Source organism: Salmo salar, chromosome ssa27 (assembly GCF_905237065.1).
Source record: "Salmo salar chromosome ssa27, Ssal_v3.1, whole genome shotgun sequence".
NCBI classification, from domain to species: Eukaryota; Metazoa; Chordata; class Actinopteri; order Salmoniformes; family Salmonidae; genus Salmo; species Salmo salar.
The window spans coordinates 11,590,291-11,734,469 of NC_059468.1; the positions used below are offsets into that span (position 1 = coordinate 11,590,291).

Here is a 144,179-nt window from a genome sequence, read left to right on the forward strand (position 1 = left end):
TCAAAACTTGAGGCATCTGTGGCATTGTGTTGTGTGAGAGAACTGCACATTTTAGAATGGCCTTTTATTGTCCCCAGCAATGTGCACCTGTGTAATGATCATGCAGTTTAATCAGCTCATTTAACAGGGATGTAAACAAACATTTTTGAGAAATAAGCTTTTTGTGCCTATGGAAAAGCTCATTAAACACGGGACCAACATTTTACATGTTGCCTTTTTATATTTTTGTTCAGTGTAGTTTAATCATCTGTGTTTGCTAGGGATGGGGGGGGGGGGGGAGTGACACCACTCTGGCCCATGAGGATCTCTTAGCTAGTTCTTGTCTTTTTTACCTTCAAGTTTTAAAGTGAACTGAAGTCCCAGTACTGATGAAAAGCCTTTTGCACAGCTGTAGCTCAACTGAAGTGTTGTTCAAACTATTTTGTAACTGAATTGATAATAACTCTTCATCTTCACAGTTTTGAAACTGATGAACATGAAGCTCATCTGCCGAGGACCTTACATCCAGACCAACAGCATAGCCCGTCAGCGAAGTTGTCAACAAAGACCCATTCCCCACGTAAAAGAGTGCTGGCCTCACCCTCTCTCAAGTCCAAAGTACCACGGCTCTCAACCCCAAGCAAAACCGCTCGCTTACCACACAGAACAACCGAGTCAGATCAGCCATCCCAGCCATGGAAAACCGAGGAAGAACCCGATGAGGGTCCTCTATCTTTGAGATTTTGTCCAAGCAGACCTCCTGGACCTCAAGTAGATCCCTCAGCCATGTACTCACCATTAGACCTATTCCACATGTTTTTCACCAAAGCCACAGTCAGAACCCTCTGCGACAATACAAATAGAAAAGCGGCTAGAAACATTTGTAGAGGCAAAAAGTTTAAGTGGATAGATATAACTGTGAAGGAGTTTTACAAATTTATTGGATTGGTCCTCTTTACTGCGCTGGTTAAGACCAGAGCCATCAGTGATTACTGGAAAACAAACTCCATCTTCTCGATTCCATTTCCAGCTACTGTGATGAACAGGGATAGATACAGAATCATATCATGGAACATTCACATGAGTGATCCTGATGAGGACGCTATCAATGACAGTAAAAAGGGCACACCTGAATATGACAGGCTATTCCGACTCAAACCATTAATGAAAGACATCCGTCATGCCTGCCTGTCCTGTTTCCACTCACATAGAAACCTGGCTGTAGATGAACGGATGGTGGCATCAAAACTAAGAAATGGGTTGATTGAATATATCAAGTCAAAGCTGACTAAATATGGCTTTAAGATTTTTGTGTTAGCTGTATATTGGCAAGAACACGTTCCCCGTTGGCTTTGGAATGTCTTACGATGCAGTGATGTCACTCGTAAGGCCCTCTATCCTTGGCTCAGGTTACCATGTGTACCTTGACAACTACTTCTCCAGCCCAAAACTATTCAAGGACTTATTTGACATGAAAATGGGTGCGTGTGGTACCATGCGGGAAGGCAGACTGGGCTTCCCAAGATCAGAAGAAAATGCACTGACCAAGAAATCCCCAAGAGGATCTTTACGGTGGATAAGGGAGGGCTCCCTGCTCTTTGTGAAGTGGAAGGATTCCCGGGAAGTATCGATGGGCTCCACCATTCATCAAGCGTATGGAGGGGAGACAATAAAAAGGAAATACAGGAGTAAGTCTCATGAGTCAATTCCAGTACCCACCCCGATTCTAGAATACAATAAAAACATGGAAGGCGTTGACTTATCTGACCAACTGATTACGTACTTCTCAGCCCAACGCAAAACAATGAAGTGGTACAGCACTTTGTTCTACCATTTTGTGGACATAGCGACTACTAACAGCTACATCATTCACAAGGATCTGTGCAAAGTGAAAAAGATACAACTCATGACCCACAAAGAATTCACGCAAGTGCTCGTGGCCCAGCTTTGCCAGGTTTCCATTGAGACTCGGTCCACGCCGAAGAACATGGGACACACACCTGTCCCGATCAAGCTTGTGGCAGACAAAAGCAAGAGAAGCTCTGCAGGACGAAGGCGCTGCGAATTCTGCAAGAAATCAGGTCGGCGTGACAAGGACACTCCCTGGAAGTGCAATGAGTGTGGGGTGGCGCTCTGTGTCATTCCAGACAGAAATTGCTTTCATGATTGGCACAACCTTGAGGGAATGGCCCCAGTTGAGTATCAGTCTTCTGACTCTGAGTAAAGTTGCAAGGCTTGTGCAGCTACCCCTTGACTTATTCTGCAATTCAAAATGGATTAAATATATTTTGTCTCACCCATCTAGAAACAATACCCCATAATGACAAAGTAAACAAATGTTTTTTTTTTTGCAAATGTATTGAAATACAGTATTCACACTCTTGAGTCTCTAAGAGCTTTGCACACCCTGATGTAAAATGTTTGCCATTTATTATTTTCAAAATTATTTAGGCTCTTTCAAAGTGGTTATTGATCATTACTAGACAACCATTTAAGTCTTGCCATAGGTTGTCAAGCAGATTTAAGTCAAACTGTAACTCAGCCACTCAGGAACATTCACTGTCTTGTTAAGCAACTCCAGAGTATATTTGGTTATTGTCCTGCTGAAAGGTGAATTCATCTCCCAGTGTCTGGTGGAAAGTAGACTGAACCAGGTTTTCCTCTAGGATTTTACCTGTGCTTAGCATACCCATAACATGATGCAGCCACCACTATGCTTGAAAATATGGAGAGTGGTACTCTGGATTTGTCCCAAACAACTTTTTGTCCTGGATACAAAGCGTAAATTGGTTTGCCACATTTTTTGCAAGTATTACTTTAGTGCCTTGTTGCAAACAGGTTGCATGTTTTGGAATATGTTTATTCTGTACATGCTTCCTTCTTTTCACTCTGTCAATTAGGTTAATATTGTGGAGTAACTACAATGTCGATTTATTCTCCAGTTTTCTCCTATCACAGCCATTAAACTCTGTAATTGTTTTAAAGTCACCATTGGTCTCAAAGTGAAATCCCTGTGCGGTTTCCTTCCTCTCCGGCAACTGTGTTAGGAAGGACGCCTGTATCTTTTTAGTTCCTGGGTGTATTGATACACCATCCAAAGTGTAATTAAGGGATATTCAATGTCTCCTTTTTCTTTTTTTTATTCATCCACCAATAGGTACCCTTTTTTGCGAGGCATTGTAAAACCTCCCTGGTCTTTGTGGTTGAATCTTTATTTGAAATTCACTGCTTGACTGAGGGACCAGACAGATAATTGTATGTGTGGGGTACAGAGATGAGGTAGTGTGTTTATTGCACACAGAGTGAGTCCATGCAACTAATTATGCTTGTTAAACACATTTTTACTCCTGAACATATTAAGGCTTGCCATAATAAAGGGATTGAATACTTATTGACTCGGGTAATTTCAGCTTTTAATTTTTTATTAATTTGGAAAAATGTCTACAAACATAATTCCACTTTGACATTAGTGGATATTTGGCCAGTGAGACAAAATCTCAATTTAATCTATTTTAAATTCATGCTGTAACACAACAAAATGTGGAAGGGGTGTGAATACTTTCTGAAGGCACTGTATAGCCTATCCGTCACAGATAAGAAGTGCTGTTAGGCCTGTGCTTTATTGCAATATTTGTTTATTTCAAAGCCTTTTTGTAAGCGATTTTCAACATTTTGCTCATCTTCCATTTTGACATGATGAATAATCATTGTGTTTTTCCAAGATGGTGATATCAGAGCAGAAATTTGTCTGTACCTCTGCAATTTGAAATTGACATGGCAGCGGTTGTGAAGTCTGAAGGAGTAGGAAAAAAGTTACAGATATGGTTTTTGGAATGTAATATTTGTAAATAACTTGTTATTAAATCATGTGCTGCTTTTCTTCAACAATGTTGTGTTCTGGTATTCTAGTGGGTTATTAAATCCTGCGTGACTGTATGTACCCACCTTCACACTATTGCCTTCTGTTAGATCACAACTTATCTTTGTCAGATTACATAGCCTGCCCTTTTCCACTGATGTAATAACTACATTTACTGGTCAATGATGTGGAGTTTAAACATATATTGCAACCCTATGGCTCATAATGTGGGGAGGCTACTATGACTAACAATGTATTTTCAGCTGTGTGAAAGAATCGACCTTGAAAGAACCCAGGTTCTCACTTCATTTTGCTGTGTCATTCCTGAAAAAAGAAAGAGTAGTTACTACAAGAAACAAAATGTACCTCTAAGATGAACCGACTTCGTATATTATTTGTTGAGTTTCTCTTTTCTACTGTGTAATGTGTTTTTGTTTTCTTAAAGACAAACAGGAAAAATGTCAACTGCATTGGATAAAATAAACCTAACAGACTGTCCCCAGTTTGTTGTGTACCTCATGGCTGCTGCAAAGTTAATAATATAAAGTAACTTTGATTAAGTCAATTTATGCTTGGTATGAGTACATTTATGACATCAAATACAACTGTTATGTAATATTCATAATATCAGCTAGGTTTAGAATTGATGTGGAAAGCGATAGTGTAAGGCCCTCCTTTAGAGCCTATGTAATGGCAGGTCATTTAAGGGCTAAATCAAAAAGGGAATCTTGTATATTCTTTCTCAACCAATATATTGCCAAAAAGGTACTCCCTTTTTTCAATAGCTTGAGGCAACTGCTGTATTGTGTCACATGTACAGACCGTTCAGTCAAAGCACGTGGGCGGACTAGAGGTGTAGGTGCGAGTCACTTTCAGACAGGTAATGAGGGAGATTGATTAGGCCGGACCGGGGTGCACAGGGCTATGGCCCGTTATGTGACCGGGTAAAATATGTGAGGGAGGAGGACCCTTCTCAAATCGAAAAGTAATCTGCGCCGCCCGGTCATATAGTCAACGAGCCGTACGGCGCATCGTTCTTCAGGAACATACGTCTTTCCCATCAAATGTTTTGCTAAGCAAACACTTAAGCATGTGAAAATGTATTTATGCGAACACTCAGAATCCTTATTCACTATTCCATGTGCTTGACATACGTCACTTTGTTTTGAATCTAAAGCCAGAGACCCAACATCCCCAGACTTCTGGGATCACTTGCGAGGCAGACTTACTAGACCAGACTGGGGTTTGAGAAGTCTTTGGGCTTGTTCGACATTGCCGCCGACAGTGCAGGCGACTGCTGACTGTCTGATCTACAATGAACCTGGCGTCATAAATAAATGCTCATTATTATACTGGGGGCGGCAGGTAGCCTAGTGGTTAGAGCTTTGGACTAGTAACCGAAAGGTTGCAGGGTTGAATCCCAGAGCTGACAAGGTAAAAAAATTGATATCTGTCGTGCTGCCCGTGAACAAGACAAACCAATGTTCCTAGGCCGTCATTGAAAGTAAGAATTTGTTCTTAACTGACTTGCCTAGTTAAATTAAAAATAAAATATAGAACAAAAATAATAACACAACATTCAAAGATTTTGTTGAGTTACAGTTCGTGTAAGGAAATCAGTCAATTGAAATAAATAAATGAGGCCCTAATCTATGGATTTCACATGACTGGGCATGGGTGGGCCTGGGAGAGCATAAGTGCCGCCAATCAGAATGAGCTTTTCCCCACAAAAGGGCTTTATTACAGAAAGAAATACTCCTCAGGGGCCAGTTCCCCCTAGTAATTAGATAAACTTACCACAAAATCGATTTTGTTGAAATATCTCCAAAAGTTATGATGACACAGAGGAAATGTTTTGTTGAGCAAGAGCAGTGGCAGCCAGGGAAAGTGTTGGGACAATCATTTGGTGACATCTTGTGGTGTTAATGTGAATTACAGAGGGGGGGGCAGTTACCCCCAGGGGTCTAGTTACCCCCTAGTACCCTAAAGAACAAAGGTTTCATAATTAAGGTAATATTAACTGACTGACATTAAAAACAAAACATGTAAGATCTCCGGCCATTCCGGTCTTCTTGGTAAGCAACTCCAGTCTAGATTTGGCCTTGCGTTTTAGTATATTGTCCTGCTGAAAGGTGAATTCATCTCAGTGTCTGGTTGAAAGCAGACTGAACCAGGTTTTCCTCTAGGATTCCTTTATTTTCTGCTAACCCTACCACCCCTCCCCTAATTGGTGTAAACTAATGGACAACAGCACTTAGGCTTAGACCTGGACTTTGGCGCATGTGAAGGACGTATGTCCTTCCTTCTGTAGAAAGGAGAGTACTACAGAATATGGAATTCAGCGCCCCCTATGAAAATACTTTATTTGGAGCAAATAAACGTACCTCAGCCACGATAAATTGTCAACTACAAGCAGGGCAGGCTATGCCCAAACAAAGCTTTATGTGTGGGTTTAACCGGTTTACTGATGTAAAAATGTACTTGATAAAAATCATGTTTGGTTAAGCATCGGAGCGATTTTGTTGTGTAAAAGACCTTGTGTTAGCTGAGTATCGTAAATATGAAGTAAGTAACCCTTGAACAATATAGCCTTGTCTGAGCCAGAATGGCCCTGAAGCGTGAGGCAGCTTGATGTAGGCCTACAAGTAGACCCCCTCGACAGGAGGGGGTCTACCCCCCAGGAGGACCTTACACCCCCCCCAATCAATCTCCTTAATGCTGAGTGCCAAGCAGAGAGCCTTTAACCTATTGAGTGTGTCTAATACTTGTCTGAATGGAAAATGGATTCAGTACTACCTGGTGTTTGATCAGTCTGTTCTTAGTCAATGGGGCCTGGCTTTTTTTGTGTTCTTGTTTTGGATTAGTTACAAAAGAACCAGAGAGTGCTCATGTTCCTTGTCAACACACCTGTGAGCAGTACATCACCAACAGTTAGGCTGTTATTGAGGCTATCATAACTGTTCCAATCATTGAATAGATGTTACATTTTATTATTTTACTTTTACTATTCATTGATGACTGGTTGTTTGGCCTTTTATACCTGTTTAAAATGTTATTTGGGTCCATGCAACCACTTATGAGAGATTCCCTTGTCTATTGATTGAACATTTTATCTTCTCTATGATTAATAAATGAATAATTGAATTCAAGTTTCCTATTTGGTCAATTTAGAACACAGAAGTGTCTGCATAAACACACTTAGCCCGGGATTCAATTTGAGAGCAGGTTTTTGGCATTGCGATTTCTCAAGGCAATGTTCCTGCTTTCGCGGAGTTCCCATTCACCATGAACGCTGCATATGTCGGCTCTTATCGGGAATTTCCTTTGAAAGCTGCGATGCCTGTAACCCGCGATCGGCGTGAATCCCGGCTCTACACTTACTCATCAATACACGATACAGAAGATGCCATCTCCTTCTGCACTGCACAGTGTGCAATAGACCCCACGAGGGTGCCAAAGATCTGAGTTTTAGATGGGCATGTGGCTGCAACCTGCCATTTCTTCTTTTTTATCCACCACCGAAAATATGGCTTATTCTTCTCCAAGTATATCATAAAATCACATTCTTGACCTTTTGCAAGCTGTTTTTTTCCCCAATATTATGTTACATGAAAGATCCAGAAGTGCATTTGAAATGATATGAATACCACATTTCTTGGCAGGAAATGTCATAGGACAGACCTTTACCTTTTTATTATTAGATTTTTTTTAAACATGTTTTAGAAACTTTACATGAACATGCTCAGAACATCAGAATCTGACAGGCAAGGCATGGTTATAATCTAAATTAACTATGTAAATGAGTGATTTCGATTTTTATAATAGAAAGCAATCTTAATGTCTGATCAGACCACGTAAAAAGCACAATTGACTGGACATGCAGAGGACATGGTCCACTTGGAGCAATGTGATTTATTCATAGCCTTACTCTTCACCTAGGGGCCGATTCCGATTTAGGAAATTAGGCCTTTCTTACACATCTTTCCTACACATTCTCAGTAGTTGGTATTCAGACTTCCCTTATGAAGTTGTATAACAGGCTTTGCAGGCGTGGTTCTCTTGCTCGCACTGAATGAATGTAATTCAACCGCTGAAAACCCTCCCACTTGCTGGACAACCGATTTTCTCCTGGAGTTTTCATTCAGTAGGGGTTTCAGCACGTTTATCTTAAGCCATCCCTTTAAATACGGTGTGCCTTTTTTTCTTTGAATTTTGCTGACAGACTCAATAGAATATATTGAGAGAACGGGTTCAGAATCTAAGAAAGCCATCTAAATATATGCATATTCATATGTTTCAGCAGCAATTTGTAGATTTACTCTGATCGTGTAGATTATTTAGGGTTAGGGAAGTATTTATTAATCATTAAACTGGTTTTGAGAGCCTTTGCACATGAAAGAAAAAAAGCGGTGGTTTGAATACAGAAAATTACCACACGGTAATGTTGGAAGATTAGTGTACATCGACTTATAATAGGTAGAATAGTGTACAATAGTAGGCTGGCTACCTTCATGTATTGCCTGCACTAACTATGGAACTGTGTGAAGACAGCCAAGTATTGCGCCATGCTTCCCAAACGGTTAGGGCTTGGTCTGCGTGCCGCTCCATAACGATTTAATTATCCTACACTGCCTTCAAAAAGTATTAATACCCCTTGACTTATTCCACAATTTGTTAGAGCCTGAATTCAAATTAAATAGTTTTTTTTTTTTACACAAAATACCCCACAATGACAAAGTGATAACATGTTTTTAGAAATGTTTGCACACAGCAATACAGAAATGTGTTCAGTTATCTACTTAGTGTTCACTTATCTACTTTGTAGATGCACCTTTGGCAGCGATTACAGCTGAGAGTCTTTCTGGGTAAGTCTCTATGAGCTTTGCACACCTGGATTGTACAATATTTGCACATTCTTTTTAAAATACTTCAATTAATAAAAATACTTCATTGTTAGACAACCATTTTCAGGTCTTGCCATAGATTTAAGTCAAAACTGTAACTCGGCCACTGTATATTTGGCCTAGTGAAATGTTTTGTCCTGCTGAAAGGTGAATTCATCTCGCAGTGTCTGGTGGAAAGCAGACTGAACCAGGTTTTCCTCTAGGATTTTGCCTGTGCTTAGCTCCATTCTGCTGCTTTTTTTTTTATCTTGGAAAAACTTCCCAGTCCTTAAGGATTACAAGTAAATAAAAATCAATTACAGCCCCATTCTCATTTGCTTCTAACGGTACCAAAAATTTGAACAGGTCATGGTAGAAATAGTTTTAGTTACTTAGCTCCGTGGTCCTGGAATTCTCTCCTGAATATTTTAAAATTTGATGATTCGTTGGTGGAGTTTAAACACTTGATCGATGTATATATCATAGAAGACTGTAATTGTCTTTAAGACAGCTGTTTTTAGTCAAGACTTGTGTTTTTTACGTAAAATGTTTTTGTTGTACTGTATGTGTGTTTTCTAGTTTTGTTTAATGTTGTGTTAGTGTATGTAAGTTGTTTTGTCTGAAACGTTGTTCCCCCTGCTGCTATTGGACCAGGTCTCTCTCGGAAAAGAGATGTTATCTCAATGAGAAAAACCTGTATAAATAAAGGGAAAATAAAATTAAAAACAAGCATACCCATAACATGACACAGCTGCCACTATGCTTGAAATTATGGAGTGGTTCTCAATGTGTTCAATTGGATTTGCCACAAACATAACACTTTGTATTCAGGACACAAAGTTAATTGCTTTGCCACATTTTTTTGCATTATTACTTAGGTGCCTTGGGGCAAACAGGATGCATGTTTTGGAATATTTATATTCTGTACAGGCTTCCTTCTTTTCACTGTCAATTAGGTTAGTATTGTGGAGTAACTACAATGTTGATCCATCCTCAGTTTTCTCCCATCACAGCCATTAAACTCTAACTGGTAACTGTTTAAGTCACCATTGGCCTCATGGTGAAATCCCTGAATGGTTTTCTTCCTCTCCGGCAACTGTGTTAGGAAGGACGCCTGTATCCATGTAGCGATTGGGTGAATCGATACACCACCCAAAGTGTAATTAATAACTTCACCATGCTCAAAGGGATATTCAATGTAATTATTATTTTTTACCCATCTACCAGTAGGTGCCCTTCTTTGTGAGGCATTGGAAAACCTCCCTGGAATCCGTGTTTGAAATTCACTGCTTGACTGAGGGACTTGTATGTGTGGGGTACAGAGATGTGGTAGTCATTCAAAAAGCATTTTAAACACTTATTGCACACGAGTGAATCCATGCAACTTGTGACTTGTTAAGCACATATTAGGCCTACCGATGGTCGATACTGATCATGACTAATAATTGACATCATAGGAAACAGACTGTAGCCTATAATTAAGACATTTGAGTGCCCATCCCTGCACCTTAAAAGGCCATACATTTTAAATTCTGCATAACGGCACAGCATTTCTTAAAACTTTACTGTGGGAAAGGTGATGTTATACTTGTTTGCTGCCACATGACTGGTTTCACGTTTCCAGTGATAAGGTCAAATATTTTAGCAAGTGTCATATATTTACAATTCCCACATCCAAACGGATTACTCATTTACCTAGCTCTTATCAATAGCTCGTATGAAGATGTCAATTACAGTGCACGGAAAATAGTGTTCTTTTTGTCAAAAAATTAAGTAGATGCTTTTTCCACTTGGAACCAGTAGGTTTGCTAAATCATATTCATGGGTTAACTCGTGTGTAAAAGTGGTGGAATTCATTCAAAAGGTCCGAAAACAGACACACCTCCGCAACACCCTTAATTGTTTCGCTCTCCACCTGAACAAATAGCAGGTGAATAGCACTCTATTCTCATGCTTAAGTTCAAGTTCAGAATATGCAGAGAGAGAACAGTGCATTAAAAGGGAATTACTATCCATTTACACTCGCTTAACTCTGCTCAGAGTTGGGCCCCTATTGACTTGGTTCATCTTGGACAGGTGGTGCTCAGTTGTATGAACTATTTGACACACGTACAACATGCATTTGAAGAGCATTTTATTGGATATCTTTAAATTGGGACATACAGCTGTGTTTAATAGAACTCAGGAGCATCTGGGCCATAGTCCACTTGTGAAAAGAAATCACCACAGAGATGCAGGTGACCGCTGGTTTGCTATATTTACAAAAAAAGCAAACCTCAAGTGAGTGGTATGATACATAAGATGTAAAATGAAATACATTTTAGATGCATGTCAGAGCATTCTTCTGAAGCGATATTTATAGCAATTGAAAACGTATACATGGCATAAAGTACTCCAATGGAACCAGCTTACATTCATCTGACTTGGAAATTCTCTTCTAGTAACCAACAACTTTTTTTGTTGTCAAAGTGGCCAGAGAGGGATATAGATACAGTGAGGGGAAAAAGTATTTGATCCCTTGCTGATTTTGTACGTTTGCCCACTGACAAAGAAAATATCAGTCTATAATTTTAATGCTAGGTTTATTTGAATAGTGAAAGACAATAACAAAAAAATCCAGAAAAACGCATGTCAAAAATGTTATAAAATGATTTGCATTTTAATGAGGGAAATAAGTATATGACCCCTCTGCAAAACATGAGTTAGTACTTGGTGGCAAAACACTTGTTGGCAATCACAGAGGTCAGACGTTTCTTGTAGTTGGCCACCAGGTTTGCACACATCTCAGGAGGGATTTTGTCCCACTCCTCTTTGCAGATCTTCTCCAAGTCATTAAGGTTTCGAGGCTGACGTTTAGCAACTCGAACCTTCAGCTCCCTCCACAGATTTTCTATGGGATTAAGGTCTGGAGACTGGCTAGGCCACTCCAGGACCTTATTGTGCTTCTTCTTGAGCCACTCCTTTGTTGCCTTGGCCGTGTGTTTTGGGTCATTGTCATGCTGGAATACCCATCCACGACCCAGGGAAGGAGGTTCTCACCCAAGATTTGACGGTACATGGCCCTGTCCATCGTCCCTTTGATGCGGTGAAGTTGTCCTCTCCCCTTAGCAGAAAAACACCCCCAAAGTATAATGTTTCCACCTCCATGTTTGACGGTGGAGATGGTGTTCTTGGGGTCATAGGCAGCATTCCTCCTCCTCCAAACACGGCAAGTTGAGTTGATGCCAAAGAGCTCCATTTTGGTCTCATCTGACCACAATACTTTCACCCAGTTGTCCTCTGAATCATTCAGATGTTCATTGGCAAACTTCAGACGGACATGTATATGTATTCTTGAGCAGGGGGACCTTGTGGGCGCTGCAGGATTTCAGTCCTTCACGGCGTAGTGTGTTACCAATTGTTTTCTTGGTGACTATGGTCCCAGCTGTTTTGAGATCATTGACAAGATCCTCCCGTGTAGTTCTGGGCTGATTCCTCACCGTTCTCATGATCATTGCAACTCCACGAGGTGAGATCTTGCATGGAGCCCCAGCCCGAGGGAGATTGACAGTTCTTTTGTGTTTCTTCCATTTGCGAATAATCGCACCAACTGTTGTCACCTTCTCACCAAGCTGCTTGGCGATGGTCTTGTAGCCCATTCCAGCCTTGTGTAGGTCTACAATCTTGTCCCTGACATCCTTGGAGAGCTCTTTGGTCTTGGCCATGGTGGAGAGTTTGGAATCTGATTGATTGATTGCTTCTGTGGACAGGTGTCTTTTATACAGGTAACAAGCTGAGATTAGGAGCACTCCCTTTAAGAGTGTGCTCCTAATCTCAGCTCGTTACCTGTATAAAATACACATGGGAGCCAGAGATCTTTCTGATTGAGAGGGGGTCAAATACTTATTTCCCTCATTAAAATGCAAATCAATTTATAACATTTTTGACATGCATTTTTCTGTTTTTTGTTGTTATTCTCTCTCACTGTTCAAATAAACCTACCATTAAAATTATAGACTGATCATTTCTTTGTCAGTGGGCAAACGTACAAAATCAGCAGGGTATCAAATACTTTTTCCCCCTCACTGTAACGTGGTTTTAGTGTTGTCATGAAATGCCTATGTCTTGCAATTGACATTAGCATTGAATTATGATATTCATTCTGTATTTCTGCTTAAACTTGAGGCAGAGAAGGTGCCAGTGCTGTGCACACACTCAATCAACTCACTTGTAAAAGTCTTGGTTCCTTGCACGCACACACACCAGACGCTATTATTGTATTTAAGGAATATTCCACACCAAAACTATCTTTTGGTATTTGTTTCATTAGTCCATTGTTGATATAGTACCAACATGAAACAAATACCAATATAGGTTGGGTGGAGGTAAAAAAAAATGTTTTATACAGTAATAGCAAATAATTAACTACCCCTATGGGTACTGTTATCGCACTGTAGGCATCGCTTCATGCATCTCCAGACACACCTAATTCATGTCCTGTAATGCTGAAGCTCATTTGAATAGCATATTTGTTGGACCAGGCCGTCATCAACCATCCAGCCTTTCAGTGCCTCTCGCAGCATTTTCATTTACAACCCCCTCAGCTAGCTTCTTTCACCGCACACTTGGGGCTCTACTCTATAGCGTGACCCGAAACGTAAAAGGCAATGTCCCTGCTTTAGCGGAGATTGAGCCGACATGCGCAGCGTGAATGCAAATCGGAAATGACCTTTACATTTCTATTGCGGAATCTACAGATTGAATGAAGCCCTTAAATACAGACAGTCTTTTAAAAGCAGAGTTATGCCTCACCCGATGTTCATACCTTGTTAAACATTTGAGAACTTTCAAAAACACATGACACAGATGCACAGACCTAACATTGCAGATATACTTTCAGATCTACTCCAATCTTTTCCATCTAGCCCCCCCCCCCCCTTGTCGTAAAAATATATACAGTACCAGACAAATGTTTGGACACCTACTCATTCCAGGGTTTTTCTTTATTTTTACTATTTTCTACATTGTAGAATAATAGTGAAGACATCAAAACTATGAAATAACACATATGGAATCATGTAGTAACCAAAATTGTTAAACAAATCAAAATATATTTTATTTGAGAATCTTCAAAGTAGCCACCATTTGCCTTTGACAGCTTTGCACACTCTTGGCATTCTGTCAACCAGCTTCACCTGGACATTCCAAATCTTTCGACTGGTACTGAGTATATATAAAGAAGCATGAAGAGCATAAAGCAAAAAAAAGACAAGGAATGCCGTGTTTCTTTTTTTACATCTGTCAAGCTACAATGTAGACTTCAACTGCCAGTCGAAACAGAACCTCTATGGAGTCCGTGCAGGAGGCAAGACTGAATATTAATTTGTAATAACAACAGGCCGAGAATGCAGACAAATACTTTTTGCCTTTTTTACACACCACGCTATTAAAGAAGGCACACATTAACACATACAAATCAAAGTTCGGCTAGTATTCTTCCACAGTTGCCTTTATTTACACCAATATCCACAATGTTAATAGCAATATGGTAAACATAAGTACTGACTATTACAGTTATTAAGGGCTTGTCCATAAGAGGGCGCTATGTGCCCGTGAGTGATTTCTCGGGACCCTGCTTTAAGACACTTGAATAGCCTGAATGATTGCGCCTCAATGTGGAACCAATTCTCACCAAGTGTTAAGGATGAAACAAACTATTTTTTGAGGTTGCAGTGCACTGCGCCCCTATACTCTTCTTCAACGACAGTCATAATGGGGGCAAGTTCAATTCCTCTGGAGTTATCATAGCACTACCAGGTCAAGGATTCTCCTAACTCATCAGGCCTCGAGGCGGCTACCTGTCACGGTGCAGCAGAGACACCCCCCCCCCACCAGTGACAAACATTATGGCTAATCTGTGATGCATGTTGGGTCTATACTGACGCTGTGTCTCGTTCCGCAGCATCATTCCATTAATACAGAATTAATCACTTGAAGCATTATCAAAGTAGTAATTTCATATGCTATGCTGCATGAAGTAAAGTACCTACCCTTACCTCAAGGGGTCCAGTTGATACTTAGCTGCACAACAGTAAGTTATTGCTAAATCCCACACGTGGAGGGATGTATACCGAATGTGTGTACTGAGTGGGGCCTCCATGTCATAGAGGGTTAAGAAACGGCTATGAGTTGAGTCTCACCACAGTTCATGTAGCTGCTTCATGGTTACGCCATGTGTGTATCTTCACGTGCAGTGCATATACCTGTATACACACACATACAGTATACACATATTACAGGCAGGATGTTGGTTCGTGAGGTGCTCTCTAAGGTTGAGGGCTTGGGTCCAAGCTAAAACAGGAATTGTCCATAGCGTCGGTGGTCGACTTGTGATCTGTCCTTTACATTGAGTTCTGGGCTCCTGTTACTTTATTCTTTGGCCTCACCGAAGGGTACATAATACCACCACATTTTCTATATCCTGTGAATCCATCACATTTCTGTGATCAAGATGCATTGCAATAATACCAATATGGTACAAAGACATTCATCAGGTGTGGAGGCTATTCTCGGGCGTCTCGTCAAAAAGGTGTGCCAGTCCCAGTAGTTGCCCCCTTTGAGCTCCAGTTTCCCTAACTCTGAGAGGAGCGCGGTTACATTGTCTGTCGTTTCGGAGCCTTTCGGTCCGACTCCTTAGCGCTCAGTAGTTATACTTGCCTTGCTCATTTACGGGCGAAGTGGCAGGCAGGAAGAGGGGCTTGGGGGGCACCTGGGGCTTGAGGGAGGCCGTGCGGCGTACGATGGCGGCGCGGTGGAGGTGGGGCGGTTCGCTGTAGCTGTGCTGCCGTGTCAGGCAGGCACTGGGGATGAGCGGCTGGTGGGCCTCACAGCCGACCCCTCCCCCGCCACCACCTCCCGAGTTCATCCGGGTGAGCAGTTGGTGTGGCGGTGGCCCAACCCCGCCCTGTCTGAAGCTGTGTTGGCGCGGGACGGCCCCTCCGTTGCCCATCTTGATCATTAAGTGCCTCTGGGAGTGATGGCGAGTCACTGCGCTTCGCTCGGGGATGGACTGCTGCTGCAGTGGGGTGGCACCAGCCGAGGAAGCGGCGGCGGAGTCCGGGGGCACGTCCAGGCGTCGGGTCAGACTGTCCCTGGGCAGAGTGGAGGAGCTGTAGTACGTGGCTGACTCTGTCTCGGGGATCTGGGGCTGGGATCTGAAGCTGCTGTGGTTATGGCTGGAACTGGAGCTACCTGGTAGGGGGGCACACGGTGAGGTCAGCACAGTGATGCTGCGGCTGCCCGATGCGCTGACCTCGTAGATGTGCTTGAGGAGCTCGTCCAGGGCCGCCACGTCCACCACCGTCTGCGGGCAGCAGGACTGGGAGGCCGAAGCCCCCTGCGCACGCTCGTCGTTGGGAATCTTCCTCTCCTCAGGCAGGTGCCCCAGGGCTTGGCCGTTGGTCAGGCTGTGAGAGAATTGGAACACCTGCTGGGTGACGGCCCTTGACGAACCCAGGCTGAAGCCAGTGCTGGGGGGTGCCTTGGACTCCTTGGCGTTATTGCAGTTCTGGTTCCTCTCCCACTGGTTCCGGAAGGCCTTCATGTTCTTGATGGGCAGCTCTGGGGTGGAGTCTGGGGTGGGCAGGCCCGAGAGGTTCTCCCCTTGGGAGAGGTTAAGGTCCGGGTCTCCCAGGGACATTCCGTGCCTCTCTGGAGTGTGCTCCTGCCCGCTGGGAATGAAGGAGCTATACATCTTGGGCGTGGACACATCCAGCTTCTCCTCTTTGGGCTGGCCATCCAGCAGGCCATTTAGCTTGGCCAGGCTGCGCAACGAGAGGGCGGGGTGGATGGACGCCTCAGGGTCCTTGCCAAGCCGGCAGGCACGGCGGGCGTTGTGACTGCAGTAGCATGACACCAGGAAGCCGGAGAGGATGGCGCCGAGGAAGAAGGCCACCAGAACGCAGGCGATCAGGAGGGTGTAGTGGACGCTGGGGCTGGACTTCTCCATGTCAGGGAGCCTTCGGACACCTAAAGGAGAAAAAGCAAGAACAAAAGAAAGAAAATTACGTCATGACTTAGCCCATACGAAAATAAAACCTTCCTTGTCTGGTCCTGTCATGACATCAAAAGGCTTTCACATTCTCCTCTCGCCCCCCCCCTCTTCCCGCCACATTGTAACAGCATGACTCATCCTAAATCAAGGGCTGGATTCAAATCCGTATTGCGGAAGATCTGCGTTAAAATGCAAAGGCAATTTCTGATTGAGACGACACAGCATTACTGTGAATGCAGTGTCTACAAAAACGGATACATTGCCTTTAACATTTCAAATCGAGCTACAACGCGAACCTTAGGCTATACTTCCGCAATAGGTATTGAATCCAGCCCCAAGTCATTCATTCTTCCCTCCATCAAACACAGAGAGCTATCCTGCCAAGCACTCTGCTGCCAAGCACTCTGCTGCCAAGCACTCTGCTGCCACTGTCTCAGGAGGCCACAACAGAGAAGCCTCCAGACAGTCTACCCGTTCATCATAACAAACACTCAAATCAGCCCAGACTCTAAACACAGAGCACACAAAGCTTAGAGGACCCTGGGAGGAAAGCCATGTTTTTCTCCCCCTCTGCAGAGTTGATTTGAGTTCATACTTCACTGCAGGTGCACCTGGCTTCTCGCACTGGCCAAGATCAACACTCTGATATCCAGAAGCTTATCGGGGCTCGAAAAGGCACGCTGCAGCCACGGATTTGCAGCTCGGTTATGGGGAGGCTAAATGAGAATGGTGCCCTAGCCTATCCAGCAGAGCAGCAGCTGGGGTTGGGTAGAGCCCAGCAGAGATAATGGTGTCTGTGTCCTCTGGGGAGCTCCATTAAAATGTCATCAAGGTCTAACAGAGGGATTAGGAAGAGTGGATGAACATGCTGGACTGAGGTAACTAAAGAAAGCGTAGCTTGTTGCTTCCTGAAAAAAAAGTTGTGGTCAGTCACACTTTTCATTAACGGTACCATTGTATATAGTTTCATAAGATGTTGATATCTTGGAGTAATTGTTAAAGGGTGTAGTATGAAACGGTACTTGGCCCGTGGTCTTGCATCAGAACAGATTTCTAGAACTAAAAAGTTTGAGGTAGAAGAACGCACAATAAACGACATTCTTTACGCAAAAGAATATCGAAACAGAACACACACATCCACCCACCACTAATAGCATGTCCCCCTGGTAAGCACCAACACGTTTACTTTCATCTCATCGTTGTCTCTTTTTTTCCTTCTCTCCAACAGTTAAAAATAGGACAGGGCGAGAGAGAGACAGATATGGTAATTAGACTCAACCAAAACGAATGTCTTTCTCTCGAATGCCCCGTCGAGCAAAGCCCTTCCCATGTGGTTCTCATATAGACTCTTATGTAGGTCACATATTTCCAGAAAGAGTGATGTTCTCGGAGGATTCCTCGCCTCTAATGGGAACCAAATGCATGATAAGCCTCGGATTTCAGCACCGGTTTGAGATCCCGTGCACCGAGCGATATGCTGGCACGGCCTGCCAGCTAACTTTAGAGTAGCATTCGAGGGTTAAAACGTAGGGATCTGCTTAGAGAGTCATGGCTTCTGTTGTTGTCAAAACAGTGTTGAATGTGTGAGGTATCTACCAACTCCAGTAAACAGTTATGACGCCGAAAAGTGATTGGCTTGGATATGCTCCAGATACCATTTGACAACAAAGAAAAGTCAATATACTGTATAATACATCTTCTGCTTGTCATAGAGTACAAATGACTTCTATTAGAAACCAAGCTATCGCACAATCAAAGACATGAAGCCATTTTATGACAGGGGCAAGAACAGAGAAAGGAATATTCAGGGATATAATATATTCACGGTCTGAGTATGTAAGTAGGTACAGGGGACTCCAGCACTGGCATTAGACTCCACTCACAGGCCGATGCATTGGCATTTGCGCGGCGCGAGACAAGGGTTGTTGATGTTGCCTTTGTTGCAGCACACACTGTCCCTTGATAGTCTTGCTTAAAGGTCACAAACTGCTGACCGAAATTAGAAACCCTGTTACCTTAGGCCTACACACACACACACACACACACACACACACACACACACACGTGTACTTTGAATTTACCTGAGACACTCTACAGAATAATAATCTGAGTACACTCAACTGTTGTCTCTCGTTTCATTCAGCCACCAAATGGTCTTGGCCATTAGCCAAGTCTGATAGATACACAGTCCCAAGTAACCCTTTATTTTGCCTTTCTACATCTGCGTTGCTTGCTGTTTGGGGTTTTAGTCTGGGTTTCTGTATAGCACTTTGTGACACTTGCTGATGTTAAAAAGGGCTTCATAAATACATTTGATCACTTTCCATAACACTTATGGCAATGTCAAGCACAGACCGGTTAATATATCAACCAATCAAAATGGGACTGTTTGATACTTCACGGGCAGTGTTACTTCTGTTGGCAGGACAGCGATGCTACTGTACGTAAAGACAGATAATGAGATGTTTACGAAGCATTCATCTTGGCGGCATTTTGACACGATACGGCGGAGTGTAAGCATTATAGCGAGTGCTAATAAAGGGTGTGATCGTGCCTCTTTATTTGACTTCAATGAACAGGAACATATGGGGATCTGCTGGGAGTGTGAGGTATCCAGATTTCTCTGCTAAGTGCCAATGGAGGCTAGACCAGGCCTCAGGACTTGGCAGGATGTGCCTTTTGAAGGATTACGGAGCTGCCGGTGAGCAAAACATGCATCCGAATCTCTACCCTGCCTTGATGTGTTATTATGAACAAACGTTTGCTGGTGTATATATAGGTAACTGCCAAAATAATGGGTAAAAGGGATACAATGTATATTGAAAGCGGGTGCTTCTACAAAAGTGTGGTTCGTGAGTTAGTTATGCAATTAACATCCCATCGTGCTTAGGGTCATGTATAAAAATGCTGGGCTGTCCATTATTTTGTCTGCCATGGCAATGACCACATTGGATGACAATGCCCCCGTCTACAGGGCACGAGTGGTCACTGAATGGTTTGATGAGCATGAAAACGATGTAATCCATGTGCCATGGCCGTCTCAGTCACCAGATCTCAACCCAATTGAACACTTAATAGAAGATTCTGGAGCGGCGCCCGAGACGGCAAAACACCAAATGATTTGAAATTTATAGTGGAAGAATGGTGTCGCATCCCTCCAATAGAGTTCCAGACACTGTAGAATCTATGTCATTGAAGCAGTTCTGGCTCATGCTGGCCCAATATTATATTAAGACACTTTGTTGGTGTTGCTTTTATTTTGGCAGTTACCTGCATATACATATTTTTGTAGCCCATTTTTGAACTGTGTGCATTTTGTTCTTGGTCATAAACGGTAATTTAACAGTAGCACAGAGAGATAATTCTGGCAGATGAATATAACATTTAGCACTTAGTGGTGGAATTGGAGTGCCCAGTGAATGCTCTGTTAACTGAAATCCACATAGTATTATTCTGAGTGTTATTATAAGTGTGTATATGCACGTTACCTTAACACATGTAAGGCATTTTGGGATTAGTGGTTGAGGGGACAGGCATTATGACTAGAGCCCGCCAGGGAACAGAAACGGAGCTGTCAAACAGTTTGCATAATATACGTTGCCTAGTTGTACAATTAGAAAATAGTGCATTTTCACATATCCAATTCAATGGGGAGCATCTGGTATTTTCAGCAGGTCTTTAAGTTCAGCAGAGCTCCACTTCAGGTTGCTGGGTAATGCATTTCTGCTTGGGTTTATAGTCACATGTATGTTCTGAACCTGAGCACTTTTGAGCCAGGACAATGGGAATGTTAGGTTTAAGTAATAGGTGAAATGATGTATGCTGGAGAGGCTTGTGATTTGTTAAAATAATCCAACTGGCTTCAAACTCAGTTTTTCAAGGACAAATTGGGGAAACGTAGTATATTTGGTAAAAATGGCTTCGCTCAATTTCTGGTTGGTCACTGTTCGAGAGGTCTAACAGTTAATACATCTTCTACGAACACTGATCAGTAAAGCCTTTTACTCAGAATTCTGAAAAGCTTTAGTCATTCATTGCCATTTAAAATAAAAAAAAAGTATTTATTCCCATATCTATATGGTACGGGGCTCCCGAGTGGCACAGTGGTCTAAGACACGTCACTACAGACCCCGGTTCGAATCCAGGCTGTATCACATCCGGCCGTGATTGGGAGTCCTATAGGGAGGCGCACAATTGGCCCAGCGTCGTCCAGGTTTGACCGGGGTAGGCCGTCATTGTAAATAAGAATTTGTTCTTAACTGACTTGCCTAGTTAAATAAAAGGTGAAAGCTCAAAGAAAGGAAAATATTTTCAGTTAAAATCTTCACCACCCCATCATTAAAGTGAATTCACCACCAGTACGGCAAATTTCAATTTGTGAGTTTCAAACTATCTCTGCTTCCGACCATTAAATGTACAGTACAGGTATGACACATTGCTGTTAGGTCTGTACAACGCCTTGCCCATCTCTAGGATAGATGCCACTGGAATCATTGGCTTTCCCATATGCACACGTCGCTCGACGGGCAGTAAATTCATTATCTTGTTTTGCTCGTTTCAGGCGGAGCACCCTCGTCACAGCTGTAATACATGCTGCCAAACCTAACATGACAGCGCTTCCCTTCAGGATTGATGTTTCCTGCATGAATGTGCCTGGGAAATCACTGAGTCAACAAGTAAAGTCACTCGGCACCCCCAAGAGAAGCTGAATACATGAAAACCTGAGAATGATAACCGGCTACAGTGACTCACTCTCAGGGTATAATAGAGGTTTGTGGTGTTCTCAGTGGTGAGAGAAATTATATTCAGCCCGGTCTCAAAAGACCAATCATCCTTTTGTCTGACTCAATCTGAACGTCAATACCAACTGACGATTCAATCCTTTCCCCAGCCTCTTCATTTATTTACACATAGGCTTTTCAAGTACGGCGTTACACCTACCACTGGATGACTCTTTATGCCATGGATTTCCACTAGGTGAAGACGTGCGTGTCGTGTACATTTGTTATTGATATGGCCCCGCCGCGGCTCTGCGTGGTGCATACTGTTACAAGGTGATAAAGCGCGGACGGCTATAGGAAATACGTTAAACTGCCGTAAAAGTAATTAGGAGGTCGGCATACCACGCGGACGTCCATATAACGCATGCAAATGAGACAATCTGATGTGATTTCTGCTACGTCTCGGCCCCATAATTGCATACCTCCACCCGAGCTGACGATCCACCGCCGAGTTCCTAAAGTGTTTTTTAATGAGTTGAGGCACTTACAAATGGAGCGTCTCTGTGTCATCTTCCTTGTTTTAAAAGGGAAGGTCTATAGCATCAGTTACTGCCAAATAAGTCATAAATTGGCGGTAATTATGATCATTTGCACAGCGTTCGCCCGCAAGACCTTTTTCGAAGGGGGCTCTTGTTCCTTTTAAAGACCTTGTAGAGCTTTCGGAACAAACCAAGGCCAATTTTTGGACCGGATTGTTCGAGCCAGCTGGCACAACACAGTCTGTCCAATGTTCTACAGCCGCAGGACCAATCTCTTAGAACACTGCGGAACACTTAGGCTTTGTGGAGTAATCATAGGTGGGCACAAGGCCACTGTAATTTACTATATGAGCTGCAGTTCAATAACCAACTGCTTTCCCTATGTCCTATTGATGCATCTCTAAATTATGTATAAAGTATCCATTTTAGAACTAAAGTTAATATGTCCGATTTGGGCAGGATTTATGGACAAAGTTCATCCTCATAACTGGCTTACGGGTATATCAATAATTATTGTATGTAAATCTACAATAAAGAGAATATATTCCAAGTGCAATGGTAAATTCTCATGTCATATTTCCATCCCCTGGTTGTAACCAGCATCAGTAAAGCATTGCCTTCATTACATTGATTTGTTTCAATGTTTGTTTCATAGGCATTCAGAAATGACAAACAGTCACTGTGACCATTACCTGGCTAAACTTTGGCATGCTCCCTACGCCTAGTCCATCATTGGAGTCATGACGTTTCTGCATAGTCATCAAGACCGTTTCAAGGTCTTTGGCATTGCCAGTGTTTCTGGGGGGTTTCAGTGATTGAAAACCACCTTCGCTGTGTTCCCGGTGCTCGCGGAGGGCCACATTGAACCCTGTGTGCTGCTACATGATGGGATTGATTGCTCATGAGGCGATACCGCCATGATTTTCTACACAGATTGCACCTGGGGGCCAGTCTAAAAGTTCACTCAAAATAGCATTATTAAAAAAAAACAGACTCCAGTCAGAATTGGACTTCCCCCAATCGAGAAATCACTTCTCTGACAGACATTCACGCTTGGCTGAGCTACGCCAGGGCCAGGAGTTTAAAGCCCAACGTGCCTGTTGGCAGCCGAGGCTAGTCTCTCCATTAGCCTCTAATAGCGTCGTTCACTCCATGGGTTAATCACAGTGAACGGCAAAGGCTGGGCTTCTATTACATCACGAGGGTCTTCTCTGGTGCGAGGCTTGCTCTGTGAATTACAATTACCACGCTCAAGTAATATTAGGCCTACCAGAGGGGTTTATTGACTTGGCCATGCCGAGTCATGAACTGCGAGATTGAAAGTACATTATCTATCGGCTACCCAAGGAGATCCTCTTGGTTTAAAAAGTGTATCTGATCTTAGTCATCAGCCTCCAATTTCCACAAGCAGCAACACGTGTTTAATCTTCTCTACAAGATGTGGAACTAGAGCAATGTTTGTAGCCCTGTGAAGGAGCGAACTGAACCTGTTTCAAATCAAACAATACTTTGAATTTCAAGTAAAATAAAAAGCTATAATGGTCTCTAAGTAAAAAGGTTTAACAGACACGGAAAAGATCGGGGTACTCTTTCATTTTCAAGCTGTCTAGTGAGAAGCCTTAAAGGGAAAATACACTTACTGTTTTTTTCGGATTCGTTTCATTAGTCCACTGTTGATACAGTCCCAAAATGTTTTACATGTCAGCAGTCAAGTTTCCAAGATATTAAACATACAAGAACCAAACATACAAGAACCCGTTCACATCGTCATGATGTGAAACTACTAATTGCCAATAGTTGCATGTAACTTAATTCAAAGTGTTTATGCTCAGTCATACTACAATAAAACAAATTGGAAAGCAACACAGGGAGAAAAAAAAAAGGGCGAGAGACTGGGAGAAATGGAAACTGACCGTAGGCCGAGTCTGCCGCAGAGTTCTGGATTCGCGTGGTCGCCAGCACATCTGCTGATGGGAGCAAAACAAAGCATTAACATGGAGAGAGAAAAGACGGGGTGAATTACATACCGCTCACAAAGACATAAGAAAACAAATAGGGTTTTCCGGCAGCATGACGTGAAATACAAGTAGGTTGGACTGCTCTGGATATTTCCAAATTGTGACCCAGTTGTGGATTCAAGTGTCATAAAATACTTTTTAGATGTGCCATTTTCTCCCCTACCGTACTTTTCTCTTCATATTCTTGTACTTTACTTTACTTCTGCCTTATATAAACGTGCAGTGTAGCATGTAAATGTGTCTGCAGTATGTAGCCTTGTTGATAGAACTTCCGTGTGTATCTAAGAACATACTTAAAAATATATATATTTTTAGGTATTTTCTTAAAACTGCATTGTTGGTTAAGGGCTTGTAAGTAAGCATTTCACTGTAAGGTCTACACCTGTTGAATTCGGTGCATGTGACAAATACAATTTGATCTGTACACTTCAATGTTAGCTGGCTGAGTGACAGGTAGCAAATTCACTTGCTACATCGTCAATTAAATCCATAACAGATCAAGCAAAAGGGGAGGAGGTATTTGATATAACACCATGGTAGCCTGTGAAACCCATTCTTCCATGAAGGAAGAGACCCTCTTTTTACAGGGCTAACGCTTAGGTGATTGGCCTGTTGCCATGGGGATGTTGATAGCTCACCGTGGCAGTTTTCAGGGTACAGTGAGTGGTCTCCCTCGATGTCCTGGTCAAAGCCAGCCCTAGAGATAGAGAGATAGGTAGAGAGAGAGCGAGATAGAGAGAGAGAGTGTAAAAAAGGATGCTCATCACCTGTTTCCTGTTTGCTGCCACCTATCCAACTGTAATTGGGACCCGTGTCATTCACTCCAGGCTGGAAGCCCATTTAGCGCCATCCTGACACAGAGAACTTGCCCGACCTGCCAGTCGTGGAGGAGAGAAGAATTTCTATAGACCGTACATTGTGTCAGAGAGACATCCTGCATATGCCTATGACATCACCATCCACCGACAAGGTGGGCGAATCAGGAAAATGGCACGAATGGAGAGAACATCCATTTTTGCTGTTCATCCCTTGTACGCTGTCCAATTAGAAACCAGCGCCACAACTGATAAAGGTCAGATGACAATCACTCTTCCTTTCAGGTGACATGGGGAGCAGACGTCGCCAGGCCTCATTTGGCAAGGACAGCCTGCATCAGTCAGGTGAAAAAAGGCAGCTATGACTAAAGCCAAGGTCATAATCCAGACCCTATTCAAACAAAAATATGTAGCCAGACCCAGTGTTTTGCCTGTGCATATTCCAGCACGCTTTTGCGGGATGTGAAACACATGAGTGCAGGTTTAACTATTAAGGGCTGTATTTGGGGCCACTCTCCCCTCCTACCCACGGAAGTGTTCATTCTCATTAGGATTTTTCAATCAGTGCATGCCGCTTGCACTGATAGCCATCGATAGGTTTCGACGCAGCGTGCTCGCGAATGAGAGAAAAGGTCCACACACAACCAGATACATTTAGATTGGCTGGAAGCTAATGGAATGTGCGGTTTTGAAGGCAGCACACAAGTGTCCATTATGAGAAGGGAATGAATAGGATTAGGTTGGATCCTACTTCTGACACCAACGGGCGCTCATTCTCATACACCCTCCGGCCCTTTCCATCTCGGAGCTGCGGAGTCCTTGCTTTGTGTTCATTTGTTTGTTTTTTTCCCTCTCCTCTCTCGCTCTCGTTCACTCGCTCTCTATGTATCCATTTTCAAAAAAGTGTGGGATGCGAGAGCGCGCTATTCATTTCCCTCACTGACACTTTAAAGCTCTCCTATTTACTTGTAATGAATGAGGGCAAAGGACTAGGAGACATACATATGAATAGATGCAAATTCTCAGAAAAAAGACTGACAACGCATACATGCAAACAACGACCTACCAGAGATGCATACAGACATAGTGATATAACTAGATATAAGCAGATACTGTAAGTAGATATTTACAATGGTGTAAAGTACTTATGTAAAAATACTTTCAAGTACTACTTAAGTAGTTTTTTTTTGGTATCTGTACTTTACTATTTTTATTTTTTACTTTTACTTCACTACACTCCTAAAGAAAATAATGTACTTTTTACAACATACATTTTCCCTGACACCCAAAAGTTACTTTTTGAATGCTTAGCAGGACAGGAGACACCTGAAACCCCACCTCTTTAAGGAATACCTGGGATAGGATAAAGTAATCCTTCTAACCCCCCCTTAAAAGATTTAGATGCACTATTGTAAAGTGGTTGTTCCACTGGATATTATAAGGTGAATGCACCAATTTGTAAGTCGCTCTGGATAAGAGCGTCTGCTAAATGACTTAAATGTAAATGTAAGACAGGAAAATGGTCCAATTCATGCACTTATCAAGAGAACATCCCTGGTCATCCCTACATTTACTTTTGATACTTAAGTACATTTAAAACCAAATACTTTTAGACTTTTACTCAAGTACTATTTTACTGGTTGACTTTCACTTGAGTTATTTTCTATTAACGTATCTTTACTTTTACTCAAGTATGACAATTGGATACTTTTCTCACCACTGGATATTTATACAAATGCTTGCCAATAAAACATATAAAACAGTCACAGGTAGGGACACCCACTCACAACCAAATACGGAGGATTCAGATTTGGAGTAGGCCTAAATAGAAGTTTAAGTTCAGGAGAACAAGCAACATATTTTAAACCGTGGTGGGCCAGGCTGCAGAGATCCTTCAGGGCTGACTTCAGCTCCATTTAGGTTTTTGCCGGCTGCCTCACTTGGGAGCTCTTTGGAGCGTTTTGCAAAGACGGCCTGGTCTGCCAAAACAGCTGTCACATTCACCTCTGGATCAACCCATTAGTCTCCAGGGAAACCACTGACTCGCTGCCACGACAACAAGGCCCATCTGCTGCTCATCTTTGGGAAGTGTCTGAACCACAGTGTCCTGGATGAGGTGTTTCCAGAACCCTGAAAACTTTCCTCGTCCACTGAACTCTAACTCTCTATCCAAAATTGTGATTGATACTTTTGAGTGGAACTTCATGAAACTTGCAATAGTCTCAAAGTTCATGAAACCCCATCTTAAACCACCAATTCCTGTGCTGCTGGAATGAGGAATGTCATGAAACATTTCCCCACAAATCCCAATATTAGATTACAGTGTGTGGTATTGAATTCATGTTGATGAACTACGACATTTAAAAACAGCTACATTACTTTTTTCAGCATCTAAAAGATTCAATCTAGGCCTTTACTGCGGACACCACATGACAAAATGCGCTAAACCTGGAAGTGCCATGTCGAAACTCAAATCTGCAGCAGTCAAAACAGGCAGACTGCTTTCCGCTATTCTCCTTGGTCCCACACATCTAAGATCTTCATTTTTTACTGACCATGTAAAAAATTAAAAAAATTAAATCTACACTCTGGGAGATTTAGGGAGATGTCACATATCAGCGAAACAAAGTGTTGACAATTTGTTTGATTAGTTGAATCGGGTGCGATGGCACTAGGTCAGGACAGAAACCAGGATAACTGCTAGGGAATGGGTGGGGTTGTGGAACAAGGTTAACTGGTGGCATGGCCAAGTGAATCACCATAAGCCCTTACACAGCAGCTTTTTCCATAGCACTGGAGATCAACGATTATGAGTCACAGTGTCAAATGACCCCTCTTCAGTTCATGAGAACTGATCGATGGCAACCCATCAGTTGTTCAGTCATTTCTTATGTTCCAGAGAATTAGAGAGACTATTTTCACTTTCAGGAGGTCCGGGGTGAAAGCATGTTTTATTCCTGATGATTGCCGTATCTGTCAGCTCATAAATAAATCAATGAACTCGAGCCATTGTGGCTCAAGTGGTTGATCGTTCCTTTCACTTAAAGTGCATTGCACAAGTGGAAACTGGCCCAAAGCCAGCAGATATAATGAAACAAATGAATGCATATTAGCATACGGTGTACCAGAGAGTATAATTTGCTGGTATAAAGAAACTGACTAGCGCAAGAAAATGCATCTTTGAAGAGCAGCCCTTATCTGCAGTACAATGATGTCACTCACTCAATTCATTCTTCTTTAATATGACTTCCACAGGGTTTGAGATTTATTTCCCTCATATCTTCTACTCTCTACTCTCCTTTTATGGGGCCCAATACCGATGATAGATATACGATCACACTCAATCCTTTATTATCTTTCAGATTGATGCCTTTCAGAGCGACAGGAAGGAAAGTGACACTTACTTGAACCCTGGCGCCATGTTGGCACAGCTCCCGGTCCGGAGCCAGATGCAGTACGGGTCGCGGGACGACAGACAACTCCTAGAAAAATGACGAGGCAAGAGGCGGTTAAAATCCCTGTATGATATCGCTCCTTGGCGTGCAGGCGATGGGCGCTCGACTGTGTCTACTTTGACACAGTGACACGCCACACACACACACACACACACACTTGAGCCAAGGATACTGCTGCGGTCTAGTGGAGCGTATTCTGTTGGGGCTATTCCCCAGCTGGTGCTCTGCAGAGCGAGACTGGCTGGCCTGCGTGTGAACTCGGGAGAGGTGATTGTGTCTGACAGTGTCAGTGTGTGTTTTAGCTCCCTCTCCAAGATGACAAGTCTGCCCGTGACAGATCTTAGAGGACAGGTGTGTGCATCTGTTTCTAAATATTTATGTGTGTGTGTGTGTGAGTGTGTGTGTGTGTGTGTGTCATTATGGGCCGCCTAGAGGAGTGAAGCCAGTCATCTTAGTGACAGGTGTCCTCAGTCTCTCTCCCCCTGCCATGGTGACACACTGACAGCCAGGGCCACGGGGACTGAGGGGGAGCTCTCAGGGAGGAAGAAGGGAGAGGGGAGGGTCTGACATACACTTGCCTATGGGAGGAGAGAGGGTTGTCTTCTTTGGGTCTCACTTGTCACTCAGTTCTCCGTTTCCATGAACCCTTGCCTCCCTCACATCCCACCAGTAGGAGATTATGCACACGGCATCATTGTGGACTGACCTAGTGTGTTTGTGTGCATGCACGTGCGAGTGTGTGTGTCAGACTATGAAGGAGGAAATGTGTTTTTTTGTTGTTGTTTAAATGTTGAATTATTCCAATGGGAGGATCAGTCAACTATACTGATATTCTTGATGTGGTATTCTGTGCTAATGATATCCTGAACATTTCCCCCAACATTTACAGGCTGTTCAAATATTGATTATATGGGCAATTAAGCCGCCCTTTTTAATGTTTTGGTTGTTTGCCAAAATATGCTCTCTGCACCAAATACATTTGGAGAATTTGATCATTTCCTCATGCCTTCCCTGTACTCTTCTTGCTCCATTATCTGCCAAATGACTAGAACAAATATAAATATTTGTTTATATTGAAATAACTTGACCACAAATTGACATTTAAAGAGCTTGGTATCCAGAGACTAAGTATTTGTTATAACACAGAGCAAACGATTTTGAGCAGTGTAAAAGCAGTACTAAATCCTAACAATACTGCATATCCTCCTATTTGCATTCGTACACAATCATTTCTGCATTGTTGTAACTCACTTTTTACAGGCGCCGTGCTCGGTGCAGCGGCTGAGCGGCACTCTGATGACACAGCTGGTGAAGGCCACGAACAAGGCATGATGCTCCTTATCCAGCTCCATTCCCAGAATCCTCCGGTCCTCCTGCCCCTGAACGTTACACCTGTGGCAAAATATGGTCACATGGACACGTGAGATCCCTTATAGCACAACCATACTAATGGATCGGAGTTCGACCACAGACACGTGAAACACAGTACAATTCATCTATCACAGATAGAAATGGGAGCCCCAGAGGCTAAAGGCTAGGCTATCTCTGTAATAAATGTTCATTTAGTAAGTTTACATACCATTTGAACACGTAACATAGTGTGGAAAATACAATTACTCTGCCTGTGAACTACCTTAGTTAATATTTTGATCACTTGGTAGGGGTAATACCACGATAATGTGGGTTACAGCTTCAAAGGAATACTCCACTCAAAACTATTTTTTGTATTTGTTTCATTCGTCCACTGTTAGTATAGTCCCAAAATGTTTTGCATGTCAGAAATCAAGTTTAAGAAATAGGACTTTCATCGTTTTGCATCATTATGATGACATGGTCAGTATTTATAGCGTATTCCTTTAAATCAGGTATAGACTAATTCATTTGGAGAAGTTCCTGGCTGAAATTAGACACTGGTGACAGTCAGGCTATAACAGTCAGGCTTTCATTCCATTACCGACTTTTGCTTTTACTACACCAGTTAATGACTGACTTATAGAGGTTCTGTACTGACTTAGAGGGGTTATAGACATCAATGTCCTCCAAGAGTTGGGAGCCAAAGGATGCGTTAGGATGAGTGCTGGACAACACCTTCAGGACCCTGCCATCCTCCGAGCCCAGGAAGACTACAGTGCGGTCCTTAGACGGCCCGGCAGAGGTGTCCACCGCAATCTGAGTCAGCTTGTACCTGGAGAAGGGAAAAAACACAGTTAGCGCTGATTGAACGGCCGGAACTGGTAACTAGTCAGCTATAATGTGTCAGTCATTCAGAACAAGTGCACCGCCATGACTGGCATGGAGATACGGGTCAACATAGGGTTATACTTTTTTTTTTTTTTTTACTTGGCAAGTCAGTTAAGAACAAATTCTTATTTACAATGACGGCCTACCCCGGCCAACGCTGGGCCAATTGTGCGTCGCTCTACGGGACTCCCAATCACGGCCGGTTGTGAGAGAGGTTGGATTCGACCCAGGGCGTCTGTAGTGACGCCTCTAGCACCGAGATGCAGTGCTTTAGACTGCTGGGCCACTCGGGAGACTTTCAGTTGGATATGGTTTTTCAACCCTTTGTGCTTTCCACCCACGTGATTCTGTAAAATTTCTGTGCACCAAAAGATGGAGTGGAGAGCACACTCAAATGGGGTAGTCAGAAGTGCTAGACTGCAGCTGCGTTGAAATTTCATTTCTTCTGCTTTAGGCTACTTTCTGGGTGAGATTTGGCACTTCCCCGAATGGTTACTGTTGGTTGCCTAGCAGGATAACAGCTGTCAAGGAAGGTTTTGTAAATGAACCATGATTGCTTCCAGAATGTGCAGGTTCTTATCTTTGTGTGTTTGCACGTGCATATCTAACGCCAGTCATCTCAACTGGCTGCTAAAGACTGCATAGCCACTGTATGTCATTTTCAGTTTATTAACATCAACTATGCTATAAAGTATGTTATTTCCTCTGGTTCATGAATGCAACACACTCGATGAGAATATCCTATGATTTAAACCCCATTTTATCGTCCAATATTTCCATGACTTCACTAGGATTTCCGAGACATTTCACCAGGATGTTTCGTCTCTAGATTTGGAAGCAGTGTGAGATAACACATTCCCTATGCACCCCTGACTTTTGTTGTCATTTACCAGAGTATCACATCAGCTTCCTGCAGTGAGAAGCGGCAGGCGGGTCACCCAGGGGGTGCAGCAGGCAGACTCAAACAGCTCATATCACCTCTGCACCGCCAGTAAATGTCAAACTTTGTGGATGAAGCCACAGTCTCCGGTCAAATACGGTAGCAATAGCTAGGCTGAGGCAATTTCTGGGTTTTGTTTGAGCGAGAACTTCAGTTATCCGATTTGAGTAAAGTGTCATTCATTGACTAATTAGATTTACTGTACATGGTTTCACTAAAATACTGATATGTTTAATTTGATCAAATGTTATATTACGTTGCATTATTGTATATTTGTCTATGTTGCCATTTGTCCACACAAAGAGAAATCTTTATATTGTTTGGCACTGCCCTACAGTACCTGCTGGTGGTGCGGGTGAAGCAGGGCCGGTCGTTGACGGAGGGCACCGCCTCGTCCATCAGCGGGTAAGACTTGATGAAGGTCAGTGTGTCGTCGGGGAAGTTGATGGATGACTTGTAGGCCGAGGCCGGGCCATCACCGGCACAGGAACCAGGCCTAAAGTAGAGAATAGAGAAATGACATTTGGCAACTCTTATTTAAACAAAACACAGGTGTGTACTGTCCTAGCCTAGCTGGTCCCAGATCTGTTGGTGCTGTATAGCCAACTCATAGGTTTGTCGTCATGCCTGGTCATATGTATTCTAGTGCCCCTTCAGGATAGTCTCATACCTGGGCTTAGGCACCTGTTCCTCCGGTACTGGGGTCCAGGCTGAATCACTGGTCTTCTGCTCCTTAAACTTCCCATTGAAGGCCTTCTCTATGTCGTCCATGTAGAAGGCACACACTGCTGAGCCAGGGATACTGACGAGGGAGAGACGCAAAGAGCGTGTTCAATAAAAGAGCCTCGTGGGATTAGGCTGTCGAAAAGGTTTGTTGAAACATGGTTGGCTGGTCAAACAAGGTGAAAAAAAGTGACATGATTTGTATCTGGTGAGTACGGCTCTGTGTATAATTAAAAATCAATACCAAGACGTTTCTGTGGTAAAACTAAAATGTTCCTGTGCGGCGAGGAAGGAGGTGAAGTGTGAGTGAATATCACGCCGTTTTTCCAGTTTTAGTGGTGTTGCATATTCTTGCAGTGTAATACCCATTTCAGATAGATGTGGTATATTACCTGTAAAATATACTGTATAAGGCAATGTTTATATGACCCCCTTTCGATCAGCCCTTTATTTACTACTTTCTTGCATGTAAATCTTTTATACATAGTGGGTAACTGGCAAATTGTGAAGGGTGAGGGGGTGTAGTTAAACCATGGGGGTAGGGCTGGGCTATACATTAAATTCCAAATGCCTGTATTGCAAGAATCTAGGTTTTCTTTTGTTTTTATGAGTGTTCGGTCTTTGGTCTCGCTGCTTCTGTGTGCACTATCCCACTCGCACAGACACCAAGCCCCTGCCGCTTACAGTACAACAACAAAAGACAAAGTAACTTCTTCCTCTCTGACAGCAAGCAGTTTAAACTCGCTATTTGCATTTGAGGTTTGGTCCAACAGAATCGGTCATATGGACACAAACTATTAGACATGATTTTACTGTAATAGACGAGAAGTGAACCTTTATTTTTGAGATTTTTTACTCCCCAATTTCGTGATTTCCAATTGCGATCCAATCTCCCCAACGGGCTCGGGGGAGGCAAAATTCGAGCCACGCGTCCTCCGAAACATGACTCGCCAAGCCACGCTGCTTCTTAACACCTGCTCGCTTAACCCGCACCAATGTGTCGGAGGAAACACTGTTCAACTGATCGACTGAAGTCAGCTTGCAGGCATGATGAGCCAAGGAAAGCGCCCCTGCCAAACCCTCGCTCGGCCAAATGTGCGCCGCCATATGGGACTCCTGGTCACGGCCTGCTGTGACACAGCCTGGGATCGAACCCCAGGCTGTAGTGACCCCTCAACACTGAGATGCAGTGCCTTAGACCGCTGCGCCACAAAACTTAACCTTTTTAGGTCTCAGCTCCCACCATGTGAAACAGAGCAGACCCTACTAAAACGTGAGTATCAATGAACACGATTGTGGAAAATGTATGCTCCGTTTGTCGTGCGCGGCATAGCAGCATTTTAGCCACATACTGTTATGCGCTAGCTGTCTAGTCTGTGTTTTATAAATGTGCAACGAGCGTAAAGAGACACGTTTATATAAGGAATTGGAAACTCGTTCTCATTCTGTGAAATAAGTATCTTCTTATCCAGGTGGGCGACTTGATTTCAATCTTAACAAAGTGAACAGGCCATGTCGTTCAAACAGTTGAACAGAGGGTGCATTCATAACAGTTCAATTGTTCTACCTTGTTAGCAAGCAAATAGATCCAAGTTGGCTAAACTTTAAATATAAAAGATTAGCTGGCTACTCACTAGCATGTGGGCTTGTGCTTGAGAGATTGTTTATGAGACCCGTGTTCATTTTCTATAACGCCTGCTACAAGAAGTTTGTCACTATTCGTGGATGTGCATATTTCTGGTAAAATTTGTAACAAAAAGGGTATTTTCATAGACTACTTGAAAGCCAGATCAGTGATTATTGCAACAAAAAAAAAGCAGGTTAAACTATTTTGATAAAATAATTCAATTATTAGTGGGTCTTATGCTTGTGGAAGGCTTTTATTTAGCTTAGGCATACTTTTATAAGCCCTGAAATCATTAGATTATTCGTGACTGTTTGAAATGCTGTGTATTGACCTTTAATTGTTCAAGCTTATTTAGAGAAAACATTTTATATATTGTGAATTGCCCATAAGTTTGAAAAAAAGATATACAATTATTTTTAGGCCATTTTGCCCAGCCCTACATGGGGGCTGTTTGCGTTTCAAATTAGGGAGGTGTTGAACAATGGAAGTGTTAATGAATTTACCTTTAATAAAGCAGAGAACAATTCACACACGATACCTGTATTTTGGTTACATGACTTCATCTTTAGGTGGGTTTTAATTGTCCATGTTTTTTACCCCCCCCACCCCTTTAGATATACAAAAAAGCAGGTAAAAAGGATCATGCATGGTAAAATAGTAGGAATTGTGTCTGTATGAAAGGGGTATAAGAAATGTATGGATATTGGCTTTGATGGCTTAGTGCCCAGTCATTTAACATTCATTCACCACTACTTTCTTGACCGCTAGGCTAACCTGTTAGCTTGCGTAGTGAACACTCCCACCACTGCGGGGCGCTGGTTGATCTGCAGCACGTTGGTGAGGGACTGCAGCACATCGAAGTAGAAGAAGGAGTCGCCGGGCACCGAGCAGTTGAGCCGCGTCTTCAGGAAGGAGGTCCAGTAGCGCTCCAGCACCCGAGGAGAGCCGCCGTTGTCGTTCTTACACACCCGCGCCACACGAGAGAACACCACCTTGGAGCCGAACCAGAAAATAATGAAATATCACAGAATAGTGCTTTATTATTCTTGGCGCTCTTCTCCTGACCCCCTGAGACACGTGACTTGAGAGGCTTGAAGCAGCAGGGGGGGGTCAGCCACAGTTCTAGCTGTCTGGGGTTACCAAGTGCCTTGCTTAAGGGCACAACGGTAGTAGCGGGTACTTGAGATTCTGTCACCAGCCGTTATGATTTCATTTTCAACTTGCCCTCATCTGGGATTTCAACCAGCAACCCGCTGGTTACACCAGACTAACTCCCACAAATGGATGTTATATTTCCCATTCATGATAGCTCTGTGGATGCGGTCCAGAAGGCTGCAGACCTGTCATTATAGTTAATCTCCTATGTCCGACCATAATGGTGCCTTTATCTTTTCACAATGAATCGATCACCCATCTCAACTAGTCTTGATACATCTGATAAGAGAACATAGTACATCCATTCTCATGTCTTGCTCTAATGGACATAGCTGAAGAACACAATTCATACAGTACAGTCATGGCCAAAAGTTTTGAGAATGACACAAATATTAATTTCCACAAAGTTTGCTGCTTCAGTGTCTTTAGATATTTTTGTCAGATGTTACTATGGATTACTGAAGTATAATTACAAGCATTTCATAAGTGTCAAAGGCTTTTGACAATTACATGAAGTTGATGCAAATATTAATATCAATATTTGCAGTGTTGACCCTTCTTTTTCAAGACCTCTGCAATCTGCCCTGGCATACTGTCAATTAACTTCCGGGCCACATCCTGACCGATGGCAGCCCATTCTTGCATAATCAATGCTTGGAGTTTGTCAGAATGTGGGGTTTTGTTTGTCCACCCACCTCTTGAGGATTGACCACAAGTTCTCAGTGGGATTAAGGTCTGGGGAGTTTCCTGCTGGACCCAAATTATCGATGTTTTGTTCCCCGAGCCACTTAGTTATCACTTTTGCCTTATGGCAAGGTGCTCCATCATGCTGGAAAACGCATTGTTCGTCACCAAACTGTTCCTGGATGGTTGGGTGAAGTTGTTCTCGGAGGATGTGTTGGTACCATTCTTTATTCATGGCTGTGTTCTTAGGCAAAATTGTGAGTGAGCCCACTCCCTTGGCTGAGAAACAACCCCACACATGAATGGTCTCAGGATGCTTAACTGTTGGCATGACACAGGACTGATGGTAGCGCTCACCTTGTCTTCTCCGGACAAGCTTTTTTCCGGATGCCCCAAACAATCGGAAAGGGGATTCAGAGAAAATGACTTCACCCCAGTCCTCAACAGTCCAATCCCTGTACCTTCTGCAGAATATCAGTCTGTCCCTGATGTTTTTCCTGGAGAGAAGTGGCTTCTTTGCTGCCCTTCTTGACACCAGGCCATCCTCCAAAAGTCTTCGCCTCACTGTGCGTGCAGATGCACCCACACCTGCCTGCTGCCATTCCTGAGCAAGCTCTGTACTGGCGGTGCCCCGATCCCGCAGCTGAATCAACTTTAGGAGACGGTCCTGGCGCTTGCTGGGCTCCCTGAAGCCTTCTTCACAACAATTGAACCGCTCTCCTTGAAGCTCTTGATGATCCGATAAATGGTTGATTTAGGTGCAATCTTACTGGCAGCAATATCCATGCCTGTGAAGCCCTTTTTGTGCAAAGCAATGATGACGGCACGTGTTTCCTTGCGGTAACCATGGCTGACAGAGGAAGAACAATGCTTCCAATTACCAACCTCCTTTTGAAGATTCCAGTCTTATTCGAACTCAATCAGCATGACAGAGTGATCTCCAGCCTTGTCCTTGTCAACACTCACACCTGTGTTAACGAGAGAATCACTGACATGTCAGCTGGTCCTTTTGTGGCAGGGCTGAAATGCAGTGGAAATGTTTTTGGGGGGGATTCAGTTAATTTGCTTGGCAAAGAGGGACTTTGCAAATAATTGCAATTCATCTGATCACTCTTCATAACATTCTGGAGTATATGCAAATTGCCATCATACAAACTGAGGCATATATGTGTCATTCTCAGAACTTTTGGCCACGACTATACATACATTTATGGTTCTATCACTGACACCCTTTTACCTTGCCCAGGGTGGTGTACTCCACTGCAATCTCACTGAGGAAGAAGTAGACATAATTCCCATACTCAATCGCATGGTGGAAATGGGGCTCTGGTGAGGCAAGCAGACACAACAAGAGGGGAGAAGTGAGAGGTGAGATCGAATGAAAGTCATTATGGGGAGTCATCATTTTCTGGAGAGTATCTGTATCTACCGGAGATGGAGTCCCTGCTGTTCAGGCATTTGCGCCAACCCTGTACTAACACCTGATTCAACTAATTACATACCCAGCCATCACCTTTGTCTTGAGACGTCTCAAGACATCTTAAGAAACACTCAATGCCATGTCTCGACATGTTATGGGTATCAAGACACTAATGTAAAATATTTAGTCTTTATATAGTCTTTATTTTGGAATGTTTAACATTTCAAATTCATGGAACATTCTACTGACAGTTGATATAAGACTCAAATGGTAGTCTGTGAAACCTGGAAGATTTACAAACAGTTTTTTTTCAACTTGAGGAAAGCAAGCAAAGCATTTTAATATGTAATGTACGTTAGCCAAAATAATATTTAGTCAATATGAAGAAATATGTTAGACATCTTGTTTTGGCGCTACCAAAAAAAAGATCCATCTCCGTTTCTTTTTTTCAGTTGCCCATGGGGGATCATAAAGAGGGGACGGGATCATGTCAAATGTCTCCACCTCGATGATCGTTCAGCCATCACCACCGATCATCTTAAGATGTCTCAAGACAATAGTTGACCTACTCTCGTTAACAGGGTGACTAATTCTGGTCTTTCCTGTGCAGTTTATTAAATAGAGAATACATCTAAATGTTACATTAAATATATCCCCCAAATAAATTGCTGGTGCATTTATAGATTTGTCTTGTTTTGTTTTATTGATCAGCCCTGCCAACCTCACGTGCTGCAGAGTAGACTGGACTTATCCGAGTGCTGACCTTTATGCATGGTTAGGCTGACGAGGTAAGACATGACTGATGCGTGCATCTGCTTTCTTGTTTTCACATGTGCTTTGGTAGTTATTGTGTAATGAACATGGCCTATTTCTCTTTTGTCAGGATACAAGGATGGAAGACATGTCAGCAACTCAACTAAATTAAGGTAAGCTGTCACCCAGCAAATACAAGTGAGAACACCGCATTGCAAAAAGGACCATGACCCCATGCAACGTTAATTTCTTCCCATGAGAACAGGAGTGCTTAACTGATTCATTCTATTTTCAGGCTGGACATAGACAAAAGCTGGGGTCCTATCTGGTGTCAAACAGTAATCCCTCGTGGACGATAGGGCTTTCTGCTTCAGGTGAGCTATTCATAAATAATGTACAAGAAAATAGCAGGGTACCTAATGATACCTAATTACATTTTATTTTCTTACAGATTAAGGAAGAGCGGCTCTGAGATCTGAGATCCCCAAACAAGAGATGACTATCTGTCTGTAAAGACTTGAAGATAGGAGTTGTTTGGAGCTCTACACCACCTTCACCACCAGTTATTTTGTTGCTTCTGAAATTGTTATTTTTGGTCAATAAATCTCGATTACTTTGATTTGGTGTCCATCACAATTGGTGCTATGGATGTGCATGAGAGTTGCAGAGTGAGTGATTAGTATTTATAATGAATAAAAAAAATGAAAACAACAAATTATAAAAATGCCTTGGTACTTCCAATACGTGTTTATAGAGACGTGTCCTCATTTTCTAAGACAGGTCTCAAGACATTGTGATGGCTGGGTATGTAAGGACTTGATGATGTAATTATGAGTTACAATGGGTGTCCTGGTACTGGGCTGAAAAATCTACACATCCCCAACCAGGACACTGACAGACACGACATTCACGTGACCGACCTCGGAGCCACTTGGAGTCGTACTTGACGGTCCGCAGGACGGGGCTGTCGTCCCCAAGACTACGGTAGATGACAGCGTCGCTGGCCAAGAAGTCGGTCATGGTGGCAGAGTAGAAATCACCACCTAGAAAATAAAGCAAGTATAGTAAATATAGCAATTAATAAGTAAGATAGTATAAAAAAAGCAAGTCATAGTAAGACAATATAATTCAAATGGTTAAGCTTTATATAAAAGACATGTCCATATCATATCTATTTACCAATTCATATATGAAACACTTACATTTATGCTATAAGAATGCTCAGATTTTTATGACTAATCGATTTAGCCATAAAACTAGGCTTCAGTTTTGACCTACCTAAAAGGCCTAACACTTAGGCTTTGGACTACATTTTATTGCTAATGGACTATGGGCAAAACATTTACATTTCAAACTCTAAATGTATAAATTGCGCCACTCACCAGCAAAGAGGCCGAGGTTGGACTGGCCCGACTCGAAGGGACAGCGTGCCTGACCCAACACCTCTTCGCCAACCTGCTCCAGGGTGGTCATCTGTGTGAGCGAGAGGAAACTTAGTTCTTTGTTGCCATTATGGCCTAGGGCCTGGACTGAAACCAGCACTACACAAACCCCTTAACCCAATACCTCCTCTGCAACATTAGTGGAATTGCTAGCACGGCTGTGGTTGCTCAGCCCCTTTGCTAGCACGGCTGTGGTTGCCCAGCCCCTTTGCTAGCACAGCTGTGGTTGCTCAGCCCCTTTGCTAGCACAGCTGTGGTTGCCCAGCCCCTTTGCTAGCACGGCTGTGGTTGCCCAGCCCCTTTGCTAGCACGGCTGTGGTTGCCCAGCCCCTTTGCTAGCACGGCTGTGGTTGCCCAGCCCCTTTGCTAGCACGGCTGTGGTTGCCCAGCCCCTTTGCTAGCACGGCTGTGGTTGCCCAGCCCCTTTGCTAGCACGGCTGTGGTTGCCCAGCCCCTTTGCTAGCACGGCTGTGGTTGCCCAGCCCCTTTGCTAGCACGGCTGTGGTTGCTCAGCCCCTTTGCTAGCACGGCTGTGGTTGCTCAGCCCCTTTGCTAGCACGGCTGTGGTTGCTCAGCCCCTTGCTGGTGCTCATAAACGATCTGGCTGCCCCTCCAGTCCCTCTGGGGACAGTCTCCTATTTGTGGCAAAGCAGGAGCAGGAGTGCACACACACACACACACACACACACACACACACACACACACACACACACACACACACACACACACACACACACACAAGTGCTAGGGAAAACAAAACAACATCTGTCTGATTGGCTTCACCTCACTGCCTTCAATGAGCTGTAATTACCTCTCGTTTCTAATGCTAAATGACAAGACAAGTCATCTTTCTAGGCTTTTCAACAATCTCACTATTTTATGTATGCCAATTGTATTGTATGCAAAAAAACAGGTGAATTCCTACGCCCATTTTGTAAGAAATAGTGTAAAATTAAGCATGGCGCTGACTTTTATTTAAAAAAAGTAATGAGTGATGAAAACTAAGTCAGTCTAGATTGACATCATTTCGAAGTGCAAACCGACTGCCCAGGTAGCAATTATACCTTGTCAATGCAAGAGGACTGAACACACAAAAGGCTTAGCAAAAAAAGGGGGTGAACGAAGACTCAAATTGTGGCATTGTGATAATGACTAGCTCGTTGTCTCTGCAGGCCCGCAAATCAGCAATCACAGCCTTCTAAATTGGAGTGACATTAACAAACTTCAATCATGGCTCTCTTGAATCTAAAGGTTTGATGAAAGAAAGAAATGAACAGCACACACACGCACGTGCGCGCACACACACACACACACACACCTTGTAGTTGCGGCAGGTGGGGTTGAAGGCATTGGTGCCGCAAGCAAACAGGGTCTCATCGTTCCGCGGTACCAGCACTTTGACATAGTTGTAGCACTCATCCTGGAAAAGAAAAACACAGGATAGATAGTTAAAATAGCACTCAGGCATTACTATCACAGCAATTCACAAATACAATTATTGAGCCTTGAAACCATCCAATTATGTTATAAGGTGCACTTATGTTGCTAGGGAGAGTTTCTCTCCTGACCTCAAAGTAGACACACAAGGAACATGGTGATAGATACTCACACTGTTTCTACCTCTCACGGTACACTTGGCCACATCCTTGGACCTCCATGTGAGCTTCTGCAATACATGAAAGGGAGGGGGGGGGGACTAAATATGACACCACACCATGCTCTAGAGAAAACCCCATCACACCCAGAGTTAAATGAAAGAGACTGACGCAATCACAGAATGTGCTCGTGTGGCCAATAGCCTGTCAGAGGCCTCTCTGTGACGTTTGGGGTCTGCCTGCCGAGAGCGTCTCTTGACTTCGCCCGCCCCGTCAACAGCAGGGGAATCTGGGAAGCTGATATGAAAAGGGGCTTCTGGGTATAACTACTGGACCTCTGCCATATTGGGGTTACGCTCGAGGGTTCTCCACTGTGGTCTTTCATGTTAAACAGAGGGGGAGGTAGCTGGGGGAGCAGCCAAGCTGAGGGCCATTGTTTGCAGGCAAGTCCATTAGTGAGGAAAACTCACTAGAGGCCAGGCTGTGGTACTTCTACAAACAAATATTATTGATGTTGCAAATAAATTATGGGTACTTTGTGTTTAGAAGAGAACAAGCAGATCAAAAGTGTGCAGTAATAAACCACACGGCCATGTTATTTCCTGTTTAGTTTTTTTTATGTTGTATTCCATCTTGCATAGCCATGTGAGGTTTGACTGACTGTTTGATTACGTAACTTACCAGCTGGGGGACGAAGTCGTCACCAGCTGTGGTCAGGTTTACTGCAAAGACATGGTCCCTGTGGGGTAAAGACTAAGATTTAGAGTCATGGTGTGCTGTTACAGTCTCATAAATAACAGGCAAACCAAGGGTTGGTTTCTCGGATTCTCCATTGAAAACGCTACAGTGTCCGGGAAACAGACCCTAGATTGGTTAGTCTGGTTGTGATGTTTAATTGGTTGCGATTGTTAACATGTGGACCAGAACGGATGCAGTGGATTGGCTGACTGACCTGGCAGCGATGTAGAGTATGTGATTGATCCTCAGCATCCTCTGGAAGTCCAGACCTAGTCTGGCTGTGTCGTTGTCCGACACCAGCCCCTGGAACCCTGGGTATAGGTAGGAGTCTATAAAGAGCGAAAATTATAATAAAGAATAGTTGAATTATCACATACATAAAGATTTTTCCAATTCATGACCCCAACTGCTATGGTATTTAAATCTTTAATAATGTAGTATTTGTTGGATTTTCAGTTGCCAGTGGCGATAAACGGATATGGCGTAGATTTGCAGTAGCTAAACTAAACCAGTCACTGTGTGGTCAGACTCTTTCCATTCTAGTCATGTCCTATTCTTTCTGTGGACTGGATCCAGGTTCAGGAGCCCTGCTTGTTTCTAAAGGTCAGACTGGAGGGAAGGTAATGAACAGAAACCTCTGATAGGACTGGACTCAAATGGCGAGTGCGGGGACTGAGTCTTGTTCATTAAGGCACGCAACAACATTTTTGAAAAACATGAGCGTTTCTTATTGGACAAATCCCTGTTTTTATTGTCCGTTCTCTTCCGTTTGGTGCCCAACGAACACAACCCTGCTGAAGGGTAGATGAAGGTTTGATAGATCCATAGTTTATTTGGCTCGGGATGAGTGAGCCAAGATAAAGTGTCTGCTACTCCAGTTCTGGCGCAAGTCATTTGCATAAATGGCAATTATTAAAGCACATATTGTAGCCGTAAGATTAAACTTCGGTCGAAAGGCTTTGTTTGGACAACACAACAGCAAATATGATGACGAGGCAAAAGTGTTCATTAAATGATAAGACTGTTGGCATTTCGTCGATGGCAAAGACGACGCCGACCCGCAACATGCAGAGTGAGGAGCCGAATATGCTCTAACACTAAACAAAATGCCCTTGAGAAGTCCACTCTCACTCCCAGTTTGTGTAGATGGGTCTGATGTTGTCATTTCCACTGTCCGATATGTCAGGAGATATATCTGTAGTCAAATCGGTTTCAAGGTGTGTTAGCTACTACATCTGGCTGAAAAAAAAGAGCTGATCTCAGCCGGACATTTTCAGCATTTCTCCTCGACTTGATTTGCGCATACCGGAACCACACTAAACTCCCTCTCGTTCTTTTTGCCCTCTCTCTTTCCGCGATTTGAAGCTGCTGACCGCGCAAACCAACTCCTTTCTAATGCCACTGTGCCAATGACAGCCCCTCGGCGACACTTTCTCCTTCGCCTCTCTTTATCCACCTTTCTCACACCAATAATGTATAGAACCTGTCGGGCTCATTAACTATCATGTAAACCATACCCCCTAGAGCCCATAGACCCACATACAGTTAGAGAACTGTGGGAAAACTGTGCCCCAACACCCACTCAAAATCCAATGATGGCCATTTTGAGTGCACCTCTTTGCTTAATCTAATCTTGTGTTTAATTTGCACAAGACCATCCCTCCACACTCATCTCTCGTGCAGGCCAACTCGACAGCCTGACTTCAGCTCATCAATGTATTAACAAGGTAGCATTAGGGCTCTGAGCCAGCCTTAGGCCACACAAATAGGGTATCGGTTTCCTTGCGTAATGCTGTTGACAAATATCACAGCAATCTTCCTCCGCTAACTCTGGGATAGATTTATGTGTCACATCATATTAGTGCACTCTAACTACCAGTCCTGTGCTTCTAAATTAATCCCCTTATATCACAGAGGAAAAATATGCAACATGGCACCACTTGGCCTTTTAAATCACTCTAAGCCAAATCAGGGGGCTGGTGGGGCTACTCACGCTCCCATCCGACAACGTTGATTGGCTCCAGGTCCTTGGGGAAGGGCGTGGCCATGGCGAACAGTAGACAGGAAGTGAGTGTGAGGGCCGCCAGCAGGAGACGCCGCCTCATCCATTTTGGAGGGACCATCTTGAATGAGGAGAAGGGGGTTGGGTAGCAGCAAAGGCGGCTTCAGCAAGTCATGGTGTGGGGCTCCGATCCAAGGGAGCACTGTCTGTGGAGGGAAATATGGACGGAGAAGAGAGGAATTAAATTCAGTCAGATTAAAAAAGGGGTCATAGAATACACCCGCTGTTTGACTATACATGTCAACCTATTTCACGGATATGTCATGCCAAATCTGTAATTGCTCAATTTAGGACATTTTCTCAATTGGCTAGTGATCTTCGCAAATTAATCGATTTGATTTAAAGAAAATTTATTCAGGAGCCAATGTCTATTAAATCGAATGATACAATTTCAGGACAAGAGGCATTTTCTGCTTGCATTATCTAAACAAAAAGCTACAGTTATGGTTCATCATAGCCTAATGGCATCTAATGGCAACACAAAGCTGCGAGCATAACAAAATGTATTCTTCATTACAATTTTTGAAAGAAATGCAAAAAAATAAAAATCACACTGGACAAATGATTCACGTGATTGTCTCCGTGTTCTGGTCTATCAACTCATGACACCGGCAGCAGTCCAGAACTCGTAAAACTAAACTAAATGTTAAACACTAATATAAACACTAATAAAACATTTTCCCCAAGGTCAGACTGACACCAGCCAGTTTTGGTCAGAAATATTAATGATCGACTTCAGGCTGTCTGCTTTCGTCAAAACAATATCAATGAGGAACGAACGGTTCGAGCTGGAATCCAGATGGTCTTAACGGCTGCCAACGTCAACATCTGCCTCTTAGAGTGCTAACATACAGCGCTAACGCACACAGCCAGAGCGATGACAAGAGGGAGATGCTGGCGGGAAAGGTCATTCTGTCTGAGATACTATACACGTCAGTCCAATGGACCGTAGAGATGCGTCGATCTACATTCTGAACGAGTCAATTGATAGTTTCATTGAAGTCGTTTGACTCATTTTACAGGAAACGTTTCATATTGTAACGGCTGCATCAAGTTGATAAACCAAGTGGATTACACAACCAAGTGGATTACACAGAGCAAGATCTAGATTTACTACAATATCATACATTACTAGGTTAGCATTCTAAAATCCTGACCTTCTGACTCTTTCGTGAGGAATACTGTGAGGAATGCTGCTAGCAAGAGGACATGCATCATTAAACTAGGCATGTCTCCACTGACTCGCTAGAGCAGGGTTTCCCAAAACTCGGTCCTCAGGAACCCAAGGGGTGCATGTTAAGTGTTTTTGTCCAAGCACTACACAGCTGATTAAAAAAAATAATCAAGCTTAATCAGCTGTGTAACCAAAACGTGCACCCCTTGGGGTCTTGAGGACCGAGTTTGGGAAACGCTACGCTAGAGAAAGGATGTAAGCTTGCCGCGCTAACTAAATGCCCTCCCAAAGTCAACAAACAGGAGCTCTCGCCATCAATATCAATTAGCCTACGCCATCCTAGTTTAGATTCCGAGCAGGTGCTGTGCTTAGCCGCGAGGTCAGCCAGTCATGCCCCCCCCCAGCTATAAATGATAAGGATTAGCATTAGCGTCTAGTCGTGTTTACGTTGTGGCTCGCGGTAGCCTCTACTCTAAAGGATTACACCCACTCAGACACGCAAGATTTACTGCTCCACTACAGTCAGACTGAAGATACATGAATGAGGCAACCTGTGTTGTCATTCAATCGATGTTTGGAGGAAGTAACACGGGACAGTCTGAGGTCATTTTTGTGATCATATTACACAAAGAGGGGAAGAGTTCAAACCTTCCCCCCACTGACTAGCATAATCAGCACGACACATGAAAACGGGTAATGTTGTAACTGTGCCGTATGGAAAGTTTGTTTCCAGAACAATATAATAGAACAAATGAAACAATGTATATTTTTTGTGGGCAAACCAAGGTCATATTGTATGACTGAGCTAAGGCCCAGCTGCTTTCAGTCCACCTTCAGCTTACCTCACTAGTGAGTTGAGGAGCTAAAAGTGAGAACATACATTCCCATCTTCTCCAATAGAGTGGTTGTTACAGCGCTGCTAAGAGCTCCCAGCTGGGAGACAACGACCCCGGAGACAAAAACTCACTCTAGCTCTTCAACTTGTTCTCTATTGTGGTGGCGCCTGCCTGGGTTGTGGTAGTCACAACCGTGGGGGACATTTCCTGTCAAGAGGCAAAAGATCAAAAGTACTGTATGAAACTGCAACAGGAGACGACTGAAGCCATCTCGGATTGATTTATGAGGTTTGCTTCCGTTTGCTATGCTAAGTGTTGTAAATGTATAAAGACCAGTCACCAGACATGGAAAAATCTAATCAAAATGTATGTTTTGGTCCCATATTCTTAGCACGCAATGACTACATCAACCTTGTGACTTGTTGGATCCATTTGCAATTTGTTTTGGGTTGTTTTCTCAACAGTAACTGGCATCCAACGAGTCTGTAGAGTCACAAGCTTGACGTAGAATATGGGACCAAACACTCAACTTTTGATTACTTTAACACACTAAGTCAAATTGTCCAAATACTTATGACAAATGTGGAGACTAGATACATAGTGCTTTCATTCCTAAACGGTAAAACAGGCATGTATGAAAATACCCTCAAATAAAAAAGTGACATTCTATACTGCCGCCTCGTATGAAACATTTGGAGTATAAATGTTGGAGTATAAAGTCAGATTGTTAGCTTCACTGTCCAAATACATGAGGGGAGTGTAACATGAGGTTAGCTCCCTTACGTGGAAAGGAGACCAACAGCAGGAATGAACTATTCTGGAAAGATGTTCAGGCTTTAAAAGAAGAGATCTAGCTCTCCCCCTAAAATTCCACAAGAGGCGTGGGTGTCAGTCACCATACCGTTCAACTTCTCAACCCTCTCTCTGCGGTCACCGGCGCACGCCTGAGGTTTTGGAGCGATCGGGGAAAACCTCACTTCAGCTGAGACTGATTACGGTCCATGACAAATCACTCCACACGCGTCCGCCAGCTTCTACACCACAATTACCTAAACACATAATCTCTGTTATGTACTACATAGTTCCAAAACCTCCTCTGCACTTTTGGTTTGTGTCAATGCATGGGAATGTGGATCCTCAGAGTGTCATTTATATCGAGAGACCAGTCCAACATTTTCCACACTCTTATTCTTTTATTATTTTGGACTGTACTCGGGCACTGTGAGAAAACTACGGAATTGGGGAATATATAAAAGGATCGTTTCCCACAGACTACACCAGTGCCATGGTTGAAAAGGGTTACAATGATCCACGGACAAAACAAGAGTCTTCAATCTACAGACTACAACACGGGTCGCTTCCCTCATGTTTGTTATTAGATCTAGAGACTTAGAGTTAAGTGAATTGCTAAATTTCCTCTCATTTCGTCCCACGTTACTGCGGAGGCTGGGGGTTACCCCTGGTTTGAAGTCAAGGGCAAAAAATTATAGTAGAGGAAGGCATCATCTTACCACACTACACGAAGGATTCACAGCATTTGTGAGTCTGTTAGAGAGGGGAAGAGACAAGTTTGAACTATGCATCCGGCAAAAATAAACTTGGTTTGGTACGGGCATCTTCCTATTTGACTATCTTGCCACTGGCGGGTGTGTGTCATTACATACTGCATTAGATGACTCCCAGCTAGGGGACAGCCAACATTCATTTCCCACGTACCTACTTAAATCGCTATTCATTCCTCATCTGCAGTTTTTCTAACTCTACAAACTCTCGAGAACAACCCACGTATCTAAGATAGCATAAACACAGCCCCCTAGGGACACGCAATGCTTTCTACACCTAGAGGGCCCACAACGAGGTTCTGTAAACACAACACCAAGACTAACTCTTCACTGCTTGAGTGGACTTGGAGAAAAAAAACATCTTGTAATACAATTTCTGGGAACTCTAGGTTGTAGTGAGTTGAGGGGGTGAAATGCTCTTACAACGCAGGAGCAATGGAAGGAGAAAGAGGGGGAGGCTTTGCCAATATTGGCTTATAGAGCTTGCGGAAAAACTACATGCGTAAGGTAAATCTTACAGCTGATTTGTGGTGATCAGTGCTTAAGTATGTAATCTTAAATGGGAGAGGGACAGCTTGAGGGTACCGTAAACAGCATACCTGTCACTATCACTAGTTGGAAAGACCACCTTGAGGCTTAAAGCAATCATTGGCCTTCAATTGGCTTAATGTCGTTCCTTTCTGTTCCTTTTTAAACCTCAAATATAATATATATATATATTTTTTTTACATTAAGCTTGACATTAAATTACTTCACCGATCAGTGCGGATAGAGCAGCTTGCTATGAAGCGGGCAAGCTATAGCCTAGTTGTTTATATGAGTGATGGACAGACTAGTGTACAGCTCGGGATGCACCAAAAAAAAAACTGCGGGTGAGGAGAGAGCGAGATAGCTAGCTAAGCCTCCTCCACCCTAACAAGCTTGTGTGTGCAGAGCGGGGCAACAGAATTAAAAATACTTACCTTTTTCTAGTTAATAAATCCAATGTGAAACGTAATAACTATAGTATCCTTAATTAACTAGAATTTAAAAAGTTTAGCCATTCTTCTCTAATTAAAAATGTTTCCCTAATTTCTAAAATCACACTTGTGATGCCCTGTGAAAGGTTGAGAATATTTTCAGTGAAACAATCTGAAGCAAGCATTAACATATTACACTCAGGGCTGATCAAACACGCACACAGCAAATAAGTACTGTATGTGTCTGTGGAGCTTGGCAACCATTCAAATACACTTTTACAACTGTACTGGGACCTGTAAACACCAAGTGCGCCAAAAAAGCAAGTGTGGCATTGATATTTTGACTGAAAGATCCAGGCTTATAAAAATCAGGTTGAACATTTGGACACTGCATGGGTCCGTTTTACGATGGGTTGAATGAACCTGAGCCTGAAAATGAAACAAATCAAGTGCACATGCCCTCTGATGTCATCTAAATGCACATCATCAGTTGCGTTACGAGTGGTCATTAAAATAACTGATGGCATTGCATACGTTTCTGCTTACGAGCACGTTGTTTGGGCTCAGAGAAATCAATGTTGTCCGTAGCACACATCAATGGCTGCGTGTTCTATGTAAAACAAAAAGTATTTTTTTTCTCCACAGGATTACTGATTAGATGGTACTGGTCATTGCTCGTGTTGAACTTGAGTAACCTTTCTGAATGAAGCTTGATCAGTGGCCGTGTATGAATTGATGCAGTTGGCAGCTGTGTTTACAGCTCAGCGTTTACAGCTCAGTATTCAATTCCGTGTGTGTGTGTGTGTGTGTGTGTGTGTGTGTGTGTGTGTCTTGCACTGCTCTTTCCCTGGTCTCTGATGATCCACGGGACACGGTTAGCCCCTTTGCTATGCAAGTCAGCTGCCAATCTCCTCTTAGCCACTCGCCACCCACCCGGCAAAATCCAAGTATCTGCTTTGGCAGCAGAAACAAGATCCGTCACGGAACCCTGGCGCGACCTGGGAATATCCCAGTGGTCAGCGGCTTTGGTGAGCTGTGGCTCATTTTGTGCTCATTCCTCCATTTCCTCTCACAGCCGGGCAGCCCTCAGGGATCATTAGGAGGCCTTTTGAAGATGAGCAGCAGCGTTTTCCTTCCGAGCATCACAGCGTCAGCTCTATCACGCACACCTGAAACCGCCAGGCCCAGACAGGATCGTTTTAGGATAATGTGAGGTCTGTGTCTTGTCTTTTGCGCGTGCTTTGTTTTTCCTCCCTGGGTCTCCATTTCTTTGTTTTTCTCAACAGGTCTATCGGTTTATCCCATTCTCTGTTTTTCATAAACACTCAAAGCTCGAACAAACACTGAGTGATTGTAAAATGCATATTTTCTCAGTTTTCCCCTCTCAGCCATGCTTGTTTGGTGGTTCTCACTTAACAACAGAAGGCTTTTGTGCTTGGCAACAGAGGTATTTGCCTGTTCTGTCACAAAGATGATAATAAATAGGCTTGTTTTTCAAAAATTGGAGAGAGTACAAAGAAACCAAATCTAGTAAACATGAGATGAAAGAGGGAAGCCCAGAAAATACATTGTTTCAAAAGACAGATTAACTTTTTGCCACACATTAAAATAGAGAAACGGCCTGACCACTGATCCAACAGAATGATGAGGGCGGGGAGGGTATAGAGGAATCAAAAGACCAGCCATTGCTGAGTCTGTAGTTCTGGATTTCCACAAAGAGGCTTCGGAGAATCCCAAAGGTGGCGTTAAACATCTGTATAGACCGCATTACGTTTCCTCCAGGATAAAGTAGTAAAGCAGAAAGGAGAGGGTTTGGTACAAAGCTGAGCTCACCGCTTCCTGATATCCTCCTGCCACAATAGATCGATCACTTTGTACGAGTGACTTTTCCATTTTAACCGCAGCCTACGGAAATTCACAGGTTATGAATCAATGGGATCTATCTGTGCACTTTTTAAGCCCTCCATTTTGAATACGGCGCTAGGCACCGTAAAATGCCACGACCTCGCCTGCTCGCTTCCTGATGCTTTACGCCGCGATGAAGTACTTAATCATTGTGTATGCTCTTACATTGTAATGGCACCTTACAGACATTACAGGGTACCCGTCTGGCAAGGCATGTTACTAACCAAAACGCATGGCAAGTCAAAGGATGTTTATCACAAATGGTTTCTAGGAGAGAGGGAAACCAGGTCAAAATGCCTGTTCCTCAGCAAGATCCTCCCTCTGGCTCAATAGGCCTAAAATGGATTTGGTGGAGATCAGCCTACAGATAACACAAATCTCTGTTCAGTTGTCTTGATATACAACAAAGAAATTCACTGTGTGTGAATGCTTGCTCTTTAAGAGTCCTTCACAGAGAGAGGTGTTTCCTTTTTTATAAAATATTGAATTGGCAATATTTATGCAATGCAGAAATTCTCCATATGCACAAAGAGCTTATTTCTCTCAAATGTTGTGCACAAATGTGTTTACATCCCTGTTAGTGAGTATTTCTCCTTTGCCAAGATAATCCTTCCACCTGACAGGTGTGGCATATCAAGAAGCTGATTAAACAGCATGATCGTTACACAGGTGCACCTTGTGCTGGGGACAATAAAAGGCCACTAAAATGTGCAGTTTTGTCACACAACACAATACTACGATGTCTCAAGTTTTGAGGGAGTGTGCAGTTAACATGCTGACTTGCAGAAATGTCCACCAGAGCTGTTGCCAGAGAATTGAATGTTAATTTCTCTACCATAAGCAGCCACCAGCGTCGTTTAAGAGAATTTGCCAGTACGTCCAACCCGCCTCACAACCAGACCACGTATAACCACGCCAGTCCAGGACCTCCACATCCAGCTTCTTCACCTGCGGGATCGTCTGAGACCAGACACCCGGACAGCTGATGAAACTGAGCATTTCTATCTGTAATAAAGTCATTTTGTGGGGAAAAACTCCTGATTGCTCCCCAGTGGGTGGGCCTATGCCCTCCCAGGCCCACCCATGACTGCACCCCTGCCCAGTCATGTGAAATCCATAGATTAGGGCCCATTTCATTTATTTAAATTGACTCATTTCCTTATATGAACTGTAACTCAGTAAAACCGTTGAAATTGTTGCATTTATATTTTTGTTCAGTATAGAGAGAGTGCCTTGAAACATGGCACTGGACCGTGAGAGAAAAACTGGGATAAGCTTTCATCATGACAGCTAATCCAGCAGCCATCTTTCATTGCTGAAGGACAAACACCAAAAGAGCCTTCTCTCCTAGAAAAGAGACACAGAGGGGAGAATATATATATATATATATATGAGAGAGAGAGCAGTGCATCGGAGAGAGACCACAGGAGAAAGAGAGAGAAAAAGTTAATCAACAATGAGAGTAACCACACACACAAACGCGTCCACACAGCTGTAGAGAGACGGGGGATACAAACAGTCCGGTTTGTAGCGGGCGGCTAGCAGGCGTGGTGCTAAGCCTTGGCAGAGGGACCATTAAGTGTGAGCATGTGATAAATGCACTGGGCTCCACAGACCTGAAGTTCTCATTACTCTGTGTGCAGTAGAGAGCTACAGAGCCATCGCTCATGAAGGATGGGTGATCCATTGTCTGTGTGTGTGTGTGTGTGTGTGTGTGTGTGTGTGTATTGGCGTGCATGCGTATGTGTGCGCACGTGCGTCCGCCTGTGTCCAACTTGACCAACACAACGCTATTCATATCAATCAATGACTCCCATTCATATTCTCTCTTTGGCACGGAGGGCGTAGCCTTTTGGGCAATAGGGTACAGTGAGAGGGGAGGTGGAGTGGTAACATAAGCCCTGTGTTATCAAGCCCCTTAGAAACACTTTGTGGTCTTAACGTCGCATTCCGGTGCCCTCCACAAACTCCATTTCTGCCCTTCTCGTCTCTCTTGGCCGTCATCTGTGGAATTTCCCCAGGCGACTCCAAGGCCAGAAGCACTTTGGGGACGGGGACGGGGATGGGGGGCGGGTTTGCATCAAACGAATAGCTAGCGGAAAGAAAGAGCCAATGTTGCCTGAAGGAAGGAGGTACGTTTATTTTTATTTGTTATGTTTGATATGTCGAAAGCCTGTGCCGGTTGCCCTCAAGAGGGTCAAGTTAGAGGCATAACTAAAGTTCCATGCAAATGTAAGAACATACAGCTTTAAGAGAGCAGGGCTTAAGAAATGATCAAGTCACTATGATTCAGAGCTATCGTTTTATGATTCTATTAACTTTGTTTGGGGAAGAGACAATTAATTCCACATTGGAAATAAAAAAGCGGGGGGGGTACGCTGTTTTCGCATCGCATCAAAGTAATTCTCTTCGATTGCCAGTGAGAAAACAGGGGAAGGGCAAGAGGCTGTTAAACTGTTTGAAAGAGATTCTCAATTAAATCAAGGACACTGAACAACGAGCGATGGTCGCTAAAGAAAAAAAGAGGCGAAAGATGAACGTCAGATTAGACAGATGAAGGGGTTTAAAATAGGCCCTCACGCATCTTCAGGGAGAGATGAAAAGCAGAAGCAGGACTGAAGGGTCCCTCGTTCTCCCTCCCTCTTTTTCCCCCACTTTCTCCCTTCTCTCTGCAATCTTTCTCCATCCCCACTTTCTCTTCCAACGCTCTTTCTTCTGCTTCCCTATCTTCAATCACGCTTTCTTATTTGGAGCATTCCTCCATGTCTCTTGAACTCGAATCGTCCGTCTTGAACTCAAATCGTCCGTCTTGAACTCAAATCGTCCGTCTTGAACTCAAATCATACTTCTGTTTCTCTCCCCATGCCACTTTGCTTTCTTCCCTCTCATCTCAGCCTACCGCCTGCTGCTTTGGTCCACTTCTTTGATCGCCCTGTACTCAGAACAGCATGACACCATGCATGTCTTACAATGTTATACAACCCTGGCTTCTGATCCCAGGACAGTTCCAAACACATTGATCCTCCTCCGAGCAGCCAGCTACTGTACCAGTCTCATCTAGGCCATACGAACTTTGTCAACAAAGGATGACATCGTCTTTCCGTACACAGCCAAGCCTCTAACCACGAGTCCATAAAACACTGTTGGTGATAGTAGAGCTATCACAAATAGAACGGATTGACCGTCCTCGCAGGTATAACGCAAGCTCTCATTCTCTTGAAACGACCGATTCTGCAACCTTCCTGAGAGTGCACGTCTCTGAGCCTTACTGTTTGTGAGAAAGTGTGTGTGTGTGTATATCTCCTTGTGTACAGCAAGTGTGTGTTTGTGTGGGTCCATAGATTGCTCTATTTTCCTATTAAGTCTCCTTTCACGGTTTCTCGGCATGTGTCTGTGAGCCCATAGGGACAGAAGCTGTGGCCCCCTTTCTTCTAAAAATAGGCCAGTCTTTAGTGTCCCTAATACTCGACTGGACCGGCTGACACAGCGATAATTGGGGGGTGTTGAAAGCAACAGTGAGACATGGGAGTGATTACCAAGCGAGAGGGCTTCGAATCACAGAAGTGCTTTTCTTTCTGGGCTCTGCTCCCTGGTGGGCATGCCACCTAACAACTAGCCCTGTGAGACTTTAGCAAGGTTTAGAGTGATTGGTGTTCACGGTGTGTGTGTGTGTGTGTGTGTGTGTGTGTGTGTGTGTCAGAGCGGATGTATGCCTGTGGATGTAAGTGGATGTATGCCTTTGTGTGTGTGTGAAGCAATTGGATACTCTCAGTCCCCCTTCTGCGGCACTTTGAGAAAAAGGTCATGTCGCGCCCGTGGCGAGGACATCCCAGAGCTGGGTTTCTGCGGTCACTCTCTCCCTGGACAGCCGGCTGCTGGGGAATCGATACTTTGACCTCCAGTACTGTTCTGCGTCAGCATAGAGGTGCATTATCGGACAGCTCCAGGTGCTAGAGTGTGAGAGCTAAATGCCTGTTATCACCATCATTGCTGGCCAGAGATCTCATCTAGCCACATGCATCGAAAGCCATCTATCCCCTTATCGCTATACAGTGCCTTTCCCTCTTTCACACCGAGTCGTCCTCCTCTTTCTCCCATTGCTCTTTTGCATTCTCGCCGCTCTCCATGTCTTCATCCTGCCCCTTAAACCCTCCCTCCGCTCTCTCTCTTTGGATTTAAATGGAGTTTGACGTTTCTATGGCAACTTGAGTGTTATCGACAGAGCTTATGTCTTCTAACCTTCAGCGGTGGCCTCTCCTCAATAGGTGGGCTGGTGTTTATTCAGAAATCCATAACCTCCATTTTAAGAGCAGTAAGCGAAACCATGGTCTTTAAGAGCTTGTGTCAGTGTCCTTGGGCATTTCTTGCAAGCGGCAGCGGCGCCTTAGCCACTTATCAAGAAGGCAGGCACTTGTACTGCAGTAGAAAGAGATCTTGAGAAATAATCCAAAGCACTCTGTTTACAATCTCCAGATGGAAACCTGGGCAAAAGGCCGGTCCTTTTCACACGGTCTCCTCCTTTTCCATCTACCTGTGCTATTATATGACCAGCATGAAACAAGTATGAATGAGGATTGATGTTGCAACTCCCCTTGGGTTATTGGGGGAAAAAAAACAGAAACATACATACAAATTTCACTTAACGCTATGCAGCAGTCTACACGGCGCTCTACACAGCAGTAGCGGCTTTGTGAGTATTTTGTCATTAAGCCCAATGGTTGGCCTGTCACCTGGGGATCGATGTGCTAAGACTCCGTGACCGTCTCCTCCTCTGAGGGATATAAGGAGGTGACAGTTCCCATGGTTTCCCCTGCCTGCCTCATCGATCGCAGCCGGGGAGAGGAGGTAGGAACGTTGATTCGTGTCACATTGTTTGCCGTGAAGCTGACTCCAAACCCACCTTTCTTGCCCTACCTACATTCTGAGGAGGCAACACAACTGATTGGCTCAAACGCATTAAGGAAATAAATTCCACAAATTAAATTTTAACAAGGCACACCTGTTAATTGAAATGCATTACAGGTGACTAACTCATGAAGCTGGTTGAGAGAATGCCAAGAGTGTGCAAAGTTGTTGTCAAGGCAAAGGGTGGCTACTTTGAAGAACCTCAAATATATTTTGATTTGTTTAATACTTTTTCGTCACTACATGATTTCATATGTGTTATTTCTTAGTGTTGATGTATTCAATATTATTCTACAATGTGGAAAATAGTAAAAATAAATAAACACCCTGGAATGAGTTGGTGTGTCCTAACTTTTGACTGGTACTGTATATATGCAAAGAAATATGATTTTACTGAGTTACAGTTCATGTAAAGAAATCAGTCAACTGAAATATATTAATTAAGCCTTAATCTATGGATTTCACATGACTGGGCAGGGGTGCAGGCATGGGTGGGGCCTGGGAGGACATAGGTCCACCCACTTGGGAGCCAGGCCCAGCCAATCAGATGAGTTTCCCCCCACAAAAGGGCTTTATTACAGACAGAAATACTCCTCAGTTTCACCAGCTGTCCGGGTCATTGGTCTCAGATGATCCCGCAGGTGAAGAAGCCGGCTGTGGAGGTCCTGGGCTGGCGTGGGTACACGTTGTCTGCGGTTGTGAGGCCGGTTGGATATACTGCCAAAATCCCTAAAACGACGTTGGTGGTGGCTTGTGGTAGAGAAATGAACATTCAATTCTCTGGCAACAGTTCTGGTGGACATTCCTGCAGTCAGCATGCCAAATGCACACTCCCTCAAAACTTGAGACATCTGTGGCATTGTGTTGTGTGACAAAAAGAAAACCTTGGAGAGTACATGTGAAAACCACATAATCAAACAAACACAATATTCGGAAAGTACAAAGTGGACATTCTATACAGGGTCAGTATAATGTCAATGTCCTCCCTTTCTGCTCAAGGTATTCCCCATTATCAAATGATTTAAAAGTGACCCTATGTTGACCACTCAGCTGGGTGTGAGTGAGGAAAGACTACCCCTGCTATTACATTTGAGAATCATCTCGCACGCTTCTCCATTTAGTCAGAAACCGTAAGCACAGCTAAAAGATCAGGTGAGCCTACATTCTATCCAAATACTGACAAATGAATCGCTGTGGAATAATGACTGACAACTCGTCAACACTCTGGCCCAAAACTAACAGGGTTTCCCCACACCTGGGCTGAATGGTCTACCCCTGCCTCTGTTGACTGTTACCGTGTCTATTTTCACCTTTACTCTCAGCAACCTTCCCTGCACAAAGCCAACCTCGGCACACCTGACAGTGCAGCAGCCCCATTCAATCCCACACAAAGGATTCTGCCAACATGGCTGATAGGAGTACAAGAACCGCGAGGAGACCCGTCTGTCCGAAACAAGAACCTCTCCACAGGCCGTTTGCTAACCTGTTTTCTCATGGCTCTCCTGTCCCTCTCCAGCATACATACGTTGAGCAATATGTTTGGAACATCGAGTCGCAATAAAAAAAAATCACAGTATCGAATCGCAATACATATCGGCCTCTAAGTATCGTGATAAAAACATATTGTGAGGTCCCTGGCAATTCCCAGCCCTAGTGACAACATTGAGAGAGAGATCAGAGTAATATCGTTAGTGCCACACACAATTGACTTGGCTAACCATATTCCTCCGGAGCTTATACAAGTGCTGACAATTTAGATATTGCACCAGTAACTGCATCAAGGTTGTGATCGGCATTGCTATAGGGGGATTACAATACTTCGGGACTTTGCTGATCAAGTAAAGTGCATGATGAAATCAAAATCACCGGGCTGAGAAATTCAATCACCCAAGACGCTCTCTCCCATGGTGCTATTGCTTTTACCTACTGCTCCACTGAGCTCAATGGGAAATCTAACCGTCCTGCAATAGAAGGTAAACTCGCTGATACTCACAGTCTTGAACCTGCTGAGACTGGCAGATGCAGCGTGCAATCAGTCACTGTCGTCGAAGTTCACGGGAAGTGGAAGAAACAATGGTTCAGAAAGAAGAGGGAGGTGGGAAGTGGGGGTGGACCCCCGCAGAGTGGTCCTCAGCCAAGTCCTGTGACGATGAGAAGAACAACATTTAAATCCGAAACATTGACTTTTCTAAACACACAAGAAAATGGCCCCCGTCTAACTTTCGCTTCACCACTCTGACCCTCCAATCCAGGGTTTGTGATTGTAGTTAGGGAGACAGAGTGGGAGAGAGAGGGCCTCCTAATGTAAATCAGCATACAAACATTGACAAATCCATCGGTTTGGGGCGCAATGGAGGGCAAGAGCGGTCGACTCAAAACTTCAATGGTGACCTCAACATGTTCCCCTATTAGTGGGGAATGGCAGTCAGTTGCATTAGGTTTGACAGGCGACATCCACGTAAATAGATCTCGAACCTAAAATGACATTTTTACATTTACATTTTAGTCATTTAGCAGACGCTCTTATCCAGAGCGACTTACAGTAGTGAATGCATACATTTCATGCATTTTTTTTGTACTGGCCCCCTGTGGGAATCGAACCCACAACCCTGGCGTTGCAAACACCATGCTCTACCAACTGAGCCACAGGGAATGCAATCTGTCTGCAAATGCAATTATTAATTATTAATTCCCCAAAAATATAAAAGTAAAGAACTATCATTAGAATAACATCATTCCTTACTGTGCTATTAGATCACTATTAAAACAAAAACAATCATGTTAGAAGTTGCCTATTTCCTGGATTTGACCATTTTTACTGGAGGGAACGTTTTTGTTGAATAACCTTTACTAAATCAGATTTTTTGGAAACGAAGCCTTGGTCCAATTATAATCTAACTTGACTAACGAGCGTGAGCTCAAGAGTTAAAACACACAGTGGAGCCCCACAGGAGACTGGCTGAGGCACTCTAATCTAATCTTACCAGAGAGGAACATGACCACTGAGGTGAGGCCATAGAACAAACCTGCTACCGTGGCAACGGCAACCCAGAGAGACCACCTGGCCAATAGGAAGCCGAATAAGAGACGAATGGAAAGGCTCTAAGCCCTCAGGCCTCGTAATGGCCCTATTGTTATGATCCATCATCTGTCTGTATTACCCCGTCACTGCCTTTTTATCTTGTACTTTCTCCGACAAAACAATGTTTGAGGGTTTTATCCTGATATGCCGTTTTTCCCCATTTCACCCTCTGATGCCTTTCCCATTCTCAATCTGTCCGTCAGCTCGACTTCCTCCGAGTCAGGATTTGTAATACAGATCATTTTTATATTCCACAACGAGCCCGGTTGTTGCCTTTCTGTTGATCTACAGTCTCTTTATCCACCACTCTTTTACCCAAAGTCCAGCCTCTTTTTTCATTCCGCTGGCCCTTTCGTTTTAGAAATGCCTTTGTTTATTTCGCTTATTCCACGATAATGGTGTTCTCTCTCTGTATGATCTTTTTACACTGCCAATGTTTGATTTCTTTTCTTGTACATCAAGTCACAAAAACCCTCCGTCATTCAAAAATTCAACAAACAAATCCATCACAACGAGAGTCGTTTGTCCTGCATTTGACAAACTTCACTGAGTGTTTGAGGCATGCTTAAACAAGTTGTCTGTCAGGTTGTTTGACTACTGGATGAATTGGATATTTAGCGGACACCAGGCAGCTATCCGGAGTTGGGGGGGGGAGGGCAATGAATTACTCCAATGATGCAATGCGGAGATTTATTGAGAACGGTTTGACTTTGGGAGAAAATAATGGTATGTTAGGACAAAGATCAATGCAGCTTGCTTGGCCATATCTCTAGCCATTCCAAAGACTGGACATACTACCGGTCCTGGAACACTTGGGTAATGGAGCAATTTTTCAAGTTGATTCCAGTTTCCCTCGAGGCAAGGCAGTGAAAAATAATCTACAATAAGGACACCAATCTGAGAGAGGGATTGCGTAAAAGGGCGTGCCTGTGACAGCTACCTCTCATGGCCAATGTGTCTACAGGGAATCTATCTGGATTTAACCATGAGCTGAGGCAAAGACCAATAAATAAAGGAAGAGAGAGAGGCAGAGAGAGCGAGGCAGAGAGAGAGGAAGAGAGAGATGCAGAGAATGAGAGCAGGCAGAAATGGGGTGACGCAGAGGTAAAGAAAATGGAAATATGAAAGAATGATGTAGAAGTGTGTGTGGGGGGGTTGAATAAGTGGCAGAGAGAAAGACATCCGCAATAAAGAGAATAATTGACTGGGGGGAAATGGTTATGAGACAGGAAAAGGAGAACAGGTGAAGAAAAGTTGAACAGGTGAAGAAAAGTTAAGCTCAAACAGGGCGGACAGACAAATCTACATACAAATTCTGAGAAAGGAGGCTGCAGTCCAAAAAAGGGGTTTCCAATTGGCTGATGCAGTTACAGGTGTGTGTATTTTATACTTTGCTACAAAGTCACTCCAGAGAGTTCAGAGAGAGTTCATCTGATCTCGGGTTTTTAAGCCAAACTAACAGCAAAAAGAGAGCGTAGCCTGACAGACAGCATCTCTCCGGGTAGACGTGGACACACTCCAGCTGACTAAGCTGAGCCATATTTGATTTTTCATCAGCTATAATTACACGTTTATTTACTAAATACAACTATCCAGGTAATAACTTGTGTGATGACCGTGTCTTTGATCAACTTTCTTTCCTCATCCATATTTGAATAAAGTTTTTCAAGTTTGAATTGATAGGGCTCAATGCGGCGTATACCCTTGACTTTTTAATGGAGTCTGTCAGACTTCCACTAACGCGAGCGCAAAGACAAATAAGTGCTCCAGAAACTTTACTCTGAATTAGTCCAAATGTTCAGAAATGATGTGGCTGGGTGTATGAGCACCTATTTTTACCCCCGCTTGTTAGTTCCTAATTCCGTGGTGCCCATTTTCTCATTCATATTCGAGCCCATCTCCTCTTCAATCTGACTTAAACTACAGCTACACTTCTCTCAATGTGTCCCTCAAGAACAATGATGGTTCCTCAAGAAGCTAGCAGACATGGTTGTGACCAATGATTAATGAGTTCTAACGAGTATCCCGGCCTGCCTTAACCAAGTCCATTTTCTCAATCTGTCCCCGTGGCAACACCGGGTCGTAATGAGGCTCACCCTCGTTAGGCCATGATTCATTGACTCCACTCCCCCTCACACCTAATGAAAACCTCTGCTTCCTTCCTCCTCTCTTTTCCTTTCCACTCAACTTCTCCCCTCTAAATGTCCATCCCTCTTTCTCAAACACGCCCTCCTCGCCGATCCTTCTGTATTAGGGCTCCTGACTATCTTCCTGTCTCATCCCGGTCTCACTTTCTCTCCAGTGTTCTATTCCTTCACTCATTTATTCCCCTCTCTTCCGATTCGGTCTCGGCTTCTTCTGTTGTCACTTCTCATCCATGGCTGTCCAACAGCCTGACAGTTAGGTCGGAACCGTCACTTGTGATCAATTGGCGTGACCTCACTTCCTGTTATGAAACGAGCACATCAATAAATGACTCCCAACCAGGTCAGGGAATTTCCAGTCTGTTCTGAGTCACAGAAGACATCAGTTCCACTGAACAGTGCTGAACATCCTTGTGGGATAACCATAACGATTCCCTATTACTCACAAAACATGGCGAAGAGCGTTTCATCACGGGGGGAACGTTACTAGTCCACACTACAGAGCTCTAATGATACGATCCCCGCTGATATTTTGCGGATGGGACTCAGAGGGGAGAGAATGTCTATTGAAATTAGTGTTTGTGTGCGCGTGTGTATGCACCTTTGTGTATGTGCGAACGTGTCCAACGGAGATTACGCATTTCAGCCCCTCTGGGAGCCATTTGCTGGTTGCCCTTGGTAACAGGTAGTGAGAGACCTCTGCTTTAACAGGGTGTAATAAGAATCAATGTCATCACTGCCCAACAGGCGAAACGCCCTCCCCCCAGTCATACTTGAGGGAAACGGACAGACTCTCACACACACACACACACACACACACACACACACACACCTCAGAGCTTCACGTGTTCCAGAACCCCCTCCCCCCCACAGCCACTCCCCTCAGAGCACTTCTACTGCAACCTCATCTTAACAGATGACGTGGGGGTCAGCTGAGGGGAATACAAGGAGCTGGTTGGCTGAATGACTGTTGAGATTACAACCGTAGTAAAGTGGAGTGCAGCAAGGTCAAGGATTGGCCCGGTTTACATTACCATGAACCCTACAGACCCTTTGGGGGTGGTTTTGATGTTTTTACAATGGTGGGTGGGTTATTCAAGGGGTCAATTTAGTAACAGAGTGCCACAGGGGTTAATCCCGGGACCCCAACTGTTTTCCACGGGTTCATCTGTCTGTGTTAACTCTAGGATATGCCATTTGGGACAACGCAGGAGACTACACACTGTAGCGACGAGACAAAGACGTCATGTGCTTTCACTGCCCACTCCGATTTTGCTCTTATCGTCAGCTGGGTAATCAGAATGGCTTACTGCCTGATGACAAACAATGTCCAGGCGAACAGAGACACAATGGACACGGTCATAGACATACACAGGCAGGCAGGCCCTCAGAGTTCATCCATATCTCCTACTGTATAAACATAACTGTTTTTCTTCCAATGGAACAGACTTAAAGGGAGGATGCATTCCAACAGTAAGGGCTTGTACAAGATGTCAAATCGGGACTGAGCAATTAACCCCATTTATGGGGCAAACTGTGATAAGGGGATGAACAAGGCAAGGTCTCATAAGCTCTTCTGTTGCCACATCTCTCCATAACTCTCGTATACTGCAGTCCAAAAGAGGGGGGAAAAAAACAGTATTTTTGATGCAGGGAAATTGTCAAAATTAAAGGAGAAGAGGGAGGGTGGAGAGGAAGAGGAGAGAGAAGGTGGAGAGCAAGAGGAGAGGGAGACGTGAGGAAGAGGGGAGGAAGGAAAAGATGTGAAGAGAGGATAAACAAAAGACGTCACAAGAAGGAAGATGGAGAGAAGAGTGAGTGTAAGGAAAGGAGGAGAGAATAATGAGAGAGTGGCGGAAGAGAGCAGACAGAGATGAAGAAGAGTGGTAGAGAAGCAGAGATAGGGGAGAGGGAGAAAGAGGGAGAAAGGGAGAGAGAGAGATAAAGAAACAGAGCAAGGGAGTAGTCAGGCGGAACTAATTGAAGACCCACTGGTGAGGTGGAGTGGGTGCCTCTGTGTTGCCTGGGGCGACCGCTCAAGGCGGTTGTTGCCCAGGAATCCCCCCCCCCCCCTCTCTACGGCTGTTGATGGAATTGGCTAATTGGATCAGACAGATTACAGATGTCTAAGGACGCAGGCTAAGTGTTTGTGTGTAGGTGTGTGTGTGTGTGTGTGTGTGTGTGTGTCTTTATGGTTGCTTTTGTGACTTATGGAGAATTGTGTTTCTAATTCTCAGAGACCGGTTTCAGATGCAACCACCACTCACAAGAGGGACATTGTATGTGTATCGAGCAATATTTGTGCATATTTGTGTGTGGGTAGACATGCATAACATGTCTGTACTTTGGAGCAAGTCTCATAATAAAAGTACTTTATTAAAGGGTTGGTGCGTGCTAGTGTACCAAATGTCCTTATGAGTGTATAGCTCACACACATTCATGTGGCCTGGGTTGGTCCACAACAACTTATATCCTATGAAAAACGCATTGTCCCTAGTGTTCCACCGTACAGTTCATTGAACGCTCAAGTATAAACTCCAGAGTGAATTTACTTTAGGTCACAGGTTAATTTGTGTGCTCAGTGTGAAATGTTTGGTTTTTTTGCAACGGGAAGTAATAGTTGTACATTTCGATTAGGAAATGCCTAACGGTTGTGTTTTTGTATTCTTATGATTGGGACCTACTGGCTTATTATGTCTGAGTGAATGGACTGCTTATCTTTAACATCATGCTGTGTGTGGCTGCTGTCTTTCCATCGGTCCTGTGCAGTGGTGGAGTGGAGTCTGGTGAAGTGGGTATACTAAAATTGCCATAATGGCCTGCCCAGCAAAGGAAAGGAACCCTGTGTGAAGAATCCTGTGTTTTCCTATTGTTTCTTATTCGTTTTCCTATACATTTTTCAGTTTTGCCCTCTCAAAATCATTATTTTTTTATTGTAGAAAAACAAACAAAAAATGTGATGTTCTAAGTCCGGGATGTGCTGAGGAGTATTTTGGTAATAATAATGTATTATTTTTGTTCAATCTGATTGGGTGGGCCTGGCTCCCCAACACCTACGCCCGATGCAAACAGGGCATGACAACCGAATTGCGCATCACAAATAGCCTACTAACCAAGACCTTGGACTAAAAACTTTTTCAATGCCTTGTTTGCATACCCATTGTTGTCTTAGTTACGACATCTACCAGTAAATGCTAAGTTGAAACGTCTTTCCTACCTACCAACGTCATTCTTCTGTGAGCTGCTCCATGCCAAAACCAGTTGAGAGCTGTGCGCTCTTGCTGTCTGCAGATGATATTCCGCTGAAACTAGGCTGTGTGCTGCGCACATGTGAATATATTTCACATGCTACGGGATTGTGTAGGCTACTTTCTGCATGATTTCTCTGTTGTACTACATAATTAATAAGTTGTATACCTCACTACACTAATTTGATATGTATCAGTGGGGATTAAGGAGTGAGTAAAAGCAGGGGCGCAACTTTGATTTTAGAAGTGGAACACACACACACACACTATCAGTGAAAAGTTTGGACACACCTACTCATTCCAGGGTTTTTCTTTATTTTTACTATTTTAGAATAATAGTGAAGACATTAAAACGATGATATAACACAAATGGAATCATGTAGTAACCAAAAAAAGTGTTAAACATATCAAAATATATTTTATATTTGAGATTCTTCAAAGTAGCCACCCTTTGCCTTGATGACAGCTTTGCACACTCTCAACCAGCTTCACCTGGAATGCTTTTCCAACAGTCTTGAAGGAGTTCCCACATATGCTGAGCACTTGTTGGCTGCTTTTCTTTCACTCCGCGTTCCAACTCATCCCAAACCATCTCAATTGGGTTGAGGTCGGGTGATTGTGGAGGCCAGGTCATCTGATGCAGCACTCTATCACTCTCCTTCTTGGTGAAATAGCCCTTACACAGCCTGGAGGTGTGTTGGGTCATTGTCCTGTTGAAAAACAAATGATAGTCCCACTAAGCGCAAACTAGATGGGATGGCGTATCGCTGCAGAATGCTGTGGTAACCATGCTGGTTAAGTGTGCCTTGAATTCTAAATAAATCAGACAGTTCACACAATGTGTCATTTTTGCCTCAATCCTCACTGCTTCCAAAACAATTGTCACCAACACCACACAACTGGCCTTTTAACTCAACCCACTTAGCCATAACACTAACAAATGCAAAATTACATTGTTATCGTCAGCTCTGGGTACAATAGGCACAGATCTAAGATCAGCTTAAATTGTTCACATCCTAATATTAACAAATACGTGATCAAATGCAAAACTGACTTTAGATCAGTCTATGGATGACTAACTCCTAGTCCCTATTGTTATTATGATGTTGTGAAAGATTTAGGTCTACTTACTGGTAAACGACTAAGCCTATACAAGGCTTTAGTAAATCTCTCTATAAGACTATAGCAGAGATTATGGCCTCCAGTGAATTAAAGGGGATGAGGGGAAACTATCACTGGGAGTTGAGTGCCTCAGAAAGCCTATATTTAATGTTGTTGTGATGCTTCTTAAAGGGATACGGAGATGTTTAGGCATGCAATTAGTCATGATGACTGACAATTAATCATGATACTCCATTTGTGAATGTGTTGTTACAAGGGACATTCATGTTCTGCATTAAAAGACATAGCGAACAAATGAACATCTACATGCAGAAATGCACCCGTCTACATTGTAAATATATAACCATAAAGACGACAACTGGTCTTGCACCTTTAAAGGAGCGCCACACTTGGGACAGATATCAAAAAAATCTGGCGGAGATCAGGGAATATCTTCCACATGTGATGTCAGAGAACCGTAACGAAGTTAGCCTGAAGCTCTAAATCAGAACGTACTCTCGACACACACGTGCATGCTCAAACACACACACACAACTTTGCCTCAATCCTCACTGCTTCCAAAACAATTGTCACCAACACCACACAACTCGCCCTCCTTTAGTTGGCTCCTCAGGAGTTTGAGGCATGTTCTAATTGGCTCCTGTGGTGTTCCTGGACCACTCTAATTGGCTGAGGGAGTAGTAGGTCTCCTCCTAGCAACCCCATTATAGAGATGCTGCCGACTGACAAGAAAACTCGCCACTGCTGGTGACAAGGCTTGTTTGTCAGTGTCTGGAGGTTATAGGACGAAGAAAAGAAGAAAAAAACAACAATAACATCCGCTTTGCTTGACATCATGAGTAGTGTGTCTCAAAGACACTTTTCAGCCCATGCCATGTTGACAGGGTCCACTTTATGGCTCGCTTTTTCAAGAAGGCTCTCTCCGCACTGATATGACAGATACGAGATTGAAACCAGAGCCCTCTGTGTGTGTGTGTGTGTGTGTGTGTGCGTTTACTGTATGCCCACTGTGAATATTCACACCCACGCATTGATATTTACCCAAACTCCTGCCGATGCATCCCATTACCCTTCTAAAATGCCCCTCGCTGTCACCTGTATAAACACACAGCATCAACGCAAAACACACACACTGCATACACACGCACAAAAAGTCACACACACAACGGCAACAAAAACCCATCCACATATCTGTACATAGAGCTCAGGGCTACATCACAAAAACAGATGAACTGAGTCGCACTGGAATACAATATATTACAATAGGTCATTTAAGACACTTTCATCCAAAAGTCTCCGCTAAACGATGCTAATATACATTTAGAACTATTCTTGTGACCCTTGCGGGAATCAAACTAACCACCCTTGGTGCTAGCACCCCACTCTAACCTACAGAGTCTTCTGATCCACAATAGTTCCAGGAAAGATTCACAACAGATTTCCGTTATAATGATATGAGGAGAGCGGTTCTATTTTTTCCACAAACCCATTACTGAGGTGGTGTAGTGGATTCTGCAAAGACGAAATGTACTGTTGTGACCACCTGACGCTCCCAATCGGTTTTAATTGAACATTTCTCCGACTCTCCATCATGGTGTAGGATAGACTGTACAACTGCTTTCTTCTGGTTTGAACTGAACATATTGCCTTTGATGTTGATTCTGGGGTCAACTTGAGGAGAAAGTCTTAAGTGGAAGGAAAATACAAGTAAAAACTCCCCTAAAGTATATGTTCCTCCCTCCCTAAAACAACTCCGCAATCCCCGCTGTACTTCTCTGTCCAGACAAAGCAAAGATAGTGGTCGAAAACAATCACAGGCAGTACATGTGTGTGTCGGCGGTGTGTGTAGAAACACAGATCGGTAGATAAGTGGAAATAAACTCCTGTAGTCAACATTCCTCGGCTTGAGACAGTTAATCTCCCCATGGCATGTCTTCCATCTCTACAAACGTCATAAACAAGCAACGCTCTCGCTCTTCCCCCTCTCCTACTGGTCTCGGCTTCTTTTCCTCCTCCCCATCTGTCCGTCTTTGCCCTCCCACTCACCTTGACATCTCTATCCATTTCTCCGTTCCCTTCCCGCTGTTCCCTCCCTAGTCCGCACCCATCTTTCCACGTAGACACACTCCATGCTCCCTGTAAACATGGCTGAGCCAGAGACAAAGATACCTAGAATCCTCTCCATCTACACTGGCTGCCTGCGATGGATAAGGTGTGTCTTGTTTAGGCATTTAAGATAGAGATCCTCACTTTCGCAATCACTGATGGCTTACAGTACACGGGCTGAGGCCTAGTGTGTGTGTGTGTGTGTGTTTACTATGTGTATCTGTGGCCAAAAAATGCCAACAGGCTTGACAAGTCTCTACAAGGCCCAGAGGTTCAAAGGTTACAGGATGACCGAGGATACCCTGGAATGTGGACCTAATTGCGCCTCTGCTGCTTAGTGGAACTGACAAATTTATGGTTAAGGTTAGGCAACCATAACCCTCCCAGGACTGATACTGAGAACCTGTTTGTGTGTGTCGGTGTGTGTGAGAGATCACGGACGCAAGTGTCTGTGTATGTGTGCATCTACCAATGCATCTGCCTATTTCTCTGTGTGACAGGCCGCATCCGTCTGTAGGCGTAAAGAGAAACATAAACAGAAGCCTTACAACGCACACAGCTCTCTCAGAAGTGGGGAATGCAGTGTTAAAAGGCAGCCTTGGCATGTGTAGCATTTAGCCAGGTTCCAGGGGGAACTGAAAGCATTGGGGCCCTCATTCCACCCTAACACAGGTCACATGGACACCGTGACGTTTCCTGTGTTGCGGAATTCTTCGCCTACCTAAAGACCATGCACCTCCACTAAATCCAATCCACAACAAGGAACTTAAGGTGGAACAAGGTTCATAACACAGAAGGGGTGGGGACATAAGGAGGCCTGTGCGGTTTCTGATGGGGTTTGTGAGAGTATTGGACACGTTTCAATTGGAAGTGTTAGCTGCTGGTTGTCTTGGACCGACGAACAACTCGCCTGGCAATATTTTGACGTGGATAAAATGCTCCGAGATGAGCAGAAACCTCACAGCGCTGTACTTGCCGATGGATCTTTTTACGCTGTCCACGAGGGGCTGATTCAAAGTGAACGGCGCGTATACGATGAGCGCACAACGTGCATGCGATAAGAACCACATCTTGCATGTTCCAAACTCTGTGTCATCCATTGAGTAGTTTATCGTAACGTAGAAATCAAACAGGTGCCAAATGCTCCATAGTCATTGAAAGACTAGTCGAGTGATCAAGTGTTAAGTGGGATAGCCACCAGAACTCTAAACATTTCGTCAAAGATATCTGGCTTCAACAGAGCTCCCAGTCATGTTTTACATTGAATAAGCCCCGAACAGTCGACATTAGAGCAGAGGCCACATTTGGTCTAAGCTCCATTACTTTGATCTTTTTTATAATGTCAGCTTTACTGCCTCGTATACACAATGGACACAGCTCAGCAGTGTTAAGTCCTACTAGCCCATATATAACCCTGTCTTAATACCACACAAATACTGTAATCATATGTTATAAATACTGTATATGCACGCACACACACAAAACACACACAGTAGACATACCCACAATCACAATTACACATGCAAACACACAGATGTAAACAAAATAAACCACTCTGCCCAGCTACAGTACGTTCGGAAAGTACTCAGATCCCTTGACTTTTTCCACATTTTGTTATGTTACAGCCTTATTCTAAAATTGATTAAATTGTTTTTTCTCTCATCAATCTACACACAATACCCCATAATGACAAAGCAAAAACATGTTTTTAGACATTTCCGAAAAATTATACAAATTAAAAAACACACTGAAATATCATATTTACTTAAGTTCAGACCCTTTACTCAGTACTTTGTTGAAGCCCCTTTGGCAGCGATTACAGCCTCAAATATTCTTGGGTACAAGTTTGGCACACCTGTATTTGGGGAGATTCTATCATTCTTCTCTGCAGATCCTCTCAAGCTCTGTCAGGTTGGATGGGGAGTGTCACTGCACAGCTATTTTCAGGTCTCTCCAGAGATGTTCGATCGGGTTCGGGCTTTGGCTGGGCCACTCAAGGACATTCAGAGACTTGTCCTGAAGCTGTGTGCTTAGGGTCGTTGTCCTGTGAGAAGGTGAACCTTTGCCCCAGTCTGAGGCCCTGAGCGCTCTGGAGCAGGTTTTCATCAAGGATCTCTGTACTTTGCTCTGTTCATCTTTTCCTCGATACTGACTAGTCTCCCAGTCCCTTCCACTGAAAAACATCCCCACAGCATGATGCTGCCAACACCATGCTTCACCGTAGGGATGGTGACAGGTTTCCTCCAGAAGTGACGCTTGGCATTCAGGCCAAAGAGTTCAATCTTGTTTTCATCAGACCAGAGAATCTTGTTTCTCATGGTCAGAGTCCTTTAGGTGCCTTTTGGCAAACTCCAAGCGGGCTGTCGTGTGCCTTTTACTGAGGAGTGGCTTCCATCTGGCCACTCTACCATGAAAGCCTGATTGCTGGACAACCATCTCCACAGGGGAACTCTGGAGCTCTGTCAGAGTGACCATTGGATTCTTAGTCACCTCCCTTACCAAGGCCCTTCCCCCTCAATTGCTCAGTTTGGCCGGGCGGCCATCTCCAGGAACAGTTTTGGTGGTTCCAAACTTCTTCAATTTAAGAATGATGGAGGCCACTGTGTTCTTGGGGACCTTCAATGCTGCAGAAATGTCTTAGTACCCTTCCTTAGATCTGTGCCTCTGCACAATCCTGTCTCGGAGCTCTACGGACAATACCTTCAACCTCATGGCTTGGTTTTTGCTCTGACATGCTCTGTCAACTGTGGGACCTTATATAGACAGGTGTGTGCCTTTCCAAATCATGTCCAATCAATTGAATTTACCACAGGTGGACTCCAATCAAGTTGTAGAAACATTAAGGATGATCAATGGAAACAGGATGCACCTGAGCTCAATTTCGAATCTCATAGCAAAGGGTCTGAATACTTATGTAAATAAGGTATTTGTTTTACATTTTTCATATATTTGTTAACATTTCAAAAAAACGGTTTTCGCTTTGTCATTGTGGGGTACTGTGTGTAGATTGATGAGGGAAAAAAATTATTTGATCCATTTTAGAATAAGGCTGTAACATAACATGTGGAAAAAGTCAAGGGGTCTGAATACTTTCCGAATGCACTGTATTTGTCACACCAACAGCTGCATACATTACTAGCGTCACGTGTGTCGCTATAACCTTATAAACTTAAAACACTAACACATTTCCACTATGTCTGTTATTGATATCTGAAAAGCAGGAATTCACACACTCACACCCGAAGCTATATCGTTCACGGAAGTAGTGCAATATACGGTGTCAATCTTGGAATTCACAGTCACACCATCAAAAGGACTTGTGCAAGCTCTGGTGTTAATCTGTGAAGATACTCACAAACACGCTCATGGACACACTCGCACATCCATGACCGTGAGTGATAAACGTGGGAGGGGTCACGCCCAAATATGGTAGTCTTACAAGAGGTTTCAAAAATTGCAAGTATATGCAATTGTTGTACATCCCTAAAAGAGGCAATGACATGCGTGGGATTCATACAACGCAGTGATAAAGTTATGATTACTGTCTACATTTTTACCGATTTTGAATACAGAGAAAGTGCATGCTAACCCTGGCCCTCATCCATCCATTAATCCACCCACTCACCTGGCACGGTTACCATCTGATCTGGGATCTACACTTGTGGCACATAAAATAAGTGCCTGTCAGTAGTCTGTATGGTTGGCACATCTGTCCTAAAGATAAGGCTGAGCCCCATAACAATGAATGGGGGGTGAGAGTGGCAACACGCCTCTATGGGATGGATCTGATTTGGCTCCCTCTGGTCCAGGATTAGACACAGGCGAGACAGCGTTAGAATATTCTAGTGCTGAGCGAGTCACCAACATTTGTTTTTTTGGGGGTTATTAAACAGCTAATTGACCGACATCGGTTCAATTACTTGAAATACTTTTTGTTCTTTTTATTTTATTTTTTTGAGAGCCCAACACGCCGTTTAGAGAGAACTAAAATCCTTCACGAGAGAAATCAAGTCAATAACTATGTGGGACGCTGGGCGGAAGGGAGTTGCAGTTTTCAATAAGCAAATATTCAACTGATATAGTTCAGCTCAGAAACGTGGTAATTAACTGCAATTACCATAATCCATTGCACCTGTTCTTTCAGGCTCGGACAAAGACGGATCCACTTTTCCACCTGCTACATTAGGTTAGACACACACAGACTGCACAAAAGAGGGCGATACACAACGACGAGAGGGATAGAGACAGTTGATGAAAAGTATGCCTTATCTGCTTTGAAGAACTAGGAAAATGATTTTGTCAGACAGCTCTGCATAACACGTAGGCAGGCTAGCTAAATAGGACAGTACAGTATGGGGAGTAGTGGCAGAGACAACGTCAGATGGTTGTCTGGATGCTACTGCCTGAGCAGAGAAGAGTTGACTAAGTAATGAAAAATGAGTCATAAAATAAAAACTAAGTAATACAATTTTATAGTAATTTCCTGTTTTTCTATTGATGTTTACCCAATGTGGACATGAGACAATGGAATATTTTCAATGTTATGGCAATTGAACGTACACTATTTTGGGCTTTGGAATTTCCATTAATAAAAAGCTCTAAAATCTTAATTTCATAATGCATTTCATGTTAAAAAAATTATTGAAAACGAAATCGGAAAAAGTGATATATTTATATATATATAAATAAATAAATAAATAGAAACCGAACAGACCTCAAAAAGCACTAATCGCTCAGCACTAGAATAGTCTGATCTGAAGTAAATCTCTTATTGAGATTAGACGGTTAGCTTGATTAGGCTTGGCGAGCGGCTGAAGATTAATCGGATGGCGACTGGGCTTTTGGAGGAGCGAGGGATGAGGAGGATATGTATGGGCATGTGCACAAGTACATTCATGAATGCACACTCACATATGAAGACACACACACACACATTCTCCTTTGGTGGGGAAACCTCTAGCAGGGAAATATTTCCTCTCTGCCTATCCACTCGATAACCCAGCCTGGTGTTTAACGACCTTCTCATTGTGTTCCCATCAGGGGATCAATGTCCTCTACCTTGGCTTGAGTACTGTAGAGCAGTGGTAATACTGTCTGGAACGGAGCAAATGGAATGGTATCAAACACATGGAAACCTTAGGTGTGTTCGAATACCCATACTAACATACTGTATACTACATACTTAAATGAGTATATACTATTAGTTCCTTTTAGAATACTGTAAACTAACGGTATCCGAGCGGTTGAGCGTACTCCGTCTACCGGAAGTTGATGCTGTTGCTATGCAACCTCCTGCTAGCATAAGAAATTACTAGCTAGACTTCGGGTGTGTTCGTAAAGTTCATCTGGAGTGCCAGAGTGCGCTCTGGGGGTTCATAAATTCAAGGGCGTTGTCAGATCGTCCGTTCATAAATTCAGAGCGTTTCCCTAGTCTCGGAGCGCACACTGGATGCTGTGGCCGAGGAGTAGGGTTGATCCGAGCGTTCTGACCTCACAACGGCAGTCAAACACCCAAGCTAACTGGCTAGCTACTTCCAGACACAATGAGAGAACACCTCACTCTGACCATTTTACTCACCCTAGCAGAGCTGGTTAGGCTGTTTTCATGTTATTCAGAGCGTTTGGTAAATGTGCTGCTGGCAACCATTTAAATTACGCTTTTTGCCAATGTTTACTGACACTGGCCACATTCAACGTGTGTTGGGCGTTTGTAAATTCATCAGTTATTCTGTGCTCTGGCACAGTCAGACGAGAGTGCTCTGAAATCAGTAGATAGCCAGTGAGAATTTACGAACACACCCGATCCACTATACCACTTAGCTAAGCAATGAATAACCTGAATAATCAAGTCAATAAACGTTGGGTAATTAGATAGCATAAAGTAAATATACTGGCAAGTTTGATGTATTAATAGCCAACTATCGTTACAGTAGGTAGCTAACATACCGGAACATACTGTATTAATGATATGCTATGCGGTTCGTAAGGATAGCGTAGCTAACAAATTGTCAGCCAACAGAACGTGTAACGTAACTTATTTGAAAAGTCATTACTTCATTACATTGGTCAACATTTTCTTAACATTTGTCATAATTAGTTAACGCAAGAATTTTGTATCCGAACCGGACTTCGGCTGCATATTTTCCACCATTTTCTTCAAATCTGAAAACGTGAAGCCACGCCCATTTTCTGAAGAATTGCATTATGGGCCCTAAAAGCACGGAAAGTGTCCATTGCTTGTATACTTCGTATTTTGGCGAATGTAGTTCAACATCCGGGAACTTTTGGCATACTAACTATATCCATACTATGACCAATAAGCATAGTATAAACTCAATTTACATCACAAATAGTACAGTTACTATGAGTATTCGAACACAGCTCTTGTGTTGACGTATTTGACACCATTCCACTGATTCCGCTCCAGGCGCCCATCCTCCCCAATTAAGTTGCCACCAACCTCCTGTGCTGTAGACAAGCCCTCGGGCACTACACACAGCCACCTTATTTAATTTTTTTTTATTTAACTAGGCAAGTCGGTTAAGAATAAATTCTTATTTACAATGACGGCCTACACCGGGCCAAACCCGGACGACGCTGGGCCAATTGTGCGCCGCCCTATGGGACTCCCAATCACGGCCGGATGTGATGCAGCCTGGATTCGAACCAGGGTGTCTGCAGTGACTCAAGCACTGAGATGCAGTGCCTCAAATCGCTGCACCACTCGGGAGCCTCAAAGACTGACGCTTCAAATGATTCCTACAGACACCACTCTCTGTGCAACAAAGTTCATTTGGAACTGTGATTTTGTATAGTTGGATAAGCCCAACTATGTACAGTTGGCACATACAAAGTAGTTCACAAGTTCATTGATAACCAAATTTGAAATATCTGAATCTACTAATGAAGCTTGGAATCACATGGCCTCAACACAATTCACGTGTGCGTGCATGGGCAAGTAAGTTTGCAAGTGTGTGTGTGCGCATGCAAGGGAGTATGTGTGTGGGTGTGCCTTCGTGTGGAGCATCCCTCCCGTCGCTCCCTGAAGACAAACGAGCCAAGAGGATGGAAATGAGGTTGGAGACACCGTCCAAATCCCCGGAAATCTGATTGCGAGGGCTCGGAAAAGCAGCGGGAGTAGGCCTTTTGGAAGGATATTTCCCGTCGCTTAATCTGCTCTCCATCTCCCCAATGTGGGATTAGGCAGGAATTCTGAGATCCGGGAGGAATAAGTAGCCAGACTCTCAGGGCTCACACGGCTGCCGTTTACCCAACCTGTCGCCATGTTTCGGTTTCAAATTGACCACACACACAGAGGAGTGCAAAGACAATTCCAAGCAATGAGCTTTGTTGTACAATAGTTCTGTTAGTCCCTTGTGTTATTGATTGCTTTATTTCATTTTCTAATTGCCTTAGACCAGGGCTGTCAAACTCATTCAATGGTGGGCCTAGTGTCTGCTGGTTTTTAGGTTTTCCTTTCAATTAAGAAAACCAGGTCAGGGGAGTTCCTTACTAATCAGCGACATTAATTAACCAATCAAGTACCAGGGAAGAGCGAAAACCCGCAGACACTTGACCCTCCGTGGAATGAGTTTGACACAGGTGCCTTAGACAACAACAAAAAAACGGTCAGGGGTCTAGATACACAGACAGCATATTTGACGACCACAAACAGTTTACAACACTCCCTGAACTTAAACTACAGTCAGCGAAATGGGATTGAACTGAGACTTTATCCAGAGAGACGGGAACTAGTATGCCAATTAGCATTAGCGCCGGGGGTTTCGCAATACTGTACTTCAGGTAACAGACCTATTACGTGTTATCTGGGCCTCGGTCAGTAGGGCAAAACGTTACACAACATTCATCTATTGTTGACCCTGCAGCTTTCCAAGTCTCTCACGCAAAAGAGAGTTTATAAATGAAAACGGTCCAAGTTTTACTGAACAAGTGAAAAGGACATTCAAAGAGAACGTGTGAGTCATGACATAATTGCAGTATGATGCTCCATCTGACAGATTAGCCTTAGCCAGCAGGTTTGCGGGCAGCCACCAAATAAATAGGCCCTTTTTTTTCTATAAACACAGCCATTTACTATTTGAGTTGGCTGTTGAGGACCGGCTATCAAAAAGTGCTCTCTAAATACAACCAATCAAAACCTTTAATATTTTCTCCGATGCCCTTGATAGTCGGTGAATTAGCATTTGTTCTTCCTTAATGGCTTAAAGGGTTTGTGGGTAGCTGCTACCGCAAAAGCTGCTGAACCGCACCCCCTCCATTGAGAACCTGCTCCCACGTGAACCCTGTACTCCTTCTCCGCAAGATTCCCCTCGTGGGGACTATGAGTGTGGCCCCCTGGCGAGTGTGCCTGGAGAACACATGCAAATGCAACCCTTACACACCATGTCAGACACACAGAATGCTAAAAGAAACTAATAGTACAGAAGGTGAAGTAGAGAGGACTTTTAACATACCTGTGAACGGAGACACCAGGGCCACAGGAGAGTCCAGTCCAAGATTCATGAGAAAAAAAATATATATATTCCAAATTAGTCAAGAGAAAGAATTCCCTGATACTATTCTTGTGCATTCACATGTCCATCCATTGGTCCCGTTTCTGGTTCAAAAACACACTGATCAGGGGGTAAACCACATGTTTGTGGTTGGTACAACTGGCTAGGCTGCTTTTCAGAGACGCGTTTAGTGGAAATACTTGGGGCACATCAGATGCAGTGTAATGTATGGTAACTCCTGTGCACACTGAACTGACACCTATTACAGATACACAAAGCAACACCACTGAGTTTGATCAGCAAAGTGTTGGAGACGGGACAGCCTTGACGCCTTCCTATTACTAAACATGTCAAATAAAAAACAGTTACCCCTAATTACTGATACAGGGTCAGATACATTTTCGTGTCCTAATAGTTTAGGTTAAGATTGGGGGTAGGATTATCTGATCCTAGATCAGTGGTTATGGCAACATCTACAAAGTAAAGCCATTCCTGACCCTGTCTCTTTAAATAACCCCCAATTAATGAAAAGGCTAGTCAAATGGCTCCCATTACAGAGTACCACTGATCAATGTCAGCTATAATGACCCTCCAACAGAAAAGGCATTATGCTGATGAGACATGTCCAACCCTAATGGCGGCCCCAGCCCCAACGCTTGAAGTGTCAGAAGAGTGACAAGAGAGACGCACACACAGACACACTCGTGCCTATAGGGAATGAGAACAGCCCTTGGACAAGCATGGCAGTTTCCACAATGGAGGGACCTAGCAACGCGAGCCAGAGTAAAACGAGAGAAGACGAGCTGCAGGGAGGAAAGGGAGGTCTTGCCAGTTGTAGGTTTAACAGAGGTCTGTAGAGCTTTTGTGAAAAGTTCAGCATGGGGTCACTTTGTCTGAGACGTAAAGACATATCTTTACCTCTAGGTAGGGTGACCACGTCCCGGATTGTGCGGGACAGTCCCGCATTTTGGTCCTTTGTCCCGCAACCAAACAATCATGTACCGCATTTTATCAACAAATTCAAACACCACAAATTTGGAAAAAAACGTATTTCAGTCAGACATTCCAACCTTGCAGTCACGTTGCACTTATGAATAGATATAGAACAGAAGGATGTGGTACTGGTGATGTTGAACACTTCTCCAATCGTTGTTGAGATCTGATATTCTGCGCAGCGCAAGAGGAGATGTACAGTAGGCTGATCGTCAACCAATCACATTTCTCAAATACTTTCGGGCAAAATTCCAGCTAAACTTGGGAGGATAGTTGCCTATAACTACTTACAAAAAGCGTGCTTCTGACGAATAGATACAAAAGTAAGTATATAGCAGTATTAGACTGAAAAATAAGGTCATTTCATCAAACTAGTTGCAAATTCAATATACACTGCATGACCAAAAGTATGTGGACTGCTCATCAAACATCTCATTCCAAAATCATGGGCATTAATATGGAGTTGGTCCCTTCTTTGCTGCTATAACAGCCTCCACTCTTCTGGGAAGGCTTTCCACTAGATGTTGGTACATTGCTACGGGAACTTGCTTCCATTCAGCCACAAGAGCATTAGTGAGGTCGGGCACTGATGTTGGGTGATTAGTCCTGGCTCGCAGTCAGAGTACCAATTCATCCCCAAACTGTTGCCACAAAGTTGGAAGCACAGAATCGTCTAGAATGTCATTGTATGCTGTAGCGTTAGGATTTCCCTTCACTGGAACTAAGGGGCCTAGCGCCGAACAATGAAAAACAGTCCCAGACCATTATTCCTCCTCCACCAAACTTTACAGTTGGCACGATGCACAAGTAGTTATAGGCAACAGTCCTCCTAGTTTAGCTGGAATTGTCATCCTGTTGTCCCGTATTTGGGTATTTTAAATGTGGTCACCCTACCTCTAGGTCCCCAACTAACTGGGTAAAACAATTTCTATGGATAAAACAACCATCTTCATAATTGGTTCACCTGCAGTCTTTAAACTTTCATACTTGTTTAATTTATTTTTCTTCTCTGTGTGTGCGCGCGTGTGAGAGAGAGAGAAACTGGGGCATCCCCAGAATAAAATATTATATCTCTATGGGGGCTTCCTAAATTACCCTTATTCACCTTACATACACTTAGCCCTCACCCCTATTACCTGATCTAAGCCCAAGGGCACTGCCACACAGAACTCTACCGACTCCAGGGTTGCTCGTGACAACTGGGTAACATCCCTCCCATCCCGTCTAGTGACATGGCCACACCCAACAAAGCCAAGGGATAAGAAAAAAACCTAACACTTCAGAAGCTGCAAGTTAAAGGGAGATAAAAACTTTCTATAAGAAATCTCTCGCATCCCTCCCTCCAGCCGCAGTCTCGCATCCCTCCCTCCAGCCGCAGTCTCGCATCCCTCCCTCCAGCCGCAGTCTCGCATCCCTCCCTCCAGCCGCAGTCTCGCATCCCTCCCTCCAGCCGCAGTCTCGCATCCCTCCCTCCAGCCGCAGTCTCGCATCCCTCCCTCCAGCCGCAGTCTCGCATCCCTCCCTCCAGCCGCAGTCTCGCATCCCTCCCTCCAGCCGCAGTCTCGCATCCCTCCCTCCAGCCGCAGTCTCGCATCCCTCCCTCCAGCCACAGTCTCGCATCCCTCCCTCCAGCCACAGTCTCGCATCCCTCACACCCACTGGCCTCTCTAAACAACCTCCCACCCATATCTCCTCCGATCCAGAAACCTCTGAATTATAAATCGTGCACTATATTCTCTCCCTCAAGTTTCTTTCAACCATCTTCTTTTGCTCTCCCCCTCTTTTCTTTGGTCTCTTTCAACGACTGAGCCTCTCTCCCACGCTGTAGCCAGCCACAACAAGCACTAACTGTACCCCCTGGTCATTCCAAACTACTGCACAGTGTTTCTCTCAGACCACTCTCTCCATGCAGCGTCTTTCAACCATCAAACACTACAAACTCACAGGAATTTTTTTTAAAGTCTCTCCCACAGCTTTTTTTTCTCAAGTCACTTTCAATGGTCGAAATGTCTCTCACTCTGGATATACACTGAGTGCACAAAATATTAGGAACGCCTGCTCTTTCCATGACAGACTGACCAGGGGAATCCAAGTAAAAGATATGATCCCGTATTGATTTCACTTGTTAAACCCACTTCAAATCAATGTCGATGAAGGGGAGGAGACAGGTTAAAGAAGGATTTTTAAGCCTCGAGACATGGATTGTGTGTGTGCCATTCAGAGGGTGAATGGGCAAGACAAAGTAGGTGTTCCTAATGTTTTGTACAGTCAGTAGCCTAAACTGCAATATAATGTAATAACATGTTATGCCACGTCAACTACCAATGCTAACTAACAAATACGGTGGAAGCGTCTCTATTCAGGCCATCAAAGAGCTGAAGTTCTCCTCTCAGCGAGGCTCGTCTTTCAGTCACACCAAGCTCTAATGAGTCACGAGAGAAGTCTTGATAAATGGGAGATCAGCTGACTGGTGAGTATGTGTAACCCAGCATGTGTAAACCAGCATGTGTAAACCAGCTATCTAATAATACATCCTTTAACCAACTAACCTTTAACACCAAAATAAAGTGTTGAAACAAGCATTCGCTTTCTTATTCTGTATCATAGGCTATACTGCGACTGTATGTTACTCTGTTTTCTCAACCCGAAACCCCAACTTGTCATAAATACTTACACCTAACATGCATTTTCTCTATCTGGTTTCTGATCTGACAAAAGTTGGACAGCAAAAGTTAGTTTGAAATGCAGGCAGTTGGCTAATTCAGGAGATTTTCGCTTTGAACTCGAGTTGCCGCTTGCTGTTGCTCTCCCACGAGGCCGTTAAGACCAAAATATAAAACGATCGACTCGCTTGCATGTGCGTGCCTGTTTCTGCACTCCTGCCTCTCTGAAGATAAACAGACACATTAAAACATGCAATTAATAATGACGTGCTCATGTAACAACCCCTCTTTAAAAAAAAAGGAGAGAGTTAGAGACGAGGGTTGGAATAAAAGACCTGCTCTCTACTCCGGCTGACACGGCTAATTTGAATATCAAAACATGATGTAAAACGGTCATTAAAAAGTCAATTGGGGGGGGGGGGGGCAGAGAAAGTAGTATGGAGTGCAGAGAGGGAGGCAGAGAGGCAAAGAATGATCATACGACGGACAAAGAGAGAAGAAGAGAGGAACGGAGGAAGAAAGAGCGAGAGAAGGGAGAGAGAGCGGGGAAGAACAGTGAGGAAGAGAAAAGGGAGCGATCGATGGACAGGGTGGCGACTGCAATCAACACCGAGACTCATTACACAGGCCAGGGACTCAAATCAATACAGTCACGAGTTCAAATGACAAAAACCATCATCAAATCAACCCTAACCCACACACAGCCACGGGGCATTCTTCAGAACCTCAGCTCAGACTCACAGGATGATGTGTGGCTCCACGGGGTGTCCTCTAAGTGGTCTCTCAACGCCATATTCAAATAGTCCCATTATGTAGTTGCGCGCGCCCCCCCTGTGATCCAAAGCCAGTCGTCCCACGGCCATTGATCCAGTTTTACTTATTCACGCAGGCATGATGTGTCAGTCTGTGTGAGAGACAGAGGGAGAGAATTTGAGTGTGTGTGTGTGTGTGACAGTGACGGAGAGAGAGAATGCAGGTGTGTGTGTGTGTGTGTCTGTGTGACAAAGCCTGTGTGTGTGTCTACACAAGCAATTTGTATCTGTATTTATGAATGTTGGTCTGAATCCAGAAGCTTCATTATAGAGGGGAGAATGGATCAGAAACACACATCACGACAGCACCGGACACCAACGTGTGGATTTAAAAAAAATGCCAGAGAGAAGCATTTCCTGACAGGAAGGCAAGCAGGCAGCAATCACCCAAACATACACAGGCTCACTAGCATGCCTACATGTACACACACACAGTCCCACGCACGCACACACGTTTCCTAAGCTTCCCGCTTGGTGGTACGGGCCAAAAAAAAAGTCTGTTAACCCCCACCATTAATAATTGACAGACAGCTTGAGGGGACACATATGAATAATACAAAAAAAATAAAAAATACGTCACAGTGCCTGGCAGTCCCCGGGCCACATGAAAGGAAAGCGCACGGCGCTTAACTAGCATTTTAGCGTTGTAGTTTTGTGTTTGAAGCCCCTGTCCCACAAGAGAGTGGCTCCACTTAAAACTCGGAAACACAGGGGATGCAGGCTTGGCCTTGACTCGAGTCCAGTCCGTTGACAACAGGTGAGGGTGCTGTCAGTTTTGGCGCCACACCCTCCCATTTATTGGCCTTGAACTGACAGTTTGGAGAACATTTTTAAAATGTAAAACGCAAAATGGGTAAATACATCCAGAAATACCCAACAGACAAGAGGCAGGACTATAACCGTTCCAGAAATAGTGTCCTTTTTAATGTTTTTACTGAGGAATGTGCAGCTAACACCCAACTGTGAAAGCTGATAAAGGGCTGGTCGACGAAACTGGAGAAAAACCCTACAAACAAACGAGCAGCCTAGCAGTATGTTTGTTGTTGACTATCTGTGTTTTGTTTGTTCTTTACCCTGGTCCTCAGGAACACGAGAGGGGGGATTGCTGGATGGCCATTATCTCGCCTAGCGGCTGGAGGGCAGATTAATTGGGGATGGGCATGGTGGTTCCCACTCCCTATCCCCCTCACCGGTTTATAAGGCTGTCCCTGGGAGCCTGCTCCCCCCCCCAAAAAAATAAAATAATAATCGACAGTCCTCACAATGATCCCCTATAAAGAAGAAGAGAGGGTACTAATTCTGCTGAAGGATACGTTTAGGGTGCTTGGTAGGGAGCCTCAGCAGCAAGCTTTTGATGGCTCTCGCTCTCTCGTGTTCAAAGCACAGCAACTTTTGCCAGCTTAGCACTCTGAGTTTTTATTTTTGAAGCTTTGTTTCTTAAGTGCTTTTTAAAAGTTTATGAAACAGCCCCTGTGAGGGAAGGCTAAATGCGCCTCTGCGTCGTAGCGGGAGACCAGGCTGGGATGGACAACCATATTTGGTTAGTTTTGTCTCGGTTTCACGCGCAGAGACCGTTGGAGGAGGGACCAGGGAGGGAGGAAGTATCTGACCCAACGGCTAGGGGTTATGGTTGGTTCTCAGACTCATTCCCAGAACAGTCCAGCAATTAAAATGTTATTATTTATTTCTTCCCCTGAGGCGACTGGGCTATAGCCTAGTTTTTGTTGGGCACTGTGTGTGTGTGTGTGTGTGTGTGTGTGTGTGTGTGTGTGTGTGTGTGTTCGTGCGCATTCATGCGAGCGTAACCACACCAGACACTGTAACCACACTCATATCCTTCCCAAGCACACGCAGACCACACACTTTCACCTGTCCTCTCTGCTCTGCAATCCTACAGACAGTAGGCAAGAGCAAAGTCATTATGTTCCCACCATTCCATAAAACAACCTGCACTTCCTGGTAGAGCTGGTTCTATAAACCGAAAATGATCGACAACGACCAAACCGACCACTTAGCATGGACATTTTGCTGATACCGTTTCATGACGATAAAATCCCCTAAAGATTCCTACAAAAGAAAGGTGAAGTTTGCCAACATGGGTAATTGTTAAATGGGACAAAGGATAGCTACAACATTCAAAGTAGTAGTAGTTTAAAGCGTAATATATATATTTTTTAAATACTATGGCGCACATTAATATCATTAAAGGTATCGTTATAATTCAGTCCATTTATCGTGATATGGATGGATGACTGAACCGTGACCAACAACGGTGAATCTGTGGGCAGCACCTGTTTTCTTAGCATTACACACGTGGTAGGTGGCAGCAATCACACATCCGAACCTTCCTCCCACCACCAATCACCAACCGCCCCCTCGGCATTACACCCCGTAGACATCGGTCAGAGAGGAAAGACGGTAGACTTTCAGAGAGCTAGTAGACTTGAAACAATAGAAATCAATCAACATCGGTGGCGATATGGTCAGTGTGACAGCCAGGTATTATTTTGATTGCCAAAGACTACAGTATGTTCTACGGCTGGGTGATTTAAAAGGCTATTTTCTTTTGCATAACGGCTGATGCAAGATGCATATCGTCAGTTTTCAGCACGATATTGGCACATTTCTGCAGGGGTGACGTGTGAACTAAATGCTGTTCTCAAACACTGCAGCCAAAGCCACGAGATCAATAGCTTCCAAATTAGAAGGTGTGGCACCTGGAGATTGTCCAAGGCACATTCATGTATCGATAACATATTTCATGGACATATGATACGCTCATTAATGTTGTCGTATAATGCCCTAAAACGTCATAGTCACTTTACTTTAATGTACTGATTTCTGTCAATACCAGCCAGCCTTACAACAGTTCTCAGAGCAGGAGGGATCAGTCATGCCTTTTAGATCATAATGATGAGTGAGATATTGACAGGAGGGAGCTGATCCTAGATCAACACTCGGAGATGCTTTTTGAAGACGTGTCCTAGTTTTTTTTAAACGTTATTCTCTAATCTCTACCATAGAGGAGACGAGCACAGTGTCTGGAATCCATCTATGCAACCACAGTGACGCCTACCTCAGGATTCCTGCGTTGTATCGACTTATCAAGATCATATTACAGACCGCGTAGGTTCACTCTGACATCCTCGTTGAGATGTCTGATGTGATGCATGTGACTCCAATGGAAGCTACTATCCATTCCAAGTACATACAGTACAGTGAATGTGTGCATTCACATGTTAGTTTGTGTGAGGGATGGGTGACTTGGTGTAGACAAGATGTCTTCCTAACCGTGGGCTGACAAGAAAGAATTAACAAAAAACACACCCGTCATGATGGACAGAGAGAGAGACAGAGACAGAGAGACAGAGAGACAGAGAGACAGAGAGAACGACCAGAGAGAGAACGACCAGAGAGAGAACGACCAGAGAGAGAACGACCAGAGAGAGAACGACCAGAGAGAGAACGACCAGAGAGAGAACGACCAGAGAGAGGAGAGAGAGGAGAACGACCAGAGAGAGAGGAGAACGACCAGAGAGAGAGGAGAACGACCAGAGAGAGAGGAGAACGACCAGAGAGAAAGGAGAGAGAGGAGAACGACCAGAGAGAGAGGAGAGAGAGAGAGAGGAGAACGACCAGAGAGGAGAGAGAGGAGAACGACCAGAGAGGAGAGAGAGGAGAACGACCAGAGAGGAGAGAGAGGAGAACGACCAGAGAGGAGAGAGAGGAGAACGACCAGAGAGGAGAGAGAGGAGAACGACCAGAGAGAGAGAGAGGAGAACGACCAGAGAGAGAGAGAGGAGAACGACCAGAGAGAGAGAGAGGAGAACGACCAGAGAGAGAGAGAGGAGAACGACCAGAGAGAGAGAGAGGAGAACGACCAGAGAGAGAGAGAGGAGAACGACCAGAGAGAGAGAGAGAGGAGAACGACCAGAGAGAGAGAGAGAGGAGAACGACCAGAGAGAGAGAGAGAGAGAACGACCAGAGAGAGAGAGAGAGAGAACGACCAGAGAGAGAGAGAGAGAGAACGACCAGAGAGAGAGAGAGAGGAGAACGACCAGAGAGAGAGAGAGGAGAACGACCAGAGAGAGAGAGAGGAGAACGACCAGAGAGAGAGAGAGAGGAGAACGACCAGAGAGAGAGAGAGGAGAACGACCAGAGAGAGAGGAGAGAGAGAGAGAGGAGAGAGTGGAGAACGACCAGAGAGAGAGGAGAGAGAGAGAGAGAGAGGAGAACGACCAGAGAGAGGAGAGAGTGGAGAACGACCAGAGAGAGAGTTAAGAATGAACCCAAAGATGAAGAGGAGCAAAAAAGGCCAAAGAAGAGGCATTATTGTCAGGAGAACCAACTTGGAACATAAACAGACATCACGAGGGAAAGGAGGAAAGAAAGGAGAGCTAAAGTGGCCTCTTCGATGAGACAGGGGGATGAAGAAATGGAGAAGAATGAAAGAGCAGGGAAGAGGTACTCTCTGAAAAGAGGCAGTGAACAGGTGAAAAGGGGAGGTGGGAGGGGAGTGGGGGTACAGGGACGATCTTTGGATGTGACAAGGACAAACGGGCTCTCGCTGTGTTCTGCTCAACCCAGTAAATCACCAACACACTGCCTGTCCAAAACACCACACCACCCCCTTCCTCTCTACCCCCCCCTGTCCTTTCAGCTCCACTCGCAAAGGTGCAGACAATCTCTCTCTCACACACACACACACACACACACACACACACACACACACACACACACACACACACACACACACACACACACACACAGAGGGAGCGAAGGTGGCCCTACAGTGAAGGAAGATGAAGATTTATGTGTCCCAGCCACACGCATAGCGAGCGAACAGCACAGGTTCCCTGATGCTGTAGAATAGGTGAGTGTGGGTGTTTAGTAACAATGTTCCACAGTTTAACCAAAGACAGTACAGTAGGAAGATGGGCAGAACCTGCTTCTCCAATAGAAATCCCCGATCATACTTTTGGTATTTATTATTAGGATCCCCATTAGCTGCTGCAAAAGCTCGCGCGCGGCCGATGTCGTTGGCTAGCTAAGCTCGCTCGCGGCCGATGTCGTTGGCTAGCTAAGCTCGCGCGCGGGCCGTAAAATCAAAAGGCACTCTTGATACAAAGTGCTTTTTTTAATGAAAATGTAAACGCGTCGGTTTGTCACTTTCACGAGGTTGGTAGTAATAACACGCTCAACTATTTAAAGACGTCGTCTCCAATCTAGGTTGTGACTTTCAAGATAAAATGAACGTCTTCCCTGTGGCTCAGTTGGTAGAGCATGGTGTGTGCAACGCCAGGGTTGTGGGTTCGATTCCCACGGGGCGCCAGTACCAAAAAAATAAAACAAAATAATAATAAAAAATAATAAATACATGTATGCATTCACTACTGTAAGTCACTCTGGATAAGAGCGTCTGCTAAATGACTAAAATGTAAAAACGTTTTTTTCACTTCTCTCATTGGCTTCTCAAATCCCGGCCTGGTCGGTTTGGTCCGTTTCGCAAGCATTCCCAGAAGTCTCACGATGTTTAGAAACTCGGTGGTTTAACACTGCAAACTGGGCGGCTAAAACTGCACAGTCAGACTGCGACTGCAGCAGAGCCAACAGGTCCCTATTGCGAAGGGATTTAGCCTGTGTGCACACGTCCGACCTACGCATGCCTGTATGTGTGCAGGCATCCGTTGTTAAACGAAACACACACAGAGGCAATGCACTTCTGTTGTCCTTGAGACATGAGAATATTATATATGACCTCACAAATGGTAGCCAAGTGGATTGTGTACGCATGCAGAAGAAGAGGAAGGTAGGAGACCCTCATTTCTGCCTTGAATGTCAATTAGCTTGAGGAATATCCCCAGGAAAGCTTGCTATCATTATTTGTATGTTAATTATTTCACTAATTGCATTCAATCTGCGTCTGTGGAAGCTTTGTGCGCGGAGAGACTGAGGAATGAACCCCAGAAGTGTTCGCCCTCAGGACACAGACAGATGAGGGTTGTTTAGATATGAATTAACCAAAGAGATATGGCACAGTATCTCACATTTGTTTGGCACCATCGTGCCGGGTCATATGGGACATAATGAAACTCCTCTGAAACTGCTTTTAATAAGCTCGGTCATTGTAAATGTCAATTGTTTCGTGTTAAAGACAATACAATTAAGTAAAATCCCTCATGAATTTCTCTCTCTCTACACACGCCTGTGGGCACCTACAGTCTAAGGAGACAGAACTGAAATTACTATACCTCCCTACTGTACCTATTATTAACATTGACAACATTGTAGCCAAAGGAGAACAACTAGACAACGAGCAATGTGGTCACTCACATTCCTGGAGGAAATAAGGGGGGGGGTGGGGGGGGTAAGAGTGGACGGAACCCTGAGGGTCCACTTAAGCTAATTAATGGCTTTTGGGGGAGCTCTAAGCAGTCTTCCATTAGACAAATGAGCAGGAGGGAGCTTTCACATGGGGAGTAATGGCCACCCTACCGTAATCGCTCTTTCATTCTAATCAGGATTTCTTTAATGAACACGCAATCTCTTGTGCTCAGGAAACAGAATAGCTGTATTCAATTAAAAGAACTGAAACTAAAAGCTATAGGGGGAGCAGGACAATAGGGCTGTGATCAGGTAATAGAGAAGGGCTATCCATGAACTCGCTTTTCTTGGAAATCTTGAAAGTCAAATTTGTCTTAGTCAACTGCTTGATGTTGTGTAATTTGCATATGCTAAATTGAGATGCTTTATCAAAAATCAGCCATTCGGCAGACCTATGATATTTCTTGTTTGGGCATTGGGTAAGGTTCAAGAGAGAAAACTGTGTATGCACGAACCAAGGTATCAGCCATTTTGTGCCATGATCCAAACATGCTAATCCAATCATGTTAACTGTGGAGTGTGAATATTGCATAGGCTTAGCCAGGGCACTGCTGGCATGTCTTAAATCATGAGAGAGACTCTTGGCACATCTTGGCAGAGATGGCAGAGCACCAGGTGTCAGCGCAGAGATTCCCAGAGGATATTGTAGCTCCTATGGGTCACAAAACAAGGGTTACGCTATAAGTTACGCTGGTGACGTCAATCAGTGCTTCGTCTCATCTTAGTCATGCTCTACTTGATTGGAGGAGAATACTACCGGAACTAAATGTCAAATTGTCTGGGAAAACCTTCCAAGAATAAGGACGGTGAGGTCACAAGGACTATAGGTTAGAGGTCATGGTGCATTGTTGCCATGTGAAGGTATTTCCCCTAACCAGGAAAACACGAGATGATGTCTGATGAGATGACGTCTGAGGAGTCTGATGAGACGGAGATTGGTTCAAGATCACATCATAATCCCCAAAATATAGTAAAAGCTTACAGGTTGAATAATGGAGTTTCGGTTTTTGGGAGTTTTTGAAATGAATGCAACATGTGTAGTTTGATATCTGCGGTGCTTTTTTCTCCACTGTTTAAATGTCATCCCAAAACTCCAAAGTAAAACCCCCAAATACTTAAAGTTCACAGGATCAAGAAGGTCTAGGCTATGTTCAGACTGGGGGGGAGTGCTAGCTGGCACTCTGTGGTGCTTGATACAGTATCTGGCACAACACTGTGATATGTACTAGAGGAAGCTAAGAGCCATAGACTATACTATGCCATGGCACATTAAGAACTAGAATCGAATCGCTAAAGGACGCAAAAGGTACGTGACACAGGATTAAATGGCTTACTTAAAGCTTACTTGAGGGTGTAAAAGCCAGAAAATAGTGCTATTTCTGGAGTCATTTAGTAGATATATAGGGTGTGGAGATTAATTTCTCAGCTGAGTCATATTACATGCGCTGAAAGTGGGGTTCCATCGCTCTGTGCCTTTGAGGAAATTGATTTGGGGTTTTTGCTAATAGATTTAAAAGTCATTGACGTTTCATATCAAGGGTCCTAGCTTTGAGGAATGGAGTACGCTTCTTAAAAATGGTTTGTAGGGGGACCAAAGACATGTTTGCTTTCTTTTTTGGCAAATTAAAGAAATAAGGTGTTCTATAGTGTAAGGTTTAGCCGAACATAACTTTCTGGGACACCGTAAAACTGGTCAATGCTCTGGTAACATACCTTTGACCTTCATCCATACCTCAAAAAAACATGTATCCCTCCCTAGCCCGCTTTCCACCAAACACGGCAGTATCTAAGGGCTAAATCAGGACAAGTATACCCTCACCCCATTGGTCTATGCCACCACAACTCTGCAGTGCCAATTTAAATTAGGGGAAATACCTTCACATGGCAACATTCCATCTGCCCTTCTGGGCTCAAGGAGAGGGGACTTATAGCACTTTACGGGGGGGGGGGGGTGTTCTGATCTGGTTTAATCCACAGACCGATGTAGACCCTCCCTGACAACTGGACTGAGCAGCTCAAGCTTCTATCTCCCCTTTACCAAGTACAGCCCTGCCCAGGGAGTCAGAACTGTCAGCTTAACCCCCTCTTCTACCAGACTTCCACCGTTAAAGACTTTTAGATCTTAACCCACCATGTGCTTTAAAAAGTTCTGAGCAAAAACACAGAGACAATGGGTGGTTGATGGCTTCCTCGGGTAATACATATACTTTAACCAAATAGGAATGGTAAATTGATAAGGAAGTACGAGACGGCACACCGGAAACAACTTGACTACTTGCGGTTAAACCCACGCAAGCTTTTAATAAGTGTAATGTCCTCTCTGACTCCTCAGACTGAGAATCCCCCAATTCTCCAAAGCCCCTTCTCACAGGTGAGGTCACATGACATGGTAAAAGTATTGTTGCCATGGACACCAGGCTCTCCCAGACATGACCCTTTACCTCAATTACACTTCCAACCCATCTAAACAAGTAATTTGTTAGAGAAACAATGACATTTGTTGGGGGGTTGTTGCATTTTCACCAAACACTCCTGTGTCAGCCACATCTTACCAACTAAGTCACTCAAAAGGATACCTTTCAAAAGTCTTGGAAAATCATCAACAACGCTACAAACCCCTGTAACAGAAGGATGCACGTAATGCGCACAAAGCCAAATTTTTTAAATTTTTTTATTATTTTTATTTATTTTTAAATGAGTTGTGGACTGACATTTGAAGAATCACAAGCAACAACCATAAGGTTAATGGTTTCTTCCATCTCCACTGAGTAACGGTCAAAATGGATGTCTAAGGGAGAAGGGGTATTAGGCCCGTCTTCCCCTGACTAAAGTTCAAAAGGCTTAGAAGTGTTTCTCCATTTCCTTGTGAGCATCAAGTCACCCAAACTATGTAGCATATGCCTCTGCCTCTCATCCTCCCTTCCCCCCCACTCACTCCATCTTCCCTAGACCCTGCTAAATCATATTAGGGCAGAGTGGGTGGGACTAACGTTTCACCCCCCATGTTTTTGATGGATATGACTAATCTGAAAATGTCAACAAAGCACAACCCCCCCCTTAACCCCCACTCCCTGCTTGTACATTACGAGAGCAATGTGCTGAACAGAAGTGGAGGAGAGATGAGCGACAGGAGGTCAAAGGTCAAAGCATTTGAACTAACTGCCCACCCCTCGGGGAGGACGATGGCCCCCTCTCATTGAAGACATGGTAGTTCAAGGCCGGCCGCGGTACTGCAGGCATTGTTAGCAGAAAACAGGATCCCCTATTATAGTGAATGGAAAAATGGCAAGCTGTGGCAAATCTATGTGTAAACAAATACACATTTTGAAGACAATCATGGTACCAATAATTGCGTCTAACAAACCAGATGCATGTCCTTGAACCAATTATTTAAAAATTGTCTCCATGAGACACCATCTTAACCGACTTAAATTTGGCTGCAATGCGCTGTTGAGTCTTCACGTAGGAATGAATGAATGGATTCACGTGATTGATGGCTTTGTCCATTCATATATACAGTCATTGGTACCCCCAATCCCCACCTTCCCCTGTCAGTCTCTAAGCTGTGATAAAGGCATGTTCTTGATTATATCTGTCCCTATAAAAATGCAACTGAAGCACAAAAGCTCGCACTATAATGGCCTAGATAGGGCACTTAATGTATTCAAGTTCATGTATTCAATTTCATTAATACTTTTACCTAAAATGTAAAATATCAAAAGTTTGCGAATGGAAGTACAGTAGGACAGACAATTTCATTTTGTCCCGAGTTTTGCTTCAAATGATGTAGAGTATCTGAGGTAAATCTGAAATTCCCTGAAGAAATCCTCAGACATCTTGAAATGAGCAGTCCATCCAAATCCCATTTGGAAAGTAATACACGGGGAGAAAGGAAGATTTTGTGCTAATAACTGTAAAATAGGCAGCAGCGATTGACAGTAATTGCTCCAGATGGTAATAGCTCCACAGCATAAAGCCACAATGCTTCGGCCCTTTCATCTGTGAGAGAAAATTAGGAAATGGAGCATTACCTGAGGAGCTGCTGGATAAGAGAACATCTATAAAATGCCACAAGTAATGGGTCTAAAAGACATCTAGTTAGGCATGTTCGATTCAAAGGAATCCGTTAAAAAGGATCCCTGTGACGTTGGTTCTTATGTTTTTTGACAATTATCATAAAGTGTACAGCAATTAGGCCTACATTCTACAATTTGTACATTCTGAATAATCTGAATTCCGCCAAAAATGATTGCAGTTCCATTTGATTTCAGTCACTTTTTGATTTGAATGAAGCTTTCTATACATCATTTGCCCATGGTAGAAGTAGTCAAAGTCACTTTTTGTACCTGAATGTCAAAATATTTAGGAGATAGAGGTGCTCAAAGTTGAGCCATTTTGCATACCTCAGTCTACCATGAGACATCCATGTCTTCATCACTGGAAAAGAGAAAAGGTTGAGTTTGGCATCATTTAAAAGCCCCCAGACAGGGTTGTCAAAGTACTGTATTTAATCATTTCTTTAAAAAAAGTTTTGTAATAAAAATGTAATTGTTTATCCTTTAATGTAAATGATCTAAAAACACGTAAACTCTGATAATTTTTCATTTTTGCATATGTTGTAGCTTTTTGGCATAATCTGAGATGTTTGTGGTGTGCCCGCCATCAGTTGAGACAGAGCATGCTATTGAATACAGGTTGGGTGTCATGTTTTGGCTGATAAATGTACTCTCTTTTAAAATGGTAGCACAAAGATGGTTGGAGGTCCACATCAGAGATTGTTGACGAACGGGAATATCAGTCGTTTTAAATTATACTGTCAAACTTAAAATAGGAAACCTATTGAAATCATAGAAATATAGATAATAGAATAGACATTTGACGGTGGATGGACCAGCAGCCATTTTGTGGTAGTAACTGGAAGTGAAAATTTCAATTAAATTAAAATGTAAATGATGTACCAGCTAAATTGCAGTGGTCTGAAGGGATATGTTCATTCTATGAATTATATTTCTGATTGAAATGTCTCAACTGATGGCGGGTACAACACCTCAGATTATGTCAAATAGGGTCTTAGCTACAACATATGCAATTTTTTACACGTTTTTTTTAGTTTACGCGTTTAGATAATTGACGTTAAAGGATAAAAAATATAACTTTTTTTCAAGAAATTATTACAAAGTTTGACAACCCTGTTAAATGATCTCAAACTCAATGATGTATCTTTTCCAGTGATGAAGACATGGTCTCATGGTAGGGTGGGGTATGCTAAATGAGTCAACTCTGAGCAACTCTCTCACCTAAATGTTTTGGCATTCAGGTCCAAAAATTCACTTTCTGACCACTTCTAACATGGGCAAATATGTATAGAAAGTTTTCAAATCAAAAAAAGGGTTCGGTCAAAAGGTGATTGAAATGAAACGACCCGTAACAGATTTAGAACAGTTTACGGTTGCAATATGGGAATTGTTGCTTGACTTGATGTGACCACACATCACACCTGAGAGGTACTTCACCTGGCTAACACGGTTCACATCAGTCGAAATCCCCCACAGCCTAAACGGCTAACGTGCAGAAAAATGTGATCTGAAATGTGATGCCCTAGATAAGCGTCCCTGCTCAACCAACAAATGTTGCTGGATGGGTTCCATGCGGTCACTCAAACAGGTCAGAGCCTTTCCCGTGGGATCCTTGTGGCGCCCTGAGGCAACCTCGGTGACGCAGCACAACTTCAACCCAATAACAGGAGAAGAGAGGCTTGTTGAGACAAGCATTTCTATCAAAACGCACGTTATTGGGTGGCCGCATCAAACAAATTGGCCAGCTTCGCACTGGGACTCATTAATCTGGCTGTCACCGGGCACATTTGTACAAAGAAACCCAACAGAGGCCTCTGGTCCTCTAAGCCTCAAGTCTCCATTTGTAGGCCTATTCTTTCAGCATCTCCTCAGATTTCCATCACATGAGCGTTCTCTCGGTCATTCTCCATAACTTTAAAATGATCCGTTAGTAACAAACAAAGAGGACAAAAAGAATCACTCTTACCTCAGCTTCTGAATCATCCAACAACGGCGGTGGGATTCGATGAGCCAAACCGGTACAGAGTGAACATTCAAACCAGGAGATCGAGTAGAAATCCAAATCAGAGCACAGGACAAGATTCCGAATGGTTCCGAGATGGAGGTGGTACGGGCTGAATTCTTCCTTCCAACTGACTGAGTACCTGTGGGGGAACAAAAGTAAAGGAAAGAGAGCGAGCAAATTAGAGAGGGCTTGAGCATGCCAAGAGGCGACACATCCACATTAATCCTTATCCAAACTCATTAAGAGGTTTTCAGTAGCCCTGTTCGAGAGGAGTCAGATTCCTCCGAGGTCGTTTATATCAGAGAACAGTAGCGGTCAGCTTTACTGTCGTCCTACTAAAAAGCCCGACTCCTTCAGGAACCACAGCCCAGATAAACACTGAGCTCAGAGGTGGGAAATTCTGCCACTGAATGGACTCCCTGTCTTGTTTTATTTCCGTCAGTTTGGCACTTCATTGATTGCGTAGGTCAGTTGCAAAGATGTAGGTGAAGGAGTTCCTATATTGAGAGTAGCTTCCCCAGGAGCACAGCTACACTATATATACACACAAATGTATGTGGGCACCCCTTCAAACTTCAGACACACCCGTTGCTAAAATTGAGCACACAGCCATGCAATCTCCATAGACAAACATTGGCAGTAGAATGACCTTACTGAAGAGCTCAGTGACTTTCAATGCGGCACAGTCATAGGATGCCACCTTTCCAACAAGTCAGTTTGTCAAATTTCTGCCCTGCTAGAGCTGCCCGGTCAACAGTAAGTGCTGTTATTGTGAAGCTGAAATGTCTAGAAGCAACTACAGTTCGGCCGCAAAGCGGTAGGCTACACAAGCTCGCAGAACGGGACCGCCGAGTGCTGAAGCACGCAGCGTGTAAAAATAGTCTGTAGTGATTGTTGCAACTGAGAACAAAGTTCCAAACTGTCTTTGGAAGCAACGTCAGCACAATAACTATTCGTCGGGAGCTTAATGAAATGGGTTTCCATGGCCGAGCAGCCACACACAAGCCTAACATCACCATGCGCAAGGCCAAGCGTCGGCTGGAGTGTTGTAAAGCTCGCTGAAATTGAACTACGGAGCAGTGGAAACGCATTCTCTGGAGTGATGAATCACGCTTCACCATCTGGCAGTCCAACTGACAAATTTGGGTTTGGCAGATGCCAGGAGAATGCTACCTGCCTAATGCATAGTGCCCACTGTAAAGTTTGGTGGAGGAGGAAAAATGGTCTGGGGCTGTTTTTCATGGTTTGGACTAGGCCCCCAAGTTCCAGTGAAGGGAAGTCTTAATGTTACAGAATACAATGACATTCTAGATGATTCTGTGCTTCCAACTTTGTGGCAACAGTTTGGGAAGGCCCTTTCCTGTTTCAGCATGACAATGCCCCCGTGCACAAAGTGAGGTCCATACAGAAACGGTTTGTTGAGATCGGTATGGAAGAACTTAACTGGCGTGCATAGAGCCCTGACCTGAACCCCATCGAACACCTTTGGGATGAATTGGAACGCCGACTGTGAGCCAGGACTAATCGCCCAACATCAGTGCCCAACCTCACTAATGCTCGTGGCTGAATGGAAGCAAGTTCCAACATCTAGTGGAAAGCCTTCCCAGAAGAGTGGGGGCTGTTATAGCAGCAAAGGGGTGGGACCAACTCCATAATAATACCCATGATTTTGGAATGAGATGTTTGATGAGCAGGCGTCCAAAATGCAGAACATCTCTCCATGTTCTGAAGAGAACAAGGGGAAATTGGGGCAATTAGCAGGTTAGTATTTTTTGGATTGATTACGTTTGTGCTGGAATCCAACCAACTAGTTGTCTTTCCTAAGTGAACCAGATCCGTTTTATACAGCATGGGCCTCTTTTCCTTGCTAAACAGCCACTAGTTAACATAATATATACAGAAACGGAGGCCTCTTTCCATGCGCGGCCCGGGCCAAGTCTAACGCAGCCAACTGCCATCTGGATTCGGGGGGGGCGGGGCCATCCTCGTTTGAAGTTTCCAGAGGCCTTTCAATGTGCCGTGGCGTTTGCCCTCTCACTGACAGAAACACGCTGCCTTTCCCGTCAACTTCCTGATTGTGTTTAGCACAGGCTTTCAGCACAGCTGCTCGGGATGATTTCCCCCCCGAACCCCCCCTCGCTCCCTTGAACACGCTTACTGAGCACAAGAGGAAATGATTCCCCGAGCAGGGCACCCCAGCCAGACTCGGATATCAGGCGGTTGGCCCCAACGCACGTCTGTTAAGAGTTGAAGCTAGCCAATATGTCATGGTCTGGGGGAGTTTGGTACAAAGAGGAAATGTTGGAGAGGACATTCTGAACACATTGGGTGGCACTGATAGTGTCATCAGTGTTCAGGGTGGACCCATGATTCAGATAACTGGTCCTAGTAGGGAGTCTATACGTCAGGCCTTTGAAAATTAGCCCACAGGTTGGTATGTGATCTAAAATGGAAAGCTGCTGGAAAGTTCTTTGTAGGGGCCGAAATGCATCATCTGAAATTGGAAAAACGCCACAGCCGGAGGAATCAAAGTGGTAGAGTACAGAGAGAGATTCAAAATATTTTAAAAAACTGTATTTGTGCTGAGGAGGGTGAGGGCAGCTGAACATGTGCTCCCTGAATAGTTCGTTTGGCAACCTGTGCCCCAAGACCCAAACCAGAGCCTTTGAGCTCAGCTGAGATTTATCAAAACCCTGCCCTCGTGTTCTGTGCTAACAGTTGAGCTAACCTCAACCTCTAAACTGGGGGAGGGTTGAGGTTAAGGGGAGACACAGAAAACCTTTAGCAGGAGAAATGAGCTATTGTCATGACTTTAAGAATCCCATTTCCACAAAGTCCTTGTTTTTCCCCTTTAATCTGTTCCTAGGTCGATTTAAACCCTTTTCCCCAAAAAAACGTTCCTCCTCTGTCACGGCTTGTTACTTTGTTAGGACAGGGTTTTGTGTTTCCCTCCAAAAGTAGCTTGCCCGTCAACAAAGGACCTGTCATTGGGAATTAGCCTGGGGCAGGACGTTTCTAGTTTAACTGAATCCGGCACTTGTTCTGGGTCCTAAGTGTGTCCATTGTGGCTCAGATCAGCACAGAAAACCCCCCAAAAAATATGATTATCTCGAAACCCGACCCCTCCTCCCTCGCTGTACGATCAAAGCATGTTTTGCTGTAGGCTGACTGGGCAGGAGGTCAGACAAGCGGGTCCGGCATTTAAGAGCATTTCATATCTGGGTCGTGACCGAATTGCCTACTCATAACACTAGGACTAGTCAGATGTTTGCCAAAAAAATTCTTGCAACAATGGGTGGGATTACAGTTTAAAAGAACAGAACAGTGAAGAATAAATTAGAGATTTCTGTGGACCAAGTTTGAAAGTCTTTGACAAACCTTTTTAATTAAATACTTGAAGATTCTGATTGCTACAAAGCCAAATATAATGGCTAATTATTTAATGAACATTAAAATAAAGCTGGAATTGGAATTTCTTCTATAATAAGTTGGCTATTTTCTCTGCTTCTCACGGGGTGAGTCCTCAAAAGGTCCACGTTTCTAATAAAAGCTTTATTTTCTCAAGCTTACAGTATCTCACATTCTTTTCAGCAACTGCTCCTATTCCAACACAAATCACACGTGCTGCATGACGCCAAGTGGACTTAGAATGAGACAAATAGTGATGGGAAAAAAACGATACTCAAAACACAACACAGACAAAAAATATGAAAATATGTCATGCTTAATCTGCTTTGGTTTAGACAACACCAGAAGCATCAGAGTCCATTGTGCATTTTAGTTCAGAGAGTGGGATCTCAAAAGGAATAGGAGACAAAACCAACAATGCATCTTGGAATACCAGTAGGTGGTGAGACATGTCATACCAACCAAAGCTATTATTTTCACTAGCACTTGCAGCTACGAAGTCCATAAACATCTTCCTAATTAAAGAGAAACTGCTTAAGGGAACATATTAAAATCAAGAAAGAAACCGTCAAACATAATTGTGCATTTAAACATACTCGTCATTCAATAGATCCGAGAGTACAAGGAGTAGGCCTACGTGTAACTATCAGGATTCCTGCTTCTAATTCCCAACCCTGATCCAGTCTCCTGGTGCTTGATCCAAGATGATGAATAGCTAAGACGTCCCCATTAGGGAATGAGCGATTAATCAAACAGATGCTGACCTTGGGGGTGGAGAAAGACAGGGTGTCCAAGGGTGATTTCTTACATCACCTTGGCAAAAAGGAATAGGTCGACAATCTGTGTCCCTACAAGACTCTAATGGTCTTAGTGTAGAGTGTGCTGCAGATACCAATAAGACTTCAGACTAGGAACCCAGACGACCAAAGAATGAGATGGCCTTATAATGTGACATTTGAAAGGATGTTCAAGTTCCAATATGTTGGTGGGTCCCATTCAAATCAGAATAAACCCAAAGTGAGGAAAATTCCTATTTATCATCTTGGAGAAAAATCAAATCTCAAACCCATGTTATTTTACAAAACTACAATATTAGCCAACAAATTAATATTTCAACTAACCCGTCACATCTGACTGACGTGATACTAGGCTATGTCTGTTTGGGAAATGAGCTTTATACCTCTCGAACAAGATAGAATAGGTTAGAAAGTGCGAAATTGAAGTTCCAGAGGCCAGGAAAATGTTGCAGTTGACCTCATCTCTGAATTTCATCAGCTACATGATACAATTTGCCAATGACCCCCCTTGACATTTCAGAGAGCCACTGGTTGAACAGTAGCACTTCAAATTCAGAGGGGAGGGAGAGCAAGAGGAAGAAAAAAAAAAAGAGCGTGAGAATGAGAGAAAGATTCTGAAGGTGGACCATTATTACATTTCTGTACTGGATATTTATTTGATTATATACAGTACCAGTAAAAAGTTTGGACACACCTACTCATTCAAGGGATTTTCTTTCTTTGTACTATTTTCTACATTGCAGAGTAGGTGAACGGATAATCTCTGCATGTGTGGTTTCCACTGTAAAGCTGTCAGTGATTTATTTAGAATTCAAGGCACACTTACCAGCATGGCTACCACAGCATTCTGCAATGATACGCCATCCCATCTGGTTTGCGCTTAGTGGGACTATCATTTGTTTTTTTAATAAGACAATGACTCAACACACCTCCAGGCTGTGTAAGGGCTATTTGACCATGAAGGAGAGTGATAGAGTACTGCATCAGATGACCTGGCCTCCACAATCACCCAACCTCAACCCAATTGAGATGGTTTGGGATGAGTTGGACCGCAGAGTGAAGGAAAAGCAGCCAACAAGTGCTCAGCATATGTGGGAACTCCTTCAAAACTGTTGGAAAAGCATTCCAGGTGAAACTGGTACTGTATATATCTTTAGTGTTATAGCGTCTAATCTTATTGTTCACTGTTTTTATAATTGTTATTTACTGTATATCACTTCGCTTTGGCAACATCGACCTTGTCATTCATGCCATTAAAGCACATTGAATTTTAGAGAGTGAACGAAAGAGAAAAAGAGAGATACATTGCCTTGACCATACTTGACTGAAGGACAAAGCAACTTGTTTTCTACAGATGCTTTTTCCACCCCATCCCAGAGGATTGTGAGATAATGAACAGCGTAGCCTTGCCTCATGTGAACTCAATCCATCTCCCTCATCACCAGCCCAATCTAACACCTGACTACAGACAGAGAGGCTCTTCAGCTTTTCAACATACCAACCTCCTCTCGCCTAGACAAGAGTTTACCTAGGTATGCCCTAAGAGAGAGCGAGCGAAAGAAAAAAAACAAGCAAAGAGAGAAGATGGTAGAGAGAGAGAACAGAGAAAGTAGAAAGAGGCAGAAAAGGAGAGAGACGTCAAAGAGACGTCAGGGCCTGACGATAAACCCACACAGTTGACTCATGGGCCAGACAAGTGCCTCTGGACAGAAATGGACCCATATTCCCTAGTGTTGTCATGATACTAGAATTTTGACTTTGATACCAATATCAGGTTTAGTATCACAATACCCAATACAATGGATACTCAATACCACAACTAAAAAAAGACATTAACCAAAGTCACAGAATGGCACTTGATCCAGACAGAAACTCAGCTACTGCTCTGTTTAATCGTTGGGCATCTTTTGAGTTCAATATCATTACATTTGAACAATATGTAACATTTTCTGTACTGATCAACATTTGCATAGAAGAAGCAATCTCTTACTTTATAAAAATGTGTGCTGTCTCTCTAAGAAAGTAATGATGTCGTTCACAAGGCAGAATGTGGCTGTGGAATCTGACTTCGTGGCTATGAAATCTAGTGGAGACCAGATGGGCGAGGGAAGTGAATTCGTTTTTGGTGGTGAAGGGAGACGTCGTGAATTAATAACGTTTTTGGTGAGAATCAGCTTTGAAATGTGCATATTTTTCATTATGGTATCACAAACAAAGTACTAGGGCACTGAATTCAGCTGTAAGCTAGCAAGGAAAGCTAGCCTACAATTAAAGCTGGAAGCTACAGGTATCGTCTTGCAATGTAAGTGTTCTATGGACATGTGTTGTGAACAGTAATGAACAGTTTCAACATGCTGGGTTTCATTATTCAAGTGTGTTAACTCCCCTCATACTGCACAGAGGTTAGCAATGCAGGCCAGACAGCTCTAGCAATGAATAAGTGGATCAGGCCATTTGCTCTTCTCGCTATAAAAGGGGCTGCGCTGATAAGACTTGATCCTCTCCATCACGTAAGACACATTTGATAGAAGTACCGAACGTAACAAAAATTCTGGTACCAAACGTGTTTTTCTTTTGTATCGAAAAAGTACCGAAGTTTCAGTATACTGTGCGGCACTAATAGGGACAGCTACAAACCAGGGGCACTGAGTGAGCTCCTCCTGCAGTTACAGAGTAACATATTCCATGAGTGTATCAGAACTGTTCGCACACCAAAAAGGAGTTTCCATCAAATATTGCTTTGTATTGTCTAAACCACAGCAGGAGCCATGGAAGACCTTCTTCTGTGGTTTTGGAAACACTGTGGGACGTGGATAAAAATCGCGACATTCCATTTGGGCCACGTACCGATCACTCATCCCCCCTCCTTGCTCCATGACCTAGCTGACCCGGCACAGTGCAGATGCCCTATGGGGGAAAAGTGATTTTTCTCCTGTGTGTGTGTGTGTGTGTGTGTGTGTGTGTGTGTGTGTGTGTGTGTGTGTGTGTGTGTCAGAGCAGAGCAGCTCAATCAGACTGGCTTGACAACTTGCTCAGAAAGGACTCTTCTCCATCAGTCAACAGAAGACACTTAAAGTACGCTGTAATATTTCCCCCAACATGTTAGATCAGAGGTCAACTTTGTCAGTTCAGGCCATCTAAGCTCATATCTGGACAGTCTCTATCAAACTAACTTGGCCAATAACAGATTGGTTCTAGAAACCTGAGCTTTTTGAAGTCACATCTAACTCCATGGATGCATCTCAATAGTCTGAAATGGCCGACACATTTTGTTTTTCAGATCAGTGCCGATGAAGGAATGAGACAAGAACAAGCCACTAGAGTATTGTCCATTCTGGTTCACTTTAGCCCAAACCAGACTCACTTCAGTCAGACAAACATGAGCCCAGACCCACGCCATGTGCTCCTGAGCGACCAGCCTCCGTAGAGGTTTAGAGTAATAAAAAAAACACAGCGGGTAACGGCATATAGCGGTTTGAGGCAGTCTTCCATAAGCTCTCCATCTCGGCTTACCCCATACTGTTTCCCATTTCTGGCACATCTTTCCAAGAAGCTAGTTAAAATAATTGAAGGGTGGGGGATTGGCAGAAAATCATTCTCCACTAATGGTGTGTTTCGTACGATATTAGCTGCACGAGCACTACGAGAATCTGATTAGCTACTCCCGCTACTCTGACATTATCATGCTAATCTAGGCCATAAAAGACGCTGGCCCCACCGAACATTGATTTTCATACTGGCAGGGAAATCAAAGCTCTGCTAAACCAATACAGCCATCTACCCCAGTGACTCGGAAACAGCCGAGAGTGTATGGAAAGAGGCAGACGTTCGCGCTAACCGTTAATTAAGAACATTACACTCCGTGAATGGAAGGATGGAGCTGTGATTTGGACCACCATCATTTTCATTAGAGCCAGGCATAATAACCGGAGTGAACTTAGTACTACTTCTAAAACTAATGATTTGTATTAAGCGTATTCTGTCGCAATTTATTAGGACTATTATTTTCCCAGCAAGACATTTGACTTGTCTTTAACATTTTGTAAAATGTTTTAAATTAAAACGTGACAATGGCCGATGGGGCTAAACCCTACGTTGTAACTGCCATACCCACCTTGACACTTCAAAGAGCATTCACCGAACCAGTAAAGTCTTCATGTTTGATTGCCTGTTGCATTTCCCTAAGGTTAGTTCGTTTTTATGGCCTTTTACTGCTCCTTGTGATGCGGGTAGTATTTCTCCTTGCTGAAATGATTTCCTGGATGCATCCTCCGTACAATTTTAAAGACGAGACATTGTATTAAAAGGTGCCACACACAAAGACTTCGACCCTTTTGGTCATAGGGCAACATTTACATCTGCCAACTTCCTGGTTTAGTAAAAGGTGTGAGTTTATTCTGAATATACTCTTTTAAGAACAAAAAGTGAATTCCTCACCTCTGTCCTTCGTTATTTCTCCCTCGAAGTGCTCCCCCCCTCTCGCTCTGTCAATCTAGCCCTCTATTTAATGGTTTCCCTTCTACTGATATGATCTACCCATTATTCACTGCAGCCAGAGGGGTGACATCACAGAACCAGATATTTAGGGAATACTGTGAAGTTAAAAACATTAGGTCAATCAACACATTACCGTCATCAATTTGAGCAAGCAAACACCATTAACAAACAGGTTGTGTCTGTCTGCACCTGAGACTGACAAGCTGCTTCCAGGTAAAAGAATGGCAAGGATGTTTACCATCCTTGAAATCCAGAGCTAGCAAAATCCCTCTCCCCTTCTCCCTCTTCCGGCTTTGCGTCATCATCTCTCACAGAATGAGCCTCCCTTTGTCCGCCAGTACACCACTGACGTTGACAAACTCTACATCTCTCTCGCTCTCCTTGGCCATTTCTCTTTGTGTTTTCCCAAACATGAACTAGGCCTGTTAATCATGTGGTCAAAAGGACACAGGGGAAAAGAGTTTGGGGGGGGGGACAGGCAGTGCATCAACCCCCCCTTGCAACCTCCCTGCACCCCCTGACCTTTGTCCCCCTTCACACACTCCCAGGTTTAAAAATAACCCCTTTTTCCAAACCGAAGCCTGAACACCAGTCAGTCTCCTCTCTCTGCATATAATCCCCACTGCCCACACCATCAAGTCCTAAGAGACAAACCAGATGTTTGGTTCTGGTCCAGCCTGAGCTAGAAAGAGAGAAGAGGACACGGAACACTCCATCTGTCACCTGCTTCCTGTCCTCCTTCCAGCCGCCAGGCTTTCAACTGCCGTTCCATCTCTTACTGGTGACGCTATTATTTGCTAAAGTTAGATAGACTGAAACTGGACCGGCGAATGAAACAGTCCTTGAGGTGATGTGCAACACATGCTGGTAAAGATTGAGGAGATACTGAGGGGGAGCAATGAATGAATATGAATCCCACTGAACAGCTCTGAAATCCAATATCTGGTTCCTTCCATTTTCTGCCTCATTTCATCTCTCAACCTGATTACAGAAATCATTTTCGAAAATGACATCAGCCGGCAAATTAGCAGCACCAAATCATCAATTTCTCCGTTGTCTAACTGCGCTACTGTAATTATTGTTCCATTAATTGCCATAGAGCGCCCTTGGAACACTTACAGAGACCAGATTTTTCACCCAGCTCCATGTGTTGCACAAAGCCAAGCAACGTTTTAAGTGCTTGGAAGAGACAGCTTGCAGCTGTACGTTTTGGAAAGCTCTTTCTTCTCCTTTTTTGGACTCCTCTCAATCCTCATCGGACTGGGACAATGTTAAAGATCTTGAGCGTCCGTGGCCTCTCAAGCCTTCTTCAGCGTGGCTCCTCCCCTCTCTCACTTTCCCTCTCTTCCTCCCCCTTTCTCCATCTCTTCCACTCTCTCCCCTCTGTCAAACAGACCCATTTTGGCACACTTAGGAATTCTGCGGGATCTTTCTTCCCCAAAAATCCCCCCTCCCTTCACCCCACTTTGCTTTCTTATACTTTTACATTCCTGGAACCCTTGCACTAAGGAATTTTGACTGTTGTGTTTGCCAGCACCTGCACCTGCACTTCAACTTCAAGCAAGCAAACAAGCAATGAGGCAAGAAAAACAAAACAAGAGCAAGAAAGTGAAAAAAAAGGAAGGCACGCAAGAAGCAAGAAGTTGATAACTCTGGCAGCCTGCATCTGCAAATCTCAGCGCAAATTATTTTTTAAAGATCCACTATGCAGAAATTGCTCCGCCATTTCCTGGTTAATAAAATGTGAATAGTTAGTCTAGTTTCAGTTTGGGACAAAACAAGCAAGTATGGTGTAGATAATCATTGTACCATCTAAACCACTGATTTTTTCCATAACCAAAAATATTGTATTTTCAGCTGGTAAAGGGAAAGGGGGATACCTAGTCAGTTGTACAACTGAATAACTTCAACTGAAATGTGTCTTCCGCATTTAACCCAATCCCTCTGAATCAGAGAGGTGAGGTGGGCTGCCTTAAATCGACATCCACGTCGTCGGCGCCCGGGGAACAGTGAGTGTGTTAACCACAACAGATTTTTACCTTGTCAGCTCGGGGATTCGATTACTGGCCCAAGTGTACAAAACCAAAAGTAAAATATGCAAAAGCAAAACTTAAGAACGGAATGCATAGAAATAGCACACAGAACAGATCTACCGCTTCGTAGACTTGCTTTCAAAAGAGACTGCGAGATCTATAACACACATTTCTATGTGAATTTGGTCAGGTCACCCAAAAAGTGACATATTGCAGCTTTAAGCGTGTACCAGCGTAGTGACAGGGCATTCACAGAATAAAAACACCCCTACAGAAAATGCGTTCCTCCAAGCAATGTCTTGTTTTATCGCCACGCCTTACCAAACAAGCTCATAAAACAGTCTCTGTGCTGCATATCGACAGACACCATCAACCATAAACCTGATTTAGCGACACCCCAATCTCCCTTTGAAGCAGGCCAGCCGCAGAAAGGACTCTTCAGCCATTTTATTTGCCAACAGCTAATCAATGGAAGGAGGAAAGACATGCACTATCATTAAGTGAATGGGATAGCAATAATTTGGCACAAGCAGCCCCAAGCCCCTTTGAACCTCATTCATAATGGAAAAACTGGACCCAGCTTCAAAAGTCTGACGGTTTCTAAAGGCGCTCAGCAAATAAGAGCTTGTATGGAGGGGATGTGTTGACAATTAAGTCATTTGGGCAGAGTGTGCTGGGTTCATGGATGGTGACATTAGGCCAAAGCTAGCTACTGAGCCGGAAACTGTGAAAAGAGTCTTTATGATAGATTTGCTGACATTTTTTTAATCAGGAGCAGCAGGGAGGATCATGGGGAGTCCACACGAGCATGCTGGGATTACTGCTGAGCTACAATACGAGGCGTCAACCAAAATCCCCCCCCTGACAATGACTGCTACAGCACTTCACAGATCCTTCATTTGTACAGGAGGCAATTGCTTTGTGGTTTTTATATACACTCAGACATGACTTCAATCTGGGCATAAAAGAGACCCGTTGCTTCTGAATTGGGAAAACTATCACCTCGCCTCAGTCTCTTAAATACAGCCCCTAAAAAAGCAAAACACCATAAAGACCTGGTTTTATGTTCCTCCCACGTGATGCAGTAAAAATAGTGTTATGAAACTGCGTGGATAGAACCAATAACAGGGCAATAGGGGAGAGTGAAAAGGTGAGGAATATGTGGGAGAAAGTTTGAAAAGCTGGGAGGTACAAGAGAAAAGATAAGAGATGAGGAGAAAAGAGGTGGGGGGAAGAGAGGAGAGAGAAAAGTATATGGGTGAAAAGAGTAGGACTGGGAAATACCAGGTATACGCAATATGTATTGCAATTTGATACTGCGATTTTAATGCAATTTGATGTTCCAAACGTTGCTCATTACATGTCTGCTGCAGAAAGCACGAGAAAATGTGTTTTGGTCAGTCATGGAAAACATGTTGGATCACTATTTAATAAGATGGCGAACAAGCTTTAGGATGAAAAATACCGCTGTTTTAGCTCAGGTACAGCCAACTAGCGCTAGCTAAAGCTACCTAGCAACAAAAAAATACATATTTTACAAATAGGTACTCGGAGTCAAAGTATCTATATAATATTGTCCAAAATAATATGGCAATATGTAAAGTGCCTTCATAACCTATTCATACCTCTTGACTTATTCCATATTTTGTTGTGTTACAACCTGAATTCAAATTAGTTTCATGCTATGGGGATGATTTTCAGTGGCAGGGACTGGGAGACTGGTAAGACAGGGAACAATGAATGGAACCAAACAGGCCTTGATGAGAACCTGCTTCAGAGTGCAAACAACAGACTGTGGCAAAGATTTACATTCCAACAGGACAATGACCCCAACCAAACTGCCAAAGAAATGCTGGAATGGCTTCAGAACAGGAATGTGAAAGTCCTTGAGCGGCCCAGCCAAAGCCCAGATATGAATCCCATCAAAAATCTGTGGAAAGACTTGAAGATCGCTGTTCACCACCGCTTTCCATCTAATTTAACAGAGCATGAGAAAATCTGCAAAGAAATTGAGAAAAATCCCCAAATCCAGATGAGCAAAGCTGATACAGACATACCCAAGATACATTTGCAAACATTTCTAAAAGCATGTTTTCATTATGGGGTTGTGTGTGTAGATGGGTAAAAAATATATATTTAATCAATTTTGAATTCAGGCTGTAACAAAATGTAAAATAAGTCAAGGGGTATGAATACTTTGAAGGCACTGTAAACCATCTATTTTCCCCCCAATCATTTGAGAAGAGAGGAAAGGAGACTAAGAGAGAAGAAAACATGAAGAAAGAACGTGGAGCAGGGACTAGAGGCACCTGAGGGGGAAGGCTATTTCAGCGCTCATTACCTCTGGGGGCATTAGGCGCAACAGACCTTTGAGGACCTCTCCACAGGCGACACATAATTCAGCAGCCAACATCTGGACAGAGACAGCCAGGGGGTGAAAAAAGAATCACACCCTGGACAAAACTGACCATTTCCCAGGGTGCTTCAGCATCTGCAGGCCCATCAGTGAGCGGGACACAATCTTTGGGCAAAATAAAAAAAAGCTACGACGGCAGGGTCAATTGTAGCCATCACGGCTGGCGAGCAGAACCCAACCCGGCTGGTGAATGGAGAGATTAGTATTGACAAACAGAGATAGTGGAACTTTTCCAGATCCTCTGGAGCAACAGACTAGACGTAAAAGACTGATACAGATATTAGGCCAAAAAGACACACGCACACAAAGCAACCACACATCAGGCGGAATGACAATCACATAGGCACATGTTCACTTGTTAGTGACCACACTGGCTACTCACCCAAGCTACACACACCATGAATCGAATCCCACACAAGCATTGCTCCCTCTTTCACCCTCAACACACACACACTCCCTCCCTCACCCCTCAATCTCATCAGAAGCGTCCTCAGATTCCCACTGAGAACTTCCCACATCCTGCTCTTCTAATTCCCTCATCTCAAAACTGGCTAGAGACAGTTCCCCTGTCATGGTGCTACGGTTCTCCAGCCATGACCTCACCACTCCCATTGTGTCACCCTCAGTCACAGCAGAGAGACGGGGAGACGGCAGTGCAGCCCAGTGGTCAGGGAGACAGATTGTGTGTCAGAGAGCCAATGTCCACAAGTGTAGATGTCCAAACCGAAATAGAAAAAAAAAAAACACTGCACTGTACAGACAATAGTGCCACTATGAAAACAGCAATAGCGATGACATCCAAGGTGATACGGCAGACTGTTGCACTCAGCACAGAGGGGTGGTTTCACATCTGTTGGAGATGTGTGCTGGAAATTCAAGCCGGCAGATACAACTGCACATGTTAATGCTTTTATAACCACGCAGACAAAACACTGTAGAGGTTCCATGCTGATTAGGCCTAGACTTTGTGTACGTGCAAATGCATTCAATTCAGTACTGATGTTTTTCAAACTTTGTCGAAGCCATGTTTTAAAAATCAGCGTAGACAGAACATGGCATGATCTGTGTGCTCAAATCCAGCCACGTACAACAACCCTGTCCAACGATATGAAAAGATGTCAACAAAAGCCCACTGAATAGATTTAAACATTATACACAAGCAGATGTGTCATAGCTCAAGAAAAAAAAAACGAACAATTCCGAGCGAGATAGAGAGGTGTTGAAATTAAATATAGCCAACACGCTAAAGATACGACTCTCGCTAAGGGGGAACGGCATCAACGTAACACCGACTGAAGACAGCTCTCACATTTGAGTTCTATTTTAAGTGAGGTGAAACGATGAGGCTCGTTTTCCTTTGTAAAAAAAAATAAAGAGGAAAAAGAGACGTGGGTCGATGACACCGAGGCTTTTGTTGTGGCGCCAGCTAACGATGCCCTTTAGGTTGTGAACCCAAACTCCTTATTATCAGTTAGCCAATTAAGGCGGTCGCCAAAACCGAGAGCGCGTACCAGAAAACTGGCTTCAGTTCAGTCAGATCAGCTGTTTGTAACACTGATTCACAAATCAACTGCCTGGTTGACACACACACACACACACACACTACTTTGGGCATCTGAGGTCTACTGTGATGGTGGGTAGAGGCTTAGAGAGAAAGACGTGTGTGGTAGGATGTGGCAGTGATGGAGTGATCTTCCTAGAGCGAGGCCACCTATTCACAGCATCAGTGACTTCATCAGTCATGCAACACGTGACACACGCCCACAGCGAATACATATGCATGCAAAAAAGTGAACGTGTGCTTACGTTGACATACACAGAGTGCGAATTACAGGGGGGGACAGGGGTCTAAACCCCCCTTGAATGAAAGATGACCCTCCCCTAAATGCAAGAAAAGTCACATTTCTAAATAATGCAATTTACTGTCACAGTGGTAAATATTAAACTAAAAGCTTATTCCAAATGAAACTAAACACCTCCACATCAGTCAGTTCTTATATTTCTATCATTTCCAACTTTATTTCGCTTCGCTCATTCCACTTTGTGTTTTGTAAAATGATGGCTCTTTTAATTCATCAAAAGGCGTGTGTGCACAGAGCACTGTTTGTGTGCTTGAATTACTAGGCTTTTTTGAAGGTTTTGTTTGACGATGAAAACATGATGGTTGTGTTTATGCACGTACGTTTAATGACATGCCTTCATTTAGCAATGTCCCATTAAAAATACACCGAATGTACTGTATAAGTCGCACAGACACATCAGTCTGCAGGCTCCAACACAGCATCCTGCTGAGGTGAGATATGATGCCTAAACTGAGGTGAGATATGATGGTAAAACTTGGGGTTGACACATGACAGCTCTCTCCTCCAGAGAGTGGGCAGTGTGGTCCATTACAGTAGCCTGTCCTATACACGGTGTGCATTGAAGCCTTAAATATCTTATACAATTTTAACTGTGCATAAATGTTTCAGTTAGCTCTGTCAGTAGAGAACGTTTCTCTTGCACTTCAGGTTGCCAACTGCAGAATTCTGTGCGAGTGAGCATTCAGTTAGCCTGCTGCCTACTTCATTTTCACTGAACTTTGTTGAGCTTGTAACAAGTCTTTCCATGTTACAATTGCATAAGATCTATATAGGCCTATTCCCAAACGCAGAGGGAGGACTTCAAGCAATGGCATAATTGCACGATAACAAAAGACGCACAAAAGATTTGAGGAAAAGACAATGCGCAAGGCAATTAACCACCTGAAGAGAGCAAGGAACTTCGATTACATTGCCGTATATCTGCCAAAACGAGTGTCATACAATCTTTTATTGCGTAATGGCTTTGTTTGAATAGAATCATAAAACGTGCTAATTTAGACTGTTTTCGCAGGCAACTGCAGATGGCCAGACTGGATTTAAATCGCTAAATCCGGGTTTTGATTGTGAACCAGTACGGTGAGGGAAAAGGATTAGGACAAAAGGCGAGTCCCGCGGCAGAGATTTCAGGGGAAATAATAGGCAATGACAACCGTGGGTTTAGTAGAAAATATTTCAACGGTCGTCATGTAACATCATTTTTACAACGCCCCCTCTGTGTTGAAACACGATTTTTATTACAAAAATGAAGTGAAGATTATTCTAAATGGTAGGCCTATGATTAGATCATTACATTTGTTTTTTGTTGAAGAAACAGGTACACAATTTACACAGCCTGAACAAAGCATTTCGTAACTGATATGATAAACTTTGAAAGCCTCAATATAATTAATTATTGGCTACAATACACAATTATATGTAGGGTGATATGTCACTTCAAGTTGACGACTTTATAGGCTAGGCAACTTTACACCCCTGATACATTCGATATTTTTGTAAATTATGTTTGTCATACACTGAAAATCGTTAGAAGTTGTCCCCATCGATATTCATTGATGACTTGGGGTATAATGACGGGACACACCTTTGTGGGCAACCATACCTACGACCCCGCACCCTATAAAACTTGAATAGCTGGACAAATAATTGTACATACATTATAATCACAAACTACAAGTGACCTTCAATCTGGGAAGTAATTAAGTGTCCTAGAATAAAGACGTATACAATTTGGAAAATACTAACCTAATAAAATAGGCTATCATATAGCCTAAAATGAAAGGTTGCAAGCTACAAAAACCGGTCACTAGAATAAATGCTATGTTTTCCTCATTCCATTTTTTTATTTGACACCTTGCGTGACAGTCTCACTTGGATTGATGTCAGACGTGTCAAACCAGAGCGTAGTGGGTTGAAGGTTTTCAACATTTAGTTCGTAAATTCAGTTCAGTGGGGTTTGCAAAGTCAGAAAACCCAGAACCCACAACATATGTTCTGCATGAGGACCGACCGTTCAAACATTTGAACCAAACGAAATGTAGAGGAAGCAGACACAGATTGTCAGCAACGCACACAGCACAGGGGAGACAACACAGAATTTACCTTCTCACAAATGAATCCCGCAAAATATTTCCGAGAGAAATAATCCAAAATTCCAGCAAGTGTATCAACGAAGAGGGAACAGTCAGAAAATAATCACTATTTCACTCATAGAACGTCGTAATTCCCAGAACGCACGCTGTTGTGTTTGCATTCACTACATACACTAAAGCAGCCGAAGACCTTCCCAGACGCGCAGCTGTTGTCTCGCCCAGGATACACCCTCCTCGTTTGCATGAAAGAACCTTACGGCCAATTAGGGGGCGCAGCACGGTAGACTATGCAGGTGGCACCTCCCACCCCGTTCAAACCATGGTCCAGATTTTGGACTCCAGTCCAGACTGTAAGCATAAAAATATTCTCTGAGCTTTTTTCCCCACTTTTCTTTTTAAAACTTAATTAAAATGTCTAATTGTTGACACAAAAAAAGCAACGTTTGGTAAGAATTAAGTCAAATATTAAGTCAAACATGAAGCATCTTATTATAGATAAGTACTATGTACTATGAACTAAACTTAGCAAAAAAATAAACTTCCTCTCACTGTCAACTGCATTTATTTTCAGCAAACTTAACGTGTAAATATTTGTATCAACATAACAAGATTCAACAACTGAGACATAAACTGAACAAGTTTCACAGACATGCGACTAACAGAAATTAAATAATGTGTCCCTGAACAAAGGGGGGGGGGTCAAAATAGTAACAGTCAGTATCTGGTGTGGCCACCAGCTGCATTAAGTACTGCAGTGCATCTCCTCCTCATGGACTGCACCAGATTTGCCAGTTATTGCTGTGAGATGTTACCCCACTCAGACATGTTACCCCACCAAGACACCTGCAAGTTCCCGGACATTTCAGGGGTGAATGGCCCTAGCCCTCACCCTCCGATCCAACAGGTCCCAGATGTGCTCAATGGGATTGAGATCCGGGCACTTCGCTGGCCATGGCAGAACACTGACATTCCTGTCTTGCAGGAAATCACGCACAGAATGAGCAGTATGGCTGGTGGCATTGTCATGCTGGAGGGTCATGTCAGGATGAGCCTGTAGGAAGGCTACCACATGAGGGAGGAGGATGTCTTCCCTGTAACGCACAGCGTCGAGATTGCCTGCAATGACAACAAGCTCAGTCCGATGTTGCTGTGAAACACCGGCCCAGACCATGACGAACTCTCCACCTCCAAATCGATCCCGCACCAGAGTACAGGACTCGGTGTAATGCTCATTCCTTCAACGATAAATGCGAGTCCAACCATCACCTCTGGTGGGACAAAACCGCAACTCGTCAGTGAAGAGCCCTTTTTGCCAGTCCTGTCTGGTCCAGTGACGGTGGGTTTGTGCCCATAAGCGACGCTGTTGCCGGTGATGTCTGGTGAGGACCTGCCTTCCAACAGGCCTACAAGCCCTCAGTCCAGCCTCTCTCAGCCTATTGCGGACAGTCTGAGCACTGATGGAGGGATTGTGCGTTCCTGGTGTAACTCGGGCAGTTATTGTTGCCATCCTGTACCTGTCCCGCAGGTGTGATGTTTCGGATGTACCGATCCTGTGCAGGTGTTGTTACACGTGGTCTGCCACTGCGAGGACGATCAGCTGTCCATCCTGTCTCCCTGTAGCGCTGTCTTAGGCGTCTCACAGTACGGACATTGCAATTTATTGCCCTGCCCACATCTGCAGTCCTCATGCCTGCTTGCAACATGCCTAAGGCACGTTCATGCAGATGAGCAGGGACCCTGGGCATCTTTCTTTTGGTGTTTTTCAGAGTCAATAGAAAGGGCTTCTTTAGTGTCCTAAGTTTTCATAACGGTGACCTTAATTGCCTACCGTCTGTAAGCTGTTAGTGGTCTTAATGGTCTTAACGACCGTTCCATGTTCATTAATTGTTTATGGTTCAATGAACACGCATGGGAAACAGTGTCTAAACCCTTTACAATGAAGATCTGTGAAGTTATTTGGATTTTTACAAATGATCTTTGAAAGACAGGGTCCTGAAAAAGGGACGTTTCTTTTTTTGCTGAGTTTATGATATACCATATCATCTTATTTTGATATGATAAGGATAAGGATAGTCGCAAGCAAGTAGGAATAACCAGCAACTGTCACTGCACTCTAGGAGTGGTGGGGAGGGGGGAGAAGTCAGGTGCAGGAGACCAAAAGTGCACTTGCAGAGCGTGTTTATTCCAGAGTCCAAAAACATAATGAACAGGCATAAAACTGACCATACAAAAATAGTCCACCCCAAAAAAGGTCCGGGACGCAGTCCAGAGAGAAACGCAAGCCCACAAATAGACAAAGAAAAATTAACGCAACCCACAACAGGTAACAACAAACAATCCCACACGAACCCAACCTAAACAAGCGAGACTAAATACCCCACTAATGACCCAACTCAAAACAGGTGCAATAAAAGACAGACAAAACCAAACGAAAAGGGAAAAAGGGATCGGTGGCAGCTAGAAGACCGGCGATGACAACCGCCGAGCGCCGCCCGAACAAGGAGAGGAGCCACCTTCGGTAGAAGTCGTGACAGCAACAATGTTAGGGAAAAGAAAAATGCCTAGTTATGCATTGCATAGTGTTTGATATGGCTTTCTCGCTTCTCTTTGGATCAAATACAAATCCAGTCTACTTTGACCATAACGCGTTCTCTCCCTAAATCATTAATGCAGTGAGGGAAAAAAGTATTTGATCCCCTGCTGATTTTGTACATTTGCCCACTGACAAAGAAATGATCAGTCCAAAGAAATGATCAGAAATGATCAGTCCAATCCAGAAAAACGCATGTCAAAAATGTTATAAATTGATTTGCATTTTAATGAGGGAAATAAGTATTTGACCCCCTCTCAATCAGAAAGATTTCTGGCTCCCAGGTGTCTTTTAAACAGGTAACGAGCTGAGATTAGGAGCCCACTCTTAAAGGGAGTGCTCCTAATCTCAGTTTGTTACCTGTATAAACGACACCTTTCCACAGAAGCAAGCAATCAATCAATCAGATTCCAAACTCTCCACCATGGCCAAGACCAAAGAGCTCTCCAAGGATGTCAGGGACAAGATTGTAGACCTACACAAGGCTGGAATGGGCTACAAGACCATCGCCAAGCAGCTTGGTGAGAAGGTGACAACAGTTGGTGCGATTATTCGCAAATGGAAGAAACACAAAAGAACTGTCAATCTCCCTCGGCCTGGGGCTCCATGCAAGATCTCACCTCGTGGAGTTGCAATGATCATGAGAACGGTGAGGAATCAGCCCAGAACTACACGGGAGGATCTTGTCAATGATCTCATGGCAGCTGGGACCATAGTCACCAAGAAAACAATTGGTAACACACTACGCCGTGAAGAACTGAAATCCTGCAGCGCCCGCAAGGTCCCCCTGCTCAAGAAAGGACATATACATGCCCATCTGAAGTTTGCCAATGAACATCTGAATGATTCAGAGGACAACTGGGTGAAAGTGTTGTGGTCAGATGAGACCAAAATGAAGCTCTTTGGCATCAACTCAACTCGCCGTGTTTGGAGGAGGAGGAATGCTGCCTATTACCCCAAGAACACCATCCCCACTGTCAAACATGGAGGTGGAAGCATTATGCTTTGGGGTGTTTTTCTGCTAAGGGGACAGGACAACTTCACCGCATGAAAGGGACGATGGACGGGGCCATGTACCGTCAAATCTTGGGTGAGAACCTCTTTCCCTCAGCCAGGGCATTGAAAATGGGTCGTGGATGGGTACAGCATGACAATGACCCAAAACACACGGCCAAGACAACAAAGGAGTGGCTCAAGAAGAAGCACAATAAGGTCCTGGAGTGGCCTAGCCAGTCTCCAGACCTTAATCCCATAGAAAATCTGTGGAGGGAGCTGAAGGTTCGAGTTGCCAAACGTCAGCCTCGAAACCTTAATGACTTGGAGAAGATCTGCAAAGAGGAGTGGGACAAAATCCCTCCTGAGATGTGTGCAAACCTGGTGGCCAACTACAAGAAACGTCTGACCTCTGTGATTGCCAACAAGGGTTTTGCCACCAAGTACTAAGTCATGTTTTGCAGAGGGGTCAAATACTTATTTCCCTCATTAAAATGCAAATCATTTTATAACATTTTTGACATGCGTTTTTCTGGATTTTGTTGTTATTCTGTCTCTCACTGTTCAAATAAACCTACCATTAAAATTATAGACTGATCATTTCTTTGTCAGTGGGAAAACATACAAAATCAGCAGGGGATCAAATACTTTTTTCCCTCACTGTATATGTGAGACATTACACAGTCTCACTTGGAGGGTTCTGATAAAACACTTAGGCACTCACCTTGCGAACTATGTCATTAAGTAGTATTATTCTACATTTTAAGATATAGTCCCAAACATTGTTTTGCCAGCAATCAAAGCATTTTGAGCACACAGCTCAACTCATAATTCAATCTCGGGGATCAATGTCCCAACATCCCCGGTGAATTTTCCTGCAACCGCTGTTTTCCATTTCCCAGCCACCTCTGGTGAAACAGCAAGAAATGATGTGCCTTTAGCCGCATGCTGAACCCACTTTGTGTCATTCAAGGTTGGACGATTCATTTCAACAAAAGTTATTCATTGAAATTACATGGCGTTTTCTACAAGGTAATTAGGAGTAAAGACGCAATGGGTTTATCCAGAGTGAGACAAATACCTATTTTTTTTAACATGAGCCACATTCTTTAAATTATAGGCCTATTTGTTATGAGAATTGCTGCATCATGGGAAATATTGGTTTATTTGTCAAAGTCAAAGCTACTGTTACATGATTATACTGTAGCCTCATGATGTTTATTTTTCCTTCCTCTCGCCATGGTGCTGTCTATTCATAAAAATATCATGTTGTTATGTGGACACCGATGCAGTGTTTGTATTGCTTTGTTAACCCAAGCATGTAGGATTGGCGTCCATTTCATCATTGAGTTATCCAGACTGATGGACAAGTTTGTGAGTGTAAACTCAACACAAGCGCCATTAAGGATGGAGAGCCATTTGCAGGAGGCAATAATGATATCAGTGACATGAGAGAAATGACTGTGTTTCGTCAAAGCCACCAGACCATAAACTATCAGCAGCAGCCGGAGAGGGGGAGAGAGAAAGAGAGAGAGAGAAAGAGAGAGTAAATATCTGATGATCTGAATGCACTCTGAAAATGAAAAACTGAAACCTTGTAGTGTACATTTGTATTTACAATTGGCCCGTATTTGAACAATTAAAGTGCCGTAATTGCATAGCCTATTTAGAAAAGCACTATTTTATATGAGGGAAGCTATTACCAGGGTTATAATTGCAGAGTTACCTGGGGGAGCCGCTGGGCACTCCTAAAACAAATCAGGACATTCTCATAAGCAGAAGAATACTAAATACGTCCTCAAATTATAATAAGCATTACAAATCCATCCCACATATTCAGAGCACCCCAAGAGTGAATGATGCATCGAACACTGGTTACTGGTTTAGTGTAACTTAGGTGGTTCGGTGAACTATGCTCATGTGATGATGAGTAACCTTGCTTGATGAGAAGACTTGTGTTAGCTCCCTGGGCTAATGCCTTGGCTTTAGCTCAGCAGGCTAACATAGCCTTGTGGTGCATTGGCCACATTAGCCCATGTTTCTTATATCATTTATGTTGATTCAGTAAGTAAATGAAATGCCCTCAACATGCATAGACTGCATTCTGTTCTGCAACAAGTGATGCTCAGACTCTGCAATCTGCACAACAGTGCATGCTACTCAAAGCCAACAGAGCAAGAGACTATTCTGTCACTACATGAATGACAGTACAGTAGGTCTCAGGGAAGGTGACAGCACCCATATACTCCTGCCAAACATGCTACAGGTGAGTTTCACGTTCACCACACACTGGGATCTAGAATCTAGCTGCACAAATAACATCCCATTGCATTTTGCCAAACAGCTAAAGAGACTTGATCATCATGGGCCAAACAACTTGGTAACTTCACTGTCTGTATCTTCTGGGATTGCTAAGGAGAAATAGATGGTGATTATTTGAAGACAGACTGAATTACGCTGAGTCTCTCCCTGAGCAGTGGGTCACTCAGTCAGCGCTTCTCCGGACCAAGAGCATCAGTGTTGGCAGCATATCTGCCCCACCTCCCTGCCATCCAACTGGCATCACTTGCCCTCTGAGGATCTTTCAAGGGGAAATGATCTGCCTCCTTATAGTTGTCCTAAAGATAGCGACCAATCACCAATGTTCCTGTCTAAATTCACAAGGGCAAAACCGCCAATAAATATAATGAATCAAGATACATACACGTTTATTAATGAATAGATGACTACATGATCAACATGGTTTGGAACAGATCAATGGTTTACGGTTTACGCAGTTGACTTTATTCCCAATGAATGACGTTACTAAGTGCTGAAGAGCACAAGTTAAAGCACAAGTCAGCCAACTCTACAAACCTACAGGAACTTCCATTTTCATCAACTTTCCTCAAGGTCCTGCTACATTGAAATGAATGTTCTCAATTATGTGTTTGTAACGTCGAGGGCCTACATGGGCTGCAAATGAATCCCGATGTTTATAAGAAAGCAATCACTAAATATTTAATGGGTCCCTTTGTTTGTCCTGTGGGAGGCGGGAGGAGGCCATGAACAGAAGGCGGGGAGAAGGTTGAAATTCATTTTTGGGAGGGTCACCCAATCCGAAGAAGAGAAGCGACACACAACTCCCAGATGGATTACAATGAAATCTAAATTGATTTGCCCCCATGTCCCACCCAAAAAGGTAGTGGAGAGGAGTCAAGGGCGTAAACATCACCTTTTTTTTTTTTAGAAGACACATCTGCACACATCACATTTATGCGTTTAGAAATACACGTACGGGATTGCACGAGCGAACACACAGAAACACACACACATTATCTGTAGCCTGTATAGACTTCCGTGCATGACTGACTGTGGACATTACTTTGTTCAGTAACCGACCTCAAACCCTTTTAGAACCACTTTAACCCAATACAGTCCTCATACAGTCTTCTCACTTGTAGGCTTATATGTAAATACGACACAGTCAGACACTAGAGAGAAGAAGGGAATTGGGCTCCCCAGAATAACATCATCAGACAGACCACAGGCGGAGGGTGACACGGTGTGAATTAAATCACGCTGGCCAACGGCCCCCTTGAGTCCCTTATCCACAAATCAGAGGGACAGGATCACTCCACCCCCAACCCCCCATCACCCTAGCAGAGATGTCAGTGTACTTGAGTGTCATTAGCCGTTCTGAGCTAAAGAAAGCTAACGAAGCTGTCACAGTTTTTTCGTATGAACTTGCATTTTAGCTGAACTATTTATTTCTGGTACATTTGGTATCATGTCTATATTACACTGATAAATGCCCAATGAAGCAAACAGTACAGTCCCAATTCAGATACATTCCCTGGTGATAGTTGCCTGCTTCATGCAAACCAATGGATGTACAGTACCAGTCAAAAGTTTGGACACACCTACTCATTCAAGGGTTTTTCTTTATTTTTACTATTTTCTACATTGTAGAATAATAGTGAAGACATCAAAACTATGAAATAACACATATGAAATCATGTACTAACCAAAAAAGTGCTAAACTAATCAAAATAATTTATATTTGAGATTATTCAAAGTAGCCTGCCTTGATGACAGCTTTGCACACTCTTGGCATTCTCTCATCCAGCTTCATGAGGTAGTCACCTGGAATGAGGAATGTTTTTTCCAACAGTATTGAACTAGTTCCCACATATGCTGAGCACTTATTGGCTGCTTTTTCTTCACTTTGCGGTCCAACTCATCCCAAACCATCTCAATTAGGTTGTGGAGGCCAGGTCATCTGATGCAGCACTCCATCACTCTACTTCTTGGTCAAATAGCCCTTACACAGCCTGGAGGTGTGTTTTGGGGCATTGTCCTGTTGGAAAAAATGATAGTCCCACTAAGCGCAAACCAGATGGGATGGCGTATCGCTGCAGAATGCTGTGGTACTGTAGCCATAATGGTTAAGTGTGCCTTGAATTCTAAATAAATCTCCAACAGTGTAACCTGCAAAGCACCCCCACACCATCATACCTCCTCCTCCATGCTTCATGGTGGGAACAACACATGCGGAGATCATCTGTTCACCTACTCTACGTCTCACAAAGACACGGCAGTTAGAACCAAAAATCGCAAATTTGGACTCATCAGACCAAAGGACAGATTTCCACCGGTCTAATATTCATTGCTCGTGTTTCTTGGCCCAATCAAGTCTCTTCTTATTATTGGTGTCCTTTAGTAGAGGTTTCTTTGCAGCAATTCGACCATGAAGACCTGATTCACGCAGTCTCCTCTGAACAGTTGATGTTGAGATGTGTCTGTTACTTGAACTCTGTGAAGCATTTATTTGGGCTGCAATCTGAGGTGCAGTTAACTCTAATGAACTTATCCTCTGCAGCAGAGGTAACTCTGGGTCTTCCTTTCCTGTGGTGGTCCTCATCATGAGAGCCAGATTCATCATAGCACTTGATGGTTTTTGGGACTGCATTTGAAGAAACTTTCAAAGTTCTTGAAATGTTCCCGATTGACTGACCTTCATGTCTTAAAGTAATGATGGACTGTCGTTTCTCTTTGCTTATTTGAGCTGTTCTTGCCATAATATGGACTTGATCCTTTCCAAATAGGGCTATCTTCTGTTTACCACCCCTACCTTGTCAACTGATTAGCTCAAATGCAATAAGAAGGAAATCAATTCCAAAAATTAACTTTTAACAAGGCACACCTGTTAATTGAAATGCGTTCCAGGTGACTACCTCATGAAGCTAGTTGAGAGAATGCCAAGCGTTTGCAAAGCTGTCATCAAGGCAAAGGTGGCTACTTTGAAGAATCTCAAATATAAAATATATTTTAATTTGTTTAACACTTTTTTGGTTATTACATGATTCCATATGTGTTATTTCATAGTTGTGATGTCTTCACTATTATTCTACAATGTAGAAAATAGTTTAAAAAACAAAAACAACCTTAAATGAGTAGGTATGGCCAAACTTTTGACTGGTAATGTATATCATCAGGAGTGTTATGGCCCAGAAATGGAACAATAAAGATCTGAGCTGACCTAAAGCTGTCTTTCAAGCCATGCCATTTGCCACATCCCAACTGTGAAAAACTTAACATATCACTTCAAAATGCATGGAACTGTTACAAAAAAAAGTGGCTTGGTGGACCTCTGTGGTATGGCTTCTCCCTCAATCCATATTCCTTTTTCAACATTCACAGTGTGTGAGCACCCTTGGATGCGGATCAGTTGACTCTCCATCTAATGCTTTGAGAGCTGCATGTAGTTACAAACATGGGTCCCTATATCCAGCCAAAAACATACTTGCTCACATGCACACCATTTCTCTCTCACAGACATGGAATGCCATTACTCACATGCACATTGACACACACTTCCTTCTTCTTGCATGTATACGGCGATATGTATTCTATATGTACTCTCTTTCACGTACATATACAGAGCCCAGCTATCTCTCTCTCTCTGTCTCACTCTCGCAAGCACATGCACACGCACACACACACACACACACACACACACACACACACACACACACACACACACACACACACACACACACACACACACACACACACACACACACACACCCCAAATCCTATTTTGTTTTAATATCTCACAGATGCTCATATGCAATAACCAACCCGCATTTCCCCCCAGGTTCTCCCTGTTCATATGCGAATAAGGCCCCTTTATTGCTTCTTTATTGTAATTCCAATCAGATTCCAGATCAGTTTCTCTATTTACTGACTTTCTCATAATCACTGCACTTGTACTGGGGGTCACCTTGAACCCAGAGCATGCCTCAAATGGAACAAACACTCAACAAAAAGGAAAGGTTTTCCGATGACATTTGAGGTGACGATAATTGGGGTTTGTCATCTGCATTTGGTGTGGAGGTGGTTGATGGGGTTTTGTGCTCGACACAACAATTTAAAACATAGTGCAGCTCAAAGCCCTCTGAAAGAGGGTCACCATGCAAGACTTGTATTGTAAGATTCTTAGCTGGGTCTCAGTGTTTCTCCTAAGAGGGAATGTCCCTCCCACTGCCAATATCATATGGGCTAAAGGCTGTAGATGCATGAGCTTAACTTGGATTTTTAGCATAAATCACGCATTGATGTCAATGGAAGATCTGTGCGAAAAGTCAAGTTACTCAAACAGATCTCCAGTTAGGATTGAGGCCTACGTGATTAGCACAGGAGGTTGGTGGCACCTTAATTGGGGAGGAGGAGCTTGTGGTAATGTCTGGAACGGAGTAAGTGGAATGGTCTGAGATACATCAAACACATGGTTTCTACTGGTGATTAGCTAAGGTCTAGGGAGGGGTGGCAACAGAGTGGGGGGTGGTCAGGAATGGGGTTAGGGCGGGGTGTTGTAAATGAGGCCAGGGTTGTTGTTACCGACCCTTAGTGTTGACCTAACCCTTCGATCCACCGAGGGGAAGCAAAATATAACCAACGCCTGGACATGTCAAAAATAATTAAGGGAGATTTGTATACTGAATCTGTGTGTGTCTGTGTGGCTGTGTGAAACTGTGTGACTGTGTGTATGAGACTGTGTAACTGTGTGTGACTGCGTGCGTGTCTGTTTCCCTGCCCTCCAAACCTCAACAGAGTGAAAACGAGGGGATTTTGAAGGCATACCCGATCTATGACCGTTAAGAATGGAGAGACATGCAATACCCCCACAAACTCACACACACTCACGTGTGACGCGTTTGCGCGTGAGAGAGGGTGGGAGAGAAGTAAACTCTTCGAACCGAAGTAGTCCCCTTAGTATTCACACAGAGATGCGTCGCTCAAGGGATTCGCTACTGCAGTGCGTTTGATTTAAGTTCAAGAGGACAAGCGATGGAGCTACCTCAGCATATTTTTTTTTATCTCGGGGTCAAACGTGCAGTAGTACTTACTATCTCCCACTATTTACCTCTTTTCATTTTGCACACTCTTTCAACATCATGTTTGATATTACAGTACGTCACAATAATCCACCATACCTGTCCAGACCACAGCCAACCGCTTGACCAGTGACCACCCACTACCATTTGAGGCTTCACAGGTGACCGGTTGAGGCTTAACTGACAAAATCTTACTTGACTTTTCCAGACAATTCCAAATATCTCCAACATCTTGCACAGAACCACCCTGGTTTTGGAGATAAATCATTGAAGCATATGGGTTTGGGGAACTTTATGCTAAAAGGGTCAGTCAGATTTTACAAATGGGTCAGAGGTTACAAATGGGTCAGAGGCTACAAATGGGTCAGAGGTTACAAATGGGTCAGAGCTTAAAAATGGTTCGGGGGACTAATGACCGAAGGTTTAAATAAACCTCTAGTATTAGTAAGTAATAATTTCCAATAATCTCCAAACATTTACACTATCCTCTCTCACTAACTACTATAAATCTGGGAGGATTGGAGTATTGATAATGGATTATAACCCGAGCCAAACATGCTGCATAGCTCTAAAGTGCCCAGTTTTTAACAGCAGTTAGGATTAGAGTGATAGGCTATACCATTCACCTCAGGATCTGCCCTATCCATCGTCCTCCTGGTCCACTTTTCATTTACTTTTCATCACTCATTCATTTCATCCCTTGATGTTTATTTTTAAAGAGGGAGAGAGTAGCAGTGAGTGGGATTTATAGATTAACCTCACCGAACCTCCAGTGGCTGACTGTGGATGGGACTGGCCTACTCCACAATGACACAGAAGGACTCATGGGTCATTTACAGGAGCCACTGTGGGGAGCCTGATTGGACTGAATAAGGAAGGAAATAACTGAGGAGAGCTAGAGAGAGACAGAGAGAGAGATGAAGAGAGAAAGAAAGAGAGAGAGAACAGAGAGAGAGAGAGAGAAAGAAAGAGAGAGGGAGAACAGAGCGAGAGAGAGAGAGAGAGAGGAAGAATTAATCATTAAAGAAAACAGTAACAGAAACCAGGCGAAATGGAGTTAATGACTACTGAACAGAGGGGACGTGTGAAGGTGATGAGAGAAGCATATAGCAGACATCAGAAAGAGTTTGGGGGAGTTGGTTAGGAACTGAACCCAAAGGGAGAAATTAGATTTGGTAACATCAGCATATATTATCCATTAAGACTTACATGAGATTACACACTTCACATGAGGCACAACCATAATTATAAGGGCTTCTTGGTGTGTTGCCATGTCAGCTACAGTAGCATGAGCGCGCGTGCGCGCACACACACACGCACACACACACACACACACACACACACACACACACACACACACACACACACACACACACACACACACACACACACACACACACACACACACACACACACACACACACACACACACACACACGAGGAGGACAGTTTGGGGAATATCACTAGTGGAAAGTCGTTCCAAAACAGTGTGACGCTGCCATAACAATACCATCACATAAGACCGAGAAGCCGGGGAACTCACTCGATCCTAATTAGGTACGACGTGTAATAAGGAGAATCATTATTTCAGCAGTAAGAAGAATGATAATTAGTCCTATTCTGCATTTCTGCTCTCAGAGTAATGAGGCCCCACATGGCTAGCTTCTATGGTAACCAGACAGAGGGGGTGAACTTCAAACAGAGAAACTTTTCAAGGTGAGGCAGAATGGAAAGCTCAGGCCCTTTCTTCCTGTTCTTCTTACGGCCCACCAGCTATCCACATGGTGTGATGCGGAGACAGGAACAGTTGGGTGGACACACTGAAGGGCGTATCACTGAGGGGAAAGTCTTTCTTCCTTTCATATTCTCCTACATTTTTTACTTACATTTTTACCAGGGATAGTGCAAATGCAACCCCCTTCAAGGGGTAAATTGCAAGGGTCATTGTAGCAAATGGCTTAACTTGGGCTACGTTGCAATATCCACACATACCACTTAGAATGTTGCAATGTATTGGGCATGCATTAAAGAGGGTTGCCAGTTGATGTACGATGCCTCCTGGCAGCCATGTTGGAAGACCACCGCAATTATTTAGACAACAACAGCTGAGTGGCTACCCCAAGCTGCATGATAACAGTTCCTAAAACTAGTTGATTCATCACCACGGTAAAGTTCTGTGCAGTATTTGGTTGCTCTAACAAGGCAGGAAAGACAACTGGAAAAATATTTTTACAGATTAATTGCAATCATGAAACACCAAGGAGATAAGACTCAAGAACTGTCATAAAAGCGAAGACACCTTTTTGAGCGTCAAGACCTGAACCCAGACAGCTGTCAGTACAAGGTCTGCTCCGATCATTTCATCACTGGTAAGTCTGATTGATATTGAGTTTAGTTTAGCTGTTATGCTAACCAGGTGTTAACAACAAGACTAAGTTAGCCAACATTAGCAAGCTAGATAGCTTGTGGCCAACATTAGCAAGCTAGATAGCTTGTAATCTAGCTATTAGCATGGGTAGCTTGAGTTTCAAGTTTTGGGAAGCTATTTTTTTCACCATATAAACGCACCTTTATATCAAAGTATTGCATACATCTATCATCACATTTGCAGACTAATGTAAGCCTACTATTCCTAATGTGATGAGTAGATTGGATAGTCAATTTAGGCTATTAATAAGCGCAAATTGGCATAGGCCTATAGGCTACAGTGGAAAGAAAAAGTATGTGAACCCTTTGCAATTACCTGGATTTCTGCATAAATTGGTCATAAAATTTGATCTGATCTTCATCTAAGTCACAAGAATAGACAGACGCGGTGTGCTTAAACTAATAACACACAAGTTATTCTATTTTTCTATATTGAATACATAATTTAAACATTCACGGTCTAGGTTGGAAAAAGTATGTGAACCCCCTAGGCTAATGACTTCTCCACAAGCTAATTGGAGTCAGGAGTCAGTTAACCTGGATTCCAATCAATGAGACGAGACGAGATGGTTAGAGCTGCTCTGCCCTATAAAAAACACTCACAAAATTTGAGTTTGCTATTCACAAGAAGCATTGCCTGAACCAAGCCTCGAACTAAAGAGATCTCAGAAGACCTAAGATTAAGAATTCTTTACTTGCATAAAGCTGGAAAGGGTTACAAAAGTATCTCTAAAAGCCTTGATGTTCATCAGTCCACGATAAGACAAATTGTCTATAAATGGAAAAAGTTCAGCACTGTTGCTTCTGTTGACGAGTCTATGACACTAAACAAGAGCGGTGTTCATGGGAGGACACCACGGAAGAAGCCACTGCTGTCCAAAAAAAAACATTGCTACACGTCTGAAGTTCGCAATAGAGCACCTGGATGTTCCACAGCGCTACCGTCAAAATATTCTGAGGACAGACTAAACTAACGTTGAGTTGTTTGGAAGGAACATACAACACTATGTGTGGAGAAAAAAAGGCACAGCACACCAACATAAAAACCTCATCCCAACTGTAAAGTATGGTGGAGGGAGAATCAGGGTTTGGGGCTGCTTTGCTGCCTCAGGGCCTGGACAGCTTACTATCATTGACAGAAAAATGAATTCCCAAGTTCATTAAGACATTTTGCAGGAGAATGTAAGGCTATCTGTCCGCCAAATGAAGCTCAACAGAAGTTGAGTGACAGGCCAGGACAACAACCTAAAACACAGAAGTAAATTAACAACAGAATGGCTTCAACAGAAGAAAATACACCTTCTGGAGTGGCCCAGTCAGAGTCCTGACCTCAACCCGATTGAGACGCTGTGGCATGATCTCAAGAGAGCAGTTCACACCAGACATCCCAAGAATATTGCTGAACTGAAAAAGTTTTGTAAAGAGGAATGGTCCAACATTTCTCCTGGCCGTTGTGCAAGTCTTATCCGCATGACATTTTATGACCAATTTATGCATAAATCCAGGTAATTCCAAAGGTTCACATACTTTCATAGTTTCTTTCTTTTGCATGGGAAAAATGTGGTCTTTGATAAACATTTCATGCCATTCTACTACACTTATATGATGGGAGACATTAGCAGACTTTTTTTTAATAGGGTGGTAGCCTAGACCTGCTCTGACACTGACACCAGATCAATAAAAACGACCTTGTCTTGAATGCAACCATTTAATCTAGGCCTATGAATTGGGTTCATGGCTAGAAGGGATCCAGCTTTTGTTAAATTAACCTCAAGTTTTTGGGGTTTTTCTGCATTTTAGCTAACCTTAACCCTTTTCCTAACCTCAACATAATTATCCTAACCGGCTACGTTAATAAAGTCTGGACACCTACTTATTCCAGGTTTATTTTTTTATTTTTACTAGAGTTTACTAGACCCAGAGTTACCTCTGCTGCAGAGGATAAGTTCATTAGAGTTACCAGTCTCAGATTGCAGCCCAAATAAATGCTTCACAGAGTTCAAGTAACAGACACATCTTAACATCAACTCTTTAGAGGAAACTGCGTGAATCAGACCTTTATGTTCGAATTGCTGCAAAGAAACCACTACTAAAGGACACTAATAAGAAGAAGAGACTTGCTTGGGCCAAGAAACACGAGCAATGGACATTAGACCGGTGGAAATCTGTCCGTTTCCCTCATTAAAATGCAAATCAATTTATAAAATTTTTGACATGTGTTTTTCTGTTTTTTTTGTTGTTATTCTGTCTCTCACTGTTCAAATAAACCTACCATTAAAATTACAGACTGATCATTTCTTTGTCAGTGGGCAAACATACAAAATCAGCAGGGGATCAAATACTTTCTTCCCTCACTGTATGTCCAAAAAGCCTTCGGGTGATTGGTGAAACTCTGTGTCAAGCCATTCTAACATGAATCTACAGTATATCATGAAAACGACACAAAAGCTGCCTTAATGAGTCATGGCAGCCATCTTGTCACTTTACGACATCAAACACACCCCAGTGCTAAAGCATTAAGTGATTGTGGTTACACCCGTATTAGGGAGTCTTTATGTTTGATGCCTCTAAGTGAAGTGTTACTGAATGATTTATTTAAGTCTTACATGAGGCAGTAGCATATAGGCTAGCAGAGTAACAGCTCAATTTAAGCCATAAACATAAAACGTACCCATAATGAGATAGGCGAGAAGCTTTCCCATTGACCATCAAGTTACTGGAGGTACATGTAGTAGGGTCTCAGGGTGAGAGAAAGCAGGAGCTGACCACCATTACTGCATGTTCGCATAAGCCCATTCAACTTGACACTACCACCATGCAGGACACTCAGTGGTACACAGAATGGGTGGCCCTAAGGGTTAACAACCTAATTTATCATTCATCATCATCATCTCAGCAACGCTTCAGGGGTAGGAGTTTACAATTCTCATGGAATTCAGTCTCAAGTATAGCTGTGTGTGCAGTTTTTCCTCATGTCCACTTAACACAGAATAACAAGTAGGGGTTTATACAGTAATTATGCTAAATGTACCCTATAGTAGCTAAAATTGTTCAAATGTTCAAACCAAACTAGATGTCTCAATGAATACAAAACCTTACTGAACATACTTTCAGCTAACAAACACACCATTATTCATTGAATCAGAATGAGCAATTAACATTAACATACAACTGTCATCAGAACCTCTGTTCTACATTCACATATTTTGGCCTTTGAATTAGGTTAGAAAAACTTCATGAGATTTCATTATTAATTGGCAGGCACTCAGGGTTGTTTTGAGTTATGGTAATTGTCTCTTCGGTTTACGTGATCGCTCAACGGCGAACCACTCTGTGCACTATTATAACTCTACAGATGGTTAGCATTGGGCTATTAACCACACACTCTATAAAATGGTGGAAGGTTTTTGCCGGGTACCCTCCCTCCCACTGCCTTGGGGTTGGGTTTTATTAAATAAAAATCTGTGGGACAACGCTAACGCAGCATGCCACTGAATTCACATAGCGTGGATTATTCATGTTCCACAAACACTGGCATGACACGTCTCACACATTGAGAGCAGATGTAAAGGATGTCTTATGTATGTAATGTGGGATCAGAAATTGGGTTACCGTACATTTGCATGAATGCAAAAGGAGAGGCTGGCTAATGCAGCCATATACAGTAGCCTAACGACGTCTTGTTTGGGTGCGTACGCTAGGGAAGTTGACAATGACAACCAAAGACTCCGTGATGGAAAAGGTACCCAATTGTCATACTTGAGTGAAAGTAAAGATACCTTAATAAAAAAAGTGAAAGTCACCCAGTAAAATATTACTTGAGTAAAAGTCTAAAAGTATTTGGTTTTAAATATACTTAAGTATAAAAAGTAAATGTAATTGCTAAAATATACTTAAGTATCAAAAGGAAAAGTCAAAGTATGAAGAATTTCAAATTCCTTATATTAAGCTGTCACGTCCTGACCCTTGTAAGATGTCATTTTCTATAGTAGTGTCACGTCCTGGCCAGTATAAGGTTAATTGTTTTTGTAGTTTGGTCAGGACGTGGCAGAGGGTATTTGTTTTATGTGGTTCGGGGTGGTGTGTTTGTGTAAAGGGTGTTTGATTTAGTATTTCCGGGTTTTTGGTTGATGGTCTATGTGGTTGTATTCTATGGTTAGTCTGGTGTGTGTGTTTCTATGTTTGGTTAATTGGGGTTGGGACTCTCAGTTGAAGGCAGGTGTTGTCTATCTGCCTTTGATTGAGAGTCCCATATATTAGGGTGTGTTTGTGTGTGTGATTTGTGGGTGATTGTTCTGTGTTGAGCTTTGCTTTGCCAGACTGTTTGTTAGTTGTTCGTTTTTCGGTTTTGTTATTTTGTATGTTCATTTTTGAAGATAATTAAAAATCAAGATGAGCATTCACGTACCTGCTGCGTTTTGGTCCTCATTCACCGACAACAACCTTGACAAGTAGAGTAGGTCAGGGCATGACAGGGGGTGTTTTTGGGTGGTTTTCTATGTTATCTATTTCTATGTGGCTATTCTAGGTTTCTATTTCTATGTTGGGGTTTTTGGGATGATCTCCAATTAGAGGCAGCCGGTCCTCATTGTCTCTAATTGGAGATCATATTTAAGTAGGTTTTTTTTCCACTTGTGTTTGCGGGTTATCTTTTGAGTAGTGTTTGTTTCTCTCTGCGTCACGGTTTGTTGTTTTGTCAAATTCAGTTATTTATGTTTTGCAAGGTTTCACGGATTTAATAAAATGTGGACCTACAAACCCGCTGCACCTTGGTCCGCTCCTTTAGACAACCGTGACAGAACAACCCACCACAAAGGACCAAGCAGCGTGGTAGGGATCAGCAGGAAAAATGGACTTTGGACGGGAAAGGACCTTGGAGGCAGGCTGGGGAGTATCGCCGCCCGAGGGAGGAGATTGAGGCAGCAAAAGTGGAGCGGCGATACTACGAGGCGCTATATCCACCAAGAGGCAAGAGTGAGAGGCAGCCTCCCAAAAAGTTTTTTGGGGGGCACACGGGGAGTTTGGCAGAGTCAGGGTGGAGACCTGAGCCAACTCCCATGCTTACCGTGGAGAGCCGAGGAGTGAACCGGAGCCAGTCAGGGAATCGAGCGTGGAGCTCGACGCAAGATTCCGGAGAGAGGTGCTGGCGTTGAGAGCGCTGCGGAGCGGGCGTGCTGAGGAGCAGGTGACTGAACGAGCACCGTGTTATGCGGTGATGCGCACTGTATCGCCCATACGCACTCACAGCCCGGTGCACTCGGTGCAAGCTCCTCACCGTTGTCGGGCTAAGATTGGCATTCAGCCAGGAAGGAGTATGCCTGCTCAGCATTCCTGGTCTCCAGTGGGCCTCCATGGCCCAGTATTTCCTGCGCCAGTTCTACGCACTGTGTCGCCAGTGCGCCTCCATAGCCCAGTACGTCCTGTGCCTCCTCCCCGCACTCGCCCTGAGGTGTGTGTTACCAGTCTGGCGCCACCTATGCCAGTCCCACGCATCAGGCTTCCAGTGCGCATTCCCAGTCCAGAGCTTCCGGCAACAGTTCCCAGTCCAGAGCTTCCGGCGACAGTTCCCAGTCCAGAGCTTCCGGCGACGGCCCCCAGTCCGGAACCTACTGAGGCGGTCCGCAGCCCGGAGTCTTCAACAGCGGTCGACAGCCCGGAGTCTTCAACGGAAGCCTGCAGCCCAGAACCTCCAGCGGCGGCTTGTAGCCCAGAACCTCCAGCGGCGGTATGCAGCACAGAGCTTCCGGTGATGATCTACAGTCCGATTCCTCCGATGACGATCCACGGTCCAGTGTTGCAGAAGCGGAGGGATCTGCGGGCGGAACGTGGGTTACGCCCTGAACCGGAGCCACCTCCGCTGCTGGAGGATCTGCGGGATAGTAAGGTTCTGGGTTTTGCACTAGAGCCGCCATAGACATTTGTCACCCTCCCTACCCTCCCATTGTGTTTTGTGGTTGCTTTTTTTTATTTTTTTTTGTATTTGGAATCTGCACCTTTGGGGGGGGGTACTGTAACGTCCTGACCATTGTAAGATGTCATTTTCTATAGTAGAGTAGGTCAGGGCGTGACAGGGGGTGTTTTTGGGTGGTTTTCTATGTTATCTATTTCTATGTGGTTATTCTAGGTTTCTATTTCTATGTTGGGTTTTTTGGGATGATCTCCAATTAGAGGCCTCGTTGTCTCTAATTGGAGATAATATTTAAGTAGGTTTTTTTCCACTTGTGTTTGTGGGTTGTTATCTTTTAAGTAGTGTTTGTTTCTCTCTGTGTCACGGTTTGTTTTGTCAAATTCAGTTATTTATGTTTTGCAAGGTTTCACGGATTTAATAAAATGGGGAACTACAAACACGCCGCACCCTGGTCCGCTCCTTTAGACAACCGTGACATAAGCAAACCAGATGGCACAATTGTCGTTTTTTTAATTTACAGGCACACTCCAACACTCAGACATCATTTACAAATGAATCATTTGTGTTTAATGTGTCCGCCAGATCAGAGATAGTAGGGATGACCAGGGATGTTATCTAGATTGATATGTAAATTTGACAATTTTCTGTACTGCTAAGCATGAAAAATGGGTGTCAGGGAAAATGTATGGAGTAAATTATTTTCTTTAGGAATGTAGTGAAGTAAAAGTTATCAACAATATAAATATTAAAGTACAGATACCCAAATAAACAACATAAGTAGTACTTTACTTTTACTTAAGTACTTTATACCACTGCGAAGAGTGGGGGAGGGGTATAGTGCCCAGGCAATGACCTTGGGGAGAAATACACCATCATCTAATGATAATGATATGAGACATTCGTTTATACACATTCTAATACTGTTTTTTTTCTTTCCCTTTTCTCTCTCTTAATATGTGTAACTTGTCTCAGAGCCTCTCAACCATATGCAAATGTTTCCTCTCAACTGTGTAGGCATCTTTCTATTTCACCAGTTCATACTTTAAGCCTTAAATTGTGTCTTTCCAGACAAATGTATTGGTCAGGCATTTCTCACACACACACACACACACACACACAAATACACACACACACACACACACACACACACACACACACACACACACACACACACACACACACACCCGAGTGCACACACACTTCATACTGTTTCATCTTTCTCTCCCCTAATTCAGACATTTTCTCAAACAACACCTTTTTATGCTCCCCTCTGCAGTTTGCTTTTGACCTTCCAACGCCCTCTTTTCTTCACTTCAAATTGTTGGTTTCTACAGCTGTGCTCAGAGCCACACTGCTGGAGGGGTGTCTGATCTTGAGCTACATTCACTGAAACTAGAGGAGCTAAAAACTCGAATGGAAATTCACATTTATCGCCATTATTGTCCCTCATGTCCATTGCTTCTGTGTTTATAGCAGAAATGATGTGAGGTAGACACAGGGCGGGACTTCCGTTGCAAAACTCACTCAATACTGCACCTCAAGTCTTCGCAAGGAATGTTATGGCGTGTCTTAATTTTCAGGTAGCACAAAAGTATGTGGAATGCCGGGGCATATTACAAGTAGCTGCCCCTTTTGTGATGGAAAACAACACTGCATTACTCTCCGAACCTTCAGTCTCCGTGGAGTATAAATCAGCTTTTAGAGGGGTGTCTGTTGATCTGATCTTGAGCTATATTTACTGAAACTAGGATAGAAAAATACTCAAATGGAAATTCACATTTATCAAGATTATTGTCACTCATCAAAAAATGATTAAAAAGGGTTGGTATAAGGGATGGAAATTCAGAGCAATGTCAATGTCATCAAATGTTATTGTAATATTTTAGCAGATGCTCCTATCCAGAGCGACTTACAGGAGGAAATAGGATGTAGTGCCTTGCTCAAGCACACATCGACCGATTTTTCACCTAATTGGCTCGGGAATTCGACCCAACGCTCTCAACCACTAGGCTACCTGCCGCCCTGAGATAAGCAAATGTCCACAAGGTCAAGAAAGATCATAAGATATATTTTGTCTTTACTGTCTATCAATGATGAAACCCTTTAAAAAAAACACATGATATAATGTGAAAACATGTTTTTGGAACACTTGTGTAGTTTCATGTTATCACATTAACTTAACATAAGATCACGTGATCACATGAAACATGTGTTTTTTGGAACACTTCATGTCTTCACATGAAATTCATGTGTTTTTTCTGTAAGGGAAGACCCCTGATTTTCAAAAATGTCTGAACTATCACATACATTTCAAGACATGTCATACTTAGTTTTTTTTTACTGCAAGAAGCCCTCAATCAAGTGACATTTCATAATTCATAAAAAACAGTTTGAATTGTACATTGCACAATATCCCTTAAAAAAAAAATGAATTTTGTTTACAAGTGCTCACATACTTTCCATGTGTGAAGTGTGCAGAGCCACAATAGACTTTGAAAAGGAGGGTGTTGATTTTGAGAAATGCTCTCTCATCCCCCTGTGTGACTCATGGAAGAGAAAGAAGCCAAGTATTCTTTTACCAAGTATTTGTGGTGAAGAAGACAGGAAAAAACTGGCCTTCTTTCAGATTTAAGATAATGGGCGCCTCAATCAGAACGTCATCACGGTGCTTCTCTATGGCAGCTGAAACACTCCACACAGTATGAGCAAGTAAAAAGAGTGGAACACCAGGACTCGATGACCCAGTATAAAGACAGTATTAAGGAAAAGGAGCAATACATTTTATGGGTATATAATGGGAACATGTAGTACACAGTCATTCCCAAATGTACAGAATCATGTACAGAACTAAATAATCACGGACAGAACTAAATAATCATGTCCAGAACAAAATAACTAAGAACACACAAGACTTTTCGCCAAGTAGTCGTCCACAGGCGTAGATACAATGTGAAGACCACACTTTGAGCAGACAGACAATATGTCTTTGCCTTTGGTGTGTGTCCCATCTTGTTCATCTATCTCTATTCATTCAGTGCAACTCAGTTTTTTTTCTCCATTCTCTCTCTCGTTTTTTCTCTCTCCCTCAAAAGCTCATTCAAATTCAAAAGGAATTTTGCTGAATGTCATTTGCAATTATAGGACATGTCAAACATCATCTATCCGAAGAACAACAAAATTAGACAGTGACAGGTACTGTAATAAGTACACTAAGAAACAATATGCTCTCCCTCCCTTTCTCTTACTCCAACTTTCTCTCCTTCCCCTACCCCCTATTTACCCCTCACTTTCTCCCCTGCAGCATCACCCTATAAGCTACTGCCCCAGGCAGTCTGGTAAATGATAATGAATTATGAAATACAGACATGTAACCAGAGGGTACAAAACTGTGTTCATGGAGTGAGGGAGGAAGGGAAAGGGGGAAGGGATGGAGAGAGAAGGGAAGATGAAGGGTTATTTACTGTGATGTAGCCTCATTCCCATGAGGCATGGGGATTGTGGTTGATAGATTATTGTATGGGACAAATATGCAAATGTTTTTGGGAAAATAATTAGAAAAATAAAATGTCATTAAGTAACCGTATTTATTGGTTCTCATAATTTTGATACAAGTTTTAGAGTTCATTTCCTGCAGTTCTACACATTTTGCCATGGGGCTTAGAAAACATTTTACAGTTTTAAAGCAAGTTTGCTGCAATTCTACACATTTTGGCATTGGCGGAGAGAAGATTTAGCAATTTTACAATTCATTTCATGCAATTCTACTCATTTGGTTGTGAGGAGGAGATAATAATGTGCAGTTTTACAGATAATTTCCTGCAATTATACACATTTTGCAGGTTAGAGAGAAATGGTTGGAGAGAAATGTTTAGAAATGTTTTTAATATGATATCTGAGTGAGAATGAGTAACAAAATCAATGGGCCCCCCCGGTCCTTAATTCAACCATGATTACTACAAGTTTAGATAACTGGCTAGACTAACTTACATTTACATTTACATTTAAGTCATTTAGCAGACGCTCTTATCCAGAGCGACTTACAAATTGGTGCATTCACCTTATAATATCCAGTGGAACAACCACTTTACAATAGTGCATCTAAATCTTTTAAGGGGGGGGTAGAAGGATTACTTTATCCTATCCCAGGTATTCCTTAAAGAGGTGGGGTTTCAGGTGTCTCCGGAAGGTGGTGATTGACTCCGCTGTCCTGGCGTCGTGAGGGAGCTTGTTCCACCATTGGGGTGCCAGAGCAGCGAACAGTTTTGACTGGGCTGAGCGGGAACTGTGCTTCCTCAGAGGTAGGGAGGCGAGCAGGCCAGAGGTGGATGAACGCAGTGCCCTTGTTTGGGTGTAGGGCCTGATCAGAGCCTGAAGGTACGGAGGTGCCGTTCCCCTCACAGCTCCGTAGGCAAGCACCATGGTCTTGTAGCGGATGCGAGCTTCGACTGGAAGCCAGTGGAGAGAGCGGAGGAGCAGGGTGACGTGAGAGAACTTGGGAAGGTTGAACACCAGACGGGCTGCGGCGTTCTGGATGAGTTGTAGGGGTTTAATGGCACAGGCAGGGAGCCCAGCCAACAACGAGTTGCAGTAATCCAGACGGGAGATGACAAGTGCCTGGATTAGGACCTGCGCCGCTTCCTGTGTGAGGCAGGGTCGTACTCTGCGAATGTTGTAGAGCATGAACCTACAGGATCGGGTCACCGCCTTGATGTTAGTGGAGAACGACAGGGTGTTGTCCAGGGTCACGCCGAGGCTCTTAGCACTCTGGGAGGAGGACACAAGGGAGTTGTCAACTGTGATGGCGAGATCATGGAACGGGCAGTCCTTCCCCGGGAGAAAGAGCAGCTCCGTCTTGCCGAGGTTCAGCTTGAGGTGGTGATCCGTCATCCACACTGATATGTCTGCCAGACATGCAGAGATGCGATTCGCCACCTGGTTGTCAGAAGGGGGAAAGGAGAAGATTAATTTACCAATCTAAAAATATTTAGCTGACATGGGCTAATTGATTGACTGCCAGTAACTAAAATAACAAGGGAAAAACTGCTGATACACAACAAATATTCAAAATTGCCGGCAGTTTCCATCCCTGTAGTAGACTGTGGACTCTACCAGGGATGTCCTGTATTACCACCTGTAAACACTATCTAACACCAGCTTGAATTGTCCTTTGCAAGGTTCCATAAATAATCTATTAACAGTCAATTTTCTACCTGTTAACTTTAACGAGAGTTGAAGAGATGGCGAGAGGCTAGTAATATGAATGGTGTTGATCGTCTGCACAAGGGCACTCTGTTTGGTCTTTATTAATATATAAACTGGCATTGATTGTATCGACTCCCTTGAACAATATGACAGGGTGTAAAGGAAGGAGAGCTGAGCTCCTCAAAGGGTGGTAAAGAAAGGCGGACATTTTGGATGTAGACAAACTCAGTGGCTCTCACAAAGGTCCTGTGAAATACTTGCAATGGTGTGGTGAGTGACTCTGACTAAGACCTAAAAACATGCGTAAACTCCCAGACCGAATGCCTACTTGGGCTTTAGCCTTGTGGGATAACACAGTCTAACACAGAGACCTGGGTTCAAACATCCAGCTGGTCATATATTTACAACCCAAAGAGGAACACAGAGATCTGGGTTCAAACATCCAGCTGGTCATATATTTACAACCCAAAGAGGAACACAGAGATCTGGGTTCAAACATCCAGCTGGTAATATATTTACAACTCAAATGGGAACACAGAGATCTGGATTCAAACACCCAGCAGGTCTGATATTTACAACCCAAATGGGAACACAGAGATATTTCAGGTGGGACACAATGGTAAATGGCAAATATCTGAAATAATGATGATTCTATGACACTGAAATAGTGGTAGGCCTACCATAATATATTCATCAAACAGACATATACATCTTACAAAACATCGTAAGCCTCATATCGTTACATCACCTTCCATAACCAAAAGCCCATCTTACTTCTTTAGAACTCCCCCTGGGGTAGTTGTAAGATGGGTGGTTACGTTTAGACCTGATACAGTATCTAATGCTTACTGACTTCTAGTCAAAGAGACACGCTGTGTCCTCTGAGACCTCTCTGGTTGTGCTTCATTGCCCCCACTGAGGGAGAGCTCTCACAGCAAGTGCAAGAGCTCTACACATGAGAATTTACCAGGGAGCTCAAGCACTTTGGTGTGGCTCACCAATTGGCAAGAAATCAAATTACTTCAATAACTCCTGCAATTCTGTTTGAAACTCAGATGCTTTGAAAAGTTACCAACATAAAAGAGAATACTACTGTGCTCATTAAGAAAATACAAACACAGAGCATAATTTTGTCTCTCATCTTGTTTACTTTTTAATTACAGATTCATTTAGGAGGTAGAGGTAATAAAGTATAATCGACATTGATGTATTTTTCTGATTTATTGTTCTGATCTTGTTTTCTTTTACGGTTGATATGTTAAATGTGCAACCAGAGGGAAAAAAATTCTAGATCACCTGTACTCCACACACAGAGACGCACTACATTCGCACTAAGCTAAAGGGTAGAGCTGACGCCCTCTAACCCGAAAGCTTACAAGAAATCCTGCTATGCCCTGCGACGAACCATCGAACAGGCAAAGCGTCAATACAGGGCTAAGATTGACTCATACTACACCAGCTCTGATGCTCGTCTTATGTGGCAGGGCTTGCAAACTATTACAGACTACAAAGGGAAGCACAGCCACGAGCTGCCCAGTGACACGAGCCTACCAGACGAGCTAAATCCCTTCTATGCTCGCTTCGAGGAGAGCAACACTGAGGCATGCATGAGAGCATCAGCTGTTCCGGAGGACTGTGTGATCACACTCTCTGTAGCCGACGTGAGTAAGACCTTTAAACAGGTCAACATACACAAGGCAACGGGGCCAGACGGATCACCAGGACGTGTGCTCCGGGCATGTGCTGACCAACTGGCAGGTGTCTTCACTGACATTTTCAGCATGTCCCTGATTGAGTCTCTAATACCAACATGTTTCAAACAGACCACCATAGTCCCTGTGCACAAGAACACAAAGGCAACCTGCCTAAATGACTACAGACCCGTAGCACTCACGTCTGTAGCCATGAAGTGCTTTGAAAGGCTCACATCAACACCATTATCCCAGAAACCCTAGACCCGCCATAATTTACATACTGGCCAAACAGATCCACAGAGGATGCAATCTCTATTGCACTCCACACTGCCCTTTCCCACCTGGACAAAAGGAACACTTATGTGAGAATGCTATTCATTGACTACAGCTCAGCGTTCAACACCATAGTACCCTCAAAGCTCATCACTAAGCTAAGGATCCTGGGACTAAACACCTCCCGCTGCAACTGGATCCTGGACTTCCTGACGGGCCGCCCCCAGGTGGTGAGGGTAGGTAGCAACACATTTGCCACGCTGATCTTCAACACTGGAGCCCCCCAGGGGTGCGTGCTCAGTCCCCTCCTGTACTCCCAGTTCACCCATGACTGCATGGCCAGGCACGACTCCAACACCATCATTAAGTTTGCAGACGACACAACAGTGGTAGGCCTGATCACAGACAACGATGATTCAGCCCATAGGGAGGAGGTCAGAGACCTGTCCGGGTGGTGCCAGAATAACAACCTATCCCTCAACGTAACCAAGACTAAGAAGATGATTGTGGACTACAGGAAAAGGAGGACCGAGCACGCCCCCATTCTCATCGATGGGGCTGTAGTGGAGCAGGTTGAGAGCTTCAAGGTCCTTGGTGTCCACATCAACAACAAAGTAGAATGGTCCAAACACACCAAGACAGTCGTGAAGAGGGGCACGACAAAGCCTATTCCCCCTCAGGAAACTAAAAATATTTGGCATGGGTCCTGAGATCCTCAAAAGGTTCTACAGCTGCAACATCGAGAGCATCCTGACTGGTTGCATCACTGCCTGGTACGGCAATTGCTCGGCCTCCGACCGCAAGGCACTACAGAGGATAGTGCTTACGGCCCAGTACATCACTGGGGCTAAGCTGCCTGCCATCCAGGACCTCTACACCAGGCATTGTCAGAAGAAGGCCCTAAAAATTGTTAAAGACCCCAGCCACCCCAGTCATAGACTGTTCTCTCTACTACCGCATGGCAAGTGGTACCGGAGTGCCAAGTCTAGGATAAAAAGGCTTCTCAACAGTTTTTGCCCCAAGCCATAAGACTCCTGAACAGGTAATCGAATGGCTACCCGGACTATTTGCATTGTGTGCCCCCCCACCCACCCCTCTTTTACGCTGCTGCTCTCTGTTTATCATATATGCATAGTCACTTTAACTATACATTCATGTACATACTACATCAATTGGCCCGACCAACCAGTGCTCCCGCACATTGGCTAACCGGCTATCTGCATTGTGTCCCGCCACCCACCACCCGCCAACCCCTCTTTTACGCTACTGCTACTCTCTGTTCATCATATATGCATAGTCACTTTAACCATATCTACATGTACATACCACCTCAATCAGCCTGACTAACCGGTGTCTGTAAGTAGCCTCGCTACTTTTATAGCCTCGCTACTGTTATTTTTCACAGTCTTTTTACTGTTGTTTTTATTTCTTTACTTCCCTATTGTTCACCTAATACCTTTTTTGCACTATTGGTTAGAGCCTGTAAGTAAGCATTTCACTGCAAGGTCTACACATGTTGTATTCGGCGCATGTGACGTGAATTTTGATTCGATCTGATTTGATAAGGTGCACCATATTCCCTAATGTTGTATTTAGTGAAATAAAAAAGTTAGTATGAATGACATTCATAAGTGAGTTTACAGGGGTAAATGTGATATCATAAGCCGGTCAGTTGGTTTATGTATCCAGTGAACCTGGTATATGAAACCTAATTGGCATCACATCCATTTTGCCATATATCATTCATTCCTGAGAGTCTAATTGTGTGTGTGTGTGTGTGTTGTGGGGGGGTTTGGGGGGGTTGACATCCAGTGCATTCGAAAAGTATTCAGACCCCTTCACTTTTTCCAAATTTTGTTAATTACAGCCTTATTCTAAAATGGATTCAATTGTTTTTCCCCATCATAAATCTACACACAATACCCCATAATGATGAAGCACAAACAGGTTAGACATTTTTGCACATTTATTAAAAATAAAAAACTGGTCAATAGTTTGTTGGCCAAACTGTTCGGACGCTACAGACGTTTTCATGAGAAGACTGATTTTCGGGATGTCTCCTGGTCTGACAGACACCTGGCTCAGCCACTTTTCACCGCAGATGCGAAAGTGCGACATCGGCGGATTGAAACGTGTCCAATGCAGAAAAAAGATACCTTAAACTGACATATTTTGAAGGGGATTTGTTTTATTATCAATCAAATGTATTTATAAAGCCCATTTTACATTAGCAGATGTCACAAAGTGCTGTACAGAAACCCAGCCCAAAACCCCAAACAGCAATCAATGCAGATGTAGAAGCGTTATGTTACTTAGATTGATGCAGCGGTGTGTCAATCAGCTCTAGGGGGTTAAAAACATTGGTGAAATGTCAGAAGTAGCTACCTAATATGTACAAATAGGTTTTTATAATCTGGCAGACAAAATTCCATAGACTAACTGGCAGGTACAGAGCAACGAGTTAAAAGAACCTGTGAATACAAGGAATACACTAAATCAGGAACGGTAAACCCCATAGGCCTACAGTCTATTTTGTAAAAAGACAATTCCATATACCAAAGACAAACAGAGACAACAGTCCTTCTGAATATGCATCAATTTTATTTTTCTTCAATATTCATCTGTTAAATGGAAACACAACAAATGACACTATGTTTTTGACACAACAGGCTTTGGTATCGGCCTAGCTAGCTGATGTAGGAGAAGGTTCAAACTAACTCTAAATAACTTGAGCCAGCTATCTAACCATCTTGGATAACTGCGGGGTGAAACATTTCAGTTATTTACAGTTACTTTGCAACCACACTGCTGTTTGCTAGCAAACGTAACACTGCCTCCGAAACTGATGTGGCTCCACTAATAACGTTAGAATGTTTGTAACGAATGCTCTTTCCAAGAGTATTTATAGCTCACCAGGGCCACTTTCCTATTCTCCCATTTCCTTAATACTTAGTCTACAAAAGAAAATTCTCTCACACCTCTTCCCAATTCTGTGAAGTGGGAACATGTCCAGCTACTCGTCAAAGGCGACTTTTCCCATTCTCTATGGATCAATGGAGTAGAACAACGTGAAGCTTGTGGTTTCTGATAGCACTGCAGATCGGACCGCCGCTTCTCCTTTAATTAAGCTCAGCACTCCGTCCCTTTTCCCAGGACGTTCCTGCCTCAGTATCAAATGAACAGGAAAATTAAAACCCTGCATCAGATAACAGCCCCAAAGAGAACCTGGTCGTCTCTCTTTCTCTCTAGTTCTCATTCCCTCTCTCTTTCTCTCGCTCCTTCTCTTAAAATATAGCTAGCCGTGAAGGTTAATTAAAACCGATGGAAGACTTAGAGAGGTGTGAAGCTTCCATGCCGACGAGGGACAGGGAGGGGCTTTCTGGATTTTCCTCTGCTCTTGGTAAAATAAGAGTGTGTTTTTTTAAACAAGTGTATCAGATACTAAAATGTCCTCTTTCTCTGTATGTCTATCCACATAGACATGGGTGATGTTGTTGGAACATTGATTGGATGTCTGGAGTGGACCGTGTTGTCTTACCTTATCAGGGTGTACCTCCAACCTTATCGGGGTGTGCCTTTCAAGCAGCAGTAGTCATCGTTGTCTGATTTGTACAGCCATAGAAGAAAGGCTCTAGCCTGTGGTGCATAGAGGGCCACAAGGCCCATTGGTGAAAAAACCCAGAAAGAATCATTCAGTGGATCTCATGTAATCATTAATAACATCCAGGTAATCCAGGGAAACGGTCGTGATTGACAACATGTTACTTGTGGTCCTCCAAAACATGTAAAGGGAACATGAGTCATGTGTCCTATCATAACCCATGTACGACATGTGTGGCCTTCTTCGGTCTTTTTTACTCTGACACATCAGATCATATGAGAACTATTTTGTATTACCCTTAGCAAGGATTCAATGCAGTCAGATCTCGCCACCGTTTGTGATGTGTTAACTTCAGTAGCAGGCCGCTATAGAGGGCCAGAGCAGTAGAGAACCATGGCACGTTATCTTTAAGGTTAATACAAAAAAATGGGTGTCATATGTGAGGCCTCTTGGGGAGGTGAGTGGAGGGGTGTGGAGGGGGTGCTGGACCTTGTCTGCTGACTGATGTTTATTCAAGACTTATTGACAGAAGTGGTGGGGGACTGTCACACACGGACGAGCCATGTCCAAACCTGGGATAGGATTAAGTAATCCTTCTAACCACCCCCCTACCCTCCCCCCCCAAAAAGATATAGATGTACTATTGTAAAGTGGTTGTTCCACTGGATATCATAAGGTGAATGCACCAATTTGTAAGTCGCTCTGGATAAGAGCGTCTGCTAAATGACGTAAATGTAAATGTAAAAAATATAGTGTGGGGTGCATCTTAAAAACGAACATGTCCATAACGTTACTTTTTAGGTGTCCACAAGTTTGCACCTATACTTGCAATAGCTGGGGACATGGGCTGGGAACCCTGAGGTGAGATGGAATGTGTGAATGGGGAGTCTTTGGAGTAGACTATTGGATATGCCAACTGCCAGAATAGCTAGTAAAGTTTTTCAATGGGATCTATCCATAGGGGGAGGTGAGCCTGGGCATCCGAAATGTCTAACCTTTTTCAAAAATCTGACTGTGAAAATATGTACAAAAACCAAATTAAGGGAAACATAGATATGATTCAAAAACAACTCTTGATTCAATATGAAAAAAAAAATGGGTGGAGGAGATTAATCATAAACCCAAAATGAGAACCTTTTGTCTGATTAAGGGTGAAATCGTGTGTGAGAGATATATTATGTACAACCTACCTAAAAGCAAGAGATCACTATCTGCACATGTAAGATCAGGGATATTTCCTCTGTGTATTGAAACAGGTAAGATCAGGGATATTGCCTCTGTGTATTGAAACAGGTAAGATCAGGGATATTGCCTCTGCGTATTGAAACAGGTAAGATCAGGGATTTTGCCTCTGTATATGGAAACAGGTAAGATCAGGGATATTGTCTCTGCGTATTGAAACAAGATCAGGGTATTGTTGAAACAGGTAAGATCAGGGATATTGCCTCTGCGTATTGAAACAGGTAAGATCAGGGATTTTGCCTCTGTATATGGAAACAGGTAAGATCAGGGATATTGTCTCTGCGTATTGAAACAGGTAAGATCAGGGATATTTTCTCTGCGTATTGAAACAGGTAAGATCAGGGATATTGTCTCTGCGTATTGAAACAGGTAAGATCAGGGATATTGTCTCTGCGTATTGAAACAGGACGGTATTGTGGTGAAATGGAAGAGGAAAGCCTATGTAACTATTGTGACGTCAAAGAAATAGAGAATGAAACTAATTGTATCCTCTATTGCCCTTTCTACCACGATATACGCTTGCTCTTATTCCAGAAAGCACACCAGATATACCCTGGCATTATGTGGCTGAGCGATGAGGAGAAACTGAAATGTTTTTTTGTCCATTGTGTATTTCCGTTTGTGGCTTGTCTCCTATATGAATCTTCTCTTTGTGCAAGACTGGGTTAAATTTTTCTGTATTTATTTACCTGTATATATATATATATATATATATATATTTTTTTTTTTTTAAGTATTTTATTTCATCTTTATTTAACCAGGTAGGCCAGTTGAGAACAAGTTCTCATTTACAACTGCGACCTGGCCAAGATAGAGCAAAGCAGTGCGACACACACAACACAGAGTTACACATGGGATAAACAAACATACAGTCAATTACACAATAGAAAAGTCTATATACAGTGTGTGCAAATTTAGTAAGATTAGGGAGGTAAGGCAATAAATAGGCCATAGTGGCAAAATAATTACAATTTAGCAATTAAATACTGGAGTGATAGATGTGCAGAAGATGAATGTGCAAGTAGAGATACTGGGGTGCAAAGGAACAAAAAAATAATAATAACAACATGGGGATGAGGTAGTTGGGTGGGCTATTTACAGATGGGCTATGCACAGGTGCAATGATCGGTAAGCTGCTCTGACAGCTGATGCTTAAAGTTAGTGAGGGAGATATAGGTCTCCAGCTTCAATGATTTTTGCAATTCGTTCCAGTCATTGGCAGCAGAGAACTGGAAGGAAAGGCGGCCAAAGAAGGAGTTGGCTTTGGGGGTGACCAGTGAAATATACCTGCTGGAGCGCGTGCTACCGGTGGGTGCTGCTATGGTGACCAGTGAGCTGAGATAAGACGGGGCTTTACCTAACAAAGACTTATAGATGACCTGGAGCCAGTGGGTTTGGCGACAAATATGTAGCGAGGGCCAGCCAACCAGAGCATTACGGTCGCAATGGTGGGAAATATATGGGGCTTTTGTGGCAAAACGGATGGCACTGTGATGTACTACATCCAATTTGCTGAGTAGAGTGTTGGAGGCTATTTTGTAAATGACATCGCTGAAGTCAAGGGTCGGCAGGATAGTCAGTTTTACGAGGGAATGTTTGGCAGCATGAGTGAAGGATGCTTTGTTGCGAAATAGGAAGCCGATTCTAGATTTAATTTTGGACTGGAGATGCTTAATGTGAGTCTGGATGGAGAGTTTACAGTCTAACCAGACACCAAGGTATTTGTAGAGTTCCACATATTCTAAGTCAGAACCGTTATGTATGTATGTGTATATATACAGTGTGTATGTATGTATGTATGTATGTATGTATGTATGTATGTATGTATGTATGTATGTATGTATGTATGTATGTATGTATGTATGTATGTATGTATGTATGTATGTATGTATGTATGTATGTATGTATGTATGTATGTATGTATGTATGTATCAAATCAAAATCACATTTATTTATATAGCCCTTCGTACATCAGCTGATATCTCAAAGTGCTGTACAGAAACCCAGCCTAAAACCCCAAACAGCAAGCAATGCATGTGAAAGAAGCACGGTGGCTAGGAAAAACTCCCTAGGAAAAACTCCCTAGAAAGGCCAAAACCTAGGAAGAAACCTAGAGAGGAACCAGGCTATGAGGGGTGGCCAGTCCTCTTCTGGCTGTGCCAGGTGGATATTATAACAGAACATGGTCAAGATGTTAAAATGTTCATAAATGACCAGCATGGTCAAATAATAATAATCATAGTAGTTGTCGAGGGTGCAACAAGTCAGCAACTCAAGAGTAAGTGTCAGTTGGCTTTTTCATAGCCGATCTTTTAGAGTATCTCTACCGCTCCTGCTGTCTCTAGAGAGTTGAGAACAGCAGGTCGGGGACAGGTAGCACGTCCGGTGAACAGGTCAGGGTTCCATAGCCGCAGGCAGAACAGTTGAAACTGGAGCAGCAGCACGGCCAGGTGGACTTTGGGACAGCAAGGAGTCATCATGCCAGGTAGTCCTGAGGCATGGTCCTAGGGCTCAGGTCCTCCGAGAGAAAGAAAGAGAGAAAGAGAGAATTAGAGAGAGCATATTTAAATTCACACTGGACACCGGATAAGACAAGAGAAATACTCCAGATGTAACAGACTGACCCTAGCCCCGCGACACATAAACTACTGCAGCATAAATACTGGAGGCTGAGACAGGAGGGATCAGAAGACACTGTGGCCCCATCCGATGATACCCTCGGACAGGGGGTATGTATGTATGTATGTATGTATGTATGTATGTATGTATGTATGTATGTATGTATGTATGTATGTATGTATGTATGTATGTATGTATGTATGTATGTATGTATGTATGTATGCATGCATCTATCTATGTATGTGTATAGTACCAGTCAAAAGTTTGGACACCTATTCATTCAAGGGTTTTTCTTTATTTTTACTATTTTCTACATTGTAGAATAACAGTGAAGACATCAACGCTATGAAATAACACATATGGAATCATGTTGTAACCAAAAAAGTGTTAAACAAATCAAAATATATTTTATATTTGAGATTCTTCAAAGTAGCCACCCTTTGCCTTGATGACAGCTTTGTACACTCTTGCCATTCTCTCAACTAGGTTCACCTGGAACGCTTTTCCAACAGTCTTGAAGGAGTTCCAATATATGCTGCTTTTTCTTCACTCCGCGTTCCAACTCAACCCAATCCGTCTCAATTGGGTTGAAGTTGGGTGATTGTGGAGCCCAGGTCATCTGATGCAGCACTCCATCACTCTCCTTCTTGGTCAAATAGCCCTTATACAGTCTGGAGGTGTATTGGGTCATTGTCCTGTTGAAAAACAAATGATAGTCCCACTAAGCGCAAACCAGATGGGATGGTGAATCGCTGCAGAATGCTGTGCTAGCCATGCTGGTTAAGTGTGCTTTGAATACTAAATAAACCACGGACAGTGTCACCAGCACATGCAGAGATCATCCGTTCACCTATTCTGCGTCTCACAAAGACACAGCGGTCTCAAATTTGGACTCATCAGACCAAAGGACAGATTTACACCAGTGAAATTGAGTGTGTAAAGCTGTCATCAAGGCAAAGGTGGCAACTTTGAAGAATC

At 43.5% G+C, this 144,179-nt stretch overlaps 1 protein-coding gene and 1 long non-coding RNA gene across 6 annotated transcripts; one reads left to right on the top strand and one right to left on the bottom strand.

Moving 5' to 3' along the window:
• Positions 1-14,191: 14,191 nt before the first annotated feature.
• Positions 14,192-109,545, bottom strand: LOC106588355 (semaphorin-6D). 4 transcript variants are annotated; one of them, XM_014177250.2, is made up of 20 exons: positions 109,284-109,545; positions 92,132-92,309; positions 57,016-57,163; positions 43,613-43,827; positions 41,834-41,948; positions 41,563-41,620; positions 40,896-40,952; positions 40,605-40,706; positions 39,227-39,317; positions 38,765-38,887; positions 36,909-36,997; positions 34,607-34,824; positions 32,153-32,284; positions 31,823-31,978; positions 30,313-30,486; positions 29,553-29,693; positions 28,251-28,328; positions 24,670-24,728; positions 23,927-23,977; positions 14,192-16,728 (listed from the first exon to the last, which is right to left on the bottom strand). In XM_014177250.2, exons 4-20 carry the CDS (start codon positions 43,740-43,742, stop codon positions 15,401-15,403), a joined length of 3,102 nt encoding a protein of 1,033 aa, XP_014032725.1. In that variant the 5' UTR covers positions 43,743-43,827; positions 57,016-57,163; positions 92,132-92,309; positions 109,284-109,545; the 3' UTR covers positions 14,192-15,400. The 4 variants fall into 4 exon arrangements, with proteins under 4 accessions (XP_014032725.1, XP_014032718.1, XP_014032720.1 ...); XM_014177243.2 differs by having other exon boundaries at positions 23,927-23,980; XM_014177245.2 differs by lacking the exons at positions 57,016-57,163; positions 92,132-92,309; positions 109,284-109,545 and adding exons at positions 45,823-45,898; positions 46,593-46,753 and having other exon boundaries at positions 23,927-23,980.
• On the top strand, positions 32,281-38,515 carry LOC106588357 (uncharacterized). Of its 2 annotated transcripts, none has more exons than XR_001324645.2 (6): positions 32,281-33,478; positions 37,544-37,673; positions 37,803-37,879; positions 37,975-38,017; positions 38,140-38,218; positions 38,296-38,515. It is a non-coding gene; the product is annotated as an uncharacterized lncRNA (long non-coding RNA). The 2 variants fall into 2 exon arrangements; XR_001324644.2 differs by lacking the exon at positions 32,281-33,478 and adding an exon at positions 36,796-37,039.
• Positions 109,546-144,179: the final 34,634 nt, after the last annotated feature.

Bases quoted from the DNA above. Each gene is read 5' to 3' on its own strand.
- LOC106588355 (XM_014177243.2), bottom strand. From the start codon at position 43,742: ATGGTCCCTCCAAAATGGATGAGGCGGCGTCTCCTGCTGGCGGCCCTC. The intron at 38,888-39,226 runs GTGAGTGGCGCA...TTTATTTTCTAG, and splicing joins CAACCTCGGCCTCTTTGCTG to GTGGTGATTTCTACTCTGCC. The intron at 29,694-30,312 runs GTCAGTACAGAA...ATTTTGCCACAG, and splicing joins GATGTCTATAACCCCTCTAA to GTGTAACGTTCAGGGGCAGG.